The sequence below is a fragment of the Mytilus californianus genome, unplaced genomic scaffold, assembly GCF_021869535.1.
Source record: "Mytilus californianus isolate M0D057914Y unplaced genomic scaffold, xbMytCali1.0.p SCAF_8, whole genome shotgun sequence".
Taxonomy (NCBI): Eukaryota; Metazoa; Mollusca; class Bivalvia; order Mytilida; family Mytilidae; genus Mytilus; species Mytilus californianus.
Genome location: NW_026262734.1, coordinates 21,518,088 through 21,627,260, shown reverse-complemented (window position 1 = coordinate 21,627,260; position 109,173 = coordinate 21,518,088). Strand labels below are relative to the sequence as shown.

General features: G+C 32.4%; 6 protein-coding genes across 22 annotated transcripts; 4 read left to right on the top strand and 2 right to left on the bottom strand.

Annotated features, from left to right (window-relative positions):
* Positions 1 to 28,289: 28,289 nt before the first annotated feature.
* On the top strand, positions 28,290 to 29,666 carry LOC127710830 (uncharacterized). The gene is made up of 2 exons (XM_052216792.1): positions 28,290 to 28,482; positions 29,174 to 29,666. The coding sequence occupies exons 1-2, from the start codon at positions 28,317 to 28,319 to the stop codon at positions 29,626 to 29,628; spliced, it is 621 nt and encodes a 206-aa protein (XP_052072752.1). The 5' UTR covers positions 28,290 to 28,316; the 3' UTR covers positions 29,629 to 29,666.
* Positions 29,667 to 33,023: 3,357 nt separating this feature from the next.
* LOC127712663 (uncharacterized) lies at positions 33,024 to 44,503 on the top strand. Of its 17 annotated transcripts, XM_052219234.1 has the most exons (5): positions 33,024 to 33,149; positions 38,547 to 38,664; positions 41,218 to 41,297; positions 42,268 to 42,412; positions 43,810 to 44,503. In XM_052219234.1, the coding sequence occupies exons 1-5, from the start codon at positions 33,126 to 33,128 to the stop codon at positions 44,208 to 44,210; spliced, it is 768 nt and encodes a 255-aa protein (XP_052075194.1). In that variant the 5' UTR covers positions 33,024 to 33,125; the 3' UTR covers positions 44,211 to 44,503. The 17 variants fall into 17 exon arrangements, with proteins under 17 accessions (XP_052075194.1, XP_052075211.1, XP_052075203.1 ...); XM_052219251.1 differs by lacking the exons at positions 33,024 to 33,149; positions 38,547 to 38,664 and adding an exon at positions 38,671 to 38,728; XM_052219243.1 differs by lacking the exons at positions 33,024 to 33,149; positions 38,547 to 38,664 and adding an exon at positions 38,735 to 38,792.
* A 552-nt stretch (positions 44,504 to 45,055) lies between these two features.
* Positions 45,056 to 82,244, bottom strand: LOC127712662 (ubiquitin-protein ligase E3B-like). The gene is made up of 31 exons (XM_052219233.1): positions 82,158 to 82,244; positions 79,955 to 80,066; positions 76,058 to 76,107; positions 74,369 to 74,439; positions 73,860 to 73,924; positions 72,924 to 72,980; positions 72,079 to 72,183; positions 70,973 to 71,072; positions 70,133 to 70,212; positions 68,168 to 68,250; positions 67,696 to 67,801; positions 64,226 to 64,346; positions 63,918 to 63,952; positions 63,445 to 63,474; positions 62,038 to 62,150; positions 61,061 to 61,203; positions 59,632 to 59,787; positions 59,046 to 59,220; positions 57,658 to 57,776; positions 57,035 to 57,149; positions 55,916 to 56,015; positions 55,162 to 55,281; positions 54,536 to 54,613; positions 53,715 to 53,813; positions 52,836 to 52,943; positions 52,201 to 52,338; positions 51,318 to 51,442; positions 50,245 to 50,427; positions 47,754 to 47,865; positions 47,266 to 47,358; positions 45,056 to 46,687 (listed from the first exon to the last, which is right to left on the bottom strand). Exons 2-31 carry the CDS (start codon positions 80,063 to 80,065, stop codon positions 46,496 to 46,498), a joined length of 3,183 nt encoding a protein of 1,060 aa, XP_052075193.1. The 5' UTR covers position 80,066; positions 82,158 to 82,244; the 3' UTR covers positions 45,056 to 46,495.
* Positions 82,245 to 83,904: 1,660 nt separating this feature from the next.
* Positions 83,905 to 85,199, top strand: LOC127711943 (uncharacterized). The gene is made up of 3 exons (XM_052218099.1): positions 83,905 to 84,582; positions 84,800 to 84,932; positions 85,137 to 85,199. The coding sequence occupies exons 1-3, from the start codon at positions 84,017 to 84,019 to the stop codon at positions 85,197 to 85,199; spliced, it is 762 nt and encodes a 253-aa protein (XP_052074059.1). The 5' UTR covers positions 83,905 to 84,016.
* A 3,985-nt stretch (positions 85,200 to 89,184) lies between these two features.
* LOC127711942 (myosin-8-like) lies at positions 89,185 to 96,374 on the top strand. Its single transcript, XM_052218098.1, has 5 exons — positions 89,185 to 89,319; positions 91,099 to 91,237; positions 92,403 to 92,515; positions 92,978 to 93,109; positions 95,042 to 96,374. Exons 1-5 carry the CDS (start codon positions 89,185 to 89,187, stop codon positions 96,230 to 96,232), a joined length of 1,710 nt encoding a protein of 569 aa, XP_052074058.1. The 3' UTR covers positions 96,233 to 96,374.
* A 6,920-nt stretch (positions 96,375 to 103,294) lies between these two features.
* Positions 103,295 to 107,870, bottom strand: LOC127711637 (TWiK family of potassium channels protein 7-like). The gene is made up of 2 exons (XM_052217744.1): positions 106,837 to 107,870; positions 103,295 to 104,220 (listed from the first exon to the last, which is right to left on the bottom strand). The coding sequence occupies exons 1-2, from the start codon at positions 107,663 to 107,665 to the stop codon at positions 103,592 to 103,594; spliced, it is 1,458 nt and encodes a 485-aa protein (XP_052073704.1). The 5' UTR covers positions 107,666 to 107,870; the 3' UTR covers positions 103,295 to 103,591.
* Between the last annotated feature and the right edge of the window lie 1,303 nt (positions 107,871 to 109,173).

The window sequence follows — 109,173 nt, the reverse complement described above, 5'->3', positions numbered from 1 at the left end:
CAAAAACAAATGCCAACAATAACAACTTGTGAGCTTTAAATGTGTTTTATGAATTTATTTCAATCGTTTATCATCAATTTCTTCGTCTGTTGAAACCTTTCGGATTTTTTCTCAACACCGTGTTGTTTTTATAAAGGGGCGTAACACTACTACTAACCGTGTATTGAAATAAGCCCCACCTACTAACTCCATATGAAATATACACGGTCTCCACGCAGTTGCTTTTAACCAATCATATTCCTAGAAATGTATAGGAGGTTAGATAAAACTATTTCCCACTACTATCCCAAAAAGCATCGTTCTAACGTCAAATCAGAATAGACCAATAAATGTCGATTTATTCCACCTGGTTTTCCTGTCGAACAGGCCAATTTTAATGGAATTTATGTAAACCTTCCTCATCAGCCATGGTTCATTGACGTTGGAACCTTTGCATAGTTTACAGGCTAAACTTTGTGATTAGGTCAGTTTAATAAAGAGTCACTTATGATATTTAGCATGCATTTACAAATCTTATTTCGGAAATTATTTGGGGCTGTAGCTTCAGTCATGGATATTTTGCATCTTTTACATGTTTAAGTGTTGCTATTTTAATTTCAATATTTGCATTTTACAATCAAACTTTCATAAATCCTAGACATGTCTCTGTGTCAACAGATTATTATATTATTCCACAAGTGTTTATTTTTTTCTTCTAGTTTCATCATTTTTAGTAATATGATACAAAATGCTCCGTACTGAGGGTCATGAACATGTTACATAAAACAGTTAAACAAACAAATCATGTAAATAAAAAGTAATCGTTTTAAACAGATTAAAACAAACGAAATGCCCATAAATAAATGTATCAATATTGACTCATCTGACATTTGACTCATTTCAACATATTCATCGATCGAGTCTCGAATACCCATACTCTCACAAACCCTTTTATAATTTCGTCGACATTCCAGATGTGTTCCCAATTTTATAATTGACATCCATAATGCAAAGCAAAAAATCGGTCTACCCTTTTCTGGTATTTCTTGCGATTGATTTGTAATTTATTCACATCAATTTTTTCATACTTCGATATCGTATGATTATTATCCAAATATACCGTTTTGTAAAATATTTTGATCTTTCTCAAATATACGGCAAGTCAGTTATTGGTGTTTCGTCTCTCTAGAAACTTTTTTTCATTAGTCTTTTTGTGCCTATGCATTGGTTGAAATCTTTGTGAGGTTGCAAAATTAAAAGAGATCCCCATGTTATACCTCCCTATTTTAAAAATCAGTCTGTACCTATCATCTTTTATACCTTTACCAAACGAATTGCAAATAAATTTTTTAATTACAAACACGTGTTGCAGGATCTCAATATTGACGACTTCGCGAGTCTAAACCTGCTGATTGCACCTGTGCTAGTTCCCCATTCATATATGATCCAACAGGCCCCGTTATTACTGATGACCTAAACAGTTTCAATAACACTTCTCTGCGAAATGTGTTATCCAAAGGCCCAAAATATCGTGAGCCTAAATCCATCAATTGGAAACACATCTTCAAAATACTAATGGATTCAGTCGAGGTTTATGCCAGGCAATGGGTTAAACGCGAGAAATAAGACGTACATACTCTTTCCGAATGGATTAAGGCTGTGAGATCGTTGATATAAATCAGAATTAAAAAACTGAATGGGTCTATGAATACCAATGCTACATCTATCTTTAAAGACTCAAACTTTGCAAAACACATGTCATACCTTAATGACAAATACGTTGTTGTCCCCGCAGATAAAGTCACAAACAACATCGTGTTTGTATGTAAATCACATTACATAAACTGTTTAATAAATGAATTAGGTATTGACAATTCACGTTGAAACTCAACATACCCCCACGACACTAACAAAGCAGGAAATCCTAGATAATCATAGGTCTGTTCTGTGTTCCTTTTGAATTTCAACCAGAGATGAAGAACTGGATCTTCCTTCACTGTATTGGATACATAAACTACATAAATGTCCTTACAACCAACGCTATATTGCTGGGTCTTCCAAGTGCTCCACGAAACCTTTTTCTAAATTATTTACATCAATTGTATCAGCAATCAAAGCGGGGCTTTAAAGTTATTGTGAAACTACCTATTCTAGAGGTGGCGTAAATCAGATGTGGATACTTAAAAATTCCAAAGATCTTTTAGAGTACATACAATCTAAGACTCTTTCGTCTTGCAATAGTATTAACTCATTTGACTTTTCTACACTTTACACAAGTATTCCCTATTCCAAACTAAAAGACAAGTTGAAAGAGTTAGTCCTGCTTTGTTTCATAAAAATGAATGGCCAACGTACATATAAGTATCTTTTCTTAGGGACGGATATATCGTACTTTGTAAAGTATCACTCTGATTCCAACAAAAAATTCTCTGAAACTGACATTAACAAGTTGCTTGATTTCTCGTGTTTTGCAATAAACAATCGGCATTTCCATGGGAATCAACTGTGCACCTCTTTTTGCCGACTTGTTTCTTTATTCATTTGAGGCTAACTTTGTACAGGAACTTCTTAGGAAAAAAGAAAAGAAGTAACAGTATCCTTCAACTTCACTTTCCGCTATATACATGATATAGCTGATGTTCTCTCACTACATAATTCAAAATTTGGTGACTATGTTGAACGGATCTATCCCATCGAACTTGAGATAAAGGATACAACAGATACAGTTAAGTCTGCCTCATATCTTTACTTACCTCTAGAAATTGAAAATGAGGGTCGGTTGAAAACAAAACTTAACGACAAAAGAGATGATTTCAGCTTCCCAATTGTGAACTTTCCATTTCTATGTAGCAACATTCCAGCAGCACCTGCATACGGAGTATATATCTCCCAGTTGATTAGATATTCCAGGGTTTGTATTTCCTATCATGATTTCCTTGATAGAGGGTTGCTGCTCACAAGAAAGCTAATAAACCAATTTTACGGACGCCATCACGAGGTTGACCGTTATGGAATATCTGTTTCACAGATGACGACGGATATGTTCCAATTGTCGTAACTACATTTGATCCACCGAATTAGACTTATAAATTTTTTTTTCGCGCAAACGTTTCTCCTCTTTTTTGTTTGTTTTTTTAATCATTTGTAGCCCTTCGAGCTATTTCTTATGCTGTCCATTTAAGATTCTCCCAGACAACCCCTAAATTACAAAAAATAAAGTACATATAATAAATCAATTGACGTATACATCACATCTTCTTTCTATCATACTTTTGACAAATTCTAATCTAATTCTAGTCAAATGTAATATATCTTTCACATAGTTTATTCTGTTACTAGCGAATGGTTTTTCAAATCACTTTTACAATTTGGTGCCAACTTCGCGGTCCGCTTTTAAGTCATGTCAGTTTAATTCAAAAACAAATTTAACAGTTGGGGAATTAAAAAAAACTATATATTTTGGCATAAAAGTTATATTTCAGGAGAGAAACAATATGATGAGACTAATATAATCCTTCAACATTCCTTCAGGTCATCAATATGGCTTTACAAGTGCATTCAATTGAAATGTGTGCCAATATTATTTGAATGCAAATGATCACATTTCATATTTATGCAAAAATTAGGATCACAACATTTATTTTCAAAGCTTCAAATCCTACCCTCTTCAATTGAATTGCCCTTCAATAAGCAGTCAGTACATATACAAAATCATCCTTAGACCATTAGAGCACTGGCAGTGTCAGTCAATGTGATTTATTTATCTTGCCTTGGTGATCATTATCAAAATTGCCACAAATAATATAAGAGCAATATCGCCTAAAAGGTGTCACTTACTGGTTTCAGTATTAATAGCATTTGTGTAGGTTTTTCATTGGTAATCGAGAAATAGAGAAAAGGTCCAAGGAAATAGAGAACAAAAACTCGAGAAAATATATCATAAAAGAAAGTTTTTTTGAAAATACACTGAAACAAAATGATAAAATAAAAACATATTCAAGTTCAAATTTAGACGTTATATCCCCAACTTAGATTAAAGATCATAATTATCTTTTTTATTTACAAAGGGAGACGCCTAAATATTCAAAGCGAAAAACGTTTATGTCAGCCTTTCTATACAGTTGAAGATGTGAAACATTTTCTTTTGTATTGCAGGGAAAACTCAACCATTAGATCGACTTTTATTTAAAAATATAATCACGGAAAACTGTAATTTTGAAAATTTCAATGATTTGGAAGATAATGCAAAAATGAAATATATGCTCTGGCCATCAACCCAAAAAGAGGTAGAAGTATAGGTTCCTTTATAAAACAGTCGTTAGTACTAATGGTAGGGGAATAGTATTTAGATTGAATTATAATAAACCATATTGTTATTTATTGATTGCTTTCTTCTTGTTATTTATACATATTTGCTGTACTAGGTTTTGTTTATTGTGTCCCAAATCACGTCTTTTGATTTATATGTCAATAAAGTTTTCAATTTTAATTAATTTTGAAGTATTATAAAAAACACTAAATACACCTATGTGCCAGGGCCCGTATGCATAAAGCTACTCAAGTTATGATTTGCCTTGGTAAACACTTACAGTACTCCGCCATAAGTATTTGTAAAAACAACAAAGGCGGTTACTTCACGGAAGGGTAAACAAGTTTTTACCGTCGTCTCCATGGCACAATCGGGATGACAATGAATCTATCTATAGTTGGTTCTGTGGAAAGACCTGTGCTTGTCATGTGACACGTGCGTGATGACGTCATAATTGTCTGCATTGACGTTGTAGCTAATGTAAGGAAAATAGGTCGCAAGGGAAAAGAACTGACATCTGATCAGAAAAGACGTCTCGCTGCATTAAATGATGCAGGTTACAGAAAAAGTGAAATTGTCAAATTGACAAGCATCAAAGAGAGTACCGTTTACAGTTTTTGAAGAGGTATGAACATCGGGGTGATATAAAAAAACATTCGGAGATCAGGCAGACCAAAATCCTTTCATAACCGGGACATGAGAAAACTTTTCCGTTGTGCAAAAAAAACATCGCCGTAAATCTTTATCTGAAATTACTAATATTTTTAATGAAAGCATTGATCGACCTTTCTCATAAAGAACTGTTGAACGTAAATTGCATTCTGAGGGGTTCCACAAGCGGTCAGTAAAGGAAAACATTCGTATCCGTGAGGTCAACAAGAAAAAACGAGTGGCAGGGTGCAGAGGAAATTTACATAAAACTGTTAATGCACACTGGAGTAAAGTGATTTTCAGTGATGAGTACAAGGTAGTCATTGGACAAGATTCTCGTGTCAGAGTCTGGAGAAAGGTCGGAGAAGAGTATTTGACAGATTGTATTTGCCCTCCGTCTCAGCGCAAGTATAGTCTAATGATCTGGAGATGTATTACTTACCTTGGTGTCGGAACTATAACTGTTGTTGAAGGGAACATAAATGCCTTAAAATACATTGACATTATTGACAATAACGTGTGGCCAGTAGTTGTTCGTCATTTCACCGATAATGATTACGTTTTTCAAGATGACAATGCCCCCGTCCATCGAGCCCGATCCGTTCAAGATTTTCGTAGGGAAACTGGGTTAAAAAGCATGAACTGTCCACCTCAGAATCCTGACCTCATTACTATTAAGAACTGTTGGTGGTTATTAAAAAGGGAACTGCAAAAAACGAACTCAGAACATAGATAATACCAAAAGACTTGGAACATGAAATTCATGACAATCTAACTTTAAATTACCTGAAATCGTTGTAGAACAGCATTCCTAGGAGGATCTTACGAGTAATAAGGAACAAGGGAAACATTACAAAGTATTAAGGTAGGATTTTTTTATTTTGTTAGTTGTTCATTAGTTCCAAGCTTTTTCATGTGCAGATTTACATCGACTAGCGGCCATTTTGTTTTTTACGAATACTTATGGCGGACAACTGTAGGTTAAGGAAACTCCGCCCTTTTTTACCTGGGTGGTATGCATAAAACTTCTTAAACTAAGTAATTCCTTAGTAAAATCTTAGTGGGTTTGAGTCACGCCCACAAAACCTAAGTGGTATGCCTAAAACCCATTAAACTAAGAAAACGCCTAAGATTATACTTAACTTATAAGGTACATATAGAGCTACCTTAAATTTTCAAAAAGAGATCAAAATTAGCTGAAAGTATGCGGTAGCCAGAAAATAGATAGATTAGCTACAATTTAGTTAATTAATAATCAAATCAGTAATATTTCGTTTGTTTATTGCTTAATATTAACGATCATTATAATTTTCTTAATATCACGTAAAATCAACATATCCAAGATATATCAGAGGATAGTTTTATAATTTCTTTCTATCCTTATAATTCCATCTCGCTTTTGTGTATTCCGAAAAGTACTTTTATACGCATGGAATTCATGCTTTTGTTTTTCTTTTGATTCCTCTGTTCGTGCATGCTTCCAAAAATAACATTGAACGTTATATTGTTAAAATACACCGCCTGGTATTGATTGTTAGTACAAAAGGTATGAAGGAAGCTTTGGGATCTTATGGCATGCATACTTCTTGTTTTCAGGGGGAAGGGGGGACATCGGTTTTTCGATGATATAGTTTTCTTCTATAGAAATAGGGCTTACTATCCTACTGTCTGTCGATACATTTATTTTTGGCATTGCACTAGTCATGTCTTCTTTGACTGTCCATGACGTTAAAATACTAAATCCCTGGGATGTGTTTTAGTTGATTTTAGTCTCTGATGCATGATTTTTTATTATTAATTGTTTTGGCTTTTAACTAGCTGTCAGTAACTGCGAGTACTCTCAAATCGTACTTTCTTGTTTATTTGACCTGTTGATACTAATTGTATTGCTTTTTTGTTATTTAATGTTATTCAGGGTTATATCTGGTCTATATACCAGCTTTGATAAGTGTTTGGTATAACTATAAATTTTCACTTCGTACTATGAACATCAAAATTATTTATTTTGTAAAAATATTTCCTTTCGCTATTGGTACTGTACACGTATACATAACAACAAAATTATTTTCATTTACCTGTGTTTAAAGTTATTGCAAATGGATGGTATTTTTGTTCGAGCATATTGTTTTCCTTTAATTGATTAACATTTCATACCGATATAACATGTAACTTTTATTATTATTCCCTTAGTTTATTTATTTTGTATTTACATTGTGTCATAGGTCAAATTTATTTGTTCAGTGTATGTTCAATGGTGTTAATATGTCCTTTGATTGAGTTAAGCTATTTCAGTTGATATTTTATAGTGTGTCTTTCTACGTTGTGATGTTATACTATTGTTTCAGAAAAAGGGTGAAGGTTTGGTACCATTAAAACGTTTAAACCCGCTGCATTTGTTTGCACCTGTCCTAAGTCAGGAATCTGATGTTCAGTAGTTGTCGTTTGTTGATGTGGTTCATAAGTGTTTCTCGTTTCTCGTTTTTTATATAGATTAGACCGTTGGTTTTCCCGTTTGAATGGTTTTACACTAGTAATTTTTGGGGCCCTTTATAACTTACTGTTCGGTGTGAGCCAAGGCTCCGTGTTGAAGACCGTACTGTGACCTATAATGGTTTACTTTTATAAATTTTGACTTGGATGGAGAGTTGTCTCATTGGCACTCATACCACATCTTCTTATATCTAGTTTCCTCTCAATTTATTTCACTTTCTGGGACAAAAGCAGAAAAGTTTTAAGACCTATTGGAATTCGAAGATTAAATAACATAATAATATACTTAAACCGTTATCAATTTTTTGTCATATCGCCTTAAATATTTAGTGATATATTGCTGTAAACAAAAATATTTAAAACTTAGCATACAAGGAAGACTATTATCTAAATAAATTATATTGTATCTGAAAGACAATTTATGTATTTACTTCCAATAGAATTTGGGTTTTGGTGAAGAATGTCCTTCTCGGCACTTTTAGATAATTGTTCAAATTTTTCCAAAATTTAGCAAGATTTGATTCATCTTTAGGCATTGATGATTATAAAGTAAAATATATAGAAATACGCTAAGAAGTTGTTAAAAATCGTACAGTATACATATGAATTGGATACTGTGTGTTGCCAGACTAAAACGAACATAAATCATTTATACAATAAAACTCAACACATGTATCAGAAGTGAGCTCCCCTTGTGAGAGTAGCATATTTTATTATCGAATGTATAATAAAACTTCTCAAAAATCAGTCCATGTTACTTCTCAAACACATTATGGCTCATTCTCAGATGTAAACAATTCAAATATACCAACTTGGCCATTTTTACCTTCTCTAATAAAGAGTTTAATTTCAACTGGATATCCAACAGTCTGACTTAAAACCATGCAAGAACTAATGAGAAATCAACACGATTTTGACATGTTAACGTATATAACCAACATCAGTAACACGAAATTAATTCATAGATAGTATTTTAATTATTCCAAATTCTGTTTATACATTAGAAAATATTCTAAAAAAAAAAATTTCTATATAGAAACAAAACAAAAACAATACCTAAAACAAAAAGAAACGCAAACCTATATTTAGAATCTAAATGCAGTGTCAACTCAATTCGTGTAAGGTCTTTTTGATTCATGTACTTGTGCACTACCAAATAATCTCATATAGAATCACAAACAAAGTGTTCTAGAAACGGTGAAATCGTTATCAAATAAAAAGAAAAGCTAGATTTTGCTGATATGCAATTTGGTTTCCTTGATTTTATCATGATGAATTTGATAATCCCATGATACATCCAAAACATTACTAACGGTTGAATTACGTACCAACAGTACCTGAAATGTAGCAAATCGGGAAACCTGTATTCCGAGTTCAATCCATGCGTCGTTGGGTCGCACATAGTCTAACCATATCCAGAAATCAACGCCACTTTGTTTATTTGAATATTATACTAAAGAAATCGGATACGGGTCACGGAAATTATATTGAAATGATAGGGAATTTTGAAAAAAATGTCTGTTTTAACTTTAATTTAAGTGATAGACAGGTTGCCGGGACAGAAAATAAATATACACAACAATATACACCATTTAAACGAAACATAATGACTGTCGTTGCAAAAATCAAGGTTCCTGAGCTATTTTAAAAATCGAAGCGAGAGGCTTTTAACATTGCAGTATAAAATACAGGCTAAAATGGCTGAAACGTCAAATTTGCAAACTTCGTGTTGAAAATTGGGTAACAAGGTCATTACAAAAACAGGTTGCCGGGATGAAACTTGAAACTTGAAATGTCCAAAGAATAAGCAAGTCCAAACCTTGTATGTGTAGTCGTTGAACTCTAGGTTCCCACGTAAAGTAAAAATGCCCCTATTTCAAGAAGAATAAACTCACGAAAACACGAAAAAAATCACTAAATTCGCATTCATTGTTTTGATTTTGACCGCCTGACAACTTTACGGAAATATCAGAGTGATTATAAGCAAGGACTCTGTGAGTGGCAACTATAATATCCGTGTTTTAAAGATTTTAATGATATCAAGCCAGTCCAGTTCAAACTATTATCACGTGGTACAATTCTCATTTACATATTATGAATATAAATAAGCAAAAGTACTACTAATTTCTGGCTATGTTTTTTATATTTAAATACCGCGATTAGTTTTACAGTAAATATCCAACCCATTTTCATAAATTTAACTTTGTTTCGTCGACAAAAAAATATTCAAACAACTAAATTTCGGTAGTTCATCTGAGTGCACATATGTCATAATTAACTCTTTATTCCAGATTTTTATAATGTTGTTGGATTAATTCATCAGATTGTAAGAATGCTTGTCGTCCGGATTCATTGTGACCTAATAACTGTTAAGCAATTCCCAACAAAGTGTAGGATTTTGCTTTTATAATAGATTGTGCAATTAAATAACTTTCTTCTATTATCAGTTGTAAACCTTGAAGGGAATCCTGACATTGTCTGACATTATTGAGATGATACTGACAAAGAAAATGAAGGAAATAAGCATACGCGGTAGATGGAAACCAATGTAAATCATTCAAATTTGAATCTTCCATTTGAAGTTCATCTGGTGTTAACAAAGAATTAATCGTGAAACGCACATAATCTACAAGCATTATTTTTCCTAGATGAACAAAACTCTTCTTCTGGAATGAATTCAGATTTGACAATTGGTAATCCGACATAGTCATGAAGTGGCACAATTTTTCGGGAGTACATTTCGAAATAGAATACCTGATGATGTTTAAAGATTTTTTGTATTGTTTTGTCTTATAGAAAAGCGATGCTACCATCAGCCATCCAGATACAGCGTCATGATACACATTCTGTAGCAGGGTACTAAGACAGGTGTTGTACTGTTTGTATTGGTATTTATTATTATTGTTTGTACTGTCTAGTGATATATGCTGTGCAAGTGCACTAGAACAAATTGACATGTAATATTTATATATGTCCTTTACTGAAGATTGCTGACACAAAATGGTCTGTAATATTCCATTCTTGAATAGTGATTTCGTGGTTACAGAACGAGTTATAAAGGTAAAATTTGAATGCATCAAAAACGTTGAGTTAAGCATTTTCTCAGTGTCATTTACATATAATGTATGTGGTTCGATGTGCGAATTCTACATTGATGCATGAAAGTTAGATATTTGATCTGAAAACAGGATGCATCGCCACCCATAGCTATACAATGTATATAGTTTTTCTAAAAGTATTTTACGTGCACGACCCTCTATTTTGTTCTCAAACATGTTGTTCTCTGGAATGAAGTAATGCAAACAAACTGAGTGTTCCACGCAATAAACCAGCCTACTGAAACATCTCATAAAACAAGGTATAATATTATCGGGTTTCCATACGGATTCAGGCAGTTCTTCAGATATCCAAAAAATAATTGTTTTCAGGAAATAAGAACAGAGTAAATCTTTACATTCGGAATAAGTAGCTATGACATCTTTCAAAATAATTTTTTTAAGAGAGCATAGCACAGTAATTGAGTATGTGTAAAGGTATTAATAAGAAGTTTTTCCCCAACTGAAAAAGATAACCGCCATTTTATATCTTCTTTTGGTGAACCCTTAACTCCGATCGGTACAAAGAGTACTCCGTGTTTTATAATGCTTTGTTTGACATCTTGACTCGGCCATGAGTTACTTGATCTTGTTATCCACTGTATTGCAGGTGACACCCACGTTTTACAATGGAAACAGGTAACAAAGTCCAGATCTCCTTTTTTGTCTGATATACACGGGCCATGAATTATTTTACTTTCATCATATAATAGATCTTGTTTATGCAATGTACTCGACAAATATTGTTTACCATTATGTTCTTCACAGGCGTTAAAAACTTTCGGACTGCTGTAATGTTCTAGTTTCAACTGAGCATAACAAGGTTTGACATCGTCTCTTTCCATTAAAAAATGTGTCATTTCGGGATTAAAACGGGTTTTTAAATCTTCACAAACCTTATATAGTGTATGTATTACAATCATTATATCTAAGTCACTGCCTCGCATCTCAAGTCCTTCCCCAAAGCTACCACTTGTTATAGTTGTCACATCCTTGTCACTTAATATATTGTCCCTGACAGCGTTCATATATCTGATTTGTTTAACGTGATATTCTGTTCCTACTATATTTTGACACAGATAACGATACAGTGCTATTGATATGTTTGGATTTATAGTGTCTGCAATATTGAAAATCAGTTGAAAAATATGAATATAATAATTTCAAAAGAAAATATTAAATCAGTCCTCTAAATATATACATACACTGTAATGTACTCGAATAATGTTTAAAATGGCGGTTTCAAGTTTGTTTTTCACATTATATATTCTATTTGTGTGCCATACACAATACTTTTTCAGTAACAGGAATCCCGAATGAATGATGAAGATATATGTCGGCGGTTAAGTTTTTGTGTGAATTCGTCTTTTATATTTCTAATGTTTAAAGTGCGTCCAGGTAACTTAGACTGTTTCTGATTTATTGTTGTATTTTTCTCATTTCTAATATAAATTGATTTTAAAACATTGCCCAATTATAAAGAAAATAAAACAACTGTTTTTATCATTAAATATTACCCCTCCCCCTTTACCGCTTAGAAAGTTTTAGATTCGTTCTGACTGACTGTGTGTGTGTGTCTGTCTTTCTGCCGGGCCTTTCGTGTACCTTGCCTGTGAGCAAAACTTCTCTTTAACGCATGTTACAGATATTGATGAAACTTTACACTGTTGTAGACTACTATATGAGGATGCGAAGGAATGAATAGTATTACTATCATTCATGTAAAAAAAAGAAGATAATCTTACTGAATTGAGATTTGCAAATGTGGTAATAGTCTCTTGTAAAACCGACTCCTCCTAAACGGTTCGATCGATATTGTTCGAAAATTACTCGAAGATCACAACGTACAACCGACCCTTTTCATTTTGTTTAAAATCCGACGGAAATATTCATACACTGTTGTTGTCATATATCACACTTTTTTCTCGTCTCGCACTTTTCTAAAAACAATTCATTATTTGAGGAATTCAATGTGATTCAATTGTTTTATTAAATTATTTAGTGTCGACAAATATCATATCAATTAATAACTTAAACTGTTTATTTTGGCTTTTATGTTGTTTGTTTATTTCCAATTTGTTATGCAGAATAAAATTTTAATATGACCATGAAAACAACAAATAATAGTTGCTTATATTTAAGAATAAACACGCATAAATAGTATACGAAATTGAAGCAGTTTTATTTTTAGGAATGCCTTTTTCGATGTATATCTTTTTAAGAATGACTAATCATTGACCATGAATAGAATGGTATCTCCGTGTGCATTTTAAATCAAATGGTTACAGACGGGTACATTTAGTGATTTTGGTCATGTTTATAACAGTGCTTATTAATGGAATATTTGTAAGGTAGTATCTTACTAGCTTCTACAAAAAAATAGACAAACTTGTATGCTTATACTTTTTGAAGAACATCATTTTTTAACGAAAGATTATGATTAAATGAATCAAAAACACAAATGTTAATTGATTGAACCGCTATCAATCCTTCAATTAGTAGACTAAATTTGTAAACCAGAACTCCAATCAATGAATGAAATTTTGATAAGGAGAAAATAAAATGAAATTCATACTGACTTTCTGACACTCTTTAAGTATACAGCTGTGTTATCGCAGTCATCAGGTTTTGAAAATGAAAAAAGCCGGTGGTATGGTGTAAAAGAGACGTGGCGAACGATACCAAAGGGACATTCAAACGTATAAGTCGAAAACAAAATGACAACACGATGGCAAAAAAACCAACCAAAAGACAAACACGTAAATACAAAACACAACATAGAAAACTAGACTGAGCAACACGAACCCAACCAAAAACAGGGGGTCAACTCAGGTGCTCCGGAAGGGTCAGCAGATCCTGCTCTATATGTGGCCCGCTTCGTGTTGTTGATGTAATTAAAAACCCGGTGAAAGATCTAATCTTAAGGATATAATTTAAAGGGGGGACAATCGTTAGTGTGGGGTTCTTTTATTGATTTCATTTGAGTTCAAGTTTCTTTCCCATTTGATTTGGATTTATATTGCCACGTAAAGAAAAGAGAGGAGAATTATTCATGAAAAATGATTTAAACTTTCAGAATCGAAAATTGGCCTTTACAATCCCGGATATAAGGAATCAAATTCTCTTTAAGTTACGCCTCAAAAATGGAACAAAACATGACAGAAAGATTAAATTTTTTTATCGGCTGTTTTTTTTTTTTTATAAAGAAAAGTAGTTTCGTTATACCTTTTAACGTGAATACCATGTGATCCTATATGCCCATATACAAGAAAAATAAATCTAAGACTCTTTGCACATATGGCACATGATTTCCTTATTCTTTAGATTGTGTTGTTAGGTACCTTTTTATTGATTTGTGCAAAGTAGAGACTTTTTACGGGGAGTGTCGAAATAACCAAGCTCTTTAGTTTTGTTTTCAGTGTTCTCGTATTTTCGTGTTGCTCGGTCTTTAGATTTCTGTGTTGTAGTTTTTTAGCTGGTTGTCTTTTCGTCATGTTTCGTTTTTTGCCCTGATATTGTAAGAGCATTTTCAAATTAAGTGTTTGAATATCCCTTTGGTACTTCCGCCTCTCTTTTACATACATTCATTAATTATGTTATGGTGAATTGATTTTAATTATGTTCCATGTGAAATCAAAATAATGCTAATATGAAATAAAACCTTTCTTACGACATGTGTAAGGCTGTATAAGAATATATAAATTAAATTTATTCATTGATCTTGCTTACCTGCCATCTTGTTAGCCTGATGATGGTTATATTCGGTGCGGAATGTGTTTTCCGAAAACAAATCTTCTTTTGTTTCCCTTTAAAAAAAACCTACAATAACATACATGTAATACCAGCTGGTAGTTTTCAAACTCGTATCTTTTTATGTTAAAAAGCCTGATCAATCCTATTTCGGTTTGATCACAAGTGATTTTACAGGAAAATACGTCCATAGAGTTTGCAAAGAAAATAAAATCGCAGAGTTTAATCAAATATGACATTAATGTTTTAATTGAAAGAACAAATTCAACTATTAAGCGAAACAAACATGTATATATATACTTTTAAACATACAAAATTTATGTCTAATATCATACAATTCCCCAATGTCTTCATTTGGTAGTTACATACACCTACATCCCCTTTTCCCAGTAACCGAAATATATTGATATAAAAAAAGGAGTTTTGGAACATGTATGATATAAATGAGAGAAGTTTCAACCAGAGACCATATGACGTAGAGGTTAGCAGCTCCAGGTTACCATAAGGTCTTTTACAACGAGAAACACCAAACCGCATACTAGTAGTAAGCCGTAAACGGCCCCGAAATGAAAAATGTAAAACTATTCAAACCAGATAAATAACAGTCTGATTAACGTTAAAAAACAAAGATGATATACAACAAAAAAAGACCACCACTGAAAAACATCACTTCAAACTTGGGACAGTCACATACAGACGGTGGTGCGGTTAAATATTTTATTGGGCGGCCAACCCTTACACGACCTGGGACAAACTGTAGCAGCACAAACTAAGAACAACCCATGGAGCGAATCGAAACACAGATAACTAACAAAAGGTACATTACAGATGTGAGAGTACTCGTTCCTGAAAGTTAGTTCAAATCTTAATGTCGACTATGCGTTATGGGATTTTCTTATTGTTGAATGCTGTACGGTTGCCTTTAATTACTTACATCCACTTCATTTGAACTTTGGTTGATAGTTATCTCATTGGCAATCATACCACATCTCCACATTTCTATATTAACACAACTAATATAAAATTCATATATCTAATACTTAAATATCAATCAGTTAACATCCTATGGATTAATGGAAAAGATGTCATAAACAGTCAGAGAAAAACTTGCCAAAATATAAGAATCGACAGAATGTTAGACCACAATTGGACATAGCTGTTAAGCAATAAATTTTAGTTATGTTTTAATTTATTGATGAACAAATCAATATTTGTACCAATTAAGATAATATTCAAACATCGTTTTACAGAGTTAAATTGATAACATTTTCAAAAGATATTTAAAAAATCGATATTTTACACGGATCGTATCTAAATTCATTGTCCTTCTATAAACAACATCACCACACCGTGAACCTACACTTTTTTTTCTCGCCACCAAAAAAAGCACAAACAACATAATTTCGGCATAATGCATTGATGTCACATTAAACTCGTTAACAAATTGATATATACGCCATAATTGTACTATTCAACAATTAGTAAGAATGCTTGTCGTGCATATACTGTATATAATTTCGAGATATTTTCATTTCGTAGCTACATGTAGTTCCGTCCCATATTACTTTTTTCCTGTAACAAATATTTATTACGTAGATGAAGATGATTTTTATGAATTTCCCATTGTCAAAAATTCCTATAATTTAACTCGGATATAACCAGTTTAACGAAATAATCTGATCTTATTCGTCATTGCTGTATAGGATTCATATTACAGAATGACATGAGATCATCTTCCCTAATATATCAAAATAGAAGACAATGACTATGGTCACATCCTGTGTTCTACGAAAATTACACGGCAGGTTATAGTGTCCGGTTGAGATTGTGTGTGTTTTTTTTTCAAGTGAACTAATCGGTTTTTTATAAGCTGTCATAGACAGGACGTATTAGGGTATACCATAGTCCGGATGTCCGTCCTCCCGTCCGTTCGTCCGTCAACACTTCGTACGATAACTCAAATTTGCTTTTACTAATTCTCATGTATTATAACGTAAGCATTAGGATGGGAGAAGACAGATATTTTAGATACGTTTACTGTGATATGTAAGCAATTAATTCCCAGTTTGCTTAGATTGATTTGCTCATAACTTTGCATTGCTGTTGGGATTAATAAAAGGACGATTTTAATTTTCTGGTCTGTCGTTCCAGAGTTACGGGACTTAAGTTTTCAGTGAATATTTCACATGTTGTTTTAAGTTTTAATTGGATTGTTTTAAAGGAAACTTAACCTACTCATTGGAAAACTTTTTTTTTTTTTGCGTGAATATGATGTAAAATGTTAACAAACAGACTTCGTTCCTAATAAGATTTGAAACAAAAATTAATGTAGATATGTAAGGTACGTAAGAATTCAAACACTATACTGTCCAAGACCAAATGACGTAGAGGTTAACAACTGATCATCTATCAATTGAAACATGAATATACAATATACTTGAAGAAAAAATAATCAGATACTGGCCCTAGGATCAGAAGTTTAGCACCGAAGACGTATCGTTACAAATTGAATATATATATATGGTCGCAAAGGGTAAATAAGTGTTTGCCGTTGGCAACCACCGCCGAGAAATAAATGAAGTGACACTTGCGTGGTCTTCCGATACTGATACTGTAATTTTCTTAAATGTTGGTGTATACTTTAAAAATTAAAAGGAGTTGTAAGGTTTACGTCAGTTAGACAACAGTCTAACGACAAAAATAACAAACAGATATCTATACGACAAAAAACAATAGACGGATGTCTTCATGTCAATATGTAAAGACTTTAAAAATGTCGACCCGAGGCTGTAAAATTTATAGAAACAATAATGAACAACAATTTGTCCAAATAACAAAACAAAAACAATAAAAGTCGGATAGCCTTCCTCTGTAATAATCAAGGTAAATATGTTAGATATACTTACTGGAAGTGAGATTAGAATATTACAGCTGTAAGTTTTCTTCTTGACAACATTTATGTATGTTTCGGCGATTACGTTTACCGACAGGTTGTAGGTATTTCATGAACACCAATTGCGTCCTTTAATAGCGGACTTATCCTGTATAGTTCTGCATCACAGTTCATGGCCAAATAAACTCATCATACATACCAGGATTAAAATTTTGTACGCCAGACGCGCGTTTCGTCTACAAAAAGACTCATCAGTGAGGCTACAATCAAAAAAGTTAATAAGGCACAATAAAGTACGAAGTTGAAGAGCACCCAAAATTCCGAAAGGTTTTGCCAAATACAGCTATGGTTATCTATTCCTGGGGGTAAAAAATCCTCAGAATTTCCTAAAACTCAAACATTCACCAGGAGAGCCAAACTTACTAAAGATCATTCTAAATTCCATTACAATAAATAAATCTAATAACACTTATTGTCACCTTGATTTTAATTTGTGCTCTTAATAATCAACAATACTCTAATTATACTACTGAAATTTACCCAATGGACTTTACTTTGAATAAATCTGATATTAACAGCAATAATTTTCTTTTTCTAGATTTGGATATTTCAGTTTCACACGGGAAAATCAACACTAATATTTTCGACAAAAAAGTTTTTTTTTTTGTTCCCTATTGTTAGATTTCCTTTTTCCTAGTGGTGTTCTTTTTGCACCTTCGTACGGTATATATAGAACAAAATCTAACATTGTTGGGCTGATGTTGAGACGAGTTATATATATATATAAATAAATGTCTAAGAATATAACTTAAACACGCTAATTAATACATTAAAAAGTTCTATTAGATTTTAAATAGAAATACGCAATATTTCGCTAAACAAATTAGCTTCATCAGGCGTGTGCATCTCTCAAGGTGAAATCGGATGCATGACAAAAAAATATTTTTGTAGCTTGAACTTCACAAAATTTGAGTAAAAGTTTAACATATTTATTGATGTTCTATAAAAAATATATGTTTGTAGCTTCAACTACATAAAGTTGGAGTAAAAGTTTAACATAGTTATTGATGTTCGATAAATTGTATGAATTTCTATAAATTGTATGAGTTTCTTTAAATTAATTTGTATGATTTCAGGATTATAGTTTTGATTTGTTTTTAAATCTTTTTTCGTCTCTCTCATTGAGTCCATCAGGTTCAAGAGTTCGTAACTGGTGCCTCCAAAATCTCTCTCTCTCTCTTTTGTCTTCCTTGTGTATCCCAATTTTGGTTTTTCTCAATGATTTGAAATGTGACGTTTTCAAAATCATGTCCTGCTCTTAAAAGATGTCTTGTGATTGGGCAGTTTCTTTCTTTTGTATAGAATGACCGATGGTTATTTAGTCGGATGTTTAATGGTGTTTCTGTTTCACCAACATATTGCAACTTGCAAGTTCCACACGTTAGAACATAAATACAATTTTGCGTTTTGCAATTTGATGTTATAAATATGTTGTATTTTTTCTTTGTGACTGTGCTGACGAATTGGGTTTCGATGTTGGCGTTTTTGCAGCACTTACAATTGCCCCTTCCGCATGGTTTATAACCTCCTATTTTCGATACCTCCTGTTTAAATACTTTGGATGTTACTAGAATATCTTTGAGGTTTTTGGGTCTGCGGTAAGCCATGACGGGAGGTGATGGAAAAATCTTTTTTAAGGAAGAATCATTTTCAATAAGACGCCAGTGTTTGTGGACAATAGATGAAAGATTTGTCAGGTCAGGATGAAAGCTAACAACAAACGGGATTTTATTTGTCTGGGCCGTCTTTTCTTTGTATTCAAGTAGGTTTGTTCGGTCTTTTCTTTTGATTTACCAAAAGCTTCTGATATATTTTTGTTCTTATAACCTCTTGATTTAAGTTGCTGTCTGAGTTGTCCCAAACGGTGGTTTAATTTTGATTCCGATGAACAAATCCGTTTTAACCTGATGGATTGGCTGTACGGAATGCTCCGGGAACAGTGTTTAGGGTGACAACTCTTCGGAGAGAGAAATTGGTGTTTATCAGTTTTTTTGGTGTGAAGGCTCCGTTCTTCAAAGTTATGGTGGTGTCGAGAAACGCAATTCTCTCATTTGAAACTTCAGATGTGAACTTTATAGATTGATGAAAGTTATTACAGAAATCGAGAAATACTTGCAGACGTTCTGCAGTTTCGTTCCATTTGATGTCGATGTCATCAATATAACGGAGTCAAGACAAGGGTTTGTATGGTACACTCGAAAGGATATGTTCTTCGAGACTCCCCATGAAAATGTTGGCAAAAGAAGGTGCCATTTTGGTTCCCATACTGGTACCGTCAATCTGCAAGTAGTGCTGGTCGTTGAATACAAAATTGTTGTTTTCGAGCACTAGTCTCAGCAACTGAACCAGACAGTCTGTTGGGGGATGTTTATCCTTACGATTGTTCCATACTTGTTCACAAGCGACTACTCCTTCATTTTTTGGAATATTGGTGTATAAAGAAGACACATCCATCGATACCAAAATTGTGTTGTTTGGTAAGGAATTTAACGAATCCATTTTCTTCAAATAATCTGTTGTATCTTGAATGTAGGATGGCATTGTTCTAACATGTGGTCTAAGATGGTAATCAACGAATTCAGATATTTTTTCTGTTGGATGGCCATTGGCAGATACTATCGGTCTTCCCGGAATCCCTTCTTTATGAAGTTTTGGGAGCAAGTAAAATCGACCGGCTGTGCAGGTTTCATCAGCGCGTAGATAGTCGTACCTGATGTAACAAAATGGATCTTAAATATTAATTTAGTATCAAACAGAAAACAATAAACTTGCGGAAAAGATGGTATACCGCAAACAAAAGGTGCCAAAATTAGTACACCATATCCGGATTTCGACAATTAATGTCTCTTCAGTGATGTTAGGAATCGAAACGGTATTTGGAAGGCCATATAATTTACCTCAATTTAGGATAGACTCTTGAATTTTGAAGAGTCGAAATAGGATGAACGGATCATATAAACCCGAAGGCAAATATAATACAAGCCCAAACGAAAAAATATAAACAAGTCTAAATTGAAAACACCGTTCAAACCTATGATTGCGTTGAATAAAAACCGCAATTTTTATACATGTGCATGCAAAACAAATTTCTTGGTGAAGGAGTCCAAATACAGCACAAACAACATTTTCCAAAAGACCAAAAAAGTGACAAAGTATATTTTAACAAAACGCATTTGACTAGCAGGTCGAACAACTGATCTTCTTAAAACCTGCTGACTGCCATTGGCGATTGCCAAATAAAATGATCACCTGATGTAACAAAATGGATCTTAAATATTAATTTAGTATCAAACAGAAAACAATAAACTTGCGGAAAAGATGGTATACCGCAAACAAAAGGTGCCAAAATTAGTACACCATATCCGGATTTCGACAATTAATGTCTCTTCAGTGATGTTAGGAATCGAAACGGTATTTGGAAGGCCATATAATTTACCTCAATTTAGGATAGACTCTTGAATTTTGAAGAGTCGAAATAGGATGAACGGATCATATAAACCCGAAGGCAAATATAATACAAGCCCAAACGAAAAAATATAAACAAGTCTAAATTGAAAACACCGTTCAAACCTATGATTGCGTTGAATAAAAACCGCAATTTTTATACGTGTGCATGCAAAACAAATTTCTTGGTAAAGGGGTCTAAATACAGCACAAACAACATTTTCCAAAAGACCAAAAAAGTGACAAAGTATATTTAAACAAAACGCATTTGACTAGCAGGTCGAACAACTGATCTTCTTAAAACCTGCTGACTGCCATTGGCGATTGCCAAATAAAATGATCACCTGATGTAACAAAATGGATCTTAAATATTAATTTAGTATCAAACAGAAAACAATAAACTTGCGGAAAAGATGGTATACCGCAAACAAAAGGTGCCAAAATTAGTACACCATATCCGGATTTCGACAATTAATGTCTCTTCAGTGATGTTAGGAATCGAAACGGTATTTGGAAGGCCATATAATTTACCTCAATTTAGGATAGACTCTTGAATTTTGAAGAGTCGAAATAGGATGAAAGGATCATATAAACCCTAAGGCAAATATAATACAAGCCCAAACGAAAAAATATAAACAAGTCTAAATTGAAAACACCGTTCAAACCTATGATTGCGTTGAATAAAAACCGCAATTTTTATACGTGTGCATGCAAAACAAATTTCTTGGTAAAGGGGTCTAAATACAGCACAAACAACATTTTCCAAAAGACCAAAAAAGTGACAAAGTATATTTTAACAAAACGCATTTGACTAGCAGGTCGAACCACTGATCTTCTTAAAACCTGCTGACTGCCATTGGCGATTGCCAAATAAAATGATCACCTGATGTAACAAAATGGATCTTAAATATATATATATATATATATATTCTAACATGTACTTTGCTCGTATTTGAAGTGACGTTTTAGATTTCAACGAATTTTAGTTTAAATCTAACACTGGTTAATTGTTAATTCAGGGGTTTCGATTGTTACCATGACTTACTTAATTCTTTCAGATACAAAAATTTGGTTTTGAAGTTTGGCTGTACCTCTTGAATTCTTATTTAGAACAAAACATCCTCATTTTACGGCATTGCTGTTTTAAAGCTCGTAAATATAGAAACGATCCATATCAACTCACTGATCCTTTGAATAATGTACACTTATTCTTAAAGGTTATCTATATACCACCGTAGTAAGATCTACAAATATTTGTTTTTATCTATACTAACATCGATTTTGTTTCAGCTAAATTAAAACATAACTGAATATGCATTGCTATACATTTATGAAAACTTATGGTCCTAAATCTTGTTAATATTTAAGAATTGAATGCTTCTTTTTGTAAATTTATTGGGGTGTAAAAGCGTTGACCGAAGTACATTTTGTTTCCGCGCTTCATTCTAAAAATTTACGCACGGTCAACGCTTTTACAACCCTATAAAATTACTAAAAGGAGCATTCAATACTTATAATAATTACATTTTTTTGCTAGGATCATGAAAACACGATTTCTATCAAGTTTTTCTTTTATTTACCTGTGCACTTTATTGTGGAAGCTCGTGTCGTCATGAATGTTACATTTCATTTTGAAATGAAGGTTAATTTCAGAATGACGTGATATTGCTGTTAGCCAATCAAAATATTCTATTTCAATGAAACATACATGTAATGTAATTATAATATACTTATATTTTGGCTTCAAGTCATGGGTTTTCTCATACTATTTATAACGTCTTTACACTAAATCCGTTGATTAGGCACTGAGTGATACTTAAGTCTGGCAGAACATAAGAACATGATTTATTTATTAGTTGTTATTAGCTATTTTTCAGTAACTTAAAGTATTCTTTGATCGGTACTTTGTGTCTTTTGTCTTTATGTTAGTTATTTTCGTGTCGATCTGATGAAGTCATTACCACAACAGCGGTCAACAGCCTAATCATCTCCGATCAGGACAGTCAACGGATAGTACGTCCACGACTGGCACGTTCAATTAAACCTTATTTTTTGGGTTTCGTGTCGATCTGATGAAGTCATTTCCAACTGATTTTTACAGTTTGTTCTTATGTTGTACTGTTACATGTTATCCCAGATTGAAATACATTTTTAATTTGTTAAGACGAATATAAAACAACATTAAAGTGGATATGGAGTTTGTGATTTCCTAATAACAAGCTTAAGCGTTCATGAAAAAAATCAATTTTACGTCTCCCATTATTGATTGTTATCTTTTAAGAATCACTCATCGAAATTCATCCATATTTTTTTGGGGTATTCTATTTGTAAGCTAATTAGATAGTAGCAGTTATATATGTGAACTTATTGCATACAGTTTAATATTTAAGAAGAAAGAAAAGCTATACAATCCATGTTTTCCATTTATAAATCTGATGTTATATAGTCATGATAGGTTACGTTGTACTAAACTCTATAATATGTTTTACAAGTATGCCTTATTAGGGGGGTTAACTAAACATAGTCTAACGAATTTTAAGGTTTACATTTCTGACCAATATGTATTGCGTAATCTTGGCCTCATTTTCATGGTTCAATGATTATCAAGCTGGGTTATCAATTATTGTGATTGTGTCAAGATTTTAGTTACAATAATTAATACGAAAAATTTACATCTATAGCTCTAGTTTTTTAATATTGTCTGAACATTTCACATACAAAACATCTTGTGAGGCGTACCTGTCTGACGAGAACAACATAAAATTGACCTCATATTGATAGTTCGATCAGAAATCAGCATTAGGTTATTATAAGTCTCTCCGTTATTATAAGGCATATCGTGGTTGTTATTTCACTTCCTTGGTTCATTGATTATCGCATATTTATTAGTTAGAAATATAGTCTATGGAGGAATATTCGGAAGCTAAATTATTGTTCATTCGGAACACCTATTCGTCGTATCTGTATTAGCTTCCTGCAATTAAGAGCACCTCCATACGGTGAATCTAAGATATTTAAAACATGGCAATAAAGAATTTTCGAAGATCGCTAATTCACTTATCTGATATATGATAATAAACAATCTATAGATCCTTTTCAAACATGTATATTTATTGTAAAGCTACATTCTATGCATAGCAAGGGTTTACTGACTTGAGCAAAGTTGACAGTTGTACCCTTTGATAAACAAGTGAAAGTTAAATGGTCAAGATTTAATTATAACGACCTATGGTATCAAACATCTGTGTCTAGATATTCACAGAGAGATATTTTAAAATAGTGATGTGGTCTCTACATAATGAGTTATACTGGGCTTTGGGATTTGATTTGTAACAAAAAAATCATTATGCACACTTGTCATTTTGACAAATCAGATAAAAAAAATCTGTTTCAAATGAAAATAAAACAAGTAAAATAAAGACTGCTCGTTAATATACATTTTTACTACTTTTACTGTTTCTGTTTTACAGTATTCTCTATCAATTAAGTTATCTTGTAAGTTAATTAAATGTTTATTTAATTCATTGATGTCACTATTATTTCAGTGACCGCTGCAGAAAGTCTTGACTCGTTCAAGAGACTACTGCATGCACATTAAATTTCAAGTCCCATGTTTTTATTTGCACCATGTATAAATGTTATGTACAGCACAAATTATTTCCTTTCTGTTAAAATTATTTTTGGACTTGTTCAGTAGGCAAGCGCACACCAAACAGTGACAGGATAGTCAACCAAATGACGGTGGTCACTTAGTGGTAGAAGTAGAAATTTCTTATATTATTCACACACTGTAATGCTCTTAATTTATGTGTATTTTGGATGTGCACTAGTGATTGGTAAATATTGATACGTTTCTGTGTTTTTAATATATGTGACTTATCATCAAGAATTTCATTATTATGGAATCGTTCACTTTTGTACACTTCGGTATCTAAATAGAGGGTGGTAAAAGGGAGGGTCTGAACACGGAAACACGTGAAATAACAAATCGCAAAAACGTTGCACGGAAAAAAAAACACTCTGGAAAAACGAAGCCAAGGAATAAAATCGTAAATATTAAGGAAAAAAATACCACATCGAACCAAACACGAGAAAACGAGAAATAAAACGTCGAAACACGGAAGCACGTGAAATTAAAAGGCAGAAAACGTTGCACGAAAATAACCCTTTACCACCCTCTAATTTAACAAATGCAGTTAAATCTATTTTGTTGTGAATCTTAAAAGTATATTCTCCTGTGTGTCAATAAATTCTAATGCATTGATAACAGTTTCTTCTAAATTATCAATGATCATATTTGTGTACATTGACGTACATCACAGGCAATAAGAATGCATACTTTTTTTTACCTCGTGTGACTCTATTTTATTAATGAAATTTTTTGTATCTTGAATGTAAAAGTTATGCCTCTTCAATAATTGAATGTTTGATGTGTACTAATTGATAATTTAGTCTTAGATGCATGACTTTTTTAATTAGTTGTTAGTGGCTTTGAACTAGCTGTCAGTAACTGCGAGTACTCTCAGATCTGTACTTAGTGTCTATTTGTTGTTGGGATATACAAGTACCCGGCCACGTCCACTCTGTGTAGTATTTCTGTTTGTATCCATCTGATGAGTTAAGCCTTTTTCAACTGATTTTTATAGTTCGTTCTTATGTTGTACTGTTACACCACTGTCCCGGGTTAGGGGGAGGGTTGGGATCCCGCTAACATGTTTAACCCCGCCACATTATGTATGTATGTGCCTGTCCCAAGTCAGGAGCCTGTAATTCAGTGGTTGTCGTTTGTTGATGTGTTACATATTTGTTTTTCGTTCATTTTTTGTACATAAATTAGGCCGTTAGTTTTCTCGTTTGAATTGTTTTACATTTGTCATTTCGGGGCCTTTTATAGCTGACTATGCGGCATGGGCTTTGCTCATTGTTGAAGGTCGTAGGGTGACCTATAGTTGTTGATTTCTGTGTCATTTGGTCTCTTGTGGAGAGTTGTCTCATTGGCAATCATACCACATCTTCTTTTTTATATTTATAATTAGATCAAGTAAGTATCTCTCGCGGGAGAGTTACACTTATTGATGATTGGTCGGTAACGAACATTAATGTGTCCTGCTAGCTGACCAAATCGCAATGCCTCATTACTTATTTCTAGATTAATTTTATGAATTTTTGGAAGAAGATACATGTGTCCTCCATGTTTTGAATTATTATTATTTTTTAAGAAATTATGCGTCTGGGAATCTTTTTTTTTTCTCTCCTTGCTTTATATTTAACACTTCTCTCAACATGCCAAAATTGTAATGATTTACAATAAAAAGAAAATATTATCCTCCACATACATGGCCAAGATAACACTGATATATAATTTCTTATTCATTTGAATTAATAATTAGAATAAAAAAAGTTCTAAGGTTCACGTATTGTCTTTTTTTTTAAAGCAACTTGTTTTGTCATTAAATCAGATGTGCAGTCTCGTATGTGATAGGTCCCTTTCTCCTTCATCTTTCTGTAACTTCCTCCTGTGGTTAAGAGCACATCAATTGCTTGATTTTATATTTAGTTCATTGAATCTTAGTAACATATACATAAGATTGAGAATGGAAACGGGGAGTGTGTCAAAAAGAGACAAAAACCCGACCAAAGAGCTACATGTTCATCTGTCCTTAATTTTATTTTTAGAATGAATTGGTCCACATGAAGTGTTAATTTGTTATATGGTCAGTTTCTCTGTTACAAATTAAATAATTGTCCAACTTTTATTCAGGTTATAATTTAATTGTAAGGTTTACATGAGACTACTATTACACAATGAATATTGCTTCACGCAGTCAATAACAAAACAAAAAACGTTTATCATATTTCCAAGATTTTAATTTCATATTTTTCCGGGAAAAGCATTCGAAATGTACAAATATACACTTCCTGTTTCAAATATACAAATACTATATTAAAAGCAAGATAATGGGGAATGAACACAAACTTTAATTGATTTGCTCAGGTTAAGAGTTTTGAAATTTGACTTATTATTTCAAGCAGATTACTGATAATTCTAACCTAAATTATTGTGTAACAGGAGGGTCGGGTGGCTATGCGTCATCGTCCCCTCGTTTTGATTGAACGTACGTGTCCGGCTCATCCGGACAAAGGTTCGTTCCACTGGGACTGAGATCTGGCAAATGAGATAAATAACAGATGTTCAGATACTTAAATATTCTAAATAAAATATATTATACATGAATGATGAAGCCAAAACATAATTTAGGTAAATAAAATCCACAGTCAAAGAGTGCGGAGCTATTTCAGCTCCTCCTGGTCTAATTCAGACCCAGTACAAAATGTTTCTTTGATAAGTCTATTCTTTTCACAAGTACATCATATTTCATTTAAATATTCAATTCATTATTCCGCTCTTCCACAGTGATATTGTTCATTTTGCGTCATGCAATATTCTTGCCAAGGGAGATTATTTCAGCATCTCCGTTACAATTGATTGATTACAGATAATATGTACTGAATCATAAAGTGAAAATATAGCCTACATTTGAATATCTTTATTTATACAGATTTCAATTAATTGTTTGTCTTAAATTTTCTTTTGAAAATAATAGAGGAAAAGTTCGTTATTGACTATTTTTACTTTTGCTGTTCAGGAATTATGATCATTAAAATATTGGAAAATAACAATATAATGATCGGACAGGCACATACATAACGTGTCAGGTCAAACAACCTTAGATTAAGTGCCATAAATTAGAATATGTCAATTTCATTTGTATTAGCAGCCCTCTTAATCACCTTCAAAATACAGAAAACCCGCTTTTCTGTCAAGTTGACAGCTCATTTCTTGCTTATTGTCCTTTATGGATCTTTTTAAGGAAACGTGAAGTAAAATACCTTCTTTTTTACTCCTCTTGTTCCATATTCTTGTTGTAACATAAGTGGCAATGATGACTAAAGCCATGATTGTAACATGTTTATATTTGAAGAATATTTCAATATAGATGCTGTCTACAAAAATGTAAATTTATAAATATTTTAATTAAGTATAAAACCAAATACCTAAAGTAAGCTGTCATATGAAAAGAAGTACATATTTTATGTAAACAACAGTGATGATATTATTATTATAACATGTGAATTTTATTTTATTTTGTAGCAACATAATATTTCAAACAGAAAGTAACGAAAAGTTAGTGTGCAATATTAGATCAATTTACTCATCATATATATCAGGATTAAAATTGTGTACGTCAGACGCGCGTTTCGTCTAAAAAAGACTCATCATTGAGACTCGAGTTAAAGATGTAAAAAAGAACAAATAAAGTACGAATTTGAAGAGCATTGAGAACATAAAATTTCGAAAGGTTCTGCCAAAAAAAGCTAATGTAATCTATTCCTGGAGTAGAATATCCTTAGTATTTCGAAAAAATTCAATAAGATACAATTGTATTCATGAATTAATCTCTATTTTGAAAGTTATTCCTGGAAATATCAATAAAATATTTTTTTTTTTTGTATTTATATATTGCGTGATTACAATACGATAGCTGTAATATTACAAACAGATCAAATGTCATATCTATATAATGCACAGATGTGAACATGAAAAATATCCCAACTACTTCTGACTGAGTCAAATTTGGTGACCATGTTATATCTTTTTATCGTATCTCTTATTATGGTGGTGTATGTGGATAGTGAGGAATGTACAAGGAAAGTTACAGAGTTGCAATCAAGTGAGAGAAAATTGAGAAACGAATTGGTCCGTCTGCAAAATGTGTTTCTAAAACGTCTTGCCAGAACTGATAAAGAAAGTAAGTACAATGGAAACATGGCGAATTAAACAAGGAAAGTAACAAAAGACAAAAGCCGAAATGAAAAAAACTTCTTCATTATAAACAAATTATTAAAAACAAACTGAAGACTGAATAGCAAGAAGTACAAGTGAATATTGAATATATGAGATTTTGAAACACATAACAAAAACATATAGTTAACCGAAATGGACAGACATGCTCCATCATAGACCAATTCTTACACATTTAACACGTCCTTAAAGATGTAGATATACATGTAAGGATTGCCATTGATCTTCCATTGTTATAAGTTTGATTAAATCATGGACAAGAAAACAGATAGAAATCGAAGATAATTCATACCTTAAAAAACAAGACAAATTGTATTCATACGTAAGGCCAAACAAGGCTTTTATCGCACCTTTTCCTTAACAGGAATATATAAACTGCTGAGAAAATTTTCACCCTAGTAGGTTCGGCAACAATTATTTCTACATGTTACATGATCTGGAAATTTAACATATTCCTTTTAAAATGTGTCTATCAAGCGTTGAACAGAGAATCTTATTGTCCTTATTTTAAGACCTGTCCTAGACATAGAATAAAAACATGTGATTGCATATAAAGTGTTTACCGTTATCCTTACCACTATCTAAAACAATTAATGTTCATTAAATGAAATAAAATTATAATGCTCTATTTGTTATAGATTTGGAGGATAAGAGAGCTTTTATAGGATTTTCAGCATACATGTCTCAAGGTTTTGTGGATGGCCATAGTAAATCTTTGTCTCAGGGTAAAACACTGATCTTTGACATGACAGAAACCAACACTGCTGGTGTCTACAACACGAATACGGGTACCTTCAAAGCACCATCTAGCGGAATGTATGCATTTACCTGGACAATCTGTGTAGACAGTTTTACAAATGACGATGGTTATGGAGAATTCGGGGCAGAGTTGGTTGTTGATGGAAATATTTGTGGAAAAATACATGCAGACACAGAAGTACGCAGTGATGACCAATGTTCTACTGGATTTATTATTAAATACATTAGAGAAGGTGGCGCTGCTCGTTTGAGAAACATCTACACACACCAAGGTCGTCTTCTAAGCAACGAAAATCGAACACGTACAACATTTTCAGGATGGAAACTAAATTAGTTAATCTTATACCTAGCTAAATTAACATCGCAAAATTATATCTTTTTCTCGTTTTTTTCAATTATTCGTTAAACTAAAATAGCTGAATGAAACTATTATACTAACACTATACGTCACTTCCGCCATAAAACATAAATCCAAATTGATAGTTTAAGTAAATACCGGCTAGTGTCCTAATCACGTGCTGCTATGTTGTATGTATTTGGGGATGTCTTATATAAACTGAATGTAAGTCATCATGGAAATCAGTGTACTATCATGATTTCCTAAATAGAGGGTTACTTCTATATTCAAGAAATCTATTGAATTAAAGGTTTTAAATGAAAGTTCAGTTGTAGTCATCTCTTCGTAAGTACTGACGCCATCATGATTGGTTTGACCGTTATTGCATATCTATGTCACAGATGACCATGGATATGTTCTGATTGTAGTAACCACAATATCAATCCCGTCATCTTTTCCTCGATCATGACATTACCTGATGTTAGTTATCAGCTTATTTCCCTTGTAATTTGTTAACACGATGGGTGCTTCTGATGTAGCAGAAACTACTAACCCTTCCAGAACACCCAATCTCATACCTGGTTTTTGTTATGGCTCAATTTTTATATTTCTTTGTAGTGTTTTGTTATTGTTGTTAGCCTTATCGTTGTTTTTCTTTCCATTGTTTTGGGTCTTCTTGGACTTGGGATTTGTATTTTTGGGTCTTTGTTTTGGGTCTTCTTGGACTTGGGATTTTGTATTTTCACCTTTGGTATCTTTTCTCCTTCAGAATTAACGTTTATCACATATATTCCATGCATATTCAGTATGGGAAAGTACTAGACCAAATTAACAAGTCAAACAATGGGTGGGTCGACTATGATTAAGGGCAGAGAAGTTGGACTATTACTGGAGAATGAGGCCATGTTATATAGGGAACAAGACCTGTGCTGACGGGGCTTCCGTTCGACTTTGTGGTGATTGAATATTATGCTTAACGAACGTCCAGTGGCTTATAGTTCGAGAATATTCAGAACGAGAATAAACAAACAATATAAAAATAAAAAGATGTGGTATGATTGCCTATAAGACAACTCTCCACAAGAGACCAAATGACACAGAAATTAACAACTATAGGTCACCGTACGGCCTTCAACAATGAGCAAACCCCATACCGCATAGTCAGCTATAAAATGCCCCGAAATGACAAATGTAAAACAATTCAAACGAAAAAACTAACGGCCTAATTTATGTACAAAATGATGAACGCAAATCAAATATGATACACAGAAACAAACGACCAGGCTCCTGACATGGGACAGGCACATACAGAATGTGGCGGGGTTAAACATGTTAGCGGGCGCCCAACCCTCCCTCTAACCTGGGACAGTGGTGTAACAATACAACATAAGAATAAACTATAAAAATCAGTTGAAAAAGGCTTAACTCATCAGATGGATATAAATAGAAATACTTCTAACAAAAACACAGAGTGGACGTGGCAGAGTACTTATACATCCCCAGACACTAAGTACAGATCTGAGAGTACTCGCAGTTACTGACAGCTAGTTCAATACCAATAACAACTAATAAAAAAATTATGCACCTACGACTAAAATATCAATCAGTACACATCCAACATCCAATGGATTTAGTGTAAAAATGACATTAACAGTCCAGTAAATATGTTTATTCTTTGAAATATGTCAACCGGGAAGAAAGACAAAAAATTTGGATTGGAACTGGAAAAAAGAGCGTACGTTAGATTATTGAGAAATGTAGTAACATCGACATGACTGCCTATCCACCCGCGATAAATCTATTATACAACTATTCTAATAGTATGGTCAGCCCTCAACAAAAGAGACATGTTTAAAAAAAGTATTGATCGTAACTGTGTTTTAATATTGATGTTTAGCAGGCATTCTTTCAGATTGACATATGCAAAACACAAATGCACTCTATTTCTTTATAGTTTAAGCAGTTAGTTTTTTATATAAATTACCCAAAATTATTACCTTACTTGTAAGGTGCTGTTAAACACTGTCCCGAGTAAGGGGAGTAATGTGAGCTCAAAAACATGTGTAATTCATTGGTTGTCGTTTGTTGCTGTCTGTAATATTTGTTTTTCGTTAATTGTTGTGTCATAAAACAGGCCGTTCGTTGATTTTCTCGTTTGAATTGTATCACATTTTGTAATGTCGGGCTTTTCACAGCGGATTATACAGTATAGGTTTTACTTATTGTTGAAGGCCGTACCGGTGACCTATGGTTGCTAACATCTACGTCATTTGGGCTGTGTTTGATACTTGTCCCATTGGCACCCATATCACATCTAATTATTTTCATATTCGGAAATAAACTTGAAAAATTTAAGAAAATGTTTGAAATCCTGTGATGACAAATCGTTATTCTTGATGATGATGATGGATGGCTGCTTAATGTCCAGCGGCAAATTAATATGCATATCCAGGACGAGACCATACAATATGAATATTTACCCTGCTTTGTACTAGACCGACACGCTGAACCTGATTTTTTAACGTGCTAGTTCACAAGGTAACAGTCCGCCGACACATTATTCTGACTCCGGGCCGACCAGTCTTTGCTCTTTCTCCTTAATGCCGCGTGCTTAGCGGAGAAGCAGCAAATACCAATTTTAAAGTCTTTGGTTAAATTTGACATGGGCCGGGGTTCGAACCCACGAATTCCCGCACTCGAGGCGAACACGCTTTTTTTTATCGAACACGTTACCACGAGACCACCGAGGCGTTTCGTTATTCTTGATATTCAATAAAGTATAATCATTGGAACAAAGTCGTTAAATTTGTATTTGAATTTAGAAAATTCTATAAGTATTTTTTTTTTATTTTTTTTTCTCTCGACGTTACATCTCCTCTGATTCTACTGTTTGTTTTTGTCTCCATCAATAAAAGAAGACTTATGATGTCTGGACTCACACCGATGGCTATCTAAAAGCAATTCATTTACAACAAATTCAATAAACAAGCAGTCGTCTTTTCTTTTGCTTCCATCTGATACATTTTTATTTAATTATTGTTTAATTTTTTTATCTAAATTCTGATAATTGCAATAAAAGCGGTGTACCTTTTGGGTATTGGTTATTTTCTAGTATTTCGTATGTACATTTATCATTTTGTAAAATATGTCGATGTTTCTCAAATATACGGTAAGCCGTTTATGATTGTTTTGTATGTCTATAGAAACTTTTTTTCATTAATTTAGTCTTTTTGCGTAATTTGTATTGAATAAAAAGTTTTGTGAGATTGTCAGAGTGTAAGAGCTCATATTTAAAAATGATATGCCCCAAATATGTTTTTCGTGTATTTCTACCTGGTTATATCGATCGATAATTTAAAAGGGTCAAGACACATTTACATTTAACTTTAAAAATTGAATTGAGATAGATAAACGGAAACATCACATGATAACAAAATGGCAGCTGTTGAAACGACTACATGTAGTTTAAATATGTCAACATAAAATATGTCACCATGGGCTGCTGTTTCTCTTCAGAGGTAAGATTCTGGTCATTCTGTTACGCAGAATAACAATAAAAGATAATTTCATGGTAAAACAGAAAATATTGCACAAGTTGGAGTTCAGGATATCACTTAAAATTAATTGAATCTAGAACATATGATATAAACAGTTTATTGCCGATAACCGAATTTATATGTAGAGACATTAAGAAGTAGTTTATTTCAATTTTCTGTCTGTCGATTGGTGAATTATTGCCATTTAAACAATTTGTTATTGCTATCGTGCACGCGTGGGGAGGGGAGGGGGCACTTACTATGTCATGAGTGGTAGAGATGGTCCGCCGGAATAGGTAACTTTTTCGAGCTTAAAATATATATAATAAGGTTGAGATATTAAGATGAAATAAATCATAAGGTTGCTGATTAAATCAAAAATTTCTGAAACTACTCAGATTTCGATATTTTTCACAGATGCAATTAAAACCACAGTCGGAAATACATAAGATATTTGTCAAATCTACTTTCAGTCTCTCCATGAAATAGCGTAATCATGATAGCTACAGTATGGTAAAAAAAAATATATGATAGGGTATGTTTTTTCTGTTTTTCAATAAATATATGAAAAAGGTGGGGTATTGACCAAACAATGATTGAAGTGATCCTCCATCCCCTCCCTTTAACCCCCAAGATCGTGTAAAGCAGATTTAGAACTGTTATTCATAACACAAGGTAACTTCAGATACGGTATTCTGCGGATGCGTGACCAATTGTATCAACATACCACTGCTTATCCAGACAATCAAAAGGTACAGCTCCTGAGTAGTGGTCACGCGCGCGATACAATAAGATAAAAGGACAAGTGGGTATATGCTTATATGAGAGCAACCCAACTACACAAAATGTACGTTCTTAATTGCTCCAAGTTTTGAAAATTGTTAGTAAGTTTAATCAGAGACCTGTCAAAAACACAAAATTTCCTATATTAATGTAAAAATTATTTATATATCTCACTGTCAAACATCTTTTTCGTTCGCATAACACGTATAAATATGCATAATCATTTACTATGCGGAAACTTTACAAAGTTACACAATGGAATAACTTCCGCTCTTTCCGTTTGTTTAAATCAGTAGTTATTAAAATCTACTTCTCTGCGTCATTTGACAATTATGAAATACGGAAGTTAATAAGTATTTATCAAATAAATGCTCATGATAACTGTATATCAGTATCTATGCGGTATAAGTTAACATTCTTTAGGAAAAGAACTACATTTAAAATAATGTGCCTTTATTCGGGAGTGTCAGTATCTTAATTTGCATGTTGAAGATCAACTTTCCACGAGAACGCGACTACTCGCTTTTTCCGAGTTAAAAAATCTTACTCTATAGAACCCACAAAATTTACCTTTGACAGTAAAATTTTAATACATCGCGCCGATTCTTATATCTTTTGGCAGAAACAAATATATATATTTAACTTGGTCTCGTCCTCAACGTGTAACGAAGTCAGTAAGTGGATAAATAATTTTTATTATGTAATTACAAAGTTAAGACTGTTTCTAAAGTTCAAATGTTAGATTGTTCACAAACTGTCTCTAAAGTTGAATTGTTCGAATGTTCATATCGTCACACGGACACGTGATCGTATAGTATAGTGGTATAACTGTTCGGTCCTGACTGAGTAATTCGGCTGGTTAGTGAATTAATTCCAGCCTACCCACAAGGGGGGAGACCTTGGCGGAATCTCCTGTCGGAATCTATCTGTACGAATCTATCCGTTCGAGTCCAAAGCTGGATCTTATATAGTTCAGTGGGGTCATCCATCGTTACACAATGGCCCATAGCTGTTGGCAGGTTGCGTAGTAGTCTGGTTGTGGAGTAATACTAGTCTGTGGTTAATTGTCAAACTATGCAATTAACCCCTGACGGATACATGTTATTTCACAGTAGACATGGTCATTTATTGGCTGCAGGGTATAGGTCTATAATATTCGTACAGATTGTTATTAAGTGTCTATAAAGGTTACATGTAATCGTTTCTGATTTGCTGTATTTATTTACTTCCTGATGATTAACGTATGGAACACAATTGTGTTACATAATGCCTTCCATCCAAAATAGAACGAAAGTTCAATAAAATACGGTATTTTTCTTCCTGTAGGTTATTCTAATATAGTTTATTGTAAGGTTTCCGGTAACCATCACCACATATCTAAAGTTTATAAAGTTCTATAAGTCCAATATCATGATATAATAAGTTCATCACATTCATCAAGTCCAATAGCTGGATATATTTACACATAGTTCATTCGAATCATAAGTTCAATATTTGGGTATATATTGTGCATACTGTTTCCCGTCACCATTATAGAATATTGTTCATCAACTGCTGGAAAGGGCACACATCTTTGTACACGTGTCGGTCATCATCATCATCTCCATTACGAAGTAGTTGACGCATCTAGCTGGTTGGTTCATCCTTCTTCAGAGGCTGTTAACATCGGCCTTCGGTTAAGTTTCGTCCTTGATCAATGGCGCAGAGAAAGACATCTCTCTGGAATCAGTAACATCTGTCCCAACCAATCACGTAGACACCATTTTGTACCCATTGTTCATGGCATTAGAACCAAAACTCACACTTTTCTTTTTGGCCAACCAAGATATATTCTGAACAAATTAACAGTACAAAAATATGGCTATTCCAATGAAGATCGCACCTAAACCCCACTGATAAACTTATCTCAATTTGGAAAAACTAAATATTGTTTACTACTTTTTTATTTATCAATCGTTTGTTCAATCGCCTTTAGTTCACTGGGTTATTCAAGCCTAGCAAATTTTAATAAAACAATTTCTAGGTAAAATCAATACGTTCTCTTAAATATCGAATTATCTGGTTAAAACAAAAAACAAAAGAGGAAAAAAAACTGTCGTATACCACTTCTACAATTTTGAGAATCCTACATAATAAAAACAAAGTTTTGTTTATTTACACAAAACATAAGAAACATATTTACAAATTTACAATCAAATAAGTTCAATTTGTTCATTTTATATAACCCCTACACCTACGTATAGAAAATACTAAAAATTATGTGTTATTTTGTTACCAATTGTAATACTTTTACGTCTTTAACTTTAGTTTCTCATTAATTAATTTTAATGCTAAATATAGTCCACAAATTTATTCTCATCACTCTTAAAAATATTTAAGATTACATTGATAAAATTTAACTACGTCTTGCGCATTTTGTTACTGACTCTATGTTTCCTATTTGACAACAACACCTTGTTGCGAAAAAAAAAATGCCTTTCTCCTTAATCTATTACATTTTTCCATAACAAGTTTATAGTTTCTTCATCATAATCTTTCCTTTCTTTTTTATATATATCATTTTAATTTGCTTTAAAACATCAGCGACCTACTGCCTATCTTTTTTATACATTTCATTATAACTGAATGTATATATGTTGAGATTTTATTCATTCTATTTTTTTTTAAAACTTGACTTACTTCTTAAAAACCAAAACAATTTAAAGTTTGTTCTATGCTTATTTATGAACAAAACCCATTGTTTAGACTCATTTTTTGTTTTACTACTAAATTAATTATTTTCTTATTCTTATTTTAATTTCTGATAATTATCCTCATAATTGTTTTTAAAAAAAATCTATTTTATTTTAATGCTAGTTTTCCTTTAATATCAATTATCTATTTCACTTAAATTTTGTCATTAGTCATGAAGTTCATGTGTCTCTCATTTTTTACAAATATCAATCTACCACAAAAATACTGTAAATCCCTTTGGGCAAAACATATCAACATTTATCTTTAATGTGCTATTTTCTGAAGATACTTCTCTTTATCTATTAACATTTATTTTATGTAAATAAGGCGTAATCTAACACCATAAAACAACTTGCACCATTTAATTACTTAACATCACTTATGTTAATCATCCGAAGAAGGGGTTGGAATCTAAAATTATAGACTATTTGTTTTCTCTAAACAAATGTGCGTAAACACTACCCAACTGCGTAAACCCATAATCATCAATGGCAATAACACGCAAACAATGTATCCTCAATGTACCCTTAACTTCATCTACCAAAGGTTCTAATTCAACCTTAATTTACACCGGTGCTCTACTAATTTTACGTAAGATATATATTTTCTAGAATAATTGAATGTATCTTCAAGAAAACAACCCATAATATATATGATCAAAAACCATAAATACGAAAAAATGCTATAGTATCAGACATTTTACTTTTTTACATATTTACTCTCAACGAAAAACTAGCTTCTTCAAACTTAAAAAAAAAAGTTTTATTTTAAAGAATCATACTTACTATATATAACGTATCCTATCTATTAAATAACTGCATATAAAAATAACTAAAAAATTATCTTCAATTGTTTTAAGAATATGTGTATTCATAATTCTTAAATTGACGTACAATTTCTAAAAATACTAATAAAAAAATTTCGTGCGAACCACAGCTCGTGAACAAACTTCTGATTTTAAGCCTTTTAGATATACGGCCTCATTCCCTTTAAAATTAAAAAAACTGTACTTAACATGTGTGCCATCCCTTGAAAAGCCATTTCTACTTTTTGCGCTGACATAGAAATATCTTGATTGTCCATAAACAAAAAAAATGAAAGTAACTTAGTTCTTACGTTTTATATTCCTTTGCGTTGTTTTAGCCAATCCAAGTCGATCCTGGTCTAAACGGCATCAATTTTACGACTTGTAACGAAGTCAGTAAGTGGATAAATAATTTTTATTATGTAATTACAAAGTTAAGACTGTTTCTAAAGTTCAAATGTTAGATTGTTCACAAACTGTCTCTAAAGTTGAATTGTTCGAATGTTCATATCGTCACACGGACACGTGATCGTATAGTATAGTGGTATAACTGTTCGGTCCTGACTGAGTAATTCGGCTGGTTAGTGAATTAATTCCAGCCTACCCACAAGGGGGGAGACCTTGGCGGAATCTCCTGTCGGAATCTATCTGTACGAATCTATCCGTTCGAGTCCAAAGCTGGATCTTATATAGTTCAGTGGGGTCATCCATCGTTACACAATGGCCCATAGCTGTTGGCAGGTTGCGTAGTAGTCTGGTTGTGGAGTAATACTAGTCTGTGGTTAATTGTCAAACTATGCAATTAACCCCTGACGGATACATGTTATTTCACAGTAGACATGGTCATTTATTGGCTGCAGGGTATAGGTCTATAATATTCGTACAGATTGTTATTAAGTGTCTATAAAGGTTACATGTAATCGTTTCTGATTTGCTGTATTTATTTACTTCCTGATGATTAACGTATGGAACACAATTGTGTTACAAACGCCACTTAATACGCATCCGCTAGAAACACATTCTAAATTCAATCAGTAAATCTGTTCTTATAATTCCAGAATGATTTGGAACCATCCTCTACATCAAATTTATTAAGTGGTCCACAACGTAAATATGTTGACAGTACAGGGCCTCCTTCGTCAGCTAGACAATATCGTCCCCCTGATAGAAAAGACAGTAAGTTTTTACTACATGCCCCCTTCGTCAGCTAGACAATGTCGTCCTCCTGATAGAAAAGACAGTAAGTTTTTACTACATGCCTCCTTCGTCAGCTAGACAATATCGTCCTCCTGATAGAAAAGACAGTATTTTTTTACTACATGCCCCCTTCGTCAGCTAGACAATATCGTCCTCCTGATAGAAAAGACAATAAGTTTTTACTACATGCCCCCTTCGTCAGCTAGACAATATCGTCCTCCTGATAGAAAAGACAATAAGTTTTTACTACATGCCCCCTTCGTCAGCTAGACAATATCGTCCTCCTGATAGAAAAGACAGTTAGTTTTTACTACATGCCCCCTACGTCAGCTAGACAATATCGTCCTCCTGATAGAAAAGACAGTAAGTTTTTACTACATGCCTCCTTCGTCAGCTAGACAATATCGTCCTCCTGATAGAAAAGACAGTAAGTTTTTACTACATGCCTCCTTCGTCAGCTAGACAATATCGTCCTCCTGATAGAAAAGACAGTAAGTTTTTACTACATGCCCCCTTCGTCAGCTAGACAATGTCGTCCTCCTGATAGAAAAGACAGTAAGTTTTTACTACATGCCCCCTTCGTCAGCTAGACAATATCGTCCTCCTGATAGAAAAGACAGTAAGTTTTTACTACATGCCTCCTTCGTCAGCTAGACAATATCGTCCTCCTGATAGAAAAGACAGTAAGTTTTTACTACATGCCTCCTTCGTCAGCTAGACAATATCGTCCCCCTGATAGAAAAGACAGTAAGTTTTTACTACATGCCTCCTTCGTCAGCTAGACAATATCGTCCCCCTGATAGAAAAGACAGTAAGTTTTTACTACATGCCTCCTTCGTCAGCTAGACAATATCGTCCTCCTGATAGAAAAGACAGTAAGTTTTTACTACATGCCCCCTTCGTCAGCTAGACAATATCGTCCTCCTGATAGAAAAGACAGTAAGTTTTTACTACATGCCCCCTTCGTCAGCTAGACAATATCGTCCCCCTGATAGAAAAGACAGTAAGTTTTTACTACATGCCTCCTTCGTCAGCTAGACAATATCGTCCCCCTGATAGAAAAGACAGTAAGTTTTTACTACATGCCCCCTTCGTCAGCTAGACAATATCGTCCTCCTGATAGAAAAGACAGTAAGTTTTTACTACATGCCACCTTCGTCAGCTAGACAATATCGTCCCCCTGATAGAAAAGACAGTAAGTTTTTACTACATGCCCCCTTCGTCAGCTAGACAATATCGTCCTCCTGATAGAAAAGACAGTAAGTTTTTACTACATGCCCCCTTCGTCAGCTAGACAATATCGTCCTCCTGATAGAAAAGACAGTAAGTTTTTACTACATGTCCCCTTCGTCAGCTAGACAATATCGTCCTCCTGATAGAAAAGACAGTAAGTTTTTACTACATGCCTCCTTCGTCAGCTAGACAATATCGTCCCCCTGATAGAAAAGACAGTAAGTTTTTACTACATGCCTCCTTCGTCAGCTAGACAATATCGTCCTCCTGATAGAAAAGACAGTAAGTTTTTACTACATGCCCCCTTCGTCAGCTAGACAATATCGTCCCCCTGATAGAAAAGACAGTAAGTTTTTACTACATGCCACCTTCGTCAGCTAGACAATATCGTCCCCCTGATAGAAAAGACAGTAAGATTTTACTACATGCCCCCTTCGTCAGCTAGACAATATCGTCCTCCTGATAGAAAAGACAGTAAGTTTTTACTACATGCCTCCTTCGTCAGCTAGACAATATCGTCCCCCTGATAGAAAAGACAGTAAGATTTTACTACATGCAGTATATGTGTTTCTGGTTATATTAAAAGCAGATATGTTCAAATTAATACAGTGTATGGATTGTTAAATCGAATTCAACTTTTCTGAAGCAATTGAAGAGGGACGAAAGATACCAGAGGAACCGTCAAACTCATAGATCGAAAACAAACTGACAACGCCATGGCCAAAAATAAAAAGACAAACAGACAAATAATAGTACAGATGACACAACATAGAAAACCAAAGACTTAGCAACACGAACCCCACCAAAAACTGGGGGTGATCTCAGGTGCTCCGGAAGGGAGGATTGTTTTTATTTTTTGTTTTTTTTTATTTGCTATTATTCATGTTGCATTCGGTGGTAAGTTAAATATATACGGTATAACAATTACTTCACGATTTAAACCAAAAGATTAGTTTCTGAAGAAATACATCCTTCTTACATTGGATCTCAAAACGTGAACATTCGAGTCAGGTCAGGTATTGATGTGTTATTATTCTGATATGTGCGGCGTGTATTTATTGTCTTTATAATAAGAACTTGACTTCTGTGTTGTTGAACAGAGCCGATTGTGGTTGGCAACAATATACTCGAACTGATCAGCCGGTAAATAAATCAGCTAACAGGGACCAAACAACTATTAAATTTTTACAGTTTTAAAGAATGATATGTAAAATTGTACTGTTACAATTAAATTAAATACAAGTGACACGTAATTTTCTTTTAAATTGTTTCCTGAATTTTTTTTTATATTTATGTCAGCAATTACGGGAGATGATGATGGCTTGGTCGTATCAAAAATGAAACCAATCGTTATTCAGTCGATGAACAAGACATTCCAAGTAAGTCAGATCTTTGTGATTTTCATAATAATGTAAAAAAAAGCATATGGTGTATGACATAATGACATAAAATCACTACACGCACCTAAAACAAAGAAACAATCCTATTGCTGTTCCTGGGACACATACATGTAATAGTCCCAGCTGTTCCTGGGACATATAATAGTCCCAGCTGTTCCTTACCCTCTCAACTACTTTCGTGAGTCTCTGGTATATGACTTCAGATTTGTCTTTGAGAGTCTCTGGTAACTTCGAATTCAGACCTGTCTATGAGAATCGCTGGTAACTTCTAATTTAGACCTGTCTTTGAGAGTCTCTGATAACTTCGAATTTAGACCTGTCTTTGAAAGTCTCTGGTAACTTCGAATTTAGACCTGTCAATGAGAATCGCTGGTAACTTCCAATTCAGACTTGTCTTTGAGAGTTACACTCAATGGGGAACATCCGGTAATATAGCATTTATTATAATTTGCAAAAAATTACAAGAGGAATGAGTGTCTGATTATAAACTTAATTTTACATTTCATGCAATTAAATTTATTGACATTGTTAATTTAAAAAAGTCAAAATTTTGAAACGAAAAACCTGCATAAGAATGAAAAGTCAGATTGCTATTATGGTTCACATACAATGTAAAGTTGTATTATTTAGAATAATGAACACATGATATTTTTAGAATAAATGTCAACTATGTATTACTAGTTTCCATTATTTTTGGGTTTATTTAATCACAAAGCAAAAAAAAAAGATAATTGTTGCATTAACTGTTTAAAATATGTTATTATCACTTAAATTTTTGATGAGGTTTTTTCATGTATATAAATCAACAGATTATATAATACATTATGTAGCCTAGGTATAGCAATTTATGATTTACAAAATGAATAATTTATTTTATTTCATTGATCCATAACATTTCTGATTTTGCAACATTTGATATGTTTATTACTGAATTCGATTCCTTTGAAAGGACCATGAGAAGTTATATGATGATATATCAAAGAGCTACCAGGGGATGTTGAATGAACTGCACTATTTTAAATCAGCATTTGATAAAGAAACTTCAGGAATTCCAGAATTGACGAAGTGTGTTCGAATATTAGTCCATAGATGTGGTTAGTAATTTTAAAGTTTTTTTTTTTTGTAGCACTCTATACCTACGGTTTTCCCCCATCTACATGTACAAAGGTCTAGATGTGCTTTACAAATTAGAGAATAATAGGGGAAAACAACTAGAAAAATATATATAGAAAAAAATAGAAATTAAAACAGGAAAAAATGGGCAAAAAATTTAGAATAGAGAAAAATGGCAAAAAATAAAAGAAACAAGAATGTGTCCATAGTACATGGATGCCCCACTCGCACTATCATTTTCTATGTTCAGTGGACCCTAAAATTTGGATCAAAACTCTAATTTGGCATTAAAATTAGAAAGATCATATCATAGGGAACATGTGTACTAAGTTTCAAGTTGATTGGACTTCAACTTCACCAAAAACTACTTTGACCAAAAACTTTAACCTGAAGCGGGCACAATCATTTTCTGTGTTCAGTGGACCGTGAAATTGGGGTCATAACTCTAATTTGGCATTAAAATTAGAAAGATCATATCATAGGGAACATGTGTACTAAGTTTCAAGTTGATTGGACTTCAACTTCATCAAAAAGTACCTTGACCAAAAACTTTAACCTGAAGTGGGACAGATGGACAGACAAATGAACAGACGAACGAACGGACGCACAGACTGAAAAACATAGTGCCCCTAGGTCGGGCATAATAAAACAGGAGATTGACAATATCATAACAAGTCACATCAACTGAACTGCACAAGACTGATGATACAAAAGCTAAGACTGAGTTCACTACAAACTACAATTTTGAATAGTTTCAATCAGTGTTGAAAAAAGTTGATGTCCATTAACTTTAATTTCTTTTCTTCATATGAACTTCCTCTAAATAGGAACACCCCTCTTTTGAGTGTTAATTAGGTTAAACGTCTTATAACTATGTACAAACACTACTTAACAGTTTGAATTCGCTTAAAGACCCACAAGAAATTAATTCACAAATATTCATGTAAGGAACATCATCAGCTGGTGTCATTATGACAACCTAATGGTTTTATTTTCTTATTTTGAAAATTAGTTCCTTAAAGTTGGTTTTATATATTCACAAACTTTATACTCTAGAATATTTAGAGCTTGTCATATTGTATAGACAGTGTTAGACTGAATGCTGCCCTGTAGATGTCTTGAATGCTGCCCTGTAGATGTCTTGAATGCTGCCCTATAGATGTCTTGAATGCTGCCCTGTAGATGTCTTGAATGCTGCCCTGTAGATGTCTTGAATGCTGCCCTGTAGATGTCTTTTAGTAATTTGTGTTATTAGGTTGCTGTCTCATTGACATATAACCTACATTTCTGTCTAGTTATACCTATAGTGCAAATAAACACCTATTTCGCTTTCATTTTATGTTCAATTATCTAACACTGTTAATTTTCTCTGTTTAAGGTAAAACATCGCTAGAAGTACAAAGAAGAAAAAACTGTGTACAGATTATTTTTTCTGAAAAGACATTAATGAAAAGTTCACTCAAAGACCCACAAGAAATAATATCTTCTATCAAACATTTCAATTCAATGAACAAACATTTAGAAAAAGTCCTAGAGCGTTCTCATAGTATCCAGAACTCTATCAACATTTTATTAAAAGACGAAGAATCTATTCAACGACAAGTAACAAAGGAATGTTTACCAGCTGACCAAGGACCAGTTGCTATGTATAACTGTAAAGAAAACATGAGAACATTAGAACAAATGCTGAAGAATATCGATGTCATCAAAGAGAAATCAGAGGCGAAATTAAAAGACGTTATAGAATCATCAAAAGGATTTTTTGAAAATGCTGAATGATACAATTTTTACAATTTAGTTGATATGAAAAGCTGTAAACTGTGATATCAAATAAGAGTTTATGAATTTCTATTTACAAACTTTAGTGTAGCTAAAAAAAATCAATTGTACACAGACTCTCCCATGACTTCTTTTGTTTAAAACATGACTTGCTTTTAAGTTAACATTGTAAATCACTAATCACAAGTCATCCATTTTTTTTCAACATATGTATACAAGTTTTATGTAATATCTTTTCTTTTCTTTTTCTTACCTTAAATAAATTAATTGTGTTTCTTTTCTTGAAGAATATATATATAGTCACATGTTTCTATCTATTAGTGAAATTCTATTTTGCAAACCGTTTTTTTATTGTTTTCTGTTCTTTAAGTTTTTCCAAATTGGGTTCACTAAAATTGTAATTATTATTGTATATTGTACGATTGAACGAATGTGTCATTTTTCTTAGAGGAAAAATTTAATAATCACATCAAGATTACCCAACAAACAGATATTAAAAAGAGGAGAATGTGTCCATGGGACACAGATGATGCCCTCACTTGTTTTTAATGTTATAAAGGGACATAACTCAAGAACAGTAGTAGTGACGCCACTTAAATTCAAACTTGATCTGAGCTTTGTGGTAATAAGCATTGTGTATCAGTTTCATGACATTTGGTTGAGGCAAACTAAAGTTAGAGAACGGAAACCAATTTTAGGACGTTCCTATGGAGGGACAAGGGTAACACTTAATGCCCAATTCACCTTGCGTTAGGGGCATAAAAAAACCTTTGCGGTAATATAAAAATCTTTAAGAGAATTGTGTCAATATGACTTATACGGTCAATAACAAAAAAACTAATTGATCATATTATTTCTTATATTTTATTATAAAAAATCCACTACAAATATTATCACAGATATTCATATACAATGTGTTCCTTTCCATGTAAAACAATTAATACAAGAAGTCATTTCATTAGAACACATAAAATCAACCATGAGACATGAAAAATGGGATGGCAACGAAACCAAAAGTTTTAGCAAGTTTTATCTTGAACAGCTAGACATTTCTATTACTTTATTTCTTCAAAATGAATAAAGAAAAGGGCCCATTGTAAGTAATAGCTTATTTCCTTGCAGGTATTTCATTGTTAAGAGTATTTAAGAACTAAACACTATTACATATTAAATGGTCCTTTTAGTTTTTATTTGAACCACTATAACTAAACGTATTCAATCACACAGTTTTGTTCATTTATGACTTAGACTAGAACTAGATATTGATTGACGATATACAGGATATACAAGTTCTCGACATATTGTTTCTTTCTGATGAGTAGATCTGAACCATAACCCTTAAACAGTACCATTCATGTATAAAATGTAAGGCGACATAATTTTACTTGGCTCTTTGTTGCCATCCACAATAAGCACAATGACAAAATAACAGTCCTGTGTAGTTGCTTGTCTAAATCTTAAATGCAAAAGTTAACCATAGTCATTGATGCATGACAAACATCAAGGTGGTTAAATTTCTTGCATGCACCTTTGTGCCTTTCCTTCATTATCATCTAAACCCCCTTTCTTTCCTCCCATAGAAAAAAACAAAACAAAAACAGAAAACTAAAAAATCATGATTTGGATGAAAATATTCATAATAAATAAGATATCTCCTATAATAAAATAAAATAATTTTTTTTCATGAAATGTTTTTTTTTTTCTGATGTAGTTTTTTTCACTTTATTACACAATTTCCTGACAATCTTATTGATGAAGGAAACTTATGAGCACAAGCAAAGTATTTATACTATCAAGCTCTTTCCCATAAAATATTTGTTACTGGACCAGACATTAAGCAAACAATCAATCAATCAAACACTATCACTGGCTTTGCTGACTGATCTTTTTTGAAAGCCATATTATACCTTAATCATATTTTGCTGCACGAAGATCTTATTCCAGCAGATATTGTTACCTGAGATAAACTGCCAATAGCAGTGTGGGGAAATCTAAACTGTATACTAAATTATTAGTAATCTAAAATATTATTATAATTTCAAGTTGATAATAAATACTTGCATCTTTAAAAATTCCAAATTCTGTTTTAAGATGAAATACTCAATTCCGTAAGTTCCATTATTTTTTCTCTGTTCGGTCTATTTCCCTCATATAACAAAAGCCATTCAGTTTACATACCTCCACTTTAAAAATTTCAAAAATTAACAATTAAATAAAACGACAAATACAATGATGATTGTAATGATAAATACAGTGAAAAATCTTCTCCATTTGTTATTCCAATATCACGATAATTCAAAGCCTGTATTAGATGATATTGCATATCGTAACTTCTCTCGCAATGTACTTTTCTTTTGATAATTCGGTAATTTCAATAAGTTAAAACATGTAGATGATGTAGGTAATCTGCCTACAGGGTCCCTTTTCCTGATGTTAAAAAATCCTTTAAGTACACTCCCAACTGTGTCTCCTGTGTCCTGTTAAAAAAAATGGTAATATTGATTAAAATGAAATATCAAGTAAAACTGGTAGGTGTACAACACTATCTAACATTTTCTTATCATGGAATATAACAGTTGTTTGCTGTTGTTTGTATATGTTTAAAAGTCAAAGGAGTTGCCTTTTGGTGCGGTCTGTTGTACTGTCCAATTTTTTTGGTCTTTTTATGTATGTTTAATTTGTTCTGTTGTGCATTTTAGTGACTTCGAAATATATCATTCTTTATTTCTTGAAGCCAACCAATCTAGTTAAAATAGTATTGTATTTTTGTCAACATAGTTTACAGAATAAATGTTTAAATGTATACAGTTAAGACCTGAAAAATATGTGGTCGCATAAATCTGTGCATTCCGTTGACATAATATTAAATAAAAAAACTTATTTAAAAAATTCAATGGTGTACAATGTATATTTGAAGAGAGATGCATGTATCTTATTTGACTTTTGAAAATTGTAATGAATCAATTCAAAGTTATTTTTATAATTGGTAACACACAGCATGGCCAGTGGAAGAAATTTAAGACAGTTTTCATAACTAATGAAGCAATATAACTACCTGATCATCACTAACTTCAACACATCTGACAGAAAAGGGAGGTTCAAGATTAGAAAATCCTAAAAGTGGTGGCTTGGAACAACTGGTTACAAACTAAAATAAACATATAAACTGTAACCATACTAGTGCCATTAACTACAACATGTCAAAAAATATTAAAGGTACAGTTGTCAGCCATCAGTATTTATAAAAACAAAATGACCGCCAGTCGATGTGAGTCTGCACATGAAAATAACTGGAACTATTGAACACTAAACAAAATGAAAAATTTCTACTTTAATACTTTGTAATGTTTCCTTTACTCCTCATTACTGATAAAATCTGCCTAGGAATGCTGTTATGCAACGATTTTCTCGTAATTAATTGAAACTGCATTCAAATATTTTGAAAATTTAATAATGCACTCTTCAAGAAAAATCATTTCTTTTAAGTCCCACATTCTGTAAATGACTTTATGGTTGTTATGCCAACAGTATAACTTTTCTTACCTTTAGAAATAATCCTTTTTCTTCTCTGTTGAAATCTTTACCTAATATATCCCACATCCAGTTAATGACTTTATGGTTGTTATGGTAACCACCATAATACTGAGTATTCCTTCTAAAGTTATAAATATGAAAAAATTAATACTATGAAACTTAAAGATACTTAAATAACTTTACTGAGCTGCCTTGAACAATAACCAATAGCTCATATTGTAACCATATTAAACCCTACAATATTCTAGAGAGAGATTGTGATTAAAGTATTGGACTTTTAGTACAAAATATTTGTCCTAAATGTTGAATGTTAATGTTGACTTTCAAAAAAGTGTCCAGTAACGGTCATATCTGCCAAAAAAGACCTAACCTGAGAGGCCAACGACTGAAATGGTATCTTGGATTTAGGTCAGGAAAAACAAATTTGTACAAATACAATTTTGTTCATTTCATTGTGAACATTCTTTATAATTGCCAATTTGCACTAATTTTTTTTTTGAAATGCTTTTCCAGTAATAAAACTGCCACTCTTGTATAGTATGATAATCCAGTGGGCCATCTTAATTACCATTTATTAATGCCTCTGGGAGGCTAATGATTGCTATTTATCACTTTTTACCTGTGTTCTGATATGTTCTATAACAAAGAAGTTGAAATAAAATGCTTTTTGTTCTAAATAAAAGAAAAAAAAATCCCAAATTTATAAAATTGGTCAATTTGACACGAAAAAAAAGCAACAAAATTTTATAAAACTTTCTAATATAACACCAACCTATAGTTTTTTTAAGTTAAATTTATTCTGATTGGTCCATTTCATCTTAAAGTATGAAAAAAAGTTTAATTGTGAAACTGTGATTTTTTTCATGATATTAGCCCAAAAATGGGTAAAAATTGATGAAAATGGGAAAATCATTAAAAATTGGGTACTTTCAAATGGCCGTAGCAAAAAAAGAAGTGCACCACCATATGATTTTTTCTTCATCAATTACTTTCTTATAGTCATATAAACCCAAAAATCAGGTTAAGAAAAAAAATTTAATTCAGAGGTGTACATCCTTAATAAATTTTAAGCAATCATTAATTCCGATTTAAAAGTAAAAGCTTTTATTAAGGTAGAGTAACTGTATACCGCCATCTTGGATTGTAAAATAGCAGTACACAAGCAGTCTAGTTCTTTGATTAAATCTGCAAGTTTTGAGACAGATTGGCAATTAATGTGTAGACTGTTTATTTAAATTAAGAAAAATAAGTGTTTTATTGTATTATTCAGAATGTTTTAGCAAGTACCAAATATTTGTTTTTGTTTGATTCAATTTTTCAACTTATAAGGGGAGATAACTCTTTTAGTAACCATTATATAATGGAATGTTAATGAAATTTTCATTTCTTCACTTGAAGCAAGAAAACAAACTTGGTGACACCATCTTTTCTTTTTATTTTCTTAAAGCATATAATAAAACCTATCTCCTCATATTTTATTATAAATTCTATCTCATAGATTTTTTTTATTCACAACAAAGTTTTTTTTCATGAATAATCTAAGCAAATTTGGGCAATTTTACACAACTTTTAGCTTGAAAAACAGCACGGTGACCCTTTCTTTTTATTAATTTTTGAAAAAAGCATGGAAAAGTCTACATTTTGGCAAAGAATAAAAAAAATTATACCAGAGGAAATATATATAGTGATGATCCAACTTAAATTACGTAGAACAAGAATGTGTCCATAGTACACGGATGCCCCACTTGCATTATCATTTTCTATGTTCAGTGGACCGTGAAATTGGGGTCAAAACTCTAATTTGGCATTAAATTAGAAAGATCATATCAAAGGGAACAACATAATGCCCCTAGGTGGGGCATAAAAAGTAATTTATCACAAGTCCCACTATGTAATATGCATGGTGTAACTGTCTTCACCAGATAAGACACTTCATTGTAAAATGTAAAATAATGTCATGCCAAGTTTAATGAGTAAACTATTATCAGTTATATTTAAACACTGTTACAGTTAATCAAATTTAAAATGCAATGATTTCCTGCCGTATGATAAACAGAATCAACCCTATAGATGGATCTGGAATCACTTGTTATTTATGATTAACTTGAAACTTCCAGTTTTCATTTCTTTTCTCAAAATCAAAAGCAGTGTGGTCAATTCCTAAGAAATTTAAAGATTTAGGTCATTAAAGTCAAGTCAATTTTTTAATGTTGCATTCCATAAATTGTTCTTGAATGTTTTTATGAAAATGATTAGAAATGTCATCAAGTAAATGCTGTGAAACCCCCAATACAAGTTTGTTGATGATGTGACTTATAGTATAAATTTGACATTTTAAAAAATGAACTCCAACCTTCAAGTCATCTTTAAATGACTGAAATTGTATGGAAAAATTGCTGAATCCTTGTTTGTAAACATCTCATACTCTATCTTAAATTCTTTATCCACACTGGATAGTTTTAATATCACATCACATAAATTGTGAACTTTGAACTATTACCTTAAATCTTGTATATCTAATTCTGCATTGTCACCAGATATAAGTTTCTGTAACTCCGGAGCTGAGAGAATCAATAACCAATCAGAATTGATGACAGCTTTAAATCCTCTGATGAATGCTAGTGTTTGGTCCTTTATCTGTTTATACATTCTAAAGTGGGCCATCAGGTGTACATACCGGATTCTAAAATTGAAAATGTGTTCCAAGATAATTGTGATGCAAGTTGCACTAACAATATTGCAGACATAATTCATAAATGTAACTAAGAAACAAATCTCAAAAGCAAATTATAATTGTTTTCCAAGAAAGCAGCATAATAAATAAAAGCTTATTATTACCCCTTAGTCTCTGTTTAAAAAGTACATGACTGTGTTGTGTATATGTTTGTAGGGTTTAATGTATCATCTAGTTATAATTTTAAGTTTTAAGCACATTTACTCCAAAGCCCTTCGGTATCAAATTGTCTTTATATCTTCCATGGTTTCAGTATACTGGTCTAACTTTTGAGTTCTCTAATTTTCCCATGAAACAGAAGTAACCATGTTAACAGGTACAGCCACATTTGTATGTTGTTGATGATTGTTCACCGTTATTGAATGTTCTTTAAAAAGTTCCTTTGATGCGGAATAGTTTTAGTTTTTCATATATAATGATTACCATAAATTTTGAAGTCATGAACCTTGGATGTTGTTCTGTTTCTGAACAGGTTTTTTTTTTTTATCTAATTCTGTTATCTAATTTTTTTTGCATTTTATTCTGTTTCTTAATATTTCTAGTTTCTAATTTAATGATGGAGTAGATCCTGGTAGTCAATTTAGAATTCTTTCCCAGCATGTCTAGAATTCAAGCTACATAGAGCAAGTGACAAAGATAATTATTTTATCCAAAACCATTAGTGTCATCTTTGAATTGGTATAAGTATGTTGTTGGGTTGATGTCTCAATATTATTTACTCATACATCTCATTTTATCCAAACATATACATTCAATGACTATAACATAATTTATCACCAGGGATAGATTCTTTGTTACACAGAGGTTAATAAAGGTCACATTTCACTGTATATACTCACTTGTTTTCATTAGTGACTGGAATGGCTTTACCACCAGGAACCAGCTCATGAGTTTCTACCCTTCCCATGATATCCTCATCTAATGAGAAGGTCAACCCAAGGTCATCAACATCACCTTCATAGTGCTGTAGTGAAAAGGAAACCGAAACCAATCAATTACACTCAAATCAAAGTTAATCCAGTTTATCCAACATAAGTTTCACAATACAAAAAAAACAGCAATAATATAAAACAGGGTCAAATCAAGGTCAAATCCATAGTGATCAGCATCCTGATGTTTATGTCTAGTCTTTAATAATTCCTAATAGCAATTGCAATAAATTTCTACATTTTTACTGGTTTTTAATTCTTGCATAAAATAAAGGTCTTCGTTTCATTCTAATTGGTCACATAAAAATGTATTTAAATTTTAGACTACACATTGAAGAATGAATAAAAATGTGAGTTTAATTATTGCAATTTTAGGAAAAGCTAATTACAGATATATGTACCAGATATCAGAATGCAAGTTTGTTATTGTTATACTCAAGGAATCGCATTATTCTTTTTCATAAAAACCTCGCAAATATTTCTGAATTTACAGTAGATATATGTAGAAATGTGAATAGTGTGACTCAGTGAGTATCGTAATATTAAGAACTCACATTCTGATAACTGAAACATTGATCGGTATGCAAAATTTTTCTGAAACCACAGCAATTAAGCTAGCGTTTGTCCATTCTTAAAAAATCGCATCTATAAATGCACATAATATGTCTGAATTCAGTTTCATATTTAAGGTCCAGTGACAACAATTTTTGGAAGGGTAAATTAAATTGCATGCTAAAAGACAAATCCATATACTTTTCTTTCTTTTTAGGCCTTAGCTATACAAGTTTTTTACCTTAACATAGGACAAGTTTTTGGCAAGTTCTGGATCTAGTGATGGAAGTTCATCTAATGAACTGTAGGTTGCGCTCTGTTGATGTCCTAACATCTGTGTCAGGAAAAATGGAGCAAAAGGAACTTCCACAACTATTCCCTGAAAATATTAAAGCAAATTTTACCTTCACAAGAATTTTTTCTGAATGTAAGAATGTCTCTCTCCAAATGAAGCTTAACATATTGAGATAAAGCACAGCAATGAAAGTATTTTCTTTAATAATGAAATAATTATTTTATTGTTACACTTTCTCAGTTCCTTTTATTTTGTGTTATAAAACAACTGTGTCTCAATTGTTCAGACAATATCAAATCTGCATGCCTTTATAAATCTGTTACAAATATACTATCAATTCAAAAAATGAAACTGAAGGCATGCAAGGTATTACAGGATCTTAATATTCATAAATCAAGACAAATTCAGTAGTAAAAGCCTATCATCTGATTTTCAAATGAAAAAAAGTGTACATAATTTTTTTTGTAAGTCCTTCTGAATAGTTCTTAAAATGCTGAAGTATAATAAATCTATTATTAAAACAACAATAGGATAAAAAAAAGTATTACTTGTCATGGATACAGTGTTATTGATGGACTCACCTCATAAACAGCTTTACCAAGCATTTTTCCAACAAATTCAAACAAGGACAGATGATTTTCTTGGATATAAGATGTTGATGATGGATACAGTTTTTGTTCTGATGTCACCTGCAATCATCAATATTTATGTACATATGGAACAATATATTAAAGGTTAAGTATAGGTTGCAATACACTGTACACTTAGATATTTTTGACAATTTTGTAGTTTGATTTTTGGTGAATTCATGACCAACACAAAGTTGAAAAAAAATACATGCAAGTTGCCAATTTCTCAATCACTTCTTAAATTAAATAATAGTGTTTTCTTCAGGAGGTTTCGGAATGGTATGGCGCCCAGCCCTTTTTTGGAATAAATTAGGCGCCACGCTCCTTTTCCATCGTATTTCATAACGCCCTGCCGTAATTTAAGATCGGTTCTGCGATTCATCTTTTAGCAAGACCATTTCGAGTTATTTCATGGCTGAATTGGAAAAATTTAATAGTGTGTATGACTGGAGTGAGATGAGCTGGGTGGATTTCCTCTAACATAAAAATAAGAAGATGTGGCTTGATAACCAATGAGGCAACTATCCACCAGAGACCAAAAGACATTTAACATTTCAGACTGACAAAGTTGAATTGATATTTGAATATCATCTTAAACATTTTTTATTTTTATCAATTTGAAGATATAATGTTCATTATCTTTTATAGAAGGATTACATTATAAAGGAATCTAATCAAGGTGAGACAATCAAAACTAGTACTCGTCAATTTCCTGTAAACATTCAACATCTAAAGATAAATCTCAAGTCTCAGAATGTTGAACGATTAGTATTATATAATCATTTTTTTAAAACTGGTTTCCCTTCAACTTCTATAACCATAAAATCCTACCTTGAATAAGTTGAGGGAAGGATCAAACACTCTGCTGATAGTTTCCTCCAGAAATTCCTTAAATACTCCATCCTGATCTATACCTGCTTCATCTAAACCCTACAATTGTAAAGTAAATATGATTGCCTACATTTATATGATTATGTTTATAAAGAATAATGTCATACAACAAATGAGCTGTGTCGGATAGAAGTCAGCCTTATGCAAGTGCACATATACCTGTACATGTATAAGACTTTGGTTGATTTTGGAACATTAACATACGAAATCAAAGATGAATGTTGGTCTGTTTTGTAGGGTTCTTATAACAACTCAATTTTCAAACAGTTACAGACTTTCCGTCAAGATTTTGTCAACCTGAAATAGGTTGACAGATGTATTGATTTTCATTTTCATAAGGTCGATTTCTATCTGACTTAGCTCAAATCATAGTATTCATACAAAGACTTCACATATCCACAATATCCTTACTGTCAACACCTCTGCAATAAAAAGTCATTTAGTTCTGATCTGTGCCACAATATAGGCCTTCGACTGATACCAAATATTGTATATTAAGAAATTATTGTGAAGTTTTCATTTATGCGAAAATGGAAGAGTATCAGGTTTGCAATAATAAAAAATTTTATTCAGAATTTCAGCAGTGATTTTCCTTCGCAAAATGTTTGCAATCACATTATTAAATTTTCCATTTTTACCAGTAATCAGGGATTCACAATAATAAATGCACATTAATTTGTGAATTTACAATAAATGGATTCTATAATGAACTGCTTGTTTACTTTTACTTATGGAGGTAAAATCTAAGGATGACATCTTACCTGTTCATTTATAAATTTCACCCTGATGAGCCCCTTCATGGATTTAGTTGGTAGCTGTGCCAGTTGTCTGTAACCATCCTGTAAATAGAACTTGTCATTAATTTTGGTTTTGTAGCTAAATTTGTTAATTAATAACAGAATATTTGAACTACTTCATTACTGAAGAATATTACTGAAAGATCTAAAAGTATATTTACCTCATATCGACATATGTCAACAACATATCAAACCCTATTTACCCATCTTTAATGAAATCTAGACATAGGCAAAATGAATAAATTCTTCTAACTGGATGTGAATTTGGACAGCTTTATTTTCTTTTATCTGTGGTAGGATTGATTGATTGATTGTTGATGTTTGACACCACTTTTGGCACACTGGCTATTTCATGGCAGCCAGTTTTTATTGCTGGAGGAAGCCAGATTAACTGAGAGAATCACAGAACTTTCCAAAGGAAAAGTAAGTTTATCTTTGTCATTCCTATAATCAGAGATGATTAATAGGAAAGGTTTCTTAACATTTGTGTCATCATTCATGTCCGTTATTTAACATCTATTAGACAAGAGTTAATGTAAAGTGAGGGGTTTATTTTTACCTTATTTTGCAAAAACAACATTAGATATTACCTCTACAATCCGTGATCTGTGTACAGATATGAGTGTAGACTGTGGAGAGGTACAGGCAGATTCTGTAAAACCCATTGCTTCTTTTTCTTTATTAACATGTCTTCTAAATAGTTTTACTCTCTAAAAAACAGTTACAAATTTAAAAAACACTTTAGAACAAAACATTGTACATTATTTACAACTAATGGATTTCACAAAAAGGCATGACTTTTATTAAATCATTTGGAAAATAGAGTCACTTTTAGACATGTGTTCAATTTATTTAAATGATTCTAGAATCAATAATGAGTTTATAATATAGTTACTGTGCTCATGTATTTAAAACTTAACATTAAAATAATAATCAAATTACCAATGCTGAATTTTTTTTCTTCTATCTAAATAAAAGTAAGAAAGCAAACAAAAGTTTTCAAATTTCATAGAAGAAAAGATATATGTACAGTTGACTTTCTTATCTTGAAGTCAGTCGGACCAGTGTATTAGTTCAAGATAAATAATGAATTTTGAATGATTTTGTTAACCTTGGGACCGTAAATTTAGTTTGAGTCAACCGAAATTTTGACTCATCCAATTTCGAGTCATCAGGAGTCGAAATGTATATATTTATATGGAACAAAGTTCAGAACCATGTGAAAACTTCCACTCATACGAAATTTCGAGTCAACCGAGTTCGAGACAAGAAGAGTTAACTGTTTTTACAAACAGGTATCAGGTTAATAATGACAGACAGACATCATGGTTAATCCAAGCATACCTCTGAGAATGGAATGATGTGTGGTAATCTCTGCATCAGAAAAACTGCTGGTTTCTTCCCCTTCTCCAATTCAGCCATGAATACTGATGGCTTCACATCCCTATAATTTATCAAATGGAGATTATTAATATAATTTGGTGTTGGCATTTCTTTAATAATCTCTGTTAGATTTATTCACATATTTTAAAGTCTCAGGGTGTTTTAGAACTAAGACATACAGTATGGACACATTGTTAAAAATTATTTGTTGGCATCTAGCTGTCATTTATTTGTTCTGTGTTGTAGGATTGCTGTGTCATTGATGAATATCTAATATCTTTCTCCACCTTGAAGTATATATTAAATCTTCTTAGAGGATGTCAAAATGAATAAAGACCTCAAATATGTTTGGTCTTATCAAGTGTGCTCTGGAAAATATCAATTAAATGTTTGTTTAATTTTTTTTTGGATGAAAATTGACCATTACTATACCTCTTTGCAGTCATATAACCAGTTAAGATTTGTTCATTTATTTCCTTGTTAGTTATTTACGGTTTGATTACTGTTTTAACACTCCATTTGTGTGTTATTTTTGTAATTATATAAGTATTGTTAATTAAAGATCTAAACTTTTGATTTTAAATCAATGCAAAATTTGAAATTTTTAACTAAGTGAATTGAAAGGATATAGTACAGTGAGCCTGCACTAAAAATTGTGCTAGGTAGGTAGTTTTAATAAACCAATTATGGTTTGATGAAGGTGTATTTCAATCTAACTGCAAAATTTACATGATCTGAAGGGTGTTGTTAAGTATACCTAACAGGTAAATGTATATTAAAAAATTTTTGCAAAAAGAAAAACTGGCATTAAAGATTTTTATGGCATTATTTATATGCAGCAATTAATGAAATCACAATCAGAAATCAGTGATTTGTTGCTAAGTCTGTGTACGGGATCATTAACCAGATTTTGAAGGATGTAGTTTAGTATAAAAGAAGATGTGGTATGATTGCCAATGAGACAACTCTTCACTAGAGACCAAATAAAGTAGAAGTTATGCCTACCTGATTAACCAGTTATTTTAGAGGTAAAGTTTGGTATGCCTACCTCACAACCCAGTGACTTTAACAGGTACCTACCTGATTAACCAGTGATTAGGAGGAGTATAACTTCGTCTACAATCTCTTTCATAGAGTATCATCAATAGACCACGAGTTGATCCAAACACATCAGACGTTAATGCTGTTGTTGTGTCTATAAATACAAGGGTATATTGTATGATTAGTTTTTTTTGCAGAAAGTAAAATGTATTGCTTAAGGGAAATAAGAAATATAATGATATAAAACATTGCAGGACATCTTTCAAGATATCCAGATTGGAGTAAAATCTGAAATTTTTGCAATCTTTCTAAAATTGCAAAAATTTCAACAGGAAAAAAATGTGAAACAATTAAAAAGAGAAAACTATTGGCCTATTTTCTGCAAAAACTATAAACAGAAAACAAATAAGGTATACAACAAAAACTCATTTACAGGCTCCTGATTTTTTTTTTTTTCGTGTCAGGGCCTTTAATAGCTGACTATACATATATGGTATGGGGTTTTCTCATTGCACAAGGCCATACAGTGACCTATAATTGCTTATATCTTAGTCATTTGATATCTGGTGGAGAGTTGTCTCATTGGCAATCATACCACATCTCCTTATTCATATATTAACTGACTAACTGTGATTACATTACAGCATCATCCTAGTACTTACCTATCAAGTTGTTCCAGATAACACGGAAAACAAAACAGTTCAGAAATTCACTGATTTTTACATAATCTTCAAGTTTGAATAATCTGCCTTGTTCATACATTTCAATATCATCCAATGTTCTACAATGTTTACAAAACAGCAGTATAACAAACGCTCTTTTACACTAACTCACTATATGCAATATTCTAAATTAAACTCCATCTGATGAACCAACACATGTGTGAATCCTTTCGGTAGAGTCCATGAAGTGGATACTTTGGTATGCCAGGTTCTCAAATAATGCAAATGAATGCAACACTTAAATAATAATCAAAATTGACAACAACACTTCAACTGGTCTGCAGACCAGTTGAAGTGTTGTTGTCAATTTTGATTATTATTTAAGTGTTCCAATATTCTAAAGTTCACCTTCTTATTGCTTCTGTGGATTCATTTTAGTGGGTATCAGTTTGTATGAATTGATTTTAGTGGGTATCAATTTGCATGGATTGAAGAAAATTTGCATTTCGTGGGTATATGATTTCTTGGTTTCGCCAAAGTCTCCATACAAGCTTATAGAAAATTTGAAATTTGTTGAACATTTAAATTCATGGTTCACCTACCAAATCCATGAAAATTGGTATCCAATGAATAGTAAAGAATCAACAGTATTTGTCTGCCAGGATATTATAGGTGTAGAAACCTACATGTTTTTACTATAAGTAATTTGGACAGGACTTTTTTACAAGTATGGTAAACACTAATAAGGAATCTGTCAAATAAAAAACCTACTAATTCTTTTTATCTGCAATTTGCACATTTTTCCTTTGATCTTACTGCCTAATATTTTTAAGATCATGGACAGGACTTGATACTCGAAAATATTAGGCAATGATGTTATGTATCAGTGCAGCAATGTCACATGCTCAAGGTTTTCCGCATCAATTTATCAATGAAATGCACAAGACTTCATTCATACAACCCAACAACTTTCTGCTCGCAACTAAGCGGCTCTCTCGATAGTCAGTATCAAAAACAAAAATGCCATTATTCTATATATATCATGTTTTCATATGTTCCAGGATTCAAAAAGATAATGAATAACTGCAAAAGTATTCCTAACAGTCCTAATGTATCCATGATCAGGTGAAAAATCAAGCTAAAATGTCTGAACACTGCAAATTGTACTTAAAAACAATATTTGAACAAGGCTTAAAATGTTTAATATCTAACTTACATATTTTCAATATAAAAATAAGAAAAAGTGGTATGATTGCCAATGAAACAACTTTCCACAGACACCAAATGATGTTGAAGTGAGCAACTATAGGTCACTGGAGCAATATATATAAAACGACCTACAAAATAACTAAACATTCCTAATTAATAGACAGGCTAGACATACTTACATAATGAAATGACTGGCTGCATCACAAAACACGGTCAGAAGACTAAATACTGGGTGAATAGTACTGTTTGGTGCTTGACTAAGAAGCTCTAAAAAACTCTTCAATCCACAATTTGGTCCAAGGTCCACTAAAAACTTCCACAAAATTGGTAATAATACATCATTGTAACTTAAACCTGTAACATTGAAATATATCTAGTTTATATGATGTTGTAAGGGGACTTGTTTTATTAGACACTGATCTCATTTAACTTTGAATATACTGTTATTAAGACTTTCAACAAGAAACTAATACACGTGACTAAATTTAAACAACGGGTTGGTTATGTTCAGTGATAATCATGTAACTTACTTTTAAAATAGACAACTTGCCACTCAGTATATACATCCTGAGTTATAATAAAGTGTTGAGTTATCTCTCAACAAGCAACCTATCTCAAAGACAGTTAGACAATATCAATTATGACAATTAAAACATGGTTTTAATCCATCTCATCTCAAGTGAACCATTCCGAGTTGTGATAAAGTGTTGACTTACCTCTGAGTATATCCATTCTGAATTAAGATAAAGTGTTGATTTATCTTACCTCCAAGAATATCCATTCTGAGTTGTGATAAAGTGTTGATTGTTCTCTGGTATAGGACACATGGTAGACATGTAGAGGTACTAACAGAACTATCTAATTTGATTTTAGATCCTGATGATTTTGTTGAAGCTTTATCTAGTGCTTTCTTCAATATATCTATAACAAAAATTAATATGCTTTAACACAATAAATGCATAACATAAATATTGATTATAAAATATGTACTGCAACTTCTATGCATACATTTTCTTGTCAATTAATCAACAGTTACCTTCTTATGAAAGGAATTGGTTTTTTTTCTGTTTGCAAGATCTGTATCAATATGCATGTCAAGATACAAAAGATTATTTTAGAATTTGCTTTCTCTCTAGAAAAATTCTGTTATGATGTAGAGAAATTAAGAGATTTATAGTTTTTCTCTTTACAGTCAGGGGCATTACTTAAATAAGTAACAATTAAAATTACCTATACAAGTAATGTTGAAAACGAGGCTATTTTAAATATTACTTATATAAGTAACTTTTCTGAATATTATTTTTATAGGTGTCGGATTATACAGATTTTAGTAGCTTTAACAAATTTTCACAGTCATCTGGTTATTTTTCCCATGAAATATAAAATCTAATCCTTCTGAAACACTAATTAACTTTCTGACGCACTTATCTTTCATACTGACGCTTCTGGGTCAAAGATTGGTCTCATGGGACTATTAAATTATCATTTTCCTCCAAAATCTTGAAGGCAGACTGATATAAATAGATTAATACTTGTGAATTAATTAAGACTTGAAGTTATTTATAACTTGTAACCAAAATCAATTACATATGTTCCTTCAATAAGTGTTATTACTATTTTTTTCAAAAATGTATAAAATAACTTATTCAAGTAATATTTTTGTCATTATTTTTAAAGTAACCCTTTATCTCTATACTCCTCTCAAATCTAATAAATTCTTTATTTTATGATATAAAATGATGTAAAAATTCATGAAAACTACATTTAGTCTATGCTTCTATTGAAATTTAAAATAACTCTATTAAGTAATTTTATTATTTTTAAAAACAAAAATTACTTATATAAGTAACTTAAAAAAATAACTTGTTTAAGTAACACCCCTGACTGCTTTAAGTAGAAATTTCTATGAAGATTTCAGATGCAATAATTTATTTCTCCAAGATGCAGAATTTTTTGTTGGCACTATCAGGATTTTTTCTATGTACATTAAGATTATGTGAATCATTCTATTGGCTTTGTTAGCAAAAGTCTAATTAATTGAGATGTTTTGACCTTATTTTGGAAAGTGAATAATTGTTTTTTTAATGCAGATTCAAAAGCAGTAACCTTCTCTTTGAAGACAGAAAATTGTGTTGGTTTTCTACGGATTTATATATAATTCAGTGAAGATTAAGATTAGGATGTGGTGACCTACTTTTTGAAGGTGAAGGATTTTTACTGGCTTTCTCTGTATCTATTTCTATGTAGTTTAAGAGATCAGCAAACATCAGTCTTATCATCTTTTCACTCCATAATAACTGTAACTGTTTAACTACAAACGGCATAGATGCATGCAAACTGAAAATAGAAAAAATTATATTAGAAAAAAATTTAAGAATCTCCTGTTTCAGTATTTTGATTTATCTGATATAAAAATGCTTGTAATTGATGAATTAAGAAAGAAAGTCCCTTAATTCTAAGTCAGATCTTAAACTCAAGGACATACATAGAAAATGTATCGTCATTCAATAAAAATCTGTAAAGTAAACTGGAAAAATCATGAGACAACAGTAAATTGTATAAATTTTTTCACAAATAGAATATAATAACTTTGGAACAACAAATCTTAAAAGAGTCAATGGTGAAAGCAACCTGGTCTTGAGGAAACCACTCAGTGTGTTAAATATCAACAGATTCCATACAGCAAATTTAACTACATCAATGTTTCATGAAAAAAAAAAAAAACCCTCAAAAACAGCTATAAAAACTGACATATTAAAAATCAAACATTTGGTGCTGTTTTATTACAATTTGTTTGCATGCTGCATGCCTTGTTTTACTTGTTATTGCATATGTTTTTATATTCGGTGAAAAGCTCATTAGAGCTTATGTTGTAATATGTTTGTCAATATGCCGAATCAAAATAAAGTTTTACTTACTTACTTATTTACTTTGTACAACATTAATGTGTCGTTGTTTGATGGCTATTGCTTCATCATAAACATCTTTTTCGATTGTTTTTGGTAGCTTCTGTCATCTGTCCAATTGTTAATGATTAAAACCAATTATAGAGTAATCAGGTAATAAAAGGCAGAAGGCTTTTGGATTTAGTCACTCAGATTTGCGTAACTCAAAATTCATATCATAGAGATAACTTTACTTTAAAATGCCTAAAATCATTTATCCTCTTACCTTGGATCTGTCTTCTGGGAAAACCAGCCCAGAACAGGATGCCAGTGAGTTAAACTTGATTTTTTATTCTGTACATATTTCTTACAGTTTTCCAGAAGCCGAATAACAACTGTCTATAAATAGAAATAATGAATCTTCATTTTTTTGCAGCAACAAATCAAATAATTGAAACAGTAGTTGACCAATTAGAAACTTCATAAACCGAACACTAAACAATTAAATAAAACAACAAGAATGGTATGATCATTAACAAGAAACTATCAACCAGATTTTGGATTGTTGGAATGTTATATTTGTTGTTTTCTATCGTTAATTAATGTATCATTTAATTATGGAATAGATAGTAGTAGTAATTTGATTGAAGGTCAGGTTATGATGTATATATTGCTAAAAGGTCATGCATTTCTCAGACAATTTATGAAGTCCTTACTATAAATTCATTAGATGTGTACTGACTGATACTTGAGTCTGGAAGAAGAATATGTTTTCTTTATTAAATGTTATTGGCTTTGAACTAGCTTTCAGTAACTGCAAGTACTCTTATATCAGTGCTTTATGTCTATTGTTTTTATGTTTATTGTTTATAGGCTTGTATCAATCTTTTGAGTTCAGCTATTAAAATTGCAACAGATTTTTACAGTGTGTTTTTATGTTGTGCTGTTGCACCACTATCCTAGGTAAGGGGAGGGTTGAGCGCTCACAAACATGTTTAACTCCATCACATTCTTTAAGTGCCTGTCCCAAGTCAGGAGCCTGTAGTTCAGTGGTTGTCGTTGGTTCATGTCTGTCATATTTGTTTTTCGTAAATTGTTTTGTTATAAATTAGGCTAGTAGTTTTGTTGCTTGATTGGCTCACATTTTTCATGTCAGGGCCTTTTATAGCTGACTATATACAGTATGGGTTTTTCTCATTAGTCTATAATTGTTTATATCCACTTCATTTGAACTCTGGTGGATAGTTGTCTCATTGACCTATAACTGTTTATATCCACTTCATTTGAACTCTTGTGGATAGTTGTCTCATTGATCTATAATTGTTTATATCCACTTCATTTCAAATCTGGTGGATAGTTGTCTCATTGACCTATAATTGTTTATATCCACTTCATTTGAACTCTGATGGATAGTTGTCTCATTGACCTATAATTGTTTATATCCACTTCATTTGAACTCTGGTGGATAGTTGTCTCATTGACAGTCATACCACAATTCCTTAATTTTATATAGAAGAATAATTCATTACTAAATATTTTCAAATTATCTTTTGCCACTGGAGTTAACCAAGCCACAATCAATCAAATTATCTCCCCTTGATAATATATTATATATGCATGAATATCACAATTATAATAACATATCAATGAAAATAACAAATAAAACAAAACTATTTTATACTCATTTACTTACCATAAATTTGATTGTATTTTCAACAAGACCCTGAAACAATAATAATTCTTGTTCATGTAATATTGAAATACTGAATCAAGTTGTCTGTATTTTAAAATAAAGGCCAATGTTTGAACAACACTACTGCATTTGAAAATATGTTAATTTACCATTATAATCAGTTTCTCCTTAGAAATATATCTTGTTTATTTTAAATTACAACAACAACAAAATTCACTTAGTATATTATAATAAACTGATGCATACAAGCATCTGAGCAAAAACATTAAGCAATGTCAGATAATAGTTTTCATATTTTTTTCTAAACATAATGAAACTGGGAAATACTAGCCCCAAATGCACTATTAAAGTTACACATAATAATTGTTCATTAATTTGATTTCTTATCCAATGAGTATCATATATTTTTCTGACTTGTGGAAAACAACCTCATAGCATTTTTGCTCTGACATTATATAAACATAAACACTTACCTCTAATTCTACAAAACCAAGATGTACCATGTTTGCTGCAAAAGAAAAAAAAAACAGAATTTTCAGCTTCAGACCATCTCATTAGTCTTAAAAAAAGTAAAAATGGCAAATTCTTTAACATTCCTATTTTATAGTCGTCATAAAATGATAAGCATGTACTTTTTGTTTTTAATTTCAAATAAGCTGACACCAACATTTAAACCACAGCTAACCATATTAAATATAGGCAGTTATTATAATTATCATAATTAGTATAGTTTCTTTCTTATTGTTGAACAAGATCTTTATAAAAATCAACCAATACCCACCCAGCAAGCATAGTGCATAGTTTCCTTCTAAGGTATTGAAAATAATTCTGGTACTTTGTTCATTTGACAGTAGATCTAGAGATCTCTTAAATAGTCTGTGAGTTACCAGTACAGTCAGACACTGAAAAAATAAGTGCAAATTGATTATCTATTGGCATTAACTACTAAATTTAAATTTCTTTATACATTTCAGAGTGATTTAACATCAAAATAATAGCTTGATTTCTTCAATTAACTTTATTATGGTACCAACCCCTACACAGAACAAAAGCTGCATGGTAGACAAAAGCCCTCAATTTATAATTACATATCATCCTTTTTACTTATGCTTCTTTCTTAAAGAATAATAGACCTAAAATTATAAAATTTATTATCTTAAAAGTACTAGGTAATAAAACAAATTACAAGAAGTTTAGCAACAATATTTCAACTATTTGAAGAAAAAAAAACAATATAAAAGATTTTCAATGTAAGTGCAACTATTAAGAGTCTGTTTTCTTAACATTACCGTTAACTTGCATTATGTATGACAGCTGTGACACAAAATGTTTAACTAGGGTGACATCCTCAATATAATATAAATGACAGCAGAAAATTTTTTTTTTACCTCAGGTGACATCCTCAAAAGACACCCACTATTTACCTTGTGAATATCCTCTGTCATACATATGATAATGAGTATTGCACATGAGTTAAAGTGAGTCATCTACGCTCATATCAAATCAAAAATCGCCCATTTAGATTAAGACCGGGGATAAATTCGTTATATACATTCATATCTGTAGATATGGGTATTTTAACACCCTGAAGTACCCCAGTACACCAAGTACACCCTGAGGCAACCTCAGATTGTACTGGGGTACTTCAAGGTGTTAAAATACCCATATCTACAGATATGAACTTATATAACAAATTTATCCCCGTCTTAGTCCGATTCAGGCGATTTTTTGGGGGGAAATTCAGGCACAAAGTGTAACGTGAAAGCAACATTTTTTTTTTTATCTAGAAAGTTTTTATAGAAATTTGGAAATTTTACATATATTTTACTGGGTCTAGGGTAAAATCCTAGTTGTAGTAAAAAATAAGACGCTTTTAATCTGGAAACAGGAAAAAAAAAGTTTAAATCAAATTTGGCACTCAATGTACGTGCCAAGCATTATGTCATAGACAGTGTGATATCAACATTCGTCATTTGCATAACTAGGTCAGTTGTCCCATTCATTGGTGATGTAGACTTATTGGCGATGTGGTAGCCAAAAGATTCATTTACTAAAATGAATTCCAATGATCGGCATAATAGGATAGCATCGTTAGTGGATTATATATTTAGAAATCATGGATAATCTACAGAATTCAATTTTTGACTGGGAACAACCACAGAACTAAGGAAAACACATGTGAATTTCCCCAGGGTAATGGGTAGCAACGCCTGGGAATATGGGTTAGCAATACCCAGGGCTATGGATTTTTTAACGACGGTCATAAGCCAATCAAAATCTGAGAAATATACTAAGCAAGGAATAATAAAGTTTTGTCAATATCAGATATCAATGTATAACAGTAAACACAGACATATTTACCTCTTGTGACAGATTGGACACATGATGTATAACAGCGGGGACAGACATATTTACCTCTTGTGACAGATTGGACACATGATGTATAACAGCAGGTACAGACATATTTACCTCTTGTGACAGATTGGACACATGATGTATAACAGCGGGGACAGACATATTTACCTCTTGTGACAGATTGGACACATGATGTATAACAGCAGGGACAGACATATTTACCTCTTGTGACAGATTGGACACATGATGTATAACAGCGGGGACAGACATATTTACCTCTTGTGACAGATTGGACACATGATATATGACAGCAGGGACACACATATTTACCTCTTGTGACAGATTGGACACATGATGTATAACAGCAGGTACAGACATATTTACCTCTTGTGACAGATTGGACACATGATGTATAACAGTAGAGACAGACATATTTACCTATTGTGACAGATTGGACACATGATGTATAACAGCAGGGACAGACATATTTACCTCTTGTGACAGATTGGACACATGATGTATAACAGCAGGGACAGACATATTTACCTCTTGTGACAGATTGGACACATGATGTATGACAGCAGGGACAGACATATTTACCTCTTGTGACAGATTGGACACATAATGTATAACAACAGGGACAGACATATTTACCTCTTGTGACAGATTGGACACATGATGTATAACAGCAGGGACAGACATATTTACCTCTTGTGACAGATTGGACACATGATGTATGACAGCAGGGACAGACATATTTACCTCTTGTGACAGATTGGACACATAATGTATAACAGCAGGGACACACATATTTACCTCTTGTGACAGATTGGACACATGATGTATAACAGCAGGGACAGACATATTTACCTCTTGTGACAGATTGGACACATGATGTATAACAGCAGGGACAGACATATTTACCTCTTGTGACAGATTGGACACATGATGTATGACAGCAGGGACAGACATATTTACCTCTTGTGACAGATTGGACACATGATGTATAACAGCAGGGACAGACATATTTACCTCTTGTGACAGATTGGACACATGATGTATAACAGCAGGTACAGACATATTTACCTCTTGTGACAGATTGGACACATGATGTATAACAGCAGGGACAGACATATTTACCTCTTGTGACAGATTGGACACATGATATATGACAGCAGGGACAGACATATTTACCTCTTGTGACAGATTGGACACATGATGTATAACAGCAGGGACAGACATATTTACCTCTTGTGACAGATTGGACACATGATGTATGACAGCAGGGACAGACATATTTACCTCTTGTGACAGATTGGACACATGATGTATGACAGCAGGGACAGACATATTTACCTCTTGTGACAGATTGGACACATGATGTATGACAGCAGGGACAGACATATTTACCTCTTGTGACAGATTGGACACATGATGTATAACAGCAGGTACAGACATATTTACCTCTTGTGACAGATTGGACACATGATGTATGACAGCAGGGACAGACATATTTACCTCTTGTGACAGATTGGACACATGATGTATAACAGCAGGGACAGACATATTTACCTCTTGTGACAGATTGGACACATGATGTATAACAGCAGGGACAGACATATTTACCTCTTGTGACAGATTGGACACATGATGTATAACAGCAGGGACAGACATATTTACCTCTTGTGACAGATTGGACACATGATGTATAACAGCAGGTACAGACATATTTACCTCTTGTGACAGATTGGACACATGATGTATGACAGCAGGGACAGACATATTTACCTCTTGTGACAGATTGGACACATGATGTATAACAGCAGGTACAGACATATTTACCTCTTGTGACAGATTGGACACATGATGTATGACAGCAGGGACAGACATATTTACCTCTTGTGACAGATTGGACACATGATGTATAACAGCAGGGACAGACATAATGTTTAATACAAACACAGTCAGCAGATTGTCTGAAAAGTTGGCTGCCATCAGTGGTCTACAAATAAGTCAAAAAATCACCTTCATCAATACAATGCACAATGAAAAATGGAACACACTTTCTTAAAAATATCATAAATAATTTTTTTGAATTTCCAACTTATCTAAAAACAAGAGTGAACAAGCTGCGACAGTCAATAAGAAGATGTGCTATGATTGCCAACCAGACATCTATCCACCAGACACCAAATGACAAAGATGTAAGCAAAGAATGTCCTTTGATTTTTGAAATAATTTCTGGCACCTCTGAGTCAAAACTTACTTACATATACATGTGGTATAGCAAATTAATTTGGAGTTTTTTTCTGTTCAATTTTGTTCAAACAATGACTTCAGGTTGTCACGGTATATAAAATTTACTAACCTCAAAGCTATAGTAACCATTGCAGAAAGTGATGTCTGGTTAAAAGCACACTTGGTTCTTGAGAGACCTCTGGTTAATAAACCCTACAAAAAGATTTGAAAAAGCCATCAATATCCATTCCTGAAAATTAACCTTTTTTTTTTGGCAGTACATGTGACAGGCTCATTTCAAGTTCTTCTTTATTATTTATTTAATTAAAATTGAATAAAATTCCTTTCTTGTCATACAAAGTTTTAACTTTTTTGATTCGTATGTCACTGATGAGTCTTTATAGAGGAAATGGGATGTCTGGTGTACATTAATATAAGCCTGGGCTGATATGCATAAAACCACTTAAGTTAAGATATCCAATGGTAGTACTCATTTATCGTAAGAAATGTAGAAAAATCTGTTCGTTCGGAACAAATCTTAACTAAAGGATGTTCGCTTGTCATGTTTTGGAATTTTTGTCAGATTTTCGGAATCCTCTGGTTTTATCCATTTGAATGTCTCAAAAAAGTTTGCCCATTGACACCCATTTTTCTTTTTATAAATCCTTTACATGTATAATGATAAGCCATCTGTAAAAGTCTTATAACATTTTAATTATTTTTAGATAGTTTTTGAGAACTTAAACTTGTCAATAATAAAGCTATGAAAAGTCAAGAGAGAACATTTTCCCGCCAAAATTTCAATGGCTAATATCTCGAAAACAAGCACATTGACCTATATATTTTTTTTGCTCTTTTGATTCCTCTATTCATCCCCTATCAATATAAACTAGTGTTTTAAAAAGCTTATTATTTTGAAACTGAGAAGCGAACTCCCTTAAGTAGCTTTATGCATACGGGCCCTGGTATCTTTGATGAGTTTATTGCATATCAAATATAATCCAAGATCAGAAACATACAATTATCAATTAAGTAATAAAACATTATTGAGTGCATATCACTGACACAGTGGGATTTGTATACCCTTTGTCAACAACAGCTACAGAATGAATATATGAATCCCTTAAACAAATTGGAAAAAAAATCCCCCCCCCCTTTTTGAAACCCCCCTTGGAGCAATAACCCCAAAACTCAATCCCAGCCTTTCCTTTGTAGTATGGAACATTGTAGTACAATTTCAGAGAGATCCATACACTTAAACACAAGTTATTGTCTGGAAACTAGAAAAATGTTTGTTTTTGGCCCTTTTTTGGCCCCTAATTCCTACATGTTTGGGCAATTAACCCCAAACTCAATCACAGCCTTCCCTTTGTTATATGGAACCTTGTGGTACAATGTCAGAGAGATCAATACACTTACACACAAGTTATTGTCTAGAAACTAGAAAAATGCTTGTTTTTGGCCCCTTTTTGGCCCTTAATTCATAAACGGTTGGGACCATCATCCCCAAAATCAATCCCAACCTTCCTTTTGTGGTATTGAACCTTCTTAAAAAATTTCATAGAGATCCATTCTCTTAAACAAAAGTTATTGTCCAGAAACCAATGTGTCTTCGGGTGACGACGACGACGACGACAACGACATCATACCATTATACGATCCCAAAAAATTTTTTGCGGTCGTATAAAAATTACAAAATACTTGAAACCATTGTAACAAATAAAATTTGCTCCAGATATTTCAAATAGTCTTTACATCTAATTGTCAGTAATATGTATGCCAAAGAAAAAAGATATAAAATGACCTAAAATAAAATTTATAATCTGGAAAAAATACAAAAGAACACACTTAAAGCGAGCAATGAAGAAGTGAGGGGCAGAAGAACCTTTTTCAGAAAGTCAGGATTGGGCCTTTATTTTTGTAGGAATACAGGTTTTACACTTATCATGACTCAGGAATGATTTATTTTTTGGGTTCAAGGAAAGAATGTTTTTTTTCCAGATTCAGAATTCATCTTTTTAATTTCCGGGAATTTAGGATGACACCGCCTCCTATAAGTTCCAAATATTTTTGATCAGTATAATTAAATACAAACCTTCAATATAGGGTAGAGTCCTCTGGTGTTAAGGTCACCCATGATGTTGTTACAGAGTTGATTTAAACCTGGCGCAAGTGCTGGAAAATATTTATTTCTGATATATAATTGATGATGTGTTGTATGAGCAGATAATTTATCATGCAAGTTAATGCTGCAAAATATGCTTAACTTATCATCTGGAATCATTATTTGACAGAAGTAGAGAAAAAAGAAGTGAAAATGTTTGTAATGAAAAACATTGTAAAATCAATAATAAATATATTGCATGCTTCAGACAAAAGTGAGTGTTGGTTTCCACAGCTGTCTCAGATACAATTCATACATTATTTTTGGTAGTAGAAATTGTGCTTTTATGCAAGGACATTATATGAACCAATTTTATCTCAGTAAAATCTTTTTTTCATAGAAACAAATGTCTTTCATGATAAAACTGTAAAATTTAAATTGATTGATTGATTGGTGTTTAACGCCACTTTCAACACTATTATGCTATTTTGTGGCGGTCAGTTTTTATTGGTGGAGGAAGCCAGAGTGCCTGGAGAGAACCATCGACCTTCGGTAGGAAAATTAACAATCCTAGTCAATTAAGATTGGAGTCGAGTGCACTAGCCCCGAGTTGGATTCGAACTCACAACCTCAGTCTTTGGTTCAAAAATAAAACTTTAAAGTCATATTATACATGGGGAAACCATGTGGAATACCTAATTGAGATTCTAAGATATGTAACTTGTGTTCTTTAAACTATTTTCCTTGTAGATTTACTGGTAAATACAATTAAAACTCTCAGTAATAGTGTTTGAGGGGACATCCTGTGGAATACCTAATTGAGATATTTACCTGGTGTAGTTTTAACTATTTTCCATGTAGATGTACTGGTAAATACAATTAAAACTCTCAACAATAACATCATCACACTAAAGTCAACATGGTTCTCTGGCTAAAAATAAAACAATTCAGATCATGTCATGATTTAAAGTACAAACAGGGTTTTTCTTGTGTGTAAAAATCACTCTACTTAGTGTTTTGGATTGTGATCAGAGTGATTGCTGGAGATTTGAGATAATAACACACTGATATACAAACCTATCATGTATTTCCTGTGTAAAAACCAGTAAGTAAAATAACAAAAATACCGAACTCCAAGGAAAATTCAAATCAGAAAGTCCTTTATCAAATGGCAAAATCAAAAACTCAAACATTTCAAACGAATGGAAAACAAAAAATGATGGATTAAACCTGGTTTTATAGCTAGCTAATACATGTGCACAAATCAACACAAAAAGTGATGTTTAACTGATTTATCTTGGTTGTACTGTACAATACATCATTTCAAATTGACATATATACAAATAAGGAGATGTGGCATAATTGCCAATGCAACCAACTATCTACCAGAGACTAATGAATGAGAATGTTAACAACTATAGGTCACTGTACCACCTTCATAAGGGAGCAAAACCCATACCTAATACATCATGTAAATATAATTCACTTAATTTAATTGTGAAGAAGATTATACAATGATATCCTTGACCTATGCAAAAATTATTTTTTGTAATTTCTGGTATCTTATGTATTATCAAGATCAATGTAGTGATAAGGTACTTTGGATTCATTATTATTCGTGGGATACCAATTTTTGTGGAGATTGTGGGTATAATTAAACCACAAATTTAAATTTTCAACGAAGTATAAATTTTCTATAGGCTTATATGCAGACTTTGGCAAAACAAGGAAATCAAATATCCACATAAATACAATTTTTCCTTGATCCATAAAAATTGGTATCCACAAAATGAATGAATCCACAGTATCAGTAATATATCACTATGGTTGTCTATCTTTTTAACATGGTAACTACCTCTCAACATAGCTTCTTAGAAATACAAATGTTTGGCTGATATCTTCAACTGTGTGTATCCATTGTAATTATAATGCCTTACCTTTAGTTCTTTTAAATAACAACAACATTTCCAGTTGATATCTTTGACTTGTTGTATCCATGACAACACAAACTCTTTCTTTAAAGCAACAGCAATATAACAAACCTGATAACAGATTGACACATACAAGATATATTCTGAATTGAATTTAAAACCATATAAAAAAGAAAAAGTTTAACAGATGGTTCCCACGGGTTTGACATTTCAAATAATCATTTTGAATGAAAGACATTTAATATACTTGAAGCTGGAAAATAATACAATTATCTCTTAATTTATAAAAAAAGAACTAATTGTTAATGATAATGAATAAAATTTCATCTAAAAAGTATTACAGGCAGACACTGATAGCTTACACCTTACAGCAAAATTAATATAGTTTCTAGTATAACAGTCTGTGGACTTCTTTATAAACTGATAGGTTATTTTTCATGCTAAATACATTTGAAGGTGTAATTAAAATGATATAAACAACACACAGTTATCTTCTTCAAGTCTGATTCTGTCTGAAAGTTACTTATAATGTAAATCTAATCCTCTTGCACCTGTACAAGAAATTTATATAAAAGAGTGCTTTTTTATGAAATGTCTGCATATAAAATTGAAGCACTTTTAAATTAATAAAACATTATTGTATTATGTGTGGTATATATAAAGTTTGTTGTTTGTAATCTAATCATATATATTTGATAAAATGATATTGATCCTCTAGAAGTCTTGAAAAGATGAATTTAAAGTAAAAATCTGGATTTATGAAAAGGATAATGAAAATATTGCTAGATAAATGGTAGTCAACCTTCAGTATCTTTTTCACTTATCATAAAATGTATAATAAAATGAGTAACCTTTATATCCTCAGAATCCATGGAACATAAAAGGTAACGGCACAGGTACAAAAATGCCTGGAAAATAAAAATAAAACATACCTAAAACTGAAAATAATTTCGAGAAAAAAATCAAAATACACATTAAAGACTACAGAAAAAACCTAGGGGAAAATTCAGTAGAAACAAGTAAAACTGTGAGCTACTGCTCACTGATGATACCCCCGCCGAAATATTTCGGTAAACAGGAAGTTGTTGAGTGATGAATCTGAAAATGCATCACACGGTATTGCTGACTTATATAAACCCTGAAACCAAATTTCAGAAATCCGTCAAGTAGTTCCTGAGAAAAATGTGATGAAAATTTTCGACTTGGCTATCATGTGTAAAATAATACAAGTGTTCGGTAAACAGGAAGTTGTTGAGTGATGAATCTGAAAACGCATCACACGGTGTAACTTACTTATATAAACCCTGAATCCAAATTTCAGAAATCCTTGTCAAGTAGTTCCTGAGAAAAATGCGACAAAAACATTGATGGGACGGACGGACGGACTGACGTATGGATGGACTGACCGAAGGACAGACAGAGGTAAAACAGTATAACCCCACTTTTTTAAAGCGGGGGTATAATTAAAGAGTTATGTATTATAATACAAAAGCTTGACTTGAAAATGCATGAAAAAATTTGACACTAGACATGAAACAAACATTGACAAATAACAATCAATAAATAGAAATGATACCATAAACAAACTCATCAAGATACAATTTAAAGAAATGAAATAAGAACAACGTTCAAGGTTAGTTTCTCTGTTCAATATTTATGAGTAAGATAGACAAATTTTGTAAGTGAAAATTGCAATGGCAATATCAATGTCTGACTCTTAATTTTTATATCTGAAAATATTATGACTGATAAGAAGTTCTTGGCTTGATGATTAAAACATAAGTTACCTCTTTGTCATCATCTTCCTTAAACTTGTATAAAACTTTCTTGATAGTCTTATAAACTTCTACAGCTGTTAATAAAAAAACAGTGGCTATAAATATTCCAAAGGAATAACTTCAAATCAAAATTAAATCACCTGAAAATCCTTAATCTATATTATCAAATTATAAAAAATATTGTTGATTCACTTTTTCTGTCACATTTTTATTTAATAAAAAATCATTGATCATATCTAAAGATTTTCTTTCTGTTATTTGTTTTACAACATATACACTATAATATTATTTTGGCATTAGAATTCTCTCCAACTTTGCTTTGTAAAAATCTTCCCTTTATCAAATATTATAGACTTTTAACGGCTATAATAAATAACATATAGTTCTAGGTTTGGCTTAACTTTTGGTCTTTTTGGGGTTTTTTTTCAGTGCTTCAACATTTGATGAAACAACATTTGTATAAATATAGACCTAGCATACTAAAATTAATAGGTTAATGTTATTTTTTGTGTTGTTACCTGGCTTCAACTTTGGATGATATTCACTATCTTTGTCTGTAGGAATCTGTAACAAGCCAGATACTTCATTTCTGTAATCAAACATAAAAGATATCCATCCGTGTATCTATGATGTTCAGGGGAGATAATTTGTTAATGGAAAATAAATAACATTCAAATACCAGGCTAACTGAAAACAGTATTCATCATTTCAGAATAAGTCAATTTCAACATTAAATTAGCATGGTTATATCAAATATTTTGTTGCATTACTTTTTTCGAAGTGTGCTACTTATAATGGTCTAGGTTTCATTAAAAATCTGCCAAATACAAACATTCATACAAAAGCTGCATGTTAATTTCTATAAGATTTTAATTTTTTTTTTCTAGATGTTATTGATTTGTTAATTGGGGCAGTTAACTGACAAACTGAATAAAAGTCACGACTTTTATGTAAAGTTTGTGAGTCAGCGACCAATTTACACATCAATAATCTTTAGACAAAATGTGTTTAATCCTTATAATTCTTTACCTGAACAATTGTTCTTTTTTTTCTTTTAATTTCACTTTTTTTGAACCCAACCCAAGGATTCCATTCATGTGTATCATGCAAAAGTGAAATAGACACAGCGTTAACATAGGTAGAAAAACTAGTTTTGAAAACAAGGTCTATTGAAGTGTAAGCCAAGAAGAGAAATTCTTACAATTAATCATATTCAAGTAATTGTAGATATGTAAATAATACAAGAATAACAAAGTATTGTTTTATTTGTGTACCTGTGTCTTTCTGTTTGTATATTTAACAAACTGTTATTACTGCCCGAGTTTTGTTTTTGTGCTGAAAATAATTTTTATAATGTGGTTCATTTAACTTTATCTGCAATTTGTACATTTTCCCTATGATCTTACTGCCTAATATTTTTCTATATCATGGACAGGACCTGATATTAAAAAATATTAGGCAATGACCTCACGTAACAGTGCAACAATGACCTCATGTAACAGTGCAGCAATGTCACACTTTCATGTCTATCCACGTCAATTAATCAATGCAATGGATGCGACTTCATTCATACAACCGAATAACTATCACAAGTATAGTATGCATAAACATAATTTTACTAACTATTTCACTTTAGTTTGTATTCTTAAACCAAAAATAATATTGTTTAGACAAAATTGACGATAAAAAGAATAATAACATTTTATTTTTTTAAATGACTTCATCAGCCAGCCCTTGCTTGATATTCTTGCTGATACAGTCATTTTCAAAAATGCAATTATTCTATATGTCTTTGTGATTTTAAGCTGAATATATCTCGTATATATTTGTTTATTGTTATATTTAAATACCGACAATCTGTACAAGGTGTTACTTGTTTAAAAGATTACTCTCCACGACGGTGAATCTCACAGTGAATGCTGGTGATTTTGGGTGATTCAATCTGAAATATCTCAGTGTTTTATAACAAAGGTTATACATAGGAGGGTAGTAAATCAGAGTGCCATCACCTTCAATCATCAACAACTACTTATATCACAGGTTATGCGACATAGTCAATACCTATCTTGTTTAAGTGTATGTGGACCTACAAATGTCTTTTTGTTTTTGTATTAATTAGCTATTTGCATGAAGTTTTGTTCATGTAGACACAGAAATCATCTTTTATAATATGTAGATTCTCACGACAGAATTGGTCAGTTTCTTACTTTATTGATCTTGTAAGTCTACGTCTCTCAAGGAATCCACGTACCACACACTGTAAAATAAATTGTAAAACAGATAATTAAAAGCCTACTTCTCTCAGAATCATGAGTGCATGTACAATACTGTTCTTATTCTATCTTTTAGTGGTCTAAAGTTTAAAATCTTATTCAAATACAATGTAATTGTTATTCATTCTACATTGTTCTTCTATTTAAAAATGTTAAAATGTGATGTATCCAGGTTTTAAATACTGAACAAGTCTACCATGTTTACTCTGTACATTGCAGAAGATCATCATGATCATATCATGCATGTTCAGGAATCTGATGTTCAGTAGTTGTCGTTTGTTGATGTGGTTCATAAGTGTTTCTCGTTTCTCGTTTTTTATATAGATTAGACCGTTGGTTTTCCCGTTTGAATGGTTTTACACTAGTAATTTTTTTGGGGCCCTTTATAGCTTACTGTTCGGTGTGAGCCAAGGCTCCGTGTTGAAGACCTTACTGTGACCTATAATGGTTTACTTTTATAAATTTTTACTTGGATGGAGAGTTGTCTCATTGGCACTCATACCACATCTTCTTATATCTATGTCTTCCTGTACTGTTTATAACATTGTTGTACGACATCTATTTATAAGTATAGTCACAAATAATAAGTGTTCAATCTTGTTTATAGTACCAAACCAAATTTTCCATGTATCATATTTTCAACAAATATTTTTATAATTTTTTTTTTATTTTACTTGATCGATCAAGGACCCAAAATGCGAAATGACAATAAACAATTACAATTTGCAAAAAAAAATGTTTCTATCCATAATAAGACATAATAAAATGCTTCGCTGGGGCGCAGCTTGATACGACCGCAGAGGTTGAACCCTGAACAGTTGGGGCAAGTATGGACACAACATTCAAGCTTGATACAGCTCTGAATTTGGATTGTTATTAAATATTTGACACAGCATAGGTTTCTGACACAGAAAGAATGTGGTCTAAGAACTTGATTTTTTTTAATTTACCTATTATGGTCCAATGTCCAAAATCAAAATACATGGTTAGATTCAGCATATCAAAGAACCCCATATATTCAATTTTTGTTAAAATCAAACAAAGTTTAATTTTGGACCCCAACTTAGACAAACTTGAAAACTGGGCCCATAATCAAAAATCTAAACACATGTTTAGATTCAGCATATCAAAGAACCCCAAGAATTCAATTTTGGCTAAAATCAAACTAAGTTTAATTTTGGACCCTTTGGACCTTAATGTAGACCAATTTAAAAAACGGGACTTAAAATTAAAAATCTAAATACACGGTTAGATTTGGAATATCAAAAAACCCCAATAATTCAATTTTTGATGAAATCAAACAAAGTTTAATTTTGGACCCTTTTGACCTCAATATGAACCAATTTGATAGCGGGGCCACAAATAAAAAATCTAAGTTCATGGTTAGATTCAGCATATCAAAGAACCCCATATATTCAATTTTTGTTGAAATCAAAAAAAATATAATTTTGGACCCCAACTTGGACCAACTTGAAAACTGGGCCCATAATCAAAAATCTAAACACATGTTTAGATTCAGCATATCAAAGAACCCCAAGAATTCAATTTTTGTTAAAATCAAACTAAGTTTAATTTTGGACCCTTTGGACCTCAATGAAGACCAATTTAAAAAACAGGACCCAAATTAAAAATCTAAAAACACGGTTAGATTTGGCATATCAAAGAACCCCAATAATTCAATTTTCGATGAAATCAAACAAAGTTTAATTTTGGACCCTTTTGACCTCAATATGAACCAATTTGATAGCGGGGCCTACAAATAAAAAATCTAAATACATGGTTAGATTCAGCATATCAAAGAACCTCATATATTCAATTTTTGTTGAAATCAAACAAAGTTTAATTTTGGACCCCAATTTGGACCAACTTGAAAACTGGGCCCATAATCAAAAATCTAAATACATGTTTAGATTCAGCATATCAAAGAACCCCATATATTCAATTTTTGTTGAAATCAAACAAAGTTTAAATACTGGAACCTATCTTGGACCAACTTGAAAACTGGGCCCATAATCAAAAATCTAAACACATGTTTAGATTCAGCAAATCAAAGAACCCCAAGAATTCAATTTTTGTTAAAATCAAACTAAGTTTAATTTGGACCCTTTGGACCTCAATGTAGACCAATTTAAAAAACAGGACCCAAAATTAAAAACCTAAATACACGGTTAGATTTGGAATATCAAAGAACCCCAATAATTCAATTTTAGATGAAATCAAACAAAGTTTAATTTTGGACCCTTTTGACCTCAATATGAACCAATTAGATAACGGGGTCCACAAATAAAAAATCTAAATACATGGTTAGATTCAGCATATCAAAGAACCCCATATATTCAATTTTTGTTGAAATCAAACAAAGTTTAATTTTGGACCCCAATTTGGACCAACTTGAAAACTGGGCCAAAAATCAAAAATCTAAATACATGTTTAGATTCAGCATATCAAAGAACCTCATATATTCAATTTTTGCTAAAATCAAACAAAGTTTAATTTTGGACCCTTTGGACATTAATGTAGACCAATTTGAAAACTGGACCCAAAATTAAAAATCTAAATACACTGTTAGATTCGGCATAACAAATAAATAAATGTGATCAAAGATTTTACAAATCTAATGCGCCATACTGTGCAATTAAAGATTACTTCTTGAAATTTTTCAATATTTGAAATTTGAAAAAAAAATAATATTTGAAGAATAATTCTTTTTAATTTCTGAAATCTGAAATGAGAAAAAATTGGCCCCCCACAATTTCTTTTTATCCCCCCCCCCTTTTTCCCCCAAAAAAATTCTTTCCCTCAAGATATGGTCATAATCTCAATTCAAATTTCCAATGGAGTTGGCAACCATAATTACCCATTTAAATTTACCATAGTGCTAACTTAATCTATTTTATAATAGAATTAATAAAAATATAGTGTCAAATCTTTCATATGGATTTTTTTGTAAAAAAAAAAGATGAAAACATTTGCAGATATTTTTACTGGTCTTCCTTTATAAATATGCATTTCTTTAAACATAATTTAAAAGCAGTGTAAGGGAAGTAACCAAAACGTTGTATTTGGATTACCTCCCTTACACTGTTTTAGATTATCTTTATTGTTCATTAACCATTACTTTATACATAATTTAAAAGCAATGTAAGGGAGATAATTTCAATGATGTATTTGATTTATCTCCCTTACACTGCTTTAAATTATGTTTTGTACTAAAGTATTTGTCCATTAACCAGGACAACCTTGTTTTTCCCCCTTTTTTGCCCCTAATTCCTAAACGGTATGAGCCATAACCCCCCAAAGCAAATCCTAACCATCCCTTTGTGGTATGGAAACTTGTAGTATAATTTCAGAGAGATCCATACACCGTTCCACAGTTATTGTCTGGAAACTAGAAAATGCTCATTTTTGGCCCCTTTTTGGCCCCTAATTCCTTGACTGTTGGTACCATAACCCCCAAAATCAATCCCAACCTTCCTTTTGTGGTATTTAACCTTATGGTCAAATTTCAAAAAGATCCATTCACTTAAACTAAAATTAGAGTGCGAAAACCAATATGTATTCGGACGACGACGCAGGACGACGACGACGACGCCGGACGACGACGACGACGACGACGACGACGCCAACGTCATACCAATATACGACCACAAAATTTTTTTGCGGTCGTATAAAAATTGCAAGTCTATAAAGTTTAACTTGGAGTATGAATTATATACAAAGGTTTAACCTGAGCCTGAAGAAAGAAATGAAAATGGCATTCAAATGGTTTCAAAACCAGAATAGACACCAAGGGCTTTATCATATAAATCTAAAGATTTTGGTTCTTCTCGCCTGAATTTTGATAACTGCAATCTGTCTCTTCTTCTCATAGGCTCTGTCATCTCTTAGTGCTTTTGTTTGGTCTAAAAAACTTTTCTTCTGAGCATCTACCTTACCAAACATTCTGAAATGTATGATTTATACATAGGATTTCTTTGTCAAATACATTGTTGTATATTAGATAAAAAAAAAGTTATGGATTATGCATGTAGGTATTGGTAAGCATCAAGGATAATTTCTTTGGTGAGTTTCTCCTTGAAGCACTCAGTAGTGGTGCTGCAGGCTATAAGGTATTTAGCTGAATTTAGTCTCCGAATGACCTTAGATCCGTCTCCGAATGACATTAGATCTGTCTCCTAATGACCTTAGATCTGTCTCCGAAAAACCTTCGCACGTCAAGTAACAATCACTTTTTAATTATGACATCAAATTTTTTAAATTGTGATGTCAAATTTTACAGGAACTTGTGTGATTTTAAGTAATGGCAGACACATTTGCATACAAGTGTAACTAGTGTAACTATGTCTATACACCTTATCGCTTTTCAGTCCAATCCGGAAAAAACAGTTATTTAGACAACTTCCTGTTTGGGTCAACAGGGAAAAAAACAAAGGTCATCAGTAACGAGCTGAGGAAGGGAAAAATTTAGAAAGCGATCAATAGGAAACTTTGATAGATTATGATCCACTTTCATGACTTTTTTTGAAACTCAAATTATAGTCAAAAAGATATTTTGTTTGAAGTATTTACGATGTTTTAAACATGTCTCATTAAAAAGTATCATGCATGGTGCATTGTTTAAACAGGGTCCCAGATAGCTTCAACTGGATGAAAAAGTTGTGTAATTTTAGGGGTAGGTCTTTTCACTGCCGAACACCGCCAAACACCCCAAAAGTGAATAAAAACTATGAAAAAATCAATAATGTGTGTCAATTAAAGCAGAAAACTGTTGAATTTGTTGATTTTGTATCGCAATTTCAAAAACCAATTTAACAGTGATACACATGTAGCGTTTGTGAAAGTCTATTTATTATGTCATTGTTTCTGTGAATCAAATACATAATGATTCAATGTATATTTCAATATAATTATTTTAGGTATTTTTTTGGTTCTGAGCAGATGAATTCTTTTTTTATTTTGTTCAATATATATATTTATGTAGTTTTAGGGTCTGTTTTTTGTCATTCTGTAGTTCAATTTCGCCTTCCTGATACTGCCTTAGTTTTTAACAAACAAACAAATAAAAGTTATATTTCTTAATAAATATTTGTTTGTATTTTTTATTCTGGACAAAAACGACACTTCATTGGAATATCAATTTACTGAACAATTTCAGAACACGGGAGCTTGGATGACAAAAACTATATATTTCTTGTGTTCTGCAGTGTCCTGATCCCGAAATCCTGGGCTTAAAAACATGGAATCCTGAGGTCCCGAATTTAAAAAAAATTTAAATCCCGACATCCCTAAATTCGAAAAAAGAATTCCCTGATCACGAAAGGATCAATCCCGAGCTTAAAAACACCCGATCCCGGAGTCCCGATAAAGGTCCTACCCCCCTCATTACAACAAAAGTTAAAATAAATAAATTAAAAAAAAATGATAAAAAAAGTATAATTATGGGTGTTCGACGGTGTTTTGCAGTGTTGATGACTCTTCTACTTTTTGGGTGTTATTAATTGCATGGTTTCGTTTCCTTTTTATTTGTCAAGCTTTTTACTAAAATACCTAAAATAGATAAGATAACATAATAAAATATTGTCTTTTTTCATAGATTTAGATTATTTTGGGGTGTTCAGCGGTGTTTTGAGGTGTTCGGTGGTGTGCGGTGGTGAAAAGACCTACCGTAATTTTAGAACTTATCCGGAATGGAATAAATAGTGATTAGGTGTATTAGTTCAATTAATTTGTTCCAATCTTTTTTTTCAATCTTTGATTGTATGTCCAATTGTTATGATGTAATTTGTCATAGTAATTAATTATACTAATAAAAAATCAAATCACACTTTTTTTTAATTACAACTGTCAGATACTGCAGGAACATATATATATAGATATACTGTTCCCAGGATACTGAGATAGATAATTATGACAAAAAATATAAAATTAAAAAGAGAGACTGCCATCTGACGATCCACAATATTCACAGCATCATTTTTTTTTTTTTTCATTTAACTGATATTGTCTTCATCGTAAATGAAACATTGCTAGTTACCTAATTTCCTCTCATTTCCATATCGTATTTGTGTTTGTTGTCAATATTTTCCTTTGGCTTTTCCTTCCATCACTTTTTAATATTGATTATCTCCCTTTCTATTCCAATAAGCTAAATTATGTCTGTCTAATCCAGTGTCTACATATTTCGCATTATTTATTGTATTCCCGCTGTTTGGTAAGTTGGAACAATGAACAATTAAGCTATGCACATTTTGTAACATGTATATTTTGTTTGTATAATTCCGAGCATTAATCTTTTTAAAGGTAGTAATTTGTTCGTTTGCTTTTGTTTTACCTTTTTACAGAAAAAGAATAGAAAACGCAGCCATCAGTGCCTGACTAACAGGCTTAAATAGTAAGATTTAACCGAAGCAAGACATCTCGGCACATTACAAACTCGGCACATGTCAACTCGGCATAGTGCAAACTCGGCACATTACAAACTCGGCATATTACAAACTCGGTCCAATAAAAATGTGTCAGATATATTATTGTGCCAATAGACAAAAACGTCTTTTAAAAATAGTTTTGAAAATAGAAAATCATTATGTAAAATTGAGCATAAATAAATATTTGTGTTTGTATTTAATATATTTTACGCTGAAATTCATTTTTTTTCTTTTTCTTTTTCTATAAAAAGTTAGATAAACATTAAAAATTGCATCCCCGTTTTTCAACGTATCTAATAAACTGTTGTAACACTAAACTGTAATAAATATGTAACATTGTCAATGATTTTATTATTGTTTCCTATTTAAATTATGTATTTTATTGATTATATTGTTATGATTTTATGATTATCTCCAATTAACTGCAATAAAAAGAATAGGATGGCTACCTTTATCCTTTTAATTAGAGAAGTTTCAGGAAACAGGTGTTGATTATATATTGCAGTATAATTATCACATGATAATTAATAACAGCGGTATTTAATGACAGCCTGATAACATTTTTATGATATCCCGTTAGTATAGCAGCTTGAGTTAATGCTGCTGAACTCCATGTGACAAATGCATACCAATTAAAATGTCAAGTACCGCCTCTTTTTAAATTTATTGCGTAAAAAGTACATATATATCTGGTAACAAACTAAAAATATAATCATAGTCTTTTAATATTTTTAAATTGTTTCACGAATTGCTCTGTATATCCGCTTTAATATTTAATACTTTCGTCCAAAAATGGGCACAGACCATTGTGTCGAGTGTTCCCGTGTTGTCACTACCAGACAACAAGCACTGACCTGTGATAACTGTGAAAGATGGGTACACAGAGTTTGTAATACAGGTATGTATATATATTAATTACATATTAATATATTGAATTTGTTTTTAATTTTTTTCTCTCACTATTTCAACGAATTTTTATCTTACAATTTTGTTTATGATTTAGTTAGATGAATCATCATCTTAAAATGCTTATGAAAAAATGCTACATACAGTTATCTTATTTATAATAAAATATTATTTTAAGAACTTGTTACTATTTATGCAACATATGGATAATTACTAGTAATAAATTGTTACGTTTTCTATCAATTTTGGGACATTTTGTCCGTTAACCTGAAATAATTGTCTTTAAAATGTATCACATATATATACTAGTATATATAGTTAACACATCTAATGTCATTCCGATGTTCTTCCTTTTATTTAAATTAATACTAAGAAGAGCGTAGTTTTCCGTAGTTCAATATATTAAAGTAAATACTGAGTAGGAAAACACATATTAAACTTTATACATAAGTACATCACTGAAGTGTCTCCTTACTTTGACTCTATAAAATTATCTCGCTCCAAGTCTTGTTATTTTCATTATTATTTGTTCTCGAATTTTCAACATAAAAAATGCACGTATATGATCACATTTTCAGGCATTAATCAAACAGACTATCGTCGTCTTATGAAAGGAAAGCTTGACATTGCATTTACTTGCAATCTATGCAAGAACACAACAGAAAATGCTCCTGTAGAATCCACCAGATTAGAGCAAGACAGTGAGCAACGTTCCACACTGACAGGATATGGTACCTTCAATATCTCCTTGATTAGCAGAAAATCAAACTCTATAAATTCCACATTCACAGAAGTACCTTCAGCTACGAGCAATCCAACAAATCTTCCCCATGCATCGCCAGTTAATACACCACACAGAAGTGGTTTATTACGAGTGCCAAGACGTATTCTGTCGCCATTGTCACCTAACAGGACATATAACGTTGTAAGTGTGGCACCAGAACAGTCATTAATGCAGCCACCAACATATAATACAACGAGAATACTCAGCCCTTCACTGCCCGATGCACCTCAGACACATTCAAACAGAACAACCAGTGTGCATCCTCTATCGCCCTTACCACTTGATGCGTCATTTGACTTTACCCATCACCAAGATGAAAATGACGACCAGGAGATTGTTGAAAAGTAAGATATATATATATATATATATATATATATATATTAAACAAATGTTTTACTTAAATGAATTTTTCGACTTTCATAAAATATGTCATAACATGAAAAAAAAAAACATATTGATTTCTTTGAAAAGTGTTTACACAAATAAATATTGCATTTCATAGCTTCAAAACTAGTCCTTACTTTCACAGAATGCTTATTATGTTTTCGTTTATTTTCACAGTTCCATACAAGAGCCGGAGTTGCCTGACACAATTTTACCAGATGGTCCACCTACATTTTCTATAATAGAAAAGGGGACACAAAGAAGTAATTTAAAACTGGTTAGCAGTGACGGTTACGAATACACAAAGAAGGTATATATTTTTTTCTAAGTACAGAATTGATATCTCTCGACAATTATCTTTTTAAAGCTTTGGCAAAAAGGTATCCACTTAAAATTATAAATGGTATGAATATGAATTATGAAATTAAAGTTAGACTTTTGATATCCTTGAAATATTAGCGGTTTACTAAGATAAGTTAATTACTGTACGACATGTATATTCTTTATATTTTAGATGTCTAAAGGCAATTTCACCTACTGGAGATGCATCAAACGATCAAAAGATGCGTCAATGTGACGTTTAACCATTTTAAATTTGAAAGTTGAAGGTTAAATTAAAAACATGTACACTTTACATGTATAGAATGTTTTGTATATCTTTCGTTGTATCTTTGTACCCCTGATATATTTGTATCTAAATCTCCTATTATATATACATGTAGGTTCTTGAATGTTTGAAGAAGAAGATTGGTGTACTCCATGTGGAAGGGTTTTGCTTGGACTTTGAAAAAGGTAAATTGAAAAATAAATCGAAATAACTTTAAATTGGTGTAAAATTAACTGAAAACTCTAGTACACTTTTGAGTACGGTGGATTTAGACACTAGCAACCTCTAATTATAGACGATTGACAATACATAGAATTGCTAATGACTTAGTAAGTGGTTTAATCTTTCATTTTCTCTTAACAGGTGCTTGGAAAGCAATACGACAGATCTTTCCAAATGCAAGCATCAAAGGTTGTGCTTTCCATTTCGGTCAAGCCATTTGGCGGAAAGTTCAAGATTTGGGACTGAAAACAACGTACAGCTCAAGAGGAGTGGAATATAGATACATCCGTACGTTGATGGCTCTGCCTTTCTTGCCTCACTCGGATATAAGACCAGCTTTCAATACACTGAAAGAACGTGCAAACTCCCAGGAATTAAAAGAGCTCGTTGTATACATCAGTTCAACATGGTTCGAAGGTCGATATTGGTGTCCAAGAACATGGTCAATCTTCCAACATTCCATTCGCACAAATAATGATGTTGAAGGTATACATATATTATGTTCTCTAAGAGCAATACTTATAAACCAAACGTCTATATATTATTCAACAATCTTTCTTACGTGAATCTTAGCAACGCCAATATTAAATAAATAAACATTAGATTTAAATTTCTGTATGATGTACATATTTCTTGATTTATATTAGTTTAAATCACAGGGGGGGTTTATAGAAATACGCAGCCACGGTGTATAAATGATTAACCTTTGGTCTAAATTAAAATTCAAAAATTATGCCTGTTATTTTTTTCTCATCGTAATTATTATATAAAATTGCTTTTTATGAATCATTTCCATAAATATATTCATTAATGTGCCGAGTATGTATTGGTAATGTGCCGAGTTTGTATAGACCGAGTTTGTACTATGCCGAGTTTAACATGTCCCGAGTTTGTAGTGTGCCGAGATGTCCTGTATTCGATTTAACTATACAAATCCTTGATAACACTTATCTTTAAAAGTGTTGCAAAATTTGTCGAGAAAAGTGTAAAAAAGCTAGAATCTGGCTTGGAAGGTAATGAAAAAAAAATCTGCATACACTTACCAGTGGCGGATCCAGAGAGGGTCTTATCCCCCCCCCCCCCCCCCTTTTTTACTTTTTTTTTTATTAAGACTGTAAAATGATTGATCAGATTAGATTTCGTTAACTTTGCCGTTTCCCGTTTATTTAATTTTTATGCGACAATTCGTTACGTAAAGATATTATTCGCTCGTATTTACGTATATAATATTATTGATTATGTCAAAGTCACGTAATTCGCTACCGTGGAGTTGACCAGTACGTCGCAAAAACGTCACTCAGTCATTTTGAAATTCAAATTACGGTAACACATTGCTAAGGCTGAGGATGACAGGCATGACGCTTTCGAAGCGACAAAGAATGGAGCAAGGACGTATTGACTCCTATTTGACAATTCCACCTAACAGAAGATAATACTCTATTACAATAACATGATAAAAACTTGGCAAATGATTCAATTCTACGCCCCCTTTTCAAAAATCATGGATCCGCCCCCCCTGCTAACGAAAATTTTCAAAGATCTAGAAGGTAAAGTAATTAACACACTGGAAACTAGTGTGCAAGCTATTCATGAATGAAATCAGAAGTCTGGTGATATGTATGATCAATGTAAAACTGAATATAAAACTTTGACTGGACAATTAAATAAGCGTTCCAAATTAAAAAAAAGTTGACAATATTGAGAAATTTTTGGAGCAAAGTAATTTGATCTCCGTGGACAAGGATTTGTATAGTGTCACTATACAAATCCTTGCCGTGACCAATGGTGACATCAACAAATTAGGTGCATGACAATGTAATAAAATGAGATTACAGACAAATTATTAGACATTTAGTGTAACAGTTGCCAGCGAGATCACCGTCAGCGACCGCGACCCGATGGTAAAATACATGTTAACTGTATCTAGTTCTAAATAGTCATTTTTTTTTAAATAATTGTCAAAAAGTTCTAGCAAAAATTGGCAGTGTTCATTAAAGCACGATTAATAAAAAATACATTTAAGATATGGATTTTCAATCGTTGAGTTTTGAAGATAGACCTCATTCTTTGTCCTTTAATTTATAAATAAAACAATATATATATATATATTTTCTAAGTGTTTTTTTTTTTAATTTTGTCTAAAGATTATATAGCAGCTAAATTCTTTGAAACTTAAACAGCGTCTTATTTGTCCTTTAATTTATGATTCAGAAATATATATTTTTATTAGTGTCTTTTTTATTTTTTTGCCTAAGTTTTGTCCAGAAGCTTTCTTTGTGACTTTAATATTGTGTATTTGCTGAACAATTAAGAACAATTTAAGAGGGAGGAACACACCGAATAGTTGATTTATATAATATATAAGTCATATTAATTATAACGAATATTAGAGAGTTAATTGTATGGAATCAAAATAACTATCATGCAAGTTGGGTATTCAGCGACCGATATAAGTAGGGTATTCAGCGACCGGTATAAGTGCAAACACAAATTGAGGACATTGACATATGGCCAGTGTATATCAATATGGATTAAAGCTCGACAGGTATCAGTCTCAAAATTTCCATCGACGTCCGTCATCTGTCATCGGTCTGTCGTCGACCGGCGAAACTTTAAAACATTTTCTTTAGAACTGACCCGCCACCAAACCATAATCTCCGCTTTGGCTTTAAAACAGCAATTGTAATGACGCTAACTGCCTCCAAACATGGTTTCTACCATTACTTTAAATGGAAATACCATGCGACATACCCTGAGTAATTAATACCATGCGACATACCCTGAGTAATTAATACCATGCGATATACCTTGAGTAATTAATACCATGCGATATACCCTGAGTAATTAATACCATGCGACATACCCTGAGTAATTAATACCATGCGACATACCCTGAGTAATTAATACCATGCGACATACCCTGAGTAATTAATTAAAGTTTAAATAGACTTGCAGTTTTCTGTAAAAACGAAAAGGATAAACAACATTGATACATTTGAATTTGATCTTTCTAATATCATAAAACATTATATAAATAAAGGTGGTTTTGAAGGAATTCATTGGTATGTGTTTCATGGTCACTCATAACCTAAATCAGTCTTACATAAATTCCGTAAAACAATATTTATTGCTTATTCTTCCAATGAAATTTGAATGCTTCAAAATTAGTTTCGTATAAAAATGAACTGATATTAAAAAAAAAATAAATTATCTGCATAAGATGTGTAAATTTTTCAGTGCTCTTGCCGTTGAAAACAGGATTGGCAGGTTACATGAAACATAATCATTATAAAAATGTGCTATTTGTCTGCTGATATCGCGCAGTTAAAATAAAAAACGTTAAGTAAGGACTTATATAAATACACATCCTATTACATATGTGATGACTTGAATAGTAATGCTGTTTGATTGCAACAAAACTATGTCCTGTCAAACAAAAGTACAAAACTTTTGAGAAGCTAGACTTTTATTGATGCATAAACAGATTTTAAATCAACTATCTTTGATTTTTATCAACATGAATAAATATAACATGCAATAAATTAATATAAATAGAATAAACTGTATACTTTTAAAATACTTTAACAGTTTACATTAGAATGATATTGTAAATTGCGCAGAGTTTATAGCACTTGTTTGTTGACTGAGATGTCACGACCCTCATAATTAAATTAAACTACGTCACTCACAGGTGCCCGTTTTTGCCGTAATTAGCTTATGTGACAATCGCGAAATGGAAGAACAAGAAAAAGCAGCTATTGACAGAAATCATGATTTATTAATAAATAATATAATATTAACGGAGGAATTTTATAATCAACTAAGATGGAATCAAGTTCTACCAGAATCAATGATCACTGATGTGCAGGTATGTCATTATTTTTTTTTAACTGAGATCTTGTATCTACTTTATTCTAACAGTTGATTTTTTTTTTTATAATTTCCCATAATTGATATTTTAACACATGTTCCCATTTTTCATGAGAAATCATTGCTTCATTCATGCAACAAACTGAAATGTACTGTTTCTATTATTCGTCATTTACTTTATTTATTACAGATTTCGTTTTTCTAGATGAAGATAAAGTTCTACGTGTATCTTAACAGATTAGACTATAGATATAATCATCTCATGTTTACTAACTGTACTTTAACTTGAAGCTTTTTGCATAAGGAAAACCTGGTTTTATTTATTAAAAAAACATTTTCTCACATGGAATAGTTATGATATTATCAGTCTTTGCTCTTATCCCTATACCAACGTTAATACTTCGTGCTTATGATTATACTCAACTTATCTTTAAATGTTTTTAATTTTTGTTACAAATGAACAGTCTTTTTTCCCCTTAGTATTATATAATCTATAGTTTGACTCAAGCGGTTTATTATCAGTCTTTGCTATTACCCCTATACCAACGTTAATGCTGCGTGCTTATGATTATTCTCAACTTATCTTTAAAGGTTTTTAATTTTTGTTACAAAAGAACAGTCTTTTTTTTCCAGTGTATTATATATATGCATTTATCTGCTACCACACCATCCATCTACAAACAGTTACTTGTAATATAGACATGGATTCAGAATAACTTAGAAGTAACGTAACCTAACTTCATATGTGTGACGGATGACTATGTACACCGAAAACACAAGAGTTGTCCTCCTTTTACTAAAACCAAACACCGTGCCTCTTTTTATAATACATTAAAAGGATGACAGTAATAAGGCCAAAACAATTATGTGTGTTTCCTATTTCACCAGTTTAAAAATAAGGGTAGGTAGGCAGGCTTTTTTTTCTTTTTTTTTGTGGATGGGTTTGGGGTGGGGGGTAGATAGATTCGGCTCTGACTGAGTGGGTGCTATTTACATAGGTGTATGGTTTCCATTCCATTCACATAATCGTATTTTTAGCATTCATGTGTTGATAATAGCGACCAGGGCTCACACTACTTTAGAATAATAAGGAGAAGTGTCTTCTCTTTTTGAAACGGACAAGGAGAAGTGGTGAGACTTAAAAGAGAAGTGCTCGTGGCGTACATGTTTGGTTTTTAAAATAAATAAAGGCCACTATATGTATCCTATTTTTTTTTTTATATTGTTCAAATATTACCTGAGAATACAATTAAAGCAACAGTTGTTTCAGTTATGTCGTAAATTGTCATTTATAGTTACACACTTATCACAATTATATTTCCAACCTCTTGTCAGAAACTACCAACTAAATATAGATAGACTACATTATTTAGAGAACTTTTTATTTATACCAAAGAGGAAAAGAAAGTTTCATATATTGATTTAGATTCAATGAGGTAAACTATTCTGTTTATGAAATTCATTATTTCTAATTAAAAAGATATATAAATTTAACAAATTTAAGCATCTTTATCAAAATTACCCGAACTATTGAACACTACAACAAAAACACCAACCACCAAAGACAAACAACAACGAACAATATAGCCTGACCTGATAGTGCAAGGACAAAATGTGGTGGGGTTTAATAATTTTTTCAAGTTTGCACAAACCTTTACTAGTGTGAGTGGTCAATGTTTGGTGAAAGTTTTTTCAAAAGGCAAACACTGGATCATGACACATAATCCCTAGAAATGCTTACTTGTAAATTTAGCTTTTTTACTCCAATACATTGCAGGCATGTAAGACGAAAGAAGAAAAAATAAAACATTTATTATACACACTGAAATTAAGAGGATCTGATGCTTTCCGGAAGCTACGACATGTACTGCATATCACAGGCCATAATTTTCTAGCAGACCAACTGTATGAAGAAGGTATATTATCTTTATTATGTAGGTTTTTTATATAAGAATACCGGTATAGAAATAACACCGTAAGCAGCGCAAGTGCTTATTCTGATTTTGAAATTCCCCCTAAAACAAATACGACTTGATAAATGAGAGATGATATTTATGAATGAAAGGAGTTGAAGGATTTATTAATGTCAGCAAAATAGCATTGATTGTCAAGGATTGAAATTTCTATTGGAAAGCCATGATATGTAACCATCAATAACTATTTTCATTTTTAAAATACACTAGCGATACACTTACATAAAAAAAAGAAAGATACAAGAAAAAGTCACAAAAATCACATTGTCGTAAAAGATCGTAAAAGAAGAACAGCAAGACATAACACATGGGTTTGGCTTTTATTCTATAAGAATAGAATAGAGAATGGAAACGGAGAATGTGTCAAAGATACAACAACCCGACCAAAGAGCAGAAAACAACCCAAGGCCACCAATGGATCTTCAGCGCAGCGAGAAAATCCCGCACCTGGAGGCGGGTTTCAGTTGGCCCCTATATAAACAATAATGTATACTAGTTCAGATAAATGGACGCCACACTTCTCCGAAACATACAAATGAACCGAAATTTAAAAAACACACAAGACTAAGAAAGACTAGAGGTTCCTGACTTGGAACAGGCGCAAAGGCGGGCTTAAACATGTTTTGTGAGATCTCAACCCTCCTCCTTGACCTCTAGCCAATGTGCCAATACGCGCAGTAAAACTAAGTTTAAAAGAAGTCTGAATCTGATATTAAAATAGAAAACAGTAGAAAGTAAGCAAAATGACAATGATCAACATAGATTAACAAAGGACTACTAGCAGTTACTGACGTTCCAGCTCCTGACCTCAATTAAACTGAAAGAAAGATTATGTTTTCGTCATGTGAAGACTTTATATTAGTTCAGTGGCAGTTTATGATAACAGTGTACTATAAAGTTATGTGCTTCATAATCTTTGGGCGTTTTCGCACAGTTTGGAGGGGGACACTTAAATTTTAAATGTTCTTGATACTGAAATTTCGGAATTGGAACAGAACAAAATAAAACAACCAAGACAAACATGCAAGTCTGACCCAGGCAAGTACCAACGAGCACCAATACATAATAAAACCAAATTCTGTTTTTCATTCATTATTTTTTTTTGCAGATAACGACGTCAGTATTATCAAGGCTAATGATCTTTTTAACAAGTTTCCATCCATCTTCAATCAAGTCTGTGATGATCTGAAAAGTAAATTTATAAAATACCTTGAAACTAAGGTAAGAACACCTAGTAGCCACATTTACCACACAAAGTGGACTTAACACTGGCGAATAAAATGCAAAATAAAAACAAATGGCTAAAGATGCAACCATAAGATATACCTTTGACCAATTCTTTATCTTGCATATTGTTCTTGTGACTTCTTCGCTACATTTATTGAGTTATGATGAATGGCTATTGTGTCTGTAATGAAGCATATACGAAACGGTTCTAACATGTACCGTAACTATTGACCAATTTTGCGGAACAATTTCACAGTATTTTACAATTGATGTGTTATGACTCTAAAATCAAGTAAAACTGTAACTTATCGTGGAACAAGTTTCCTTGGAAAAAGAAATAGAGGACAACTCCTTTGTTTTTTACATTAATTTAAAATTTTGTACAAATTAAGGACACGGCAATCCCGAAATGAATTAAATGAAGACTGTTCTCATTTGATTTTTATTTAAATACAGGTAAAAGAAAAGGCCCTTGCAAAATTTTGGAACAGGTTATCGTTAGAGAGATTGGAGGGACTAGAGAATAAGAAGACATGTTTCCTGCAGGAAAGGGACATGAGAGTTAAACTTGAAAATAAAAGAAAACAGGTATAACTGTCATAGTGTTTCTTTCTTTCTTTTTATTTTGTAAAATGAAGTACTATATACCTTGAGACTACTATTTCCAGATAATTTTATTTGATTTTTTTTCCAATTGAATTCCAAAGTTTTTGTCATTTTTAAAAATGTTACACGTTAAACATGTTAAAGGTATCATAGTTCTTTAGTAACATTTTGATGTTTGAATTTAATAGGGAACCTTAATTTAATTTTTTTGACTGTTTTGAAACATGGTAAGGTGAGTATATTAAACGTGTTTGCAGTATTTCTGATATCATCATTCAAAGTTTAGATTTGAAAAGCCATTTTGAAACTTGTAAACGTTGCACTATATTGATTGCTTCATGTTCGTCTGCTGAAATAAAGTCTGGAACGTTTTTTTTTCAAATCCAGATTGTCATTGTGCGTGATTTTCCGGGTCCTATAATTTTTCTGTTTCGATAATTTTGAGTATCTTCTTCTTCCTCCTCTTAGTTTAAACAATATTTTACTTTTCAAAACTACACAAATTACAATTATACAATAGCAATACAGGAATTCGGAAACAAGAAAAACATATATAAATCCTCCTCTTATTCAGAGTATACGTAAATTCTGAGAGTTTTAGTTAAACCAAACATAATACGCATGGGAAAAATACAGTTTGGGTATTTAGGGAACGACCATTCAACTTTACGAGGGGGAGGTTGGGGGGGGGGCGGGCTTTATTCATTCTAAAAACAATATTTCGTACCACGCAAGCATCACATTATTCAAATTTTTGTCACGCGATTTTTTTTATAAGAACTTAATATTAAACTAAATGGCAAAAAATCTCAATTGGAATTTTTTTCCACCCTTTAATCAAAATACTGTTTTCTTAAAGTTTTGGTTCAAAATATTTCTTTTTGAAAATAAACATAACCTAATCCTCCCCTCAGACAGAGTGGCTCGGGAAGCTTAATTTAGAACATGATATGCTATATACATCCACTTTATTTGAACTTTGGTGGATAGTTGTCTCGTTGGCAATCATACCACATCTCCTTATTTTCATATCTACTAGAAAAAACTCGCGCGAGCGCGGCTTGAAGACTACTTGAAATGTTTATGGTGATACACAGCTTGGGTTCGTGTTTCTCAAACTGTTTTTATGCACTGATGCATTATGTTGATAGTTTTTATTAATTTGTCAGTTCTTCTTCCATAGGAGTTTGAATGTCCAATTAGTAGCTTCTATTTCGGTGTTACACAGGTGTTCCTAGAACGGAGGAAATAACTCAGAGAAGAAGAAGACAACCTAGAACACTGATGATTAAAACATTTCTCAGTAGTGCTAGTTTGTAGTATTTCTTGTTTTTCGAAAGGGGCGAGTCAAGTTCTGTCTCTGTGTGACACGGGTGCTCTGAAAAAGGAGTAATTTACTAAGAGAAGAAGAAAACAATCAAATGATTAAACACATTTCTTCGAGTTTGTTATATTCCTTTTTTTAAGTGGTTTGAGTTGGCCGTGGGCCGAGTTGTCGGGCAGTACGTCGACTGAGCATGCGCGAAAGTTTATAAGACACGGATCGATAACGATCTCCGAATTTAGATATTTTCTCAAAAATGGGCGTTTTCTGTGGAAAAAAGATTGTTTCAAAGACAAATTTAGGGAGTACAAAACACTACATTTATACGTCATATCACAATTATTTCCGACTTTGTATGGTTTCAGAGTAGTTGCGGCACAATGAAATCGGTCTTTTCCTTTAGCAGTATAGATACCCAATGAAAACACACAAAAAAAACCCCAACAATTTTCCAAGTGTTTTCATTGGGTTTAGAGCAGCGTTCTAGGTTAATATGCCACAACCCCTAGCTGTGCCCAAGAGTTTTTAAATGGTCGTTCCCTAAAGACAAGATTAATACGTTGCTAACTGTTGACAAATGCATTTTTCAGGTGAGTTGTCTGAAGGAGGAATTATCGGACATGGACGAAAAATTAAGGAAGAGAGAACTGGAAATTCAAGTTTTTGAAAAAGAAAGAGATGAAACAAGAAAGAGGTTTAAGACGGAGCTTGCAGTTCAAGCTAGATTTAATGCAGCAAACAATAGTTCAATAATCAGACTTAGGGAGAAATTCGTCTCTTTTAACGAAAAGGTTAAAATTTTAAATCGGCAAATTGCTGAATTTTTATCAGTAAACGAAAATTTAAACGATAACCAGGATAACGAAAAACTTTCACGATTAGAGCAAAATGTTAAAACAATACTTCATATTGTAAAGCAACAGCAGGATACAGTAGAAAGTAAGACGACGGAACGTGAATCAGTTCTTGCTCTTCTTAAGAAATCAACAAACAAGTCTGAGCCTCTGTCTGATATAGTCAAACGTTACTTAGAAAGAGAGGAAAAAGCAAAATCCATTGTTAACAGGGAAATAGAGAAGCTGATCGAAATTCTACGTAAATCGAACAAACCGCAGTATAAAAACAAGTCAAATGCTGGTACTGACATGAAACATCTACGAAACATGGTAGCGACTGTCCGAGTTGAAGTGGAGCATCTGAAGAAAAAGTTGGAATGGAAAGACGACCAAATTACGGATTTAATCAAAGAAACCATGATGCTTAGACAATATCAGAAGACAAAGGATGATAACACAGTTAGTGAAACCTTGAAAGGGGCCATTGTAACCTCACCTGTATCATCCCCGGATTCTACTTATGAAATGCAATTGGCATACAAGAAGTTTGATAACTATCTGGCAAGTAACCCAGCACTTCCGAATAGAAATCGCCGTCGTGGGTCATTAGCAGATGTTGACTTGGAACCAGACCCTGACGAGACAGACATATCATTTGTCGATAAAAAAGATTATCAGGGACCAGAAACACCACGTGTCAAGTTCCCTGAATTAGAATTGACTAAAAGTGAGAACACTCCTAGATCTAAGACGTTTTACCGAAGGTATTCTGAAATGTCTGAACAAGATCTAGCAACAATACTAGAAACTGACGACAATGTAGAATTTGAGAAGCTAATGACACTCATCGCCAAGAAAACACAGCCAGCAAAATTACCACTTATCTGCAAAGACGCAATGTCAGTCGATTTTTCTCGGGAATCACTTGGAACTGATAACATTTAAATCGTGGTGTTTTTTAAACGACTGTTTGTTATACTTACAATTTTCGACACGCGTTACCCTTTCAAGAGTGCATTGTTTTGTTGTTTACCAATTAGACATACCATATTAATTTAATACATTAAAGTGATTAGTGTCTAACAATAAAAAAACCCATTAAACTTACACGACAGCACGAGCCTGTAACTGTTAACATGAATTGTCTAAGTTCCAATCTGAGAAGACACAGATCTCAATCTAAAGTACTCTTTATGCATAATAGTTGCAAATACAAGCATGCTGTTGTAAATAGTACAAGTCATAGGTACTTCATACATATATCCGCCCTGAGGTGAGATTTGAGTTACTCAGTGTATATTTTTGTGTGGTTGGCGGTTGCTAAGTTTTGTCTTGTTTTGTTATTTTGTATATTTTTATTATGATGTTTTTGTGAAGGTTTTGGTTTCTGACTGCTCTCCTTGGTATTTTTGAACTTTGTCTTTTTCTAGATTTTTTATTGGCCCCTTGGAATTTTCATTTTTTTTTATTGTGCAATGTAACGCCTGTACCAAAACAGGAATATAGCAGTTGTTTTTCACCTGTTCCGTTGATTAATAGCTTTTAATCTTGTCAGTTTTTTATGGACTTCCCCCTTTTTGAATTTGACTGCACATAACCTCGACTAAGCAGTTCATGCGACATTTTCTCAATCTTTAATGATTCTGTGTTGTGGTTTGTGCATTGTTCTTTGTGGAAGATGTCATATTTTTGTCGATGTTGACCACTAGGAAATACGATGAAGTGCTGCACACAAAGCAAGATATCTTTACCAATCTGTAGCACCTAGTATCATTTCCGGTTTCGGTTTGGAGATCATATTGACCGATAATTAAGAAGTTCGTTTCCAACCTGTCTTGTTTGTCTTTGGAAAATTGTGATATGTTTAGACCATATCCAATGTACTACTTTCTAAAAGGCTTAGGGATGTTCAAAATGGTAAACGGTTTCTGCTCCACCACTGGCACTAATCAGGTTGTTCAAGGTAAGTACAAACCGGGAGATAAACAACACTTGACGATAGTCATAAGCTTAAGCAGAGAACCAAAACATCACCTTAACAGGATCAGAAAGACAAATTATTCCTTTCTTTTTTACTTATTTATAATGTTCCAATGCTGATTTTTTTAATGAACAGCTGGATAGATTTCCTTCTGATACAAAACCTTATGTTCATTTATATATAAATAAAAGTATAACAAAAATACTGAACTCCAAGGCAAATTCAAAAAGGGGGAAGGCCGTAAAAACTGACAAAATTAAACGCTATCAATCAACGGACCAGGTGAAAAACAACTGCCATATTCCTGTTTTGGTACAGGCATTTTCCGAAGAAAATAGCATACTAAAAGAGTTTCGTTTTAACATTCAACTATTACATGTCATTCTCTTCTCGATCACTAGTCGTTTAGTTTCTTTTGGAGATCAGACATATATGTTGTATGTGTTCCATTCGGTCAAACAGGCATTGTGCTACAGATCATGAACATCTTTAAATGTCAAGTAATTGAACGGTCTATATTTGCATAATTATTTTCGTACATTTGTGCATTATTAAATGTTGTACCAGTGAACTACAGGGTGCCTACAGGAGCTTTCAGAATGATAGTACACCCTAACAAAGATTTGACCTAATGCCAAAAAGAATTTGATGCCAAAAAGAATTTGAAACACTTATAATTTTGGTATAATTATCCGATAATCATTCTATGTGAGTCAAGCTTGAGAAGAATTGTATCCCGTGAGAAATTATGCCATTTGCTTTGGTAAAAGTTCTTTTTTTTTCATTAACTTTACGTATATTTTCAATCAATATGAGTTTCGTTTATCGTTAATGGGGTCGTACATCATGACCGAAATAACTGTAGGTCAACATGAAGTGATCACAAAAGACAAACATTTTTTTTCTAGTAAAATGCTATTTCCAAATTTCTAGATGTTGGTCAAGCTATGAAGCAGTCTTAACTATGTATGTGATATCCTTTATTTTAAGTTCATTGGAATAGACGCTGTTAACATAGTGACCAATCTTTATTACATTATCTAGTGAAATGACATCATCTATAACGCAACGTTAACAGTTAATGCCGGCTTCTTTTATTTTTCTTCGTATGCTTTTATATAAAGTCTGCTTCATACGAAATAAGGAACTTGTCGGTAAGTAGGAGGGTTCCAATAGGAATGCCGGTCGGCTGTATAAAACACGTCCTTCGAACGTACACAAATGGTGTCAATAACACAATCTTTCATCTAGATAATGTCAGTTTTAGTGAACTTTTTATTTGAAACAGAGTTTTTTTTACAAAGTATGATTTATCCTATTTGTTAATTAGAATTGAGAAATACCTGTGTAGAGAGTAGAATAAACATCATTTTTCACCACTGCACGAGGAGGGGACTTAGATTGTTAGTACATATCTTTTGATTTTTTTAGTAAACACATCTGATGCACATCGCCCATAGATAAGGTAGCTCCACAGTTTAATAGAAGTTCCGTCACGTGTAGCATTTGACAGACACATCAATATAAATTGTTTGTTATTTTTGTATCCAGTAGAGTGAAGGAAGATTCAATATTCTTTATCTTTGGTTGAAAACCAAAACAGAAATAAAACAGACCTATGCTTGTTCAAAATTTCCTCTTTAGTATGTGTTGGAGTACCGGAAAATGTTAGGTTTCCGAGTTGATTGTAAACACCTTATTCTTATAACGTGATTTTCAAACGATATCATTTAGAGCTTTGTGTGCGGGGACAACAACATATTTGTCATCGAGGTAGGAATAGTATTTAACAACATTTTAGTATTGATGATATATGTTGCTTGAGTGTTCTGTTCATATACCAATTATGTTTTCATCCTTATTTGTATCAACTAACTCACATCTTTTACCTATGGAGAAAGAATATCTACATCTGTTTCTCGTTTCAGATTTTTGATTCGAGTGTCACTGATGAGTCTGTTGTAGACGAAACGCGGCCGGTCGTACAAAATTTTAATCCTGGTATCTATGATGTATTTATTTGCCCGCTGTCTGACATAATATGGACTGAACCCATTAGTTTTTTTTAATTGTTTTTTCCATTTTCTAGTTTTAAGATTTGCCCACGGTATTTCGGCTGTTTTGATAACACATGTTGTTGACGATGTTTAAGGGGTAACCAATATTTACGTGGTCAGTCGAATTATATATGAATGATATATCATACAGGTGCAATCAGATGGCTAAGACTTGAATTCATCAATATTGAGATTCTGCAACACATAAATGTAGTTCAAAATTTTGATCGCAATATGTACAGTATAGTTATAAGAGATGACTGGCACATACTGATCTTTGTCGTATGGAGGTATTTTAGATTTCGTAGATTGATGTTGAAGGATATTGTCTATATTGATGACTGCTAGTCCATTAGTTGCCAAAAATGTTTTAGAAAGGACCTTCTCTAATGATAATCGGTCTGAAAAGTCTGTGATGGTCAATATCCATGCAATTGTAAGCTGTAAGTTTGGTTCGTGTTGCTCAATATTTGATGTGTTTTGTAGACTTCTGTATGTTTTATCGTCGTTTGTTTGTTTGTTTGTTATTTTTTTAACGAAAACAAATATTTTATTCAAGCAATTCTTGATATATAATGCCTAAGTAGCCCAGGATGCACACTTAAGGACCACTGTATTTTTAACAGCCTCACTTGACCGGGAAAAAATCAAATGAGTTTAAACTCCCATAGTTTTACATGTTTGAATAACCAGCATAATTGTTGTAACCTAATACGCCTGTCGTCGTTTTATTTTTTTACCTTTAGGTTGTTAGTTTGTCTCCGTTGTTTGATATAGTCTAACGGGTGGTTTTATTAGGTTTTACGGACTTCCCCTGAATTTACCTTGGAGTTATTTTAGTGAATACATTTATGCGTTTGAATATCCCTCTGGTATCTTCCGCCACTCTTGTATTGCTTAGGATGGACATTTTTGACAGCGGTTTCAAAACATAATTTGAACCCCCGAAAAAAGTTCTGAAAGTAGTAGTTAATAGATGTGGTGCTTACCAAACAGCTATTGTATAAAAGGTAGAAGGTCCTGCAGAGAGACATTACTTAGAGTAGGTGATGTGCAATGACAATGACTACGGCTGCGTCTTCACCGATGGACAGAATTGCAAATATTCATCACATTCAAAGAACTTCAGAAGAACTAGATTGAATATCTATACCATACATTTTATCATGACCAAAATACGATGTCGCAGTTCCTGAATCCATAAATCTTCGTTTTGTCTACGGATAGGTGTCTAAAGTGAGGATTGTTAGTCCTGTGGTATTTTTCTTTCGTGTAGAAAGGGTTGAAATGTCAGAAAGGTTGAATTGTTGATAAACTACTACTAGTATGTCATAATTGATATTGATATTATTATTGCACAAGTTTGTAGTCATCCAGAACTGCGTATACACATCGCCTTTTCCCCTATTCTATGAGGTGTTCTGATTGATGTTTAAGATTCTTGTATATGTTGTATGATTTGATATAAAAAGAGTAAGCAAAACCGTGTGTCGAAGAATGGCAAAAAATACAAAAGATGAAAAAGACTAACAGTCAATAAAAAGTTCAGAGAAAACTAGAGATAAATATTGCGCGAACATGTATTACGTAGCCAGCCATATTATGTATGCAGCAGGAACTTGCACATGTGCAATCGAGTAGTTTGATCCTGGAATCTTCAAAATTGAAATGTGTATTCACTAGTAGTTTACATTTTTTTCGCAAGTGTGGTATAGATGCAAGGGATGATTGGAACAGACTGATCCTAAACCTAGGAAGGTGTTTAGATTTGAATAATCTATTATGAAATATTGTCCTAATCGACGACATAGAGGCCGTTATTGGTAAAGGAACGTTTTGGAAATGATGGTTTATGTAGACGAAACGCACGGCACGAGAACAATTATAATTGTTCAGAAGCGTTTCATATGCACCGAGGCCAATTATTTTGTACTTTCATAATTTCTTACCATCACACAGCTCGAGAATTCTCTGTCAATAAAAATTAGGTTTAGCTAGCAGGTTTAACCCACCATTTTCTACATAAAGAAATGCCTGATCCAAGTCAGGAATATGACAGTTGTTTTCCATACGTTTGATGTGTATGAGCTTTTGATTTCGTCATTTGATAAGGGACTTTTTGTTTGAAATTTCCTCGGAGTTCGGTATTTTTGTTATTTTACTTTGTATGTAATTCTTATAAATCTCAGTTTCAACTCCATTGCTGCAATTGAATTTTCTGCAAGAATGACTTTTGTAAATTCTACTATCAGAGCCACACTTTTAGTACCTTTAGTCAATTGGAAGAACTCAGACAAAACATACAGTGTTTCCATCAAGTGAATAGCTATAAGGAACCCATTCAATGTTTGATACTCACAGGCACTAAAGGGAAGAAAACAATTATAGGCAAAGAAATAAATACGTGTAATAAGTATGCATATACTATTAACAGATTTTAATAGATGCGTTTTATTTTAGACGTTTTAATATTGTACTGAGTATTTATACCGAACCGAAAAGGACACTCGGAAATAAACGTATAAGTTGTTTGCATGACTATATGTCGTAACATTGATAAAAATATTTCTAAAACATATCCCAAGTTTTTGTTTGTATATAATCATGTTTAACGCTAAAAGAACAACCTCTCATATTTTGCTGCATAAGCCTATCTGATGATAAAGCTATATGATTGGGATAGTCCGATGATGAGACTATCCGATTAAGATAGTCCTAAGACGAATTTATCCTATTGGGATGTTCCGATGATGATTCTATCCGATTAAGATGGCCTGGTGATAAGTATAGCCGATTAGTATGGCCCGATGATGAGTCTATCCGATTAAGATGGCCCGATGAAGAGTATATCCGATTGGGATGGTGAGATGATGAGCATATTCGTTTAGAATGGTCCGATGATGAGTATATCCGATTTGGATGGTCCGACGATGAGCATATCCGATAACGATGGTCCGATGATGAGCCTATCCGATTTGGATGATTCTCTGTACACATTATCATATAAACTCTTTCCAGCTATAATGTTCCACTTTAAAACATAGTGCATACAGCCTTTTCAATTAGGAAGTTTCACTTTTACAACATACTGAATTAGGCTTTCCAGTTATGATGTTTCACTTCAAAGACACGCTGAAGAGTGTTTTCCAATTATTATACTTATTTGAATATATATACACAGTTATAATGTCTCACTGTGTAACATACCGTATATAAACATTCTGATTATGACGGTGAACTATTGAACCTTGCAGCTTATGACGGTGAACTGTTCGTCCTAGCAGCTTATGACGGTTCATTACACATTAAATACACTTTTGATAGTCACGTAGTGAGCTTTCCACATTTTGGCTTTTCCGTTTTAGGGCATACTTTTACAGTCTTTTTGACCATGATAGTTGATGATCATATATAATATATAAAACGCAGGGTTTAGTCTGTCAAAAACCCGAAGCGAAATTCAACACAATGCATGTAGTTCTGACCAATTAAGTAGCTTCAACTTAATTTAAATTCAAAATTTTAAATTTATTTCCATTTGTCCCTAAACGATTATTTTCATCAAATATTGGCAAGTTTTATTACTTGATTCTGATTTGCGAATTTTATCACAATGGTTGCAATATGTCCTTGCTTTCATTCACTTATCGTTCCATATTTTAAGCTACTTCAATTTAAGCCAATCCTACAGTATTATATGTGTGGCAGGACTTCCACACTATGTAATTCACAAAAGTTCATCTCTTGGTAAACAAATGTACAACTGAAATCATGTATTTAAATATAAATTCACAAAGACTCTTACATTGTTTTAGAGTAATAATTATGACTCATTATTTACAGTGACATTTATTCGCATTGACCGCATGATAGTTTTGTGGTTTTCACACACATCGATATCCTTTTTCAAAAATAAACCATTATTCAAGTTTTGAATATTGTAATTTGACATTGATCGAGTACAAACTTGAAACGGAACTTAAAAGTGCAAGTGCTGGAATATGATTTTAAGTTTTCGCATGCCACCATCTACTATTATGATACTGAGCGGTATAAAATCATTGCAATTTTTATTGTCCATGCTGTTTGGTAATTATATTAAGTCAGAATACAATGAAAGATTGATGATCTTTTATCGTACATCCCCTCATCTGATAGGTTTTAACGTGCCTCAGTCGGTTAATTCTAGTACGCAAACTTCCTATGAATTCTGGAATAGAGCGTCATTTGTAAGTTTTTCAGTAATATTGATCGCGTGATCATGTGTTAATCACTTTCAATAATACCGATCTTTTCTCCTAACCATCGAAACTTTGCCCGAACTTCTTCTTGCATTAAATTAAAACACATGGCAATCATAGACAATCCAAATATAAGATATACACTACATATGATCATCTTTTCCTGATTATCAAAAGATCCGCTGTTTGATCCCGGTACAAAATCACCAAATCCTATTGTAGACAATGTTATGAAACAGAAATAGGATCCGATTAATAAATCCCAATCGTCTTCCCAAGTAGCAAAAATCACTGCCCCTGCTAAAATGTAAGATCCTATCAATAACAAACTAACAAAGATCGGAACACGAACTCGTTCTTCCTTTCCAGCATGGTAACCTTTGACCTTATTATCGTTTTTGTTAAGGTTGTTGATGTCAAGTTCTGGAATGTTGGAGAGATTCTTTGATCGTCGTTTCGCATACCACTGGGCTTGTTGTGGACAGCATAAACATATAACTATTTTACAAAAGTGTTTGTATAAAAACCGAAAGCAGTTGCCCATCGAGCTTCCAAGATTTGCTAGACACAATAACGTAAGAGGAATTCCAAAAATAGCATAAACTATGGTGATGAGACGGCCTAAATTGGTTTTTGGAGCTGTGTTACCATAACCTGTAAAATTGAGGTAATTAATTAAAAGGTTAATCAACCATTTGTATTTCAAATTTAAACATTACACTTGTCATACTTGGATAAATGTTAACTTGAAATTAAACTTGGATAGACTCATAAAATAATTTTTATTTATTACTGAACAGTCGATGCTGTCAACCATTGAAAATCAATACAAAGCGTTATTTTATTCTACATCTTTTCATGCTATTTCATCAAATGATCATCGTGCAAAACAACTTTATTAACTCGTTGACTTACTCATAATAACGCCTGTCTAATTACTTGAGTTTGTCTGAACTTACAATTTGAATGTACCTGTATAAACCTTATTTCAAATGAGCTATCGCATCCTATTTATTTTACGAGATGTTGTTTATAAAGCTCGTTGATTTAGATCCGATCAATGAAAACGTATTGATCCTTTGAATAACCTTATTCTTAAAGGTTAGAAATCAATTAAACACTGTTGTAAGATCTTTCAATATATTCTTAATTCATGGTCAAATATTGGTTTTGTTTTCAATAAATTAAACGTAACTAAATTTATTCGCTATTGAGGTGTGAACACTTACGGCTCCACATCCTACAGATCCTTATATTTTGGCATCGCACATTGCCATACTTTGACTCAAACTGTTTATGACGTCTTCACAATTCCGTTGGATTGTACCGATTGATATTTTAGTCTGAGAAAACATGATTTATTCAATAGTTGAAATTGGCTTTAAACTAGCTTTCAGTTACTGCAGTAACTGCAAGTATTCTAAGATCGGTACGTTGTCTTTTTATGTTTTTATGGCTATGGTTGTTGAGCTTCGTATCGATCTGATGAGTTAACTTCTATCCAACTGATTTTTACAGTTTGTTCTTATGTTGCGCTGTAACACCATTGTCCAGGTTAAAAGAGTGTTGAATGCTCACAAACTATGTTTACCCACCAAATTCTTTATGTGCCTATCTCCAAGTCAGGAGCCTATAATTCACTTGCTATTGTTTGTCTGTTCGTCTTTTTCTTTTTTAGCCATGGCGTTGTCAATTTATTTTCGACTTATGAGTTTGAATGTCCCTATGGTATCTATCCTTCGCCTCTTTTTTGCTGTCATTTGTTGCTGTCTGTCATATTGTTTTTAGCATATTCAGGACGTTTATTTTCTCCTTTGAATTGCTTCACATTTTATCATGCAAGGGTTTTTTATAACATACTATACGGTATAGGTTTCGCTCATTGCTCATTGACCTACGGTAATTTTTTTACATCCTGGTCCTTTGGTCTCTTGTGGATAGTTGTATCATTATAAATCAATCTTCGTCTCATTATGTTTATACTAATATTTCCTTTTGAAGAGCACACATATATATGACTAACACAGAATTATAAAGAAATGCATTATTGTGTAGAACTCCAACCTTGACAATTAAGTAAGTCAGGCTACTGAAACAATACATAGTAATAGTAATCATTAAAATGATAAGATTGAACCTAGCTGCGGGACCGTTACTCTGAGGTCCTAATGATATTATTTGTCAATTTGCGGACCATAGGCTATGATCGGCACAAATCAGAAAACATAATAAGTACCATTAAGGTTCCGCAGCTAGATTGAACCAAAATCTAGGGTTGCAGCAATTAGTATTATTATTATATCATTCTTTGATATAAAATCTAATTTCGTTGGTTTAAATGAATGAAAAGCAAGTTTCATCAAAAAAGTACTGAAGTTTACCGACCCTATTTCTTCCTTTAAATATAAGGTGTAATATCTCTATTATGTCCCTAAACAAAATCAGATACTTTTAAACGTCAGAGGAAGATTTGATATTATTTGATTCTGTCATTTTGATTGTAGGGAACGTCAAAACACATTCCAAAATAGATATATAATAAACATGTGGATATAAAAACAGATTAGAACAGATTAAACATGTGCTCTAAATTCAAATGAAAGATATATTTTGAAACAGTTTTTGGTAGGCGTTCAGGTTTGTCAACCCTTAACCGAATGTTTTTGTCTTTGGCAAAACACCTCATGAAACAAAAATCACCAGATTGACAATTCGTGTATATTGCCCACTCTCCGGTACAAAAGTGAATATTTATCAGAAACTTAGGGATAATCGACCGCTCATTGTACTTTGAATTTTGAACTTTGTATGAATAATTTATTAACCAATTATTTTGTTCCATAAATTTATTTTATCAGGAATTGTTTTTTTTTCCCGGTTTACTTTAACCTCTTTAAAGTATTATAATTGGAGCGGGAAATAATCATCGAACCACATAGCATGAGGCATAGGGGGTGGGGGCAATTAAGAAACACGTACCTTTTCAAACACCATTAGAAATACAGTCCTTATGTGATGTTCCATGAATTACTTTAGAAAGTGTTTTCCGTTGAGTATTTTATAATGACTGAAGGTTTTGCTAAAAATAACCAAAAACAAAATGAAAAAAAGAAAAAAAAAGCAAAAGAAAAAGAAAAACGAACATAGCGTATATCATTAGGGCTTTGAAGAATGGAACTATTCCAATTTTACGCGACGAAATTGATATATAGATAACTCTATTTGCTCGCACTGTCTCGTGTTTATATTATTGATACTACTTTTACTCACCTATAGTAGTTATAACAGTAATAGAGTATAACAGAGAGCTAGAGAAAGTCCATTGTAACTCCCCTTTTTCTTTTTTACCATCCCACCCTTTCTCCTTTGTTGCCATGTAAATTTCTGTCTGGAATTCTAACAAAAGGCGTTCTGCGTCAATGGTCCAATTTTCTCTACTGAATATATTATGTACTTGTGTTATATTCCATAATTTAGCTATTTTTGATTGTCGTTGACTTTCCACCTGATGACGAATTATTTGCTCTTCGGGTGCCTCGATTTCTTTGAAGATAAATCCTCCCATGACTGCGTAAGCCACTACCAATGAACACAGTCCAATACGAGAGAAGAGAAATGCTAGAAATCGTTTACAACAGTAACAACACCGGTTACAACGACTGCTTTGGTAACTTGACGACGTTGCACGGTTTTGTGTACTCTTCATTTTTTCTGACATGTTTGTACGGTTTCTGTTACGTTTTTTATGACAACATAAACATGCACAACAGCAACATTTCTTTTTCTTGTTTTCATCATGATTTTCTTTCGATTCAAGTTCCTCTTCTTCTATTTCGACCTTTGGATTATCCTTTTTCATTGATATATCCCTCACCGTACTGCTATCGACGGTTATCGTACCGTCTGCTAAAATCGCGTGCACAATTATGTCATCGTGATCATTTTCTTTAACCAATTTTTCTGTTTCATCAGGTGGTTGCTCTTCTTCGTATTTTTCATTGCTTTCCTCCTCATCATATTCATTATTGTTGATATTAATCTGTTCTGGTAATAAATTTACAACCGTCTGATCATTTTGCTCTGCGCGTGCGGACTCCATCTTACGTATGTCGCAGTGGAATGCTTTTCATCGACGAAATTAACGTCACATATAATATACTCTGATCAGCAAATTTAAAGACCCTGATCAGATGTTATTATACTTTATTTCTTTTCACTGCTATTCTAGATGATAGGACCCACGGCTTCATTGTTATGTTGTCTTGCTTCAGTACAAAGTTTAAATTGTGCTAATCGCTACATGACTTTGAACTCTTTTCACAAAACAAGTTGTTACCTTCCTACAAATGAAATCAATAAAAGTATATTATAAATAAAATTATCTTGACATTTGCTTTATCTGCTCATCACCATAGTCATATATAATGTATTATATACCATTTGTATACTAAAAGAAAGTCTGTCGCCATTATTGTCACTATCTATTACGATAATCGACCGGTTTGCGACAGACGAGACTTGGGTACAGTTAGCGGCAGACGCAAAAAACACGTTCTTTGTTTGTTACACAAGTGACCTGCTATCCTGACATTATCGTCACTAACTTTATTTTCATTTAGAGTTATGACTCCTGTGGTTAATTTGTTAAGTCGGGTTGCCATTGTTAATGTGACTTTTAATACAGACTAATGCGTCTTGGTCATATCTGCTACAAAACTACATTTTTTTGTAAAGAATGATGTGTAAGCTTTCAATTCATTTTAATGTGTATAAGATATATGTTATTGCAATGAATACAAACTTCTAGGTTTGATTGAATCACGAGACAATCTGATAATTGTTTCGACTGTTATAGTTTCTCTGTATATGTTTATGTGGAATTATGTCCTTTATTGTCTATCAATGAAATAGGTGTGTGGAGCTGTTATTAAATAAGAGACAGAGGTCACATTGAACACGTTGAAACACAAAGAAATAAAAGTGTTTAATGTCATTAATTAAGAATTGAATACTTCTATCTGTAATTTTATTTGGGTGATAAAGAGTATAGCGAGAACTGTAAAATGTGCGCATGACTAACGCTTTTACAACCCTATAAACCATAAAAAGAAGCATTCAATAGTTATAATTACATTTTTATTCTATAACTATGAACTAAAGAGTTAAATATCAAGCTTTCTGTTTGTTTCTATTTGCATTGTTGTCATGCGGAGCACGTGCCGAGTTTCAATGGGACTCAAAATATTATTTTGGAATGCCGAGCATTTGATGTTTTCCAATCAAAATTACGGATTCTTATGAAACATTTATGTAATGCAAAAGTATGTAATTAAATATCTGTATTTATCATGCTTTACCATGCATTAAAAAAGATCAAATTTGTGAAAGACCCCTCCCATATTATTGAAATATTTCCTTTTGAATCAACCATAATAAAGATACTCAGAATTGGGCTAACGCCATCTGATACTGACACTATCTGATATTGACACTAACGCCATGTGATACTGACACAGTTATCACGGTTATCGTGCCGAAAATTGACTGTTTCAATTCTATCAACCGGAAAGATCATTATTTTTGGATTTATATTCATTCAGTATTTTG

Coding starts and splice junctions, on each gene's coding strand:
- LOC127710830 (XM_052216792.1), top strand. CDS start 28,317: ATGTTATATCTTTTTATCGTATCTCTTATTATGGTGGTGTATGTGGAT. Junction 28,483..29,173: donor TGCCAGAACTGATAAAGAAA/GTAAGTACAATG, acceptor TATTTGTTATAG/ATTTGGAGGATAAGAGAGCT.
- LOC127712663 (XM_052219234.1), top strand. CDS start 33,126: ATGGGCTGCTGTTTCTCTTCAGAG. Junction 38,665..41,217: donor TCCCCCTGATAGAAAAGACA/GTAAGTTTTTAC, acceptor TATTTATGTCAG/CAATTACGGGAGATGATGAT. Junction 41,298..42,267: donor CGATGAACAAGACATTCCAA/GTAAGTCAGATC, acceptor TTCCTTTGAAAG/GACCATGAGAAGTTATATGA.
- LOC127712662 (XM_052219233.1), bottom strand. CDS start 80,065: ATGTTTGGTAAGGTAGATGCTCAGAAGAAAAGTTTTTTAGACCAAACA. Junction 74,440..76,057: donor AGACTTACAAGATCAATAAA/GTAAGAAACTGA, acceptor GTTTGATTACAG/AAATGAAGTATCTGGCTTGT. Junction 47,359..47,753: donor AAAAAGGATTATTTCTAAAG/GTAAGAAAAGTT, acceptor TGTTTATTTTAG/TTTGTAACCAGTTGTTCCAA.
- LOC127711943 (XM_052218099.1), top strand. CDS start 84,017: ATGATCACATTTTCAGGCATTAATCAAACAGACTATCGTCGTCTTATG. Junction 84,583..84,799: donor GACCAGGAGATTGTTGAAAA/GTAAGATATATA, acceptor TTATTTTCACAG/TTCCATACAAGAGCCGGAGT. Junction 84,933..85,136: donor GTTACGAATACACAAAGAAG/GTATATATTTTT, acceptor TTTATATTTTAG/ATGTCTAAAGGCAATTTCAC.
- LOC127711942 (XM_052218098.1), top strand. CDS start 89,185: ATGGAAGAACAAGAAAAAGCAGCTATTGACAGAAATCATGATTTATTA. Junction 89,320..91,098: donor CAATGATCACTGATGTGCAG/GTATGTCATTAT, acceptor AATACATTGCAG/GCATGTAAGACGAAAGAAGA. Junction 92,516..92,977: donor TAAAATACCTTGAAACTAAG/GTAAGAACACCT, acceptor ATTTAAATACAG/GTAAAAGAAAAGGCCCTTGC.
- LOC127711637 (XM_052217744.1), bottom strand. CDS start 107,665: ATGGAGTCCGCACGCGCAGAGCAAAATGATCAGACGGTTGTAAATTTA. Junction 104,221..106,836: donor TACTGTTATAACTACTATAG/GTGAGTAAAAGT, acceptor TCAATTTTACAG/GTTATGGTAACACAGCTCCA.